The 136010-nt window shown below is 54.3% G+C and overlaps 7 protein-coding genes and 1 long non-coding RNA gene across 18 annotated transcripts in view; 5 read left to right on the top strand and 3 right to left on the bottom strand.

Moving 5' to 3' along the window:
- The window catches only part of EARS2 (glutamyl-tRNA synthetase 2, mitochondrial), a 4981-nt gene extending 4612 nt beyond the window's left edge, over window positions 1-369 (top strand). For both annotated transcript variants that reach the window (XM_050980311.1, XM_030229721.2), the window contains one exon: window positions 1-369. This exon is cut by the window's left edge and continues 303 nt beyond it. The gene's annotated coding sequence lies outside the window, so the exon portion shown is untranslated.
- Window positions 370-493: 124 nt separating this feature from the next.
- Window positions 494-11144, top strand: GGA2 (golgi associated, gamma adaptin ear containing, ARF binding protein 2). Of its 2 annotated transcripts, XM_009092019.4 has the most exons (17): window positions 494-579; window positions 1127-1211; window positions 2001-2076; window positions 2581-2679; window positions 3570-3693; window positions 4175-4278; window positions 4705-4785; window positions 5458-5595; window positions 5696-5777; window positions 6327-6446; window positions 6697-6864; window positions 7086-7141; window positions 7425-7576; window positions 8376-8545; window positions 9474-9643; window positions 10043-10153; window positions 10729-11144. In XM_009092019.4, exons 1-17 carry the CDS (start codon window positions 546-548, stop codon window positions 10837-10839), a joined length of 1881 nt encoding a protein of 626 aa, XP_009090267.3. In that variant the 5' UTR covers window positions 494-545; the 3' UTR covers window positions 10840-11144. The 2 variants fall into 2 exon arrangements, with proteins under 2 accessions (XP_009090267.3, XP_030085580.2); XM_030229720.2 differs by lacking the exon at window positions 2581-2679.
- Window positions 11145-11359: 215 nt separating this feature from the next.
- Window positions 11360-26228, top strand: COG7 (component of oligomeric golgi complex 7). 3 transcript variants are annotated; one of them, XM_050980310.1, is made up of 18 exons: window positions 11360-11624; window positions 12278-12426; window positions 12895-13011; window positions 13167-13335; window positions 14329-14411; window positions 15162-15284; window positions 16579-16777; window positions 18756-18883; window positions 19243-19397; window positions 20603-20719; window positions 21231-21296; window positions 22001-22187; window positions 23257-23397; window positions 23812-23895; window positions 24210-24324; window positions 25327-25470; window positions 25657-25817; window positions 26026-26228. In XM_050980310.1, the coding sequence occupies exons 1-18, from the start codon at window positions 11459-11461 to the stop codon at window positions 26158-26160; spliced, it is 2439 nt and encodes an 812-aa protein (XP_050836267.1). In that variant the 5' UTR covers window positions 11360-11458; the 3' UTR covers window positions 26161-26228. The 3 variants fall into 3 exon arrangements, with proteins under 3 accessions (XP_050836267.1, XP_050836266.1, XP_030085760.1); XM_030229900.2 differs by having other exon boundaries at window positions 11361-11624; window positions 25657-26228; XM_050980309.1 differs by lacking the exon at window positions 25327-25470 and having other exon boundaries at window positions 25657-26228.
- Window positions 26229-28861: 2633 nt separating this feature from the next.
- SCNN1B (sodium channel epithelial 1 subunit beta) lies at window positions 28862-41981 on the bottom strand. The gene is made up of 13 exons (XM_030229931.1): window positions 41922-41981; window positions 37222-37540; window positions 35714-36113; window positions 34773-34966; window positions 34450-34553; window positions 33852-34015; window positions 33305-33412; window positions 31504-31621; window positions 30897-30972; window positions 30652-30709; window positions 30185-30246; window positions 29733-29808; window positions 28862-29380 (listed from the first exon to the last, which is right to left on the bottom strand). The coding sequence occupies exons 2-13, from the start codon at window positions 37530-37532 to the stop codon at window positions 29015-29017; spliced, it is 2037 nt and encodes a 678-aa protein (XP_030085791.1). The 5' UTR covers window positions 37533-37540; window positions 41922-41981; the 3' UTR covers window positions 28862-29014.
- An 8154-nt stretch (window positions 41982-50135) lies between these two features.
- Window positions 50136-60805, bottom strand: SCNN1G (sodium channel epithelial 1 subunit gamma). Its single transcript, XM_030229910.2, has 13 exons — window positions 60749-60805; window positions 60245-60569; window positions 59187-59481; window positions 58599-58792; window positions 58208-58311; window positions 57517-57680; window positions 54782-54880; window positions 53627-53744; window positions 53057-53135; window positions 52921-52978; window positions 52518-52579; window positions 52247-52322; window positions 50136-51844 (listed from the first exon to the last, which is right to left on the bottom strand). Exons 1-13 carry the CDS (start codon window positions 60777-60779, stop codon window positions 51464-51466), a joined length of 1986 nt encoding a protein of 661 aa, XP_030085770.2. The 5' UTR covers window positions 60780-60805; the 3' UTR covers window positions 50136-51463.
- A 427-nt stretch (window positions 60806-61232) lies between these two features.
- On the top strand, window positions 61233-90120 carry USP31 (ubiquitin specific peptidase 31). 7 transcript variants are annotated; one of them, XR_007778835.1, is made up of 18 exons: window positions 61233-61948; window positions 70629-70766; window positions 71232-71320; window positions 72209-72301; window positions 73412-73547; window positions 74056-74200; window positions 74955-75138; window positions 75648-75768; window positions 75951-76045; window positions 76580-76657; window positions 76834-76963; window positions 78094-78213; window positions 78369-78594; window positions 78970-79128; window positions 79993-80145; window positions 81079-82634; window positions 88716-88790; window positions 89234-90120. XR_007778835.1 is itself a non-coding variant. In XM_050980070.1 (17 exons), the coding sequence occupies exons 1-16, from the start codon at window positions 61367-61369 to the stop codon at window positions 82617-82619; spliced, it is 3990 nt and encodes a 1329-aa protein (XP_050836027.1). In that variant the 5' UTR covers window positions 61233-61366; the 3' UTR covers window positions 82620-82634; window positions 85729-88501. The 7 variants fall into 7 exon arrangements, 3 of the variants coding, with proteins under 3 accessions (XP_050836027.1, XP_050836026.1, XP_050836028.1); XR_007778836.1 differs by having other exon boundaries at window positions 89237-90120; XR_007778833.1 differs by having other exon boundaries at window positions 61234-61948; window positions 81079-86215.
- A 14568-nt stretch (window positions 90121-104688) lies between these two features.
- Window positions 104689-115845, bottom strand: HS3ST2 (heparan sulfate-glucosamine 3-sulfotransferase 2). Its single transcript, XM_050980306.1, has 2 exons — window positions 115412-115845; window positions 104689-105949 (listed from the first exon to the last, which is right to left on the bottom strand). The coding sequence occupies exons 1-2, from the start codon at window positions 115843-115845 to the stop codon at window positions 105331-105333; spliced, it is 1053 nt and encodes a 350-aa protein (XP_050836263.1). The 3' UTR covers window positions 104689-105330.
- A 10277-nt stretch (window positions 115846-126122) lies between these two features.
- Window positions 126123-128158, top strand: LOC108962340 (uncharacterized). The gene is made up of 2 exons (XR_001990916.3): window positions 126123-126222; window positions 127821-128158. It is a non-coding gene; the product is annotated as an uncharacterized LOC108962340 (long non-coding RNA).
- The last annotated feature ends 7852 nt before the right edge of the window (window positions 128159-136010 follow it).

Consider the following 136010-nt stretch of genomic DNA (forward strand, 5'->3'; position numbering starts at 1 on the left):
TTGGCAGGGCGGGAGAAGACTACACGTATCAGCATTTAAATTCAGACCATGTGGACAGAAAGTAACTGAACTGCTGAAAGCAACAGATTCTTTTTGGAGAGGGCCTACAGCTACACAACGTGGTTCCCCAATAAATACAGAGGGGGGTATTTTTATATATTTATATATATATGTATGTATATTATAGCTGTTGCCCTCTTAGCTACCCTGGTGTCCTACCAGGCTCAGTGAGCTGCTCAGAGGGGGCTTTCCTGTGTACTGTGTCATGCACGTGGTTCTGCTAAAAACACCTCTGATCAGGAGATTGGGATGTTTTATCCTCTTTTGTCTGATGCCCTTTTAATTATTAAATCAGTGTGGTGAGTTGGATTCCGCTCTCACAGTTACTCTGTGAAGGGAGTAGCTGGCAGGGTTGTGCTGAGTTCACGCCCACACGAGCCCTTCCACAGAGCAGCCCTCCCCAGCAGCCTCCCCAGCAGCCTCACGTGGGCTGCCCACGGGCTGGGGTGGCTGGAGCCGCTTCCTGCCCGGCACAGGACGGAGCCATGGCTGGCAGCGGGCAGCTGGAGCGCTGGCTCAGTGAGTGGGGCTGGGGGCTGGGGCTCAGGGCTGCCTCTGCTGCCTCTTCCAACCTGGGTGGGCACTGCAGCAGCTTCACCTCCCTGGGGAAGGGGCTGCTGTCCCCTCAGAACCCTTGTAGAGTGATGTGGGTGCTGGCTTGCTGCATCTGGCTTCTCCCCCATCTGTCCTGCCCATCCTCAGCCCCCAAAGCTGGCTGAGTGACGGGCTGGGGAGTGGATAGAGCCAAAAAAGACTGTTTAGTTCCAGCACAAGTTTTGTAGTGGTCCCGGGAGAGCTGCCTGTAAATGGTTTTTAAGTTTCTCCTGCTAAAAGCAACGTCTGCTGTAGTCAGGCTGTGCTTGACTGTAACTGTGTGCTTGGGACTACATTTATAGGCAGGCTTTAGCAACAGCTGTTTCCTGCTTGTCCTGGATCTCCCCTTTCTGCTACAGAAAGCTCTGGAGCAGCTGCAGCAGCGAGGTCTGAGCTGCTTCCTGCTCTGGGCACTGGCTCACACCGAGCCTGGGCTTTTCTTCTTCCTCTCTTGTTTTTCTCCCTCTGTAAGATGAGGCCACTGACCCGAGTACCTCTGAGGAAAACTGGGAATGCATCCAGCGGTTCTGCGAGCAGGTGAACGCTGACACGGAGGGGTAAGGCAGACACAGAGCTCTTTGTGTTCACCCAGGCTGTGTCTGGCTCTGCAGGAATGGGGCCTGGGGTGTGGGGAGCTGCAGAGGGGGCTTGCTGGGCTCTGCCCCTCCTGGGAGCAGAAATGAGTTGGAAATAGGTGCCAGTGTGATGGAGGGTGATGTCAGGGAATGGGCTCTGACATCAACTGCTGGAGCCCACGGGGCAGCAGGTCCTGCTGGCCATGTCCTTAGGAGTCTGCACAAGGATTCTGCTCTGGGGTTCTGCAGGGGAGCCCCGAGGCAGCTCAGCCTCAGCTTCTCCTTCCACACAGGTAGAGGATCTCTGCTGAGATTTCCTCACCTTCCAGCTGACAGTCTGGGCTCTGGGAAGTAGCAGGGACTAATTAAGCAAATTACCTGTCAAACCCTAGTGATCATCTCTGTGTTTCGAGCAGACTGAGTTCAGAGCTCATGGCCTGGCACCCAGCACGTGCCCAGGAGCTGGCACAGGCTGCCCTGGCTGTCATCAAAGCTCCTGTAGCTGCAGAGCCAGCTCTGGTGGTGCCTGCCTGGGGCAGCCTGTCCCAGCTGCTCCCTCCCAAAGGACAGCCCCTGGGCAGGGCTGGAGGGCAGTGCTGGGGTCACCGGTTCACCCCGTGTGTGTGCAGTGCCCGGGCCAGCACTGTGCCCGAGGAAGGGTGTCTGTCCTGCTGTGAGCCCAGCAGCTGCTCTTCTGTGCAGACCCAGCCCAGCAGCATTTGTTTTTCCTGGGAACTCGTATATGGTGTGACTTGCTTTGCTCTTCCCCAGCCCGTGGTTTGCGCTGAGGCTGCTGGCACACAAAATCCAGTCCCCTCAGGAGGGGGAAGCTCTGCATGCTCTCACAGTGAGTACTTCCATCGGCACACAAAGCAGTCACTGGGAATCAGAGCTGGCAGGTAGAAAGCAGAGCAGACAGGATAGCTCTCTGTTCCTTTTCTCTTGATGTCTTTCTCTAGGATGCCTCTCCATTTAACTTTCCCTTGCCCAAGGAATACAGGAGCCAGGGCACAGTGGAGGCTGTAACTGCTTCTGTTCCCCCCCATGCTGTTCTGCTGAGGTGTTTGGTTGGTCTGCAGCCCTGGCTGTGGGAGCTGTGTCCCACCAAAGAGGCAATAGCTCTAACGTTGTTAGGGATGGGTACAACAGAGCAGGTGGCCTTAAATGTGCTGCCTAGGAAAGCTGGATGAGGGAATAAAGCATGTTCTTGCTGCATGACTTTCTCAGTCTTTCGTGTTGGGGAATGCAGTGTCAGAAAGTTCTTAGATTTAGTAATATAGTGACAAAGATTTTGAAAGCTCCCCAAGCCTTGTGTTTTCAGTTCCTGCTGGTAACATTTTGTTTTCTGCAGGTACTGGAGACTTGTGTGAACAACTGTGGTGACAGATTTCACAGTGAAATGGCAAAATTCAGGTTTCTGAATGAGCTGATAAAAGTGCTTTCCCCAAAGGTAGGGATGGTGGTTACAGGGTGTTTTGGGATAAGAAATGCAGCTCTGCTTTATCAGAGGCAGTGAGATCTTCTGGCCATGCTCCTCTTTGTTGGGTGGGCTGGGCTTGCCTGAGACACCCTCTGAGCATCACACCATCCATTTCCCTTTCTGGTGGCTCCTGCACACATTTACCACTGCTGCACGTTTCATTTTCCATTGCATCAGCCCAAAGGCAGAGCTGCAAAAAGCTGATTTCAAAGAAATGCTCAACTGAAGAACAAAACTCCTTGTCTCAGTCTCAGGCTTGATAACAAAATTTCAGTGAGGCCACAGACTTTAAAGCACATATCTCTGAATTCTGTTTACTGCTCTGAGAGGACAGGTGTCATTTAATCAGTTTGAAGTGCCTGGCCTTGGGGAGGTTTGTGTTTTTATAATAAAAGGAGTGGTCATAGGCAATAATGAGAGAAATTGGAGAAAGCACCCAGATGCTGATAAGAGATAATAACGTTCATTTCTGGTTTTGTTCAGTTTTCCTGTGTCTGGGGCTGGCTGAGGCCAGTGCTGTGACTGCATTGCAGCAGTTAAGGGGAGTGTTTAAAGCAAGCACAGAATGTTTTCACTAAAATAACCTGCTTTGGGTTTTGGATTCAAGAAGTGATCAGAGAAGTTTGAAGTGGTTTAATTTTGATTATTATAGAATGTGTGTGTGATTTTCATACACTCCATAACAGCTCTTGTTTTTCCTAACCCAGGATACAGTTGTCAGCACTGTGAATAAACTCACAGGAATCCATTTTATCCTCGGTGTTGGCACAAAAATGCCTTGGGGCTGGATCCCTGTGCCAGACCTGGCACCAGTTCTTTGGGTTTGAGCTATTTGTCTTTCTTTACTGTCTTGTTTTCAGTACTATGGAATTTGGTCTTCAGAAAAAGTCAAGTCAAGGGTCACAGAAGTGATATTCAGTTGGACAGTCTGGTTTCCTCAGGAAGTCAAAATCCAGGATGCTTATCAGATGCTGAAGAAACAAGGTTCAGTTCTGTTATTTCAGTTTCCTTTTTAGCTTCCTAAGCCCATGGTTTCCCCCACAGATATCTGCCCCCCTCAGCTTGTGACTCAGCTTTTTCCTGACATGCTGTGTGTAATGAAAAGGGACAAAGGTCCCAGGCTGGTTGGGTTCTGAAGGATGAATGGAACTGTTTAAAGGGATTTTCCAGAGAACAGCCTTCCTGAGCCACAGCTCAGACCGGTCTGGAGGCCTCTGCTCACACTGTGGGCCGGGAAAAAAGCACAGGACAGGCTCAGAAGTGATCTTTGCCCTGGAATATCTCCCAGGGTTAAGAGAGATGAGTTCAGAGGGATCCCAGGATGGATTTTTTCATCCACTCCATTATATTTAGTAGTCCTCAGTGGTATTTTAATCTGGAAATCTGTGCAAAACCTTATGCACTGTTGAGCATTGAGGTCTCAGCAGCTTGGACATCACTGAACAGCTACTGTTACCTGTTCCAGGGATTGTAAAAGAAGATCCCAAACTGCCAGAAGACAAAATTTTACCTCCCCCTTCTCCAAGACCTCAGAATTCTATTTTTGACACAGATGAAGAGAAGTCCAAGGTAAACCTTAGAGTCTTTGTGCCTCACCCTCTGTTTTGTCCTGATGAGAAAAGAGGCTCAGTGATATTTTGGGAGCTTCTGCTGTTTCAGACAGTCTCAGAATAATGCTGATCCCTCCTGCAGTGCAACAGCTAGAGGACTCTCTGAAGGTTTGTCAGAAATATTTCCTTAGAAAAAAAGTGAAACTTTTTTACAGAAAAACATCTGTTTCTATGAAATCTCCCCAAGGAAAGGTTTCTCCAGGTCTTACAGAGCCAGAGTCCCTAATCCTGACCATGCAGTGTATGCAGGAGCAGTGTAACCTGGGTTAGGCTATGGGACAGGAGCTGACGTGTCTCCAGGATGATGGGACCGTTCTGCAGCAGTGGCTGTGCTGTGAGCACAGTGCCACTGCTGCTCACTGCTGCCCCATCTGTGCCCTGACAGCTCCTGGCCAGGCTCCTGAGGAGCAGCCACCCCGAGGACCTGCAGGCAGCCAACCGCCTGATCCAGAGCGTCGTCAAGGAGGTGGGAGCTCCCCGGAGAGGCCTCTTGGCACCAGGGAGGGTGGGAGGGAACCTGGCCATTCCATTTGCAGGAGACCCTCTGTCCTGCAGCCCCACAGAAGGGGCCGTGTTCAGTCTTTCCAAATTATTCTGAGATTACAGCATGAGATAATTTTGTTTTGTTTCCCTAAAATGTGCCATTGCCAGGAAGAGGGAATTTGTGAATGTGCATACAGCAGGACACTTCTGTGTCAGTGGGACCTTGGCAGTAGTACTGCAGTGGTGGTTGGAAATTTCCAAAAATAAACTCAGTTCCCAGATGGAAAGAAGTCACTTCTGTACAAAACTGCCTCTTTCCTGCATGCAGTGTGTGTGCACGTCTGGCCTGTCTGTTTGCATGTTCTGTCTGAAGGAGCATCCCACTTCTCTGCTCACACAGATTTGGTTTAACAAAGCCCTGTGGTGTTCTGAGTGTGTTGTTCTGTGTGGCAGAAGTCACCAACTCCCAGCTCAAATTCTGAAGTCACGTTCGTGCCTGTGGTGAGATGGATTCCATATTCCACAGCACACGGCCAGGGTGCCCTGACAGAGAGCTGGGGGCTTGTTCTCACCTGTGCTGCTTTGTGCCTTCTCCACCTGCAACAACTATTAATAGGTGTGACCCAGAGTGCTCCAGCCAAATTTTTCATCACAGGAACAAGAAAAGTCAGCTCAGGTGTCCCGAAGAGTGAACACCATCGGTGAGGTTTCTGAGAATGTCAAACGTATGGATGAGTTCCTGGAGAGCTACAGGAGACGTGAATTATCCCCAGCTGACCAGGAGAGCCTACAGGTAAATGCTCTTTTTCCTCCCTCTCCTAGAGGGAGCGTCCCTTGCAGGTGGTGGCACAGACCAGGTGTGGGTGCTGAGCAGTGGAACGTTTCCCCCCCAGGCTCTGTTCCAGCGCTGTGAGAGGCTCCGGCCGCTGCTCTTCCGCCTGGCCAGCGAGGCAGTGCCTGACGAGGAGGCTCTGGGTAAGAGCCAACACTGTCCTTGTGCTCCTTGGCACCTGGGACAGGGCTGTGCCCTGCCCTGGGAGGGCAGTGCCTCGGCTGCTTGGCACCCTGTGGGCAAGGCTCTGCACCCTCACCATGAAACCATGCCCGGGGAAGTGGCGTGTGCTCTCCTCCTGCTCATCTCTGAGGAAGCTGTTAATTTTCACTTGGAGCCCAGAGTTAAACAGTGGATCCATTTCTTCATTGGGGTGGTTTCTGAGTTTTTTTGAGTTCTGATGTTCAGAGAACTGAAAAGAAAGTGCAGAAGAGACAGCAGGAATTAGGAATACTTTACAGGTGGGATAAGATTTCAAAGGGATCTTGATAAATGAGAGAGAGGCCTGGAATCAGCAGCTGTGTGTGCAAAATGGAATGAAAGGCAAGTGAGGAGCTGAGGGCAGCCTGCTCTGCTGGCCTTTGCTCCTGAACTGCACTGTCCCTTCCTCAGGAGCATTTTGGGGGGTGCTGTGGAACTGACCTGACCTCTCCCTGGAACATGAGTATTTTGTGTCTGCTCTGCTTTCCCAGCTGAGGTCCTGCAGGCCAATGACAAGCTCTCACGGGTGCTGGGGCAGTACAGGCAGGTTGTGGCCAGCCAGGAGGACGGGGATGGAGGAGGTTCAGCTGCCAGCTCTGCCCGTGCACCAGGTGAGAAGCCCCCACAGCAGCTCTGCCCTGCATGCCAGGTGGGAGCGGGGTTTGGCAGGGAAGTGCTGCTCAGAGAACAAACCTGGAGAAAGTGCTGTGACACAGGAAAAATATTAGCTACCCATCATTTTCTCTTGTGTCTAGTTGACAGAAAATACTGCCCAAGTTCTCTGCCTTCGAGGCACAGCTGTAGCTGTGGCTGTGCCATCCTTCCCCCAGGTTCCTGGCTAACTGTGTCTCTGTCCCCCAGCGTGCCGAGCAGCCCCGCGGCGCACCAGGAGCTACACCCTGATCGACTTCTCCGAGCTGGAGGCCACGGCCCTGACCCCCCCAGAGCCCTCTGCAGACACAGCCTCGGCCTCCCGACACAGCAGCACCACCTCCAGCTGCCTGCTCGAGGAGCAGCTGCACTCCTTAGGTCTGTAGGTGCACTGCAGTGTCACCTCCTTGCTGGGGTTTGTGGTCTTCAGCCAAGAGAGCAGAACTTTGACTTCAGTGTCGGTCCCAAGACAAAGTGGAGCCTTCCAGATGGAAGTCTTCAGGGATGCAGTGTCTCCAGTGGTGTTAGACAGCAAAGGAAGCACCTGTGGCAAACCCCTGTTTTCTGTAATTATCTGTGGCATTTGATGTCTTTCCTAGGTCTCAGGAACTCCCCTGTCACACAGGAACCACCCCTGGATTTTGGCCTGGCAGAGGTGAGTGATGCTCAGATACTTTGCAGTCCATAAGGTATAAAGGGCAAAAATCAGAGATGATTGCTGGTCTGCCTTTCTCTGGCAGCCCTTTTGGTGTACCACTCTGTTCTGAAGGGAGACTGAAATCCTTGTGCTCTCAGTCTCTCAGGTGCAGTTTGCAACCAAATGACTCGTGTATTTCTGCTTTAGATAGTGGTATTTGATAAACAGAATTCTCTTCAGTGCAACAGGTTTATTTTTGCTGATATTATACAGCATGAACCTAAAGGACCTTATTTTCCAGCCTGCTGTACACAATGGCTTTAGGGAAGGTGTAAGTGCTGTTCAAGCCCTGGCACCACAGGAGGGCTGGGAGGACATCTGTGCAGGGAAGAGTGAATTCCAGAGCCTGGATGAACAGCTCTCTCCACCATCCAGGACCAAGACATTCTCTTTGTAAGTAAACTCTGCATAATAGAGTCTGATTTTGGGGCTGAGGAATTCTTTTTCAGCAGGGAGATTCAGGAAAACCTTTCAGCTACCCCTGTTTAGTGATGGCAAGTGATCCATGCACACGTTGGCTCTCTCCTGCAGTTGTGCACTGGTTAATTGCAGTTAATTGCACACCAGGACCTTCCAAGGGTCAGAAGTTTGGGGAGACAAATCCTACTGGTTGATAACAAGGTGATGTTGAGCTAAAAGAACAAAAGCCTTACGTCAGACCTTTTTATAATAACGTGTCACTCAAAAAGCACTTTCCTCAGCTTTCTCCAGACTGTGACAAGGTAATTTCCAGACATTCAGTGGAAGCTTGGAAGAGTTCACAAATCAAATTAATCTCCACAGTTCCTCAGAGCAGGAGACTATTACAGTATGCTTATACAGTCTGCCATATTACAAGAAACTTTACTGAAGATTTTCAGCTTCCTGCGATGTCTTTGAGCTGGAATTTACTTTGATCTGCCTGACTAGGGCTCCAGAGAAGCTGTGCACAGGGATGGCAGACTTCCAAAGCCCTAAACCTAAGTTTTACCATAGTAACAGAACCAAAATCTGCCTTAATGAATTTTGAAACAGCAAGATCTTCCATAGATGATAGTTTTTGAATTCCTCAAGGACTCAGAGTGTAAGTCTGTAGTTTCTTTATACCTAAAGGGAATGAGGGATTGGGAATAGAGACAGACACAGCAGAAGACAGTACATTCCCTGTAGTATCCCCACTTAATGCAAGCTTTCTGCATGCTTTTCTTTCCAGGGATTTATCACCAATGAAATTGCCCTTTCCAGATCTTCCAAATAACTCAGTGGCAGATCCTCCACTCCTCAGTCCAGGCTATGATCTGAAGCCTGCTGCCTCTTTGCATCCAGCTTCCAATGATGCTTCTCTAGAAAACCTTTTTGTGCCTTTAGTTTCAGTTATACCAAGTGAGTACAATTCTGTGCCCTAGCTCTGCTTACTAGAGCTCTTCCATGAGTTTTGCAGGACAGGAAGCCAATGTAGCTTCATGCTACATTGGGGTGTGGGTTGCTGGAGACAAGTAATGACTGTTCTGTGATGGGCTTAATGTACCTGAGAATTTGAGTAGGTGCTAGGGATCACAGCATGAGAATGTCCTTGTCCTCCCTACTCATTGCTCAGGAGTTTTCTGCCCTGGCTAATCTTTGTAATGTGCTTCTAAACTCTGTCCTTCGCACCTTCAGTCAAGCTTTGAACAGTTGTTCTACTAAGAGTCCTAAAAGACAATTTGAGTGGGAGTTGTCCCACTTCCTAAAGCAGGAAGCTCTTCATTCCACCTCTGCTTTTTGGTTTCACACTGTATGGCCCAGCTCTGCCGCTCAACCCAGAGCATTTCCTGGGAATGTCACCCTGGGGTCTCAGCCTAGGGCCACAGAGCCTTGGCTCTCACTGCTGCTGGAAGAGGACAGGTGCACAGACATCCTGATCTGCCTTCAATCTCAAGTGAAGCTCTTAGCAGATTTTGGAAGGGCAGGATGGTGACAGTCAGGTATGAATTTGCCAGGCACAGATGGTAAGGAGCCAGATCTTGTGTGCTCTCAGAAAGGCACTTTGCTTTTCCCACCACATTTCTGTTGGATCCACACCTGACTTCTCTCAAGGACTGGTGAAACCTGAGCTGCCAAATCCCCAAGGCAGACATTCAGATTCCTGTCTTTGCCTTGGAGGCAGATGTAAATCAGGGGCTGTGTGCCACTTGGTCTGTGAGTTTGCCAAAGGAAGTAAAAGTTTGTCTGAACTTTCCTTTTTGCTGTTCCTTATCCCATCTTTCCTGTTCGCCCTCGGATGGGAGAGGAATCCAGGCTTTGATTCTGGTTCTCAATTTGTCTCTGGCAGGCACCATCTCTCCAGTCACTGTGTATGACAGGAATGGTTTCAAGGCCATGCTCCACTTCTCCAGAGACCCAGCTCCCGGCCGACCAGACGTGCTGGTGATGGTCCTGTCCATGCTGAGCACCTCAGCTCACCCCATTAAGGACATAGTGTTCCAGGCTGCAGTCCCAAAGGTGAGAAGCCTGTGACAAGTAGTAGGGATGCTCAGAGATGTCCTGAGAAGAAGGTCCACCATTTCTTACTGAGCATTTGCCTTGCTCATGGGAAACTGTGTGGCTCTCTGTCTCTGCACGGAGATCCTGTTGTACAGTGGTGCCTGTTTCCCTGTGTGTGTCCGTGGCCTTGCTGCTGCCAGAGGGCTCCAGAGCTGCTGCTTCAGCCTCCTGGGCAGGGCTCCTGCTCCCTGTGTGGCATAGAACTGGCTGTCTGGGAATATTTGCCTTTAGGTGCAGGCTGTGCTTTTCACTGAATGAAGAGTCTGGCTGATGCATCTTTACTTCAGCTCCATGGCTCAGTGAGGCTCACAGCCCTTTCCCAACATGGACTAACAAGTGTTTCTTTTGTTTTTTCAGACCATGCAAATAAAGTTACAACCAGCCTCTGGTTCTGAGCTGCCAGCCTTCAGCCCTCTCCTCCCACCTGCAGTGCTGTCCCAGGTGCTGCTGCTCTCCAACCCACACAAGGTGCTGCTGGTGGGCACTGGGAGTCCCCCTGGCTGTTTGTGTGAGAGATGGGGAGGTGTAGGGGAGAGACAGGGCAGTCTGGACTGTGCTGGGAAGATGATATTTCTGCTCAAAGAGCTTTCCAGAGCTACAGTCCGAAGGGCTGTGTGGGCAGTTCCTGCAGGGGCCTGCGCCCTTCTGGAGTATCTGCACACAGAGGCAGCTGCAGGCACTGCAGGTGTCACTGTGCAGGTGTTGGCAGCTGATGGAACACAGGGACACCCAAGGCACCAGTGATGGGTGACAGGTCTTTGCACTGGTGGATAGTTATGAGATCCAAGATCAGTGTAAGAAACTCTGTCTCTGAGTAGGCTGGGCAGGCCTGGATTGCCAACATGCCATGGCTGGCATGCTCTGGTCTTCCTTCCAAGTTGCTCTTGTCTATCTTGGGAAGATCCAGGGTTTCCTTCTGTGCAGAGCTTCTGCAAGGCTGGTGTTTCCCTTTCAGAGGTGGCTCACTGCACTGAGGCCACAAGGGGTGAAGGAATCCGGGAGTTTATAATCATGGTGTGCCCCTCTCTTCCCTTCTCTCACAGGATCCCATCCGCCTGAGGTACAGCCTGGTGTTCACGCAGGGCCTGCAGCCCTTCCGAGAGGTGGGAGAGGTGACTGGCTTTCCAGAAGCAGAGCTCTGGGACAGGAGCTGAAGTCCAGCTGGCTCGGACGCTGCAGAGTGCCCTTAGCCCAGATGGGGAGCGACTGGGCCCAGCAGTGCTCCGTGAGGGCACCTTGCTGGGGATCTGCCAGCCCCTTCCTCCTGGCTGTGCCCGCAGGAGGAGTGGGGGCTGGCTGCGTCTGCCACAGCCTGTGGCTGGAGCTGAGCCGGCTTTACAGGAGCCTGCTGGAGGGCCCGCAGGCTCCGCGCTTCTGCCACGCACACCTTCCTGCTGCTTCCGGGCCCTCTCCCCTTCACTTGTGAATTAAAAATAACAAACAAAGCGAATCCACACCAGCATTCAGCCTCACGCCAGCCTGTTCCAGGGACACAGGGACACCCCGGCCCGGTTTCCCCGGAGCCAGTGCCAGATTCAGCGGGAGCCGGGGGGCGGTGGGCAGCGCTGGGAGGGAGAAGGGCCGGGCCCAGAGCCGGGGCCGCGGCTGGGCCCGGTACGGACCGCGGAGCTCGGCTCCCGGCCGGACACCGCCCCGGGACCGCCCCGGGACCGCCCCGGGCCCGCCCCGCGTTTCCGGGTGCGCAGCGGGGCCGGGCCGCCGACGCTGGGGCTGTCCCCCGCTGTCCCCCCGCTGTCCCCCGGTGCCCCCGCCATGGACTTCTCGCGGTTCCTGTCGGACGAGTTCGAGGTGAAGGGCTGGGTGAACGCGGCGTTCCGCGCCGTGCAGCAGGAGGCCCCGGGCAAGGTGGACGCGCACGCCGCCACGCTGGTGATGAAGCTGCAGCTCTTCATCCAGGAGGTCAACAACGCCGTGGAAGGTGCGCTCCGGGCGGGCACGGCTCGGCCCCTGCGTGTCCCCGGCCCCGCATCCTCCCGGGGCCCGCAGGCAGACCTGTGCGGGCCAGCCCAGGCCGCCTTGGCCAGCCCGGCCCTGCCGGCCTTGCCCGAGACTGAGCATCCTCGCACCCGTCTCGGCTCTCCTAGCTGTTCACCAACACATCTGCGTTAAATGCTGGGAGGCAGCTGCTGCCAGTACCGCATTAGATGGGATAACAGGGATAACAGATGGGATAACGGGATAAATGTCTTCTCCAAAAGGGTTGCCCAGCCCTGGCCCTGGCTGCCCAGGGCAGTGTTGGAGTCCCTGGAAAGTTAAAAAGCCGTGTGCATGTGGCACTTGGGGACATGAGTTAGTGGTGGTCTTGGCAGTGCTGGGGGAACAGGACTGGACTATTGGGAACAGTTGGACTTGATGGTCTCAGAGGGCTTTTTTGAACCTAAATGATCCCATGATAAAATACATACTTAAAGCTTGAAGATACAGCTGAAGATTTGTTGTTTGATGTTTTGCTTTGTTTTTTAGCGTTGAGTTTTTTCAGGTACTAAATCTTAGATAAGATTATTGAAAGACTACCTGTTCCTGCAAGGGCTGCCACCCCTCCTCACTGACTGCTGCTCTGTGTTCCTGCAGAAACAAGCCATCAGGCTCTCCAGAACATGCCCAGAGTCCTCCGGGAAGTGGAAGTCTTGAAACAGGAGGCAACATTCCTGAAGGAGCAGATGATCCTTGTTAAAGAGGATATAAAGAAGTTTGAAGAAGACACAGCTCAGTCCATGCAGGTCAGTTCTTATCGTTTATCTGCAACTTGGGAAATTCTGAAAGTTACAGAGTTACTCACATGAAATAATGTTGTGAACTTGAGACAGGCAAAACCACTTCTTTTAACATCAGTAGTGGAACGGTGGGTGTGACACAGAGCTGTGCAGTCTGCATGTCCTGAGGAGCAGCTGCTCAGGTGTCTGTTCTGCTGGTACCTGGCTGGGGACACTGGTTTCTGCCTGGGGTGCAGAGCATTTTCAGGCAAAGTGGGTACTAAAAGAACAATACCAGAATTCAAACTAACCTGTTCTTTGACTCTGAAAGATGGTTTTACATCTCTCTAGCTTTTTCAAACCATTCTACCTTCTTGTAGTAATAAAATCTTTTCACAATTGTTTGTTTTTAAAATTTAAGCAGAAGATAACTCCCAAGTACCTGTGAGAGTCATTTTTTGTTTCAGGGGGAACCTGGTGTTGTTTTTTCCTCAGGTCCTGGTAGAGATTGACCGGGTGAAGTCCAGGATGCAGCTGGCTGCCGAGTCACTTCAGGAAGCAGACAAATGGAGCACACTAAGTGCAGATATTGAAGAGACTCTTAAAACACAGGTAAATGTTGAATTATTTGGTATTTGTGCCTCCAGCTGTTCAGAGAGCTGCGTTTAAAAGCCGGGTTTTGAGGCGGCTGTGAAACACGTCCCTGGTGCTGGTGCTGATGCCGTCTGAGGTTGCCCTTGGTAACAGGCTGCCTTTCCTGCTGGCAGGATGTGTCCCTGATCTCAGCCAAGCTGACGAGCATGCAGAGCAGCCTGGCCATGCTGGTGGACACGCCGGATTACTCAGAGAAGTGTGTGCACCTGGAGGCGCTGAAGAACCGCCTGGAGGCCATGGCCAGCCCGCAGATTGTTGCTGCCTTTAACTCCCAGTCTGTAGGTCAGTAGCTCCTGGTGTCATCTACTGCCAGCACTGAGTTTGTTGTCTTTAAGGCAGTTTGGGTGGAGAGTTGGTGTCCTGAAGGCTCCTGGCACTGGCTCCTGAGCTTCTCCTGGTGGAGCAGATGCCCTGGAACATTTTGGGCTCTGCAGCTGCCTGAAGGCCGGTGCTGCTTTGATTTTCCTGTGGTTTGGGGTACCTGTGGCCACTGCAGGAAACAAGAAGATTAAAGGATTTAATGGGCCATGTGGATGTGTGAGATGGGGTACTGCTCAAATAAGCAGAAGGGCCTTGGCTTTCTGTTATCATGGTGTTATTGGTGTAATCAGGAAGGAAGTTTTTTTGGAAGCATTCTGACTTCCTGCTACTTTGTAAAAGCAGCTTTGCAAATTCTCCTTAGAAAATTGGTCTTTTTGGACAGTTCTTTGTGCTGTTCTTTCCCTGTGCTGCTGTCAGTGCTTCTGAAAAGTAGTTGTTCTGGTTGTTGACACTCATCTGTGTGCACCTCAAGGTCCTGTAGGGATTTGGGGCAATGGGGTACAAACCAGACTGTTGAGGAACCTGTGTTTCTAAGCTGTGTGCAGGAGCAGCTGTGCCATGAGTCAATCTGAGGCACAGGTGTCATTTTGAGGACAGGTGAAAGCAAAGCTGAGGCCTTTGTCAGGTATGCTTTAGGTTTGTAACTGCTGGCTTGTTTCTAGAAACTAATTATTTCCTTCTAGGAAATGCTCTGGCTTTAATACTGGATCTGTTAGCACTATGTGCTGGTTAGGAAGTTAAATTCATTCCTTGTGTCTGCTGTCTGATCTTGTTTGAGGGTGGGTTTCAGGCAGTTCTGCTCCTGTTTGAGAAGATAAGCAAACGAAGATGAAGTTGTGTCTTTCTGTGTAGACCATTGTGCCTGCTCCCTTAGAAGAGGAGTTCTTGCTCAGAGTGATGTCTCACCCTCAGCTTTGAGGCTGATCCTGGTACCTGTTATTTTGTTTTGTTTAGATCAGGCAAAAATGTTCGTTAAAGTCTTCACTGAAATTGATCGGATGCCCCAGCTTCTTGCTTATTATTACAAGTGTCACAAGGTAAGAGTTTTGGTAGCACTTCAACATCGAGGAATAGCAGTCGATTCTTGCTGGGCTCTGACTGCAGAGGGAGCTGCTGCCCCACGGATCTCAGCTGTGCTGTGCTGGGGGATGGCTCCTCTTCCTCTCTGTATTTCCTTCTGTGCCTCCTCTTGCTGGCTCTGACCAGCTTTGGTTCCTCCCCGTGTTGCAGGAGTAATTCTCCATTCGGGTCCTTGTCCCTTCCTGCAGCAGACACAGGCTGTGTGTGTTCTGCTTGGTCTCTCTGTGCCTCGTGGTTTTGCTTTGCTTTGCTGTGGATGTGGCCATGTCAGCAGTAACTTTATTACTGCAACTTGCCAGCTGCTGACTTCTGTAAACTCTTTTCAGGTAAGATTAAAAGTTGGAATTCCAGACAGTTCTGTAGCCATAACCTGAGCTTCAAATTTCTCACATGACTGTGACTTTTGAGGATTAAGTTCAAGGCTGGGGCTTGCCAAGTATTTCAACTATTATGTGGGGGTATCAGTTGCAATCTCATTTTATGAGTAAAATACCGATGTTAATTAAATCTTTGAATCACTAAGCAGCTGAAAGTCTTTTCCTTCTGTGGTGCTGAATTCTATGTTATGCTGAAACAGGGAGAGGGGCACCAGGGGAGCCTCATGTTTTGGCAGAAGTGCCGTGCATGGGGAGTGCTGGCTTTGGCATGGCAGAAGCAGGACCTGTGGCCTGTCAGTTTTTGTCTCAGCTGGTTCTGTTCCCCATCAGGTGCAGCTGGTGGCCGTGTGGCAGGAGCTTTGCCAGAGTGACTTGAGCTTGGACCGCCAGCTGACCGAGCTGTACGACACCCTCCTGGGGACCTGGCACACCCAGCTCCAGTGGGCAGCACAGGTGCAGTGACAGGCTCTGCTGCTGGGAGGGGACTGGGCTGGGCACCCTCTGAATGCTCACACAGCCTTGAAGAGCTCCTGGCTGCTCACCCTGGGTGGCACTCTGGCCTGACTGGTGCAGCTTGGGATTTGCAGCCCACCTACTGCTCCTGGTCCAGCCCTTGCAGGCAGGATTTGAGCTCTGCTGTTCCACCAGCAGCAAGGTTGCTGTGTTATTGACATTAAAGCTGCTCTATCACTTTCATCTGTATCTTAAGTTAAAACTAATTTGTTGGTGTTGTAAATGTGTTCTGTTGCAAGACATTTGAAATGCCTGAATTGCTTTATCACTTGGCCTGGAGGAAGCCCTCAAGGTCACGCTGGACTGATGTATATTGCTCTGTGTAGGATATCTGAGGCCTTCTGCTGTCACCCCTTGGAATCTGTGTGCTTGTTTTCCCTGCCAAGAATAATGTAGGATCAAAAAAAGTTTTTGTCCTTTGGTGAAATGAAGATATAAGTTCATCTTGTTGAGGAGTTTTTCATCCATGAAGAGTAAGAGATTCTTATCATCATGTGACAAAGCCAGTGTCAGTGCAAGGCCTGTGCTGCAGAGGAGCTCAGTGTTTCCTTGAAATGTATTTTTTCTGCCTAATGATTTGATGTGACTTACAGGTCAGATGTCAGGTTACATTTTAGCAGATACTCTTTGAACTGGGGGTTGTGAGAAACAACACCTGGGGCATGGCTCATGTCGCTCAATCTCCTTGTTGCTTCTGCCTTCTGAAAAACTGGGACCTTTCTGATGGTAAACCCAGCTTTCAAAGCAAATGAGCAGAAGAGCTGATGAAAAAGTCACAATGAAGGCTGTAAAAGGTTTTATGCTAGTGGAGTGGCTGATTCTCAGCTGATTACAGACTTTCTAGCCTTTCCACTACTGACTTCTGCCTTTCTGACCAGTAATTTGGCTGATATAGTCCTATTTCCCAACACACCTGTGTAAACTTGAGTGCTCTGTTTCAAATGCCCTCTTCTGCCAGGTGTTTTTTGAATCACTGTAGTGCCTGTGTTCTGTATTCAGTTTTTGACCTGTGCCTGTCTTCTGGTTTCTTGGTGGCTGTACTCCATGCACTGCCCTGGATTTGCAGTCAGGCTGTCCTGTGTGTAGGTCAGTGTGGCTCTTGCAGCCTGGGCTGAGCACCTCTGGGTTCTTCACCCCTTGTGGGTGTTCCAGGTTTGGAAGCTGCCTGCTGCTCTCTCTGCTGTGTGTTCCTCTCAGGTAATGTGCTTTGCCAGTAGCTGTTCTGCTTCTGCAGGTTTTCAAGAACCCCCATGAAGTGGTGACCGTGCTGTTGATTCAAACCCTGGGAGCTCTGGTGCCTTCCATCCCTGTGTGTCTCAGCACTGCCATGGAGAGGACGGGCCAGGACACCAGGCTGACCCAGCTGCTGGAGCTCCACGATGCCACCGTCCACTTTGCCAAGGGGCTGGAGGTGGCCATGCTGCCAAACCTCAGTAAGGCTCTGGCTTCTGTCATTCTATGCTGTCCCCTTTGTAAGGTCCCATTGTGGGATTTTGTTTAGTTTTAGGTGGAGGGAGGGATTATCTCTCCTAAGCAGCGCCCAGTTCCACAGCACTTGCACCTTTGTGGTTGTGTGTGTGTATCTTACACCTGAGCTGTTGACACAACACTGAGTTTCCTGAAGCTGCCCTGTCCTGAGCTGGCTCTGCAGGGTAAATAGCATTTAGCACTTCTCCTTTTACAAGCTTTACTGTTTCTTCTGTCTCCCAGACAAGGAAGTATCTCCAGGGAGGCAGTGAGACCCATTGTGAGAGATAACAAAGCAGAAAAGTTGAGGAGTTTCCTGGAGTTATCACATCTCACTAAACAAGAGAAAACCTGCTTGAAGGCTGCATCCATTCGATGCTTGTATTTGTTTTTGTAGTTTTTCTACTGGCTTAGGGTTTAATCAAGTGACAATGCCCAGTGTTTTTTCTGAACTGTTGGTAGTTTTTTCCCAGCAGCATCTTCAGTTTTTGTTTCCAAATCTGCCCTGTGGTTTCCCCTCCCTGGGACATTTGTCTTTTTGGTCATGATTGCTGAGTGATTCCTGCAAACCACACAGCAGTGAGGTGCTGTTTGCACAAGTTTACACCTGACTGGAGCTGTTGGCTATTTATAGACCCTTATGAATTTGGTGGGGCTGCTTCAAAGACTGGCTGTGGGAAAATCCAAAATTAAGGCTAATGGAGCATTTCTGATGCTGTGCTTCCTGTGTTTGGTTCCTCATAACATTGTCTTGAGCTGTTTAAACCCAGATTCTTTCTTGATCCTGTAAATTATGATTGCTGGGCAATGTCAGGGAGTGTGACTGTGTCTGTTGTCAGGCTGGCTGCATACACATCAGTCATTTTCTAGCTTAATTTGTGGTTCATTGTAGAAATTAGTAAAAAGGACTTGGAAAAATAATGCCAGATTGTAGAAGATGATGGCATAGGAAGACTACTGTTGAACTGTTGTCTGAGTGTGTTTAAAAATACACCCAAAACCTCTATTTCTATCTCTTTTAGTATGGGGTAAGACGTTTGAGAAAGGAAATATCTCAAGAATGGAAAGGCCAGGTGACTCAGCTGAGGAGACTCAACCCAGTTCCTGCATGTGTGTGTGTGAGGGGAGGGCTCAGCTGTGATTCACAGGATAATTCAGTTTGGAAGGGACCTTGGAAGATGATCTGGTCCAGTCTCCTGCTCCAGGCAGGATCTGCTGTGAGGTCAGACTGGTGCTTGGGATGCTGTTCAGGCTGGTCTCGAAAGTGTCCAAGCACAGAGGCAGTGCTGGCTTTGGACAGACTGCTCCATTGCTTCCCTGTCCTCAGGGTGTGGATTCAAAGTCATTTTGGTTTGCTGCAGGTTTGAGTTTGGCAGAGCTTTGTGAGAACAGCTGGTGTCCAGTTCTGATTTGGGCAATAATCATTCAGTCCTGCTTTGTGTTTGGGCTGGCAGCTCCCTGCTCAGGCATGGCACTGAGAGCCTGAGTTTGTGCTTCACGTTCAGCTCTGGGTGATGAACACTGGCACAGTAGTGCTGAATGAATTGAATCAGTGTCAATTATTTTAAGTGTGAACTAGGCTTTATGATAAATGAGGATTGCCCCTGTTTGATGCCGTGGGAGTAATGTGTTTCACTTCTCAGATGGTTTCGATTCTTCTGCTGTAGGCTGGAATGTTTGATAGATTTTTGTCACCCAGGCTGTTTTGGGTCAGTGAGTGCTAATTTTCTTGAGACACTTGTTGAGGTAGAACATCTTGGTTTTAGGAAGCAGGTAGAGATAATAATCTTGTTTCTAAAAAAATAAAAAAAACCAATCTGTGTAGTTGAGGTTGAAGCTGTTGGGCAGCATTCCAAGCCTGTGCAGGCAGCATGCTTTAGTAGCTTGAAATGAGGCTTTTAGTAGCATATTCATCTCTTAGACTAAACATGTGATTCTTTGTAGAGGAGCAGAACCTGGTGAAAGTGATGGAGCTGGTGGAAGTGGTGTATGCTCCCTACAAGCCCTATCAACTCGAGTATGGAGACCTGGAAGAAGAGAATCTCCTCATCCAGATCAGTGCAGTGCCCTTGGTAAGGTACCAGTCTTTGCTCAGCTGTCCTAGGAGAGGCTGAAGCTTCCACTAAACACTGGGGTCTTTGTCATAGTTACTGCTCTCTTTGCCCCTCTCCTTTTTGGTTATATCTCCTTTCATTTGCAGAAGATTCTGCTGCTGGCAGAGTGTTTTTCCTTGAGGACCTGGGGAGCACAGGGTTTGGCAGCCTGGCTCTTACAGTCCATGGGCAGGAGGGTGGGAGCACCAGCGTGGTTCTGCCTCGGGAGTTTCACAGGAGAGGAGGATACCAGAGAGCACTGTGTTACACAAGGTGTGTTTTCTCTATTGCCTGGAAGAAGAGCCAGGCTCAGCTTTGTTGTTCCTGTTGTTATTTAGGAGCATTGGGAAGTGATTGATTGTGTCCAGGAGCTGAACCACTCAGTCAGCAAACTCTTCACGCTGGCGGCCGGAGCCATCGACAGCTGCGTCAAGCTCACGGATGGCCTGGGGGTGTGTGGGCTGCTCAAGGCCCTCAAGGCCCTCTTCTCCAAGTAAGGAGCCTGTAGCTGCTGCTCCATTCATCCTGAGCGGGCACTTAGTGGCCAGGGACTTCGTAGGTGATGGAAAATGGCTGAGAGCAGAAAGTGTCTCTGACTGTACCATGAGTCATCAATATCCCCCTTGCTGCTTCATTTGAGCACAAGCTGTTTTCTAGAGGAAAAAGGCAAGATTTTATGGCTAAATCAAAGGCTTGCCACCTGTTTCCAATTCTGGTTGGGGAGAGTTTTCATTTTTAATAAATACTTTTGAAGGAGAAAATGTTTCCCAAAGCAAAATAAGGCAAATTAGGATGATGAAAGTAGATCTCAGTGGGGAAATAAGTCTGGAGGTTGAACTTGATCATCTTGGAGGTCTTCTCCAACTATATTGATTCTATGAATACCCAGTCACTGGGACAAGTGACCTCACATTCAGGATCTGCCTGTAAGTCTGAGATACCCCACAGAGTGGGGTTCACTCTTAGTTCTTGTCCCAAAGTATCACTTTCTTATTCCTATACTGATTTATTCCTTATTTCTTCACGATACTGAAAGAGCTGCTCACAAGGTATGAATCAGGTATTGCTGCCCTTTGGGAAGGGGGAAGAGGAAAGCACAAGTCTCTGATCTCACCTTCTTTATAGGCAATTAGAGAGCAATGTACCTGCCTCCAGCTTATGGGCATTATTAAAAAGAAAATGGGGGTGGGTGGAAAACAGAATGTTCTTCTCTTTATCCGTGTTCTCATCTGGGGAGTAGCTGAGAAAACAAATTCATGAGATTGTTGTCACCATGTTCCTGGAGTAAGGGCCAAGTGATGTTGGAGTCCAGGAGCCGAATAAAGTTTTCCTGGTCTTTCCTAGGAGATGGCCAATGTAGTGGTAACTAAATTATCTTACTCCTTCCTTCTCATGGGCAGGGAGAGCTCCTGGTAATCCACAGGCAGCAAGCTGAGGCAGCCACACAGCATCTTTTGTGCTCCCTGTCTTCTGGCCTGGGCTGGAGCGGGCTGTGGCTGATCAGTTCTTCTCATCCACCTGTTTGGAGTGGAACCAGAGTGTCTCTTCTGTACTCCTTTTAGTGGTTCTGGTTCTTGTTCTGGTTCTTTCTGAGCCTTGCAGAGGACTGACTGAGCAAATCACAGGACATGTCTTGGTGCTGCTCTCCAGCCTGTTCTCTTATGCTGGTGCTTCTCTCTGCTCCTTTTCTCGCTGCAGGTACACATCTGACTTCACAAACACACTGCAGTCTATACGAAAGAAATGTAAACTGGATGATGTCCTGGCAGATTCCCTGTTCCAGGAGGACTGGACTGCATTCCAAAACTCTGTCCGGTAAAGGCTTTTGGGTTTGTTTGTCTGGCTCAGAGCTGATTTTTGTATCCAAGCTGAAAGGCAACCACTTGGGGTCAGTTTACACAAGTTCTCAGTGCAGAACACAGGCTGAGCTCGCTGTGCTGCTGGGAGCACCGGTGTCAGTCATGGGTTTCAGGTTGCTTCTGGCACGGGGAGGGTTGTGGGGCTCCCCTCCCTGCCTGGAGCAAGGCTGCATCTCATGTCACTTGTAATATTAGCAGCTCTTAGAATTTTTCCCAGTGACATTGAACTGGCCTTCCCCACGATGACAAGAAGTAGCATATGGATGAGGCCACTGGGCAAAAAAAGTCAGTGCTACCAAATGGATGCAGAGTTAATCACCCAGTTGACTCTTGACTGATGCGTGGGCTGTGGTTTGGTTAGGGCTTTTCATAATTACTTGACATGAGTCTGAGATGGGTTCTCTGAGGGGGATCTGGCATTATCTGCCTCAAATCTCACAGTGTGTTTTTGTCGTGTTCTTTCCCAGGATAATTTCCATTTGTGGGGACCTCCTTCATCAGTGTGGAGACTTTGAGCAGCAGCTGGCCAACAGGTGAGCACTGGTGACCTTAATTCAGAGCTGCCAGTGCAGGAACCAAGTTGGAACAAAACAAACCCCATGGTCTGTGCTTTGGTTGCATAGACCATGGAGGGAAAGGCACCACTGATTCCCCTTCCCCGTGCTTTGACATGTCAGAGATGGGGCATAGACTGTTCTGCCCAGTCATGTTCCCTGAGGCAGTCCCAAGAATCCTTTTCCTGGCTGGCCACCAGTGGGCTGCCAGATGGGGGTCAGGAAGGAATTTTCCACCAGATCAAATTGGCAGGATCCCTGTGACATGGGGCATGAATCACGTGCTGAAATGTGTGGGTGTGCCTTACCTGATGGGTTCCCTGTAACCTGAGGAGCGAAGGCACAGGCAGCACGTGGATCTTGCTACTCCTTGTTGTAAGCAGTGCAGTGCCCAGGCTGTGGTTCCTGGAAGTGCTCACTGTGGCTGGAGAAGAGCCCAGCCTGCAGTGCTCAGTGGGGCCCCTCTGCCCCCGTGTTCCCAGGGCACAAACCCCCCTGTTCTCCCAGCGCTTCTGCACAGCTGGTGAGCTGCACAGTGGATGAGAGGACTGGCTGCAGTTCTCTGACAGTGAATGCTCTCCCTTGAAGTCACTCAAGGGCAGTGCTGGTTCCTGGGCCAGCATGAGGACAGGACTGCTGAGTCCAGAGGGTTCTGCTGGTGACTTCTCTGTACTTGTTTTCAGGATTTTGTCAACTGCTGGGAAGTATCTCTCAGACTCCTACAGCCCTTGCAGTTTTTCTGGCTTTCAGGACACCAGTTCTGCAGAAAAGAAGAGCTCCATAAAAAATCCCTGGCAGGAATACAATTATCTCTTGAAGGAGAATCCATCCGAGTATGCCAGCCTTATGGAAACACTTTACACTCTGAAGGTAGCCCTGGTGCCTGGGGAGCCTGCCTCTATTACAGTGTGCTCTTGGGCCCATAGTGGGTAGATGACACCTGGATTCCCCCTCCAGTCTAATGACTTTTCATGCTGGGCTGCAGCCTTTCCATGGGCTGTGTTCTGCAGAGACACTGATATGCAGAGATATGAAATGTCCAAACCCAGGGAGTCTGGACTCATTCCATCTCTCCCCAGATCCTGGCTCTGTTTTGTGAACAAGCCCTTATCAGCTCAGGTGAGGGAGATTTTATCACACTGAGCATTGGGAAGGTTGTGTTGGAGCCATCTCAAATTCTGGAGCCCAAACACCACCTTCTGAGGCTTTCTCTGCCACTCAGGCTCTGCTGCCCTGTCCAGTCTAAGACAGAATTCTGCAGGATCATTCATGCATGGATCTGTGAACAGGGTAGAATGGCTTTAGTTATCTTCTCCTGGATCTAAGTTATGTTTGCCATCATTGGTCACATGGAGTAGTGAATTCAAGGTTATGGGTTTTATTTCCTCAAAATGTTTAGATATCTTCTGCACTTGGTTTACCTGCAACTTTTGTGGTTCCACTTTCAGTGTCTTGTGTCTGACTTTAAACCTTGACTGAACTGTCCAGTTCCACAGGTACTCTTCAGGTAGAACTGAATTCCATGCAGGGTATCAGTTGTGCCCTTTGAGTAAAAGGCAGTTTTGCCACCTTCTCTGCAAGTTTCTCAGTATCCAGCACGTGCCAGAGCCTGGGGAGGGTGGGCTGTGATGCTGATTCCTTGTCCTGCAGTTCAGGGAGCAGTGGCAGTTTCTGTCCTGAGCAACTGCTTGGAATAGGTCATTCCAAAAGGAACAGGCTGTGCCATCACAGAGGAAAGCTCTGCTGCACAGGGATGGCCTCCTAAGACCCCCGCAAGCATGTTAGCACAGCCCCCGTGTGGCACTGCCGCGGCTGGTGTGTGTGACCGTCTCTCTGTGTGTGTCAGGAGAAAGGCACCAGTAACCTCAGCCTCTCTCTCTCTGTGTGTGCAGGAGAAAGGCACCAGTAACCTCAGCCTCTCTCTCTCTGTCTGTGTCAGGAGAAAGGCACCAGTAACCTCAGCCTGCTGGCGCCGTCGCGAGCGGCGCTGGCGCGCCTGAACCAGCTGTCCCACCAGCTGGCCTTCGACTCCGTGTTCCTGCGCATCAAACAGCAGCTGCTGCTGCTCCCCAGGATGGAGGTGGGCACTGGGGCTGGGCTCAGCGGGCAGGGCTTGCCTGGGGGTCCCTTGGGTCGGCGTTGCTTTGCTGTCTCCTACTCAGAGCTGTTCTCTCGTGCTGCAGGCCCTGGAAGGGTTTCCCTTCCCTCTCCCACAGCCTTTGCAGCACAGGTGTTTGAAGGCTCTGCTGTTTGTTTGAGTGTTGCTTTTCTGACCCTTGTGAGCATGTTTCCCACAGGGAGCTGGGCAGAAAAAGAGTGGGTGTTTTGGGCCTGAGGGATAACGTGGTGAGCAGTTTTCCCACCATCTGTGTTCTGCTTCCTAGAATCCCTTGGGTAGTCACAGTTCATGTTGTTGGGTCACCCCTTTCTAAAATGCTGACAGGCTTCATGCTCTGGGAGGTCATCGATTCATCCTGCACTTTCTGCCTTACAGGGCTGGAGTTCTGGTGGCCTTGGTGAGACCCTGACAGATGACCTGCCAAACTTCAGCCTGACCCCTCTGGAATATATCAGCAATGTAAGAGAACTCAGCTGTCTTTCTGCTCTAGAAAACAAATTGCTGGGAACACTCCAGAGAGCAAAGATTTGCTTGGAGTAGCAGTTCTGTGTACAGGTCTTTGTTAGTGTTTCAGTGACTGCTTCTCTGACCTTGTGAAAAACTGTTTCTTGTACCAAGTGTAATGATGCACAAGAGCCAATTTGTAGGTGAGTGAGTGGCTGTCAGGCTCAGCTCTCTGCTTTCAGGTGTGTTTACTGCAGGTGACCTTTTGTGTAGTAAAGGACTTGCCTTGCATTTGTTCAGTGACTCAGCTTTTGGTGCTTTTATTCTAGATTGGGCAATACATTATGTCTCTTCCTCTGCACCTTGAGCCATTTGTCACTCAAGAGGATTCTGCTTTGGAACTGGCATTGCATGCTGGAAAACTGCCATACCCCCCCGAGCAAGGTAGGGTGAGACCAAAGGCTTGGGTGTCTGGGGAAAGTTTTCCATCCTAACATCACACGGGTGGGATGTGTTACAGTGACAAAACCATTGGAGACCCTTTCCTATCACTGTTTCTTCCAAGAATCCTGTGGTAAAACCCAGGAAGAGCCTCTAAATAATGAGTAAAACTTGTTTTTGTTTCATTCAAACTGGAAGCTTTGGCTTGGTCTGTGTGAGTTTGGTGTTCATTAAAATGGTGGTTTGGGGTCTGAAGAGTTCTGTTGGGTTGTGGTTCCTGTTCCTGCTCCAGGGGGCTGGCCCTGCCTGCTGTGTCACTAATCCTGCTGCAGGTGACAGCAGTAGCCACCTAATGCCTTTCCCTGCAGGCTGGCAGTGTACCTGGTGTGCTGGGCTCAGCCTCTTTATTGTGTTACTATTTCCACAGACAGTGGAAGAGCTTGGTATCCACAGTCTTCCTGGAACCTTCCAAAAATGCACTCTTTAGTTCAGGCTTTGGCATTACTATTAAGTCACCTTGAAGCATTTACATGTTGTAATGCCTCGATAATTTTCAAACACTAATGAACACAGACAGCCTTTAGGGCTGGAAAAAAATCTCTTGTGAATCCTTGTCACTGCTGTTGTTTGCAAACTGCTCCTGGAAGAGGATCCTGTAGGAGGTGCTGGGCAGTGCCCCATCCCAGCTGGTCACCCATCAGCCCTTTGGAAGTGACTTACCTGGAGGGTAATCCTCCAGGTAAGTCACTTCAGGCAATCCAGGGAGTGTTTTGGGTCTGGAGCTCATCTCAGTGGTGTACAGCACAGGGAGAGTACATGACTGCTTAGATTACTCCAGAACCAGCTGATAAACTCTGACTACCTGGATGTCCTGTGGAAGCAGCAGTTCAGATGTTATTAACCAGTTGTTAATTAGCTGTTCAGACGTTATTAACCAGTTAGGGTTGCGTGCTGTACAAAGCCAGGGCGGGTCAGGTGTGCTGGCTGACAGGACTGTGTGTGCAGGAGATGAGCTGCCCGAGCTGGACAACGTGGCTGACTACTGGCTGGGCTCCATCGCCAGGGCCACCATGCAGACCTACTGCGAGGTCATCCTGCAGATCCCACAGCTCACACCTCACTCCACCAAGCAGCTGGCCACGGACATCGGTGAGCTCCTGGGCACAGCTCAGGTTCCCCTCGGGCTGCTCTGTCACCCCACGGGGCTCCTGCCTGGCTGTGCCTGGGGGTGGGAGCTCTCCGTGACAGGATTCCCTCTGTCACCAACCACAAGGATGTCTTTCATTTCACCATGTCTATTACAAGTTAAATACTAATTTTTCCTTGATTTTGCAGATTATCTCATAAACGTGATGGATGCCCTGGGCCTGCAGCCCTCACGGGCGCTGCAGAACATTGTGACTCTGCTGAAGGCCAAGCCAGAGGAGTTTCGCCAGGCTGCCAAGAGCCTGCCCCGCCGGATGGCCGCTGGCATCGCGGCCATGAGGGGGCTGGAGGCTTAGCTGTGCCCTCCCTGCCTCTGGCATTGCAGCCAGGAGGGGCCTGGAGTGCCAGCTGTGCCCTCCCTGCCTCTGGCATTGCAGCCAGGAGGGGCCTGGAGTGCCAGCTGTGCCCTCCCTGCCTCTGGCATTGCAGCCAGGAGGGGCCTGGAGTGCCAGCTGTGCCCTCCCTGCCTCTGGCATTGCAGCCAGGAGGGGCCTGGAGTGCCAGCTGTGCCCTCCCTGCCTCTGGCATTGCAGCCAGGAGGGGCCTGGAGTGCCAGCTGTGCCCTCCCTGCCTCTGGCCCCTGCTCAAGGACTCATCTCCTCAGACTGGTTTTCATTTCTGCAAGGACAGTGAAAAGATCTCTGGGGAGTAGGGGAATTTATTTCAGACTAACTTTTAATAAATGTCTTTGTCTAGAAAAAGCTTGTTCCATTCTTCCTTCTTTAGAAATAAGGAAAGATGCCCTGTGGCCAAATTTCCCAAAATGTCTGGATGGCCCTGAGTAGGTTGAGGAGTGCTGGGAATGTTCTGCCAGGTGCTGAAGAGTTCGTGCTTTGTGGCAGCTTTTTCAGAGAATTTAGTCTTCTGTATCTGAGGTGATGGGGTAGATGCAGCAGAGAAGGGGCTGCCTGTGGGCACTGGCCACTGCTCAGGGCTGTTGTAAACACAGGGTCAGGAAGGATCTCTTCAGCTGACAGTTGAAGCTTGATAAAGCTCAGCCCTGAGAATAAAACCAGCTTTGTAGGTTGTTCCTGGTGCAATTTCACTATTCAACTGAAAGCCATGAAGTTTGTAAGGAATTTAAGGGAAGTGGTACTTCCTTGTAGAATTTATTACCATTTGTTATGTAGATTTTTGTGAAACGTCTGGTTTAGGCTTGGTGTGCTCTCCTGGGAGACAAAGAGGCAGAATACAGGGACTGGGCTGGCAGCTGAGTCTCGTGCCCCTGCCCTGCTGCTGCAGCTGCAAACCCCTTTGCTCAGCTGGGCTCAGGCTGCTCTGGGTCCAGCTGGGGAGAGCCGGGCTGGGGCAGAGCTGGAACCAAGCACTGGAGACACTTCCCACTTTTATGAGATGTCAGACACCTCCATGAGCCAGCTGTGACTGGAATGGTGAGGTGTCCCTGTCCTGCAGAGAACACTCTGTTCCCTTCACCCCTGCTGTCAGGAGGGTGAAGCTCACCTGCCGTGCCTCTACCACCCTTCCCCTGCCCCAGTGCTGCTGGGGAGGGTTTTGGGGCTGTTCCTTGTCTGCTGCTGTTGGCCTGGGCTGGCAGCCAGCTGGGGCTGAAGTCATGAGGACAGGGTGAGCTGCCTGGGACCTGCTGCCCATCCCAGGGACCTGTTGGTGAGAGTGTGAGAGGAGATGCCAGGTTCTTGCTCTCAGCATTCCCCATGTTCTAAGAAATGTGCTCGGGTTTTTCACTGTTTTATCCTTTGGAGGCCTTTGCCAAGGATGGCACTGCATACAGTGAGCACTGATTCAGGAGGGGAGGGTGTCAGGTCCTTGTTTCCCACTCAGTTGTGATATGGGATCAAGGGGCATCACTTTACAAGAGCTCTCCTGTGGGAAAGGAGGCTGTGCTTGTGTGTTTGTGGTGCCCAGAGATGGAAATAGTCCTTTCAGAAGACAGGAAAAGTCTGGGACAGCTTGTAAGGGCTGGATTCCTCTGTCTTTACAGATGTTTTTGCTGTCATGTGCCCTGTTGGCAATCTGGTGGGTCCAGGGGCTCACTGAGCTCAGACTCTGCCTGGGTGGGGTGGCTCTGTACAGAGCAGTGTGTTTGGGGGCTGTTAGTCCTTCTTCCTTCAAATGAGAACCAGCTGGGGGAGAAAGGGCTGAGGCAGAGTGTGGGCATGTGAAGGAGGTACTCCCTGAATCTGGATGCAGTGAATTTTGATCACAGAATTCTGTTGAGTGTGGCAGAGTCAGCTGTGCTGGTGGCACCTCAGCTGTCAAATCATCCCCCAGTTCTTCTGTCGTGCTGCTGGTGGTCATCAGCAGCTGGCCCCACCATTTCCAGCCCTGCCAAGGGGCTGGAGGGACCCTGGGCACGCTCTGCCCCCCAGCTCTGCAGCAGAGCACCCTGTGCTGGGGGAGCCTGCTGTGCAGAAGGATCCTGGACCCCCCTCTCCCCGGGCACCCCGCACTGGGCACCGTGCCCAGAACAGCGTGTTCTGCTATGAGGTTTAACCACAGGATTGTGCTTCCTCTTGAACTTTTGCAGAGGTACTTCAGTAAGGCCAGTCCCCGTGGCTTGTGATGGGTTCCTGGGAAAGCTCCTAAGGGCCACAGCCAGCTGGGGACAGGTGAGCTCACATCCCCAGTCAGCTCAGCCCCACAGGGCCCACCAAAGGCCCTGGCTGCCCTCGTGTCAGGGTGAGTGCCCTGTGTTCTCCTCCTTGCAACCCCTGCCATCAACCTCTGGCCAGCCCTGCACTACCCCCACTGCCAGCAGGGAAGCTAAAGGCAACTTTTAAATCAACTTTTTATTGTTGCAAGAATGATAATTAAACAGGCTGGTGCTTCCTCCCACCCGAGTCTCTGTGGAGTTGTGTTCTTGGCACAGACCAACAGCTGTGCCCACCTGCACCATGAGTGGTGGTACAAACTCCAGGCAGCAGCACAACAGGGCACCCAGGGGCTCCAGCAGTGAAGGGAGAGTTCAGCTTCCATTGTAGCTTTTTGGGAATGGAAATTCTGCAGCCTCAGAGGTCAGAAGTAGCTTTGGTCCCATCCCAAGGCTCTGCTCCATGGTATAGCACAGCTGTGGCACAGGCCGTGCCACATCCCTTCAGCCAAGAGCGCTGGAGAAGGGGGTAAGCTGAGACAGTCTTTAAGGCTCCTTCCAACACAAACTCTTCCAGGGTTCTGTGATCTACCAGGCCACGGCCTCGCATCCACTGTCAGGACACCCTGTCCTCTCCCTGCCACCACCCTGCTCTGCTCACTGGGAATTGCTTCCCACCCACCTGGTGACAAGAGACAGTGACAGGATTTTACAGCAATACTGATGTACACAAGCCCTACACACTAAAGCCAAAGCCTGACTCTGTGAGGTTTATTGCAGGGTTTATTAGGCAGAGCTTCCTCCCAGCGATCAGTCATAGGAGAGGACAGTTGGGCTTTCAATTCCCTCTGAGTGTGGGCACATAGACAGCTGCCCAGCAAGTGGCCCAGCCCGGCGGGGGCTGACAGGGCCCTCTGGTCACTCGGTGTCCGCGTCGCTGTCGGGGCCCAGCGTGTCCAGGGGCTGCACACGCAGGGAGTCGTAGTTGGGCGGGGGCGTGCCAGGCTCGGGGGGCAGCGCCTGGGCCCTGGGCACGGCCCCCACGGCCTCGTGCTGGAAGCCCAGGTTGGTGTGAGCCTCCACCATCTCCGACACCGTTGGCGGTGCGTCCGGGTAGCGCGCCCGCGCCCGCCGCTGCTTCAGGCCTTTGCACCAGCTGATCAGGTTGATGATGGTGATCCACAGCGAGTCGATGATGATCTCCCCAAACTCAATGAGGCACAGCACCGAGCCCCCCATCCAGAACCCAAACTGGCCTCCCAGGCTCGACAGCAGCCAAACGATCTGTGAGAGGAGAGCGGAGTGAGCCCCCGGATGTGCCCCACCCCGATCTATCACCCGTGTGCCAGTGCTGATGTGGGCAATGCCCCTGCACCTGGGACCTGCCTGCTGGGGCCCCTCCTGTGCTGGTGTTCCCCTGCAGGGCTGGGACAGGGACGGGAGGTGGAGTGGGGGAAGGAATTGAGGGCTCTGAGCCACCAGGCAGAGATGGCTTCATCCACTTCATTTCAGCAGGGGTGCCAAAAAGCAGCCTCGAGGGTCGTGACAGACTGTCCCCCGGGGCACTGAGCCCTGCCCGTCCCAGCTGGCTGGCTCCTGTGCCTGCCCTGCCAGAAGGGCTGGGATGGGCACTCACCGTGGTGGCAGCTGACTCTGAGATGGTGCGGTAGTTGTACTCCTGGAAGTAAATGTTCAGCTTGATGATCCCATTCCTGTAAAGAACAAAACCCACCTCAGTGAGGAGCTGGCTGTCAGTGTCCTGCACCTCTGCTCCGGCCTGACCGTGGGACGGAGAGACACCAAGACATCAGTATGGGGTGACAAATGTTAAGACATTGGAACTGTCCTTAAGGCTGATTTTACTTTGCTGCATGTTTGAGTTTGACTGGCCCAGTTTGCAGCTATGGAGGGCAGAGGACATGCATGAAGTGCCTTTTGGATCTGCTTTTTGTGTGTCCAAACCCCGCTGCAAACCCCGTCCTCGCTGCGCATTGGCGCCCGTGTGCGCTGGCCCAGCGCCAGGGCTCGTGTCAGGCTGATGTTAACAGGCTCAGCAGAGAAGATAAAGTGGTTGTTCCTTTCACTCACCTGTCCAGAGTCACATTTGTTGACATATCCCTTTCATAAGACAGAATATGGAAAATCCAGTCCTAGGAAAACAAAATCTGTTCAGAAAGAGTAGAGACATCCTGTGCTCCGGAAGAGCACGAGCCCAGCGGGCGCTGTGCCCTGTGCCAGGCAGCCCTGGCACCCTGTTCAGCTGGAGGGGGAGGCTGTGGGGCTGAGCAGGGCAGCTCTGCCTCAGCAGGGCAGTGGGTGCTCCTTCCCTGTCCTGTGTGGGCATGGGGTATGGAAGGTGGACTCAGCCTTGGCTGACAGTGGCACTGAACCCCGGCAGGGAGGAGCCACTCTGGGGGTCCCTCCCTGCCTCATGCCCTGGTGCTGCTGCTGGTCTGTGTGTGGAAAACATGGACTTCAGCTCTGACAACAGCCAGTGTCCATGTGCCTGGGAAAGGAGCCACCAATGTGTGTCACAAGCCAAGGAATGGGGTTACCTCAGAGGCTTCTGATGGCCAGTCCGCCATGGAGATGGTCATTTTGTACTGCGTGTCACTGGAGCGAAGAGGGAGAGCATTAGTGTGGAGATTTCCCCTCCCCTGAAGTCTCTGGAACTTCACTTCTCACACAGCAAACCAGCCCTGCAGGGTCTGCTGCCCTTTTAGGAAAGTCAGGACTGATGGGAGCCAAAGTGAAGGATCCCTCTACCTCCACAGCAACCAGATCAACCTCAGGTACTCACTTGCATGTTTCTTTGCAGGAGTCAATGCAGATCTGACGCTGTTTTATGCTGGATCTCAGTGAGGAATAGCAATATGCTGTTTGGTGAAAACAAAATGAAAGTATTTCTTTAGATAAGGACCCAGTTACTGAGGTATATCAGTTTCATTTATCAAAATAAATATTAGGTATGACCATTCAGCACAGATTTGCCATCTTCCCTTTCAACTTTCCTTTCCTTGAGAAAGTTGAGCAAAACATTCAGGCAATTTACTAATAAATTAAAAATAAACTGTCAGTTTCTGAAGACAGTTCTTATAGAACCAGCTTGCCCAGGATTGGTATTTTTGGCACAGCCCTGGCCTCTGCCAGCACAGAGCTGTGCTACCCCAGGGGAGCACTGGACCCTCCATTGCCCCTGCCAGGGCTCCCAAAGTTTTTGGGTGCAGAGGCCTGGAGTGATACCCTGTGTTCTCTCTCTTTGGTGCCCAAGGGCTCCCCCAGCCCACAGCCAGACCAAATGTGGCCCCTTCTCCCCAGCACTGGCCCAGGTGGCCACATCCCACAGGGAGCAGCCGTGCAGGAGCTGCAGGGACAGCAGCAGGTCCCAGAAACCCCCCAGCTCTTACCCCAGCCTGGGTTATCCTCGTTATTGCAGTAATTCACCCCTTGAGGCAAAGGGAACATGTAGTGCCCACAGCCACAGATCTCCACCATGTGGTTCTGGAAGCAGGAGCGCAGGCAGGCCTGGGGAGGGAAGGGGGATGCTCAGAGCTGGGCTGAGCCCTGGGGAGCTCCGTGCTGCTGGCATGGCAGCGGCCCCCAGAGCCCCCTGCCCCCAGGAACCCCCTCTCCTGCACTGGACAGGTGATCTTGGGGCTGCAGGCAGAGAGGGAAGAAGGTGCAGAGGAAGTGGGAGCTGCCAGAGCCTGTCCCTGCCCAGAACCCCTGCCAGCCTTGCTGGGCACTGGAGCTCCTAAGGCCACTCGTGAGACCTCGTGGGCAATGGGGGGAGCTCAGCACCCGCTCCCACTCACACAAGAGCTCCCACTCACACCGCTCATTTCTCAATTATTTTAGGGCTTCACAGAAGTAACACTCAAGCTTCCAAAAGGGAATACTAATGTTCTCTTCCACTACAGAGGCTGTGCTCTCCAGGCTTTACACAACACTGACAAAGAGCTGGTTTTTCACTTTAAGGCCATGAATTTCCAAATCCTTCAACATAAAGAGCAGACATATGAATGATCTCAGTGTAGGTGCTGCTCTTCTGGGGAGGACTGTGGCTGCAGCTCCAGCTGCAGCACTGCCATTAGCTTGGTGAGGCGTGAAGTTCATCACCTGAGACTGCAGTGGGATCCTGCATGAGGCAGCACAAAGCAATAGCAAAGTCTGTGAGAAGATAATTAAATTTAACAGTTGTGGGTAGGACAAGCAGAGAATTTCTGTGTGGTAGGAAAGGTCCACAGAGTGCAGAGCAGCCAGGCAGTGATGGAAGAGCCTGGTTTTGCTGAGAGGGCTCTGAAGTGGCGTTCCATGGGCACCGAACTCCGTCAGCGTTTGCACTTCCAGAGAATAATGCAATCCTCCCAAGTGTTTGCTTAAACCTTATACAAGCATCTTCAAAAGCTGGCTAAAGTGGCTCAGTTGTTATTATTATTATATAAAGGTCGAACTACAAAACCACTGCCAGCCCAAAGCCCTCCTGATCTCCAGGTGCATCTCTGAATCACCCCAGATGGTTTTGGGTGTTTCCCTTACTATCACATCGCACCCTCAAGAGCTGCTTCTCTCTCCAGCACAGCCTGTTACAAATTAACCTCTGCTTAATGTTGGCCCTCTAATATTCTACCAACGCAAGGGTTACTGACACTCAAGTTCCTCACCCAATTTTCAGTGATGAAGAAGCAAAGGGCTATTTCCCTTCCTGTACAAACCAGCTGCATTTTCAGGGTGAAAAATTACTTAATTAAAGAGAAAAAAGTTAAAGATCGCAGGAGTGTTCAGAGGGAGACTCTCTCCTTTGTACTCATCTCCTGTCAGGGGTAAATATCACCTGTGTACACAAAATACAGGTTCCTGAGAAGTGTCACTTTGTCTCAGCAGAATTTTCCCAGAGCCTCAGTGACTGTTCCTACAGAACCATGTGGGGCTTAGATCAGATATGAGGAAAAAATTTTCATGGAAAGGGTTGTAAAGCATTTGAACAGGCTGCCCAGGGCAGTGGTGAAGTCACATTCCCTGGAAGTGTTCAAAAACCATGTGATTTGGCACTTGAGGACATGGTTTATCAGTGCTGGTGCTGTGTTGATACTTGAATTTGATTATCTTGAAAGATTTTATGATTCCTCAGTACCGTGCAGGATAGGCAAAGATCTAAGTGCTTTGATGGTTTTTCCTACAGAGTGTTTGATTCACAGGGTGTTTTACCTGTATGGAGTAGGAGGTGTTGTACTGGCTGTAGAGGTTTTGGACGGGGACGTCGGAGCCGTTGACGGTGCAGTCGCTGTAGGGATAACCCATCCGCTCCAGCTCATCCTGGAAAGAAACCCAAACACCAGACCGTGCTTATCACTTCTCCACAGGTGCCTGTGCCCATTTTCCAGAGGCTCTGTAATTCTGTGCTCCCCACTGGCTTTGCTAAAGCTGAGGTCAGCGGTGGCAGAGCTGAGGAGGCTGCAGCCCCTTCCCTGGGTGGATCCAGGCAGGCGAGGCTGCTCAGGGGCTGGCAAAGCACCTTCTGACATGCTGCAGAAAGGGACCACCATGACCTGAGCCCAGAATCCCGGCCTCAATCAAGCACTTTGCCAGGACAGTTACATAAAATCCTCCATAAAGCGCTCCAGCCCCTGACAGGTGTGTACCTTGTCTCCTTTGGTTTGAGCCAGTTCAGCCAAGACTTAAAGCAAACTTGGTTCTGGTCCCATCAGATAACATTATTCTCAGACAATCTGCTCCCGAGGAATGCCACACATACCACCAGCACTCCAATGGAGGTTTCTGTCCCAGCCATGGCGTAGATGCCCTGATCCTTGAGGAAGGGGAAGCTCTTCTGCTGGTGCAGCATGAGCCTGGCCCCAGCAGCAGAGGACAGGTAGGGAATGTAGTCCTGCTGGCTGATGTCCAGAATCAGCTTCAGCCCTGGGACACCAGACAAAACACTCACAACAGGAATTGTATGGGAAGGTGAGGCTTAGGGAAGGAAGGGAGTCTATTTTCTTCTCCCTGTTCCTTGGGAAGAGCCAGGGTCTGGCTGCCACGGCAGCCTGACCTGGGGAGGAACACTTCTGGTGGTGAATGCCCAGAACTGCAATAGCTGGGAACAGTCAGGTGTTGCCTCAGATATTTCAAATATCCAGAGGATGCCCTTCTGCTACATGTCTGTAGTCACTTTTTTCTGTGTGGCACATTTTCCTTTTGGGGTTCATCCCTTTCTGGAAAGCCTCTGTTCCCTCTTGCAGTGCTCCAGTGACAAAGGAATCATAATTCTGTCCTGAGGGACAGAAATGGGCACCAAGAGACAGAGCCCTCAGGTCTGCCCCTCCAGCCCCCTCCTCCACAGAGTGCTCCCTTACCGAACTCGGCCCCGGGGTTGGAAGAATTCAGAGCCTCTTCATCCATGCCCCAGTTGAAGATGTAGCAGTTACCATGGTCTGGGTGGTAGATTTGGGTGAAGTTCCTGGAGGAATCATACACAGAAAACTGACTCTCGAGAGGACTAAAGGGTGTGACATAAAGCAGAAGGTGGGCCCAGCTCAGCAGGTGGGAAGTGCTGTTAGAGCTGAGAATCAGCAGCAATCTCATTAGCAGCTGATATATACCTTAAAAAGAGAAAGGAACCCGCGTGCTCTTCCTTCCTGCAGGGACGGAAAGGAGCAGGGAGCTCGTGTGCACCTACTTGTAGTTGCAGGGTTCAGCCCCGTAGAGACAGGCCAGGATCATGTCCTCTGCCTGGTAGCCCATCCTGATCCTCTCGTGCAGCGGGACCTTGGAGAGGATGGAGGTGGACTGCAGGATGTACCACTCGGTCACCGCCTGCGCCGCGCTGCTGAAGTTCCTGTAGGTGCAGTTCTCAGGGCCCTGGTGGCTGCACTGGGGACACAGAGCAGGCAGCCTGAGCCTGGGGGGACAGCGGGGCCCTGGGGGACCCCTCCCCATGCGCTCGCCCGGATGCCAGCCCTGCCTGCAGCTCCAGGGACTGAGAGGTTCAGGCTGATGGGGTCACAGGCCAGCTGTCACTGAGCTGGCTGTCACTCTGAGCTGGCTGTCACTCTGAGCTGGCTGTCACACTCAGCTGGCTGTCATTACAGGGTCCTTCCCCACGGACATTTCCCTGCTGGGCAGGTTATACATTATCTCCAGGGTGACCCCACAAGTTAACAGAAAATGTCAATTTTGGACCAATTTTTTAAGGCTGGAGTTTCCCCAGCCTCCGAGGTCTGCCCAGGCAGGGTCCTTGGAGCCTCCACGGTAGCAGGGGTGAGGGGTTCCAGGACCACCTTGTGCCTCTGCACTGCAGACTGCAGCAGGAAAGGGATGGGGCAGCAGCCTCAGCCTCTCCCTGGCATTTTGGGTGCCTGACCCAAGGAAGGGGTGGAGGTGCCTGGGAGCCTGCAGGGACCACCCCTGCCCTGGCTAAGTCCTGGGCTCAGCCTGCACCAGGGTCTGGGCACAGGCAGTCCCCAGACCTGGCACAGTCAGAGCAGAGCCCCAGGCCAGAGTGGCCATGAGGCTGGTGAGGGCTGGTGGGGAGGAGACACAGATCTCCCTGCTGCATCCTTGCTGAGGCACCCGTGCCTCATCTCTGCCCGCTGCCCTGTGGGACCCCTCTCATCTTACCAGCTTCACTGCCAGCTTGTACTTCTTCTCTTCAGACGTGGTGTTGGCCGGGGCAGGTGTAGCAGTGGTTTGGTTCCCCTCAGTGGTTTCGTTGTCCATGGTTTCATTGCCCCCATAGAGCTGGTGGCCCCCAGCAGGGTCACTGCTCACATTGGCTCTGCTGTCCATGGCAGTTTCGTTGTCCACAGCAGTCTGGCTGGTCTCAAAGATGTCCAGGATGATGGGATTGTCTTTGTCGTGCTCGTCGATCAGGACCAGGGGGATCTGGTTCCAGAGCTCCAGGTCGAGTCCCAGGGACTCATTGTCACTGCTGTTGCCTGGCGTGGGCTGCAGGATTCTCTCCAGGGCTGCCTCAATGAGCTTGTCCAGCTCCTTCAGCAGGGGCTTCACCTCTGAGTACCTGTGGGACAGGGAGTGGGAGCAGCAGTGCCATGGTGTGGGGACATGCTCCCCTGCCACGCCGCTGGCTTGGACCCTTCTGGGCACCTCAGAGTGCTGCCTAAATTCACTGGAGGGCAAGGGGAGCTTCCATGCAGAGCACAGCCAGCTCAGACACTGGTGTCCCAACAGGCTGCAGCTGGGCAGAAGGGCAGTGGGAGGATAAACAGGGAGTGCTGCAGGGCTGAACACACCAGTGCTGGGCCACATTGGTTCTAGTTCAGTAATTCACTACAGTTTACACAAAACATCTCTAGCAAGAGGAGGAAAAACTACCCCTAAGCAATTCTTGTGTTGGCTGACAGCGTCTTGCCTTGGGCTACACTATTGCATGGATTTAAAATGATAGATTTAAAGCAACTCTAATGAAAATCAGTGACTCCTTTGAAATCACAATTCACTTCTGTCTCTGTGGTTCCTGGCAGATAGGACTGTGGGACCAGCTCTCAGTGACTGGAGTATGAGCAATGAGAAGAATGCTCACAGCAAGGAAGGGGAAGGAAAGAAATTGTGGGGAAAGATGGAAAGGCTGATTCTGGCTGGGAAAGGTGAGACGGATTTGTTCTTTTACGAGCTGAGGAAAGTTTGCAGGGAGGTAAAAACCTTCATTAGATTGACTGATATGGTGCAGAAAGTTTGTTAGGAAGAAACTTTTCCCCATGAGGGTGGGCAGGCCCTGGCACAGGTGCCCAGAGAAGCTGTGGCTGTCCCTGCATCCCTAGAAATGTTCCAGGCCAGGTTGGACAGGGCTTGGAGCACCTCGGGATTGTGGAAGGTGTCCCTGCCCAGGGCAGGGGGTGAAATGAGATGAACTTAAAGGTCCCTTCCCAACCCAAACTGTTCTGGGATTCTGTGAAGCCCAGGAGAACTTGCAGGCAGATGGCCTCCTCCTCTGGCCCTGAGCCATTCACCTTCATATTGTTCTTTATTTGTTTTTAGGAACACCTGGTGACTCCACTGGTGCTCCTAACGTGATGTCTCAGACAGGAGCAGGTTCTCAGTACCTCACACTGGCAGTGTTTCTGAGGGGTTAGGGCACACATGGGGAAACTGGGAGAAGAAAAACTTACTTGAAGGGGTTGGCATTGCAGATGGTGACTGCGGGGAACTTCATGGTCTTGAAGCCAATGGAGAGAGAAGAGGTGACATTGTAGGAGAGGTAGGTGTTGATGAGGATCCCCCACTGCCAGAACACCAGGGATGCAAAGAGCAGCGTTAGGAAGAACCAGATTAATTTCTTCTTTGGCCCCTCCTTGATGATGCGCTTGGGGCCGTGGGTGTTGGTGTTGTCGCAGTACCAGACCAGCAGCTCTTTGTAGGTGTAACCAGGGCCCTTCTGCAGGCGATGCAGCGCCCGCACCAGGTACTTCTTCAGGTTCATGCTGCTGCCTGCAAGCAGGAGAAAAGACATCAAACCAGCTCCAGGAGGAGCAGGGGCTGTGCCACACCAGGTGCCCCGGCACAGTCAGCACAGCTGGAGTGGGACAGTCACTGCGATGGCACGGCCGTGGTTTGTAACCCAGGAAAAACTCAGATGTTCTGCAGGGTCATGCCATGGCAGCAGCATGGCACCCAGCCTCCTGGGAGGACAGGAGAGCTGTGGGATTGGCAGCTCCAAAGGTGGCGAATGCTTTGTCACATTTTGGGTTCTTGCTGGCCCCACCAGAGCTGAGTGACTGCGACCTGCGGGACGTGGCCGTGCCTGCTGACTCCCGAGCCTGGCCAGGGTCTGCAGTGTGGCAATGCCCGCCCAGGTGCTGCTCAGGGAGTGGGAATGCTGTGTGCACTCTGATACAGCTGGAACGCTGTCCCAGCCTCAGCCAACACTAGATGGACCAAGCAGTACACGCAGGAGCTGGCTTGGGGAGAGCTCAGGCTCCCAGCGTTCAGGGTTCAACCCCACATGGAGCCTGAGACAATTTTTCTTTAAAGTAAGAAGTATTAGAGCGCATCCAGCTTTCAGAGGGACAGAAGAAAAGGAGCTGGAAGCAACAGCACCTTTCCCAGGATCAGGAATGCTTTCCAGGGCTGCTGCCTGCTGGAGGAAGGAAACCAGATTGGTTTTCTCCACCAAATTCCTTTGTCTGTCAGATATTATCAGCACGGCCCCCCCACTCCTCTGCTCTGGTGAGGGATGCTGCATACTTGGCATTCATTTTGTGAGTAAATAGAACATTTTGTGCTGCTATTTTAAGGTTAGAATCTGTGTTACTAAATCTTAACATCCCGAGGCAGGATTTCAAAAAGAACCTGAGGCAGCCACTCAGAACATTTGTCAGATTTAAGCTGCAGGAGAGCAGAGTTAAAGATTAATGCTGGGAATAGGCCCCATTCTGGGAGGAAGAGTGCCGGAATAATGCAGCAATAGTTCACCAAGGAGCAGCACTCGGCAGGGCAGGAATGACAGTGACACAGCATTACTGGCAGGTGAGCAAAGAAGGCAGCAAAGATGTGCATGGGCCCTGGGGAGTGAAAGGAGGTGGGTTCTTCATACTTTTCAAAAATAAAACAGGTGATAATGATTCCTTGATCTGCTGGCCAGATCTGCAAGTTCTCCTGAGTAGCACACAGAGAGTTTGATAGCAGTATAAACCCAACATATTTTGAAGTCTCGCTCCATGACACAAAGAGAGGTGATGGTTTTCACTGCATGCCTGTTACCTGTGATGTTAGATGTAGGTGATCCTCTGTGGGAGAGGACTTTGGGAAGAACAAACCCCAGCTGCTTCCTCTAAGATCTGAGGGCAGGCTGTACTTCTATAGATAAATGTTTTGTTCTCCAAGGAACTCGTGTCCTGGGACTTGTACCCCCTGGACTCCCAACCTCATCATCTCATCCTCCATGACCTTGTGCCACGGAGGCTCCTCCTGCCGTTGCCTGGGGGTGGTTTGCTCCTGGAGGGAGCACCCCTTACACCAGAGCCTGGCTGGGTTTTGGGCAGATGCCAGCAGAGAGGGGGCAGTGACCTCTGTGCCGAGGTGCCCAGGCTGTGGGGGATGTGAGCCCTGGGGCCGTGCTGCCCCAGCCCTGCCTGGGCACAGCAAGGTCAGCCTTGGCTTTACAGAACCCAGTCCTCAGAGCTCCTTTACATCTGGGGAGCCCAGCGAGGCAGACCAGGAAATATTTTCTGCCTTTTAAGAAATTCAATAACAGATTTAGATTAAATTGCAGTTTCCAGCCCCTGCCCAGAGTAGGGCAGAATCCTGCCTGGCTGCTGCTGGCCAGCTGCGTGCCTCAGCTGTCCCTGCTGTCACCAACCACTGGCTCCTGCCACAGGAAGACCCCACTTGTGTGCTGGTCTCTGTGGGTCACTCATCAACCTGCCAGTTCTGGGAGAAGTAATTCCTTTTTATATGGGATAAAAGAAATGGCAAGAAGCAAAGGCTGCATTTGAATATGGATGACTTTTTTGCAATGTATATTCTCATGTTAACGGTTTTCTTCCTACCTTTATTTACAGTGTTTCCAAACAGGCTCCTTCCTTGCTAACAGCTGGAAGCTGCCCCAGGTGAGCCCCAAGGCCCTGTTTTGGGGGCTCCTCCCTGGCACGGTGCTCAGAGCTCAGCCAGAGCTGCTCAGGGAAGGGTTGGTGCCAGGTTTGGTGCCAGCCTGGGGTGGGTCCTGCTCTGCCCCATCAGCGGGCTGCACCTGAGCAGAGAGGTGATAAATGAGGGGTGTAAGGACCCACTCTCCAGCCGTGCACTGACAACTGCGTCCCCTTCCCAGAGCCGCTGTGGAGGGAGGAAGAGGAGCAGTGATGGAGTGGGAGCTGAGCAGGGCTGGGGGCACCGAGGGGTCACCCCCTTGATAGACAGCAGCCCTGAACCCTTCGCAGGCGGCTCTGGGAAGCCAGCAATGCTTTACATCCCTGCTCTGCTCCGGGCTGCTCTGGTCACAGCAGGGTCATCTGAACTGACCCCAGGGCTGTGAGACCCCATGTGTGACCACAGGGTGCCAGGGCCCCTCTCCTGGCAGCACCTGCATCCCTGTGATGACCAAAGCCATCCTAAGAGAAACCTGCTCCTGGTTCCAGTGGGGTTTCTCTGTGCTGTGGACGTGTCCTCCCTGTCTCCAACAGCTGATCCAGCCCTGCCTCATCCCAGCATCACCCTGGGTGAAACTCCTCCACCTCACAGTGACATCAGACTCCCACATTACGAAATGATCCTGTTGACTCTGCTGAATCTCCTCTGGGGTTTTCCTAGGGCAATTGACACTTGAAGGAAATAAAGTCATGAGCAAAACTTGCCCCACTCCTGGAAGCTCCAGGGTCAGATATGGGCAGCAAAACCACGCTGACACTACCGGCCCAGATGACACCGTGATTGCTCAGCACTTTCTCTCCTGGGACACACCAGTCACTCCTCTCTGATGACCAGCTGCTCATCTGCCATCTCCCCTGAACCCTGAGGGACAAGCCTAGTTTTCCTAAATGAGACATCTCTACTCTAGTGGTATTTCTGCAAATTAGAGGAATTTCTTTTATTACCTCACAGGTTTACAGGTTGGCAGTTTGAAAAGTGGAGCAGCCACGTGTCAGTGAGCAATGAAAGCCTGTCTCAAGGTGGGGTCAGAGCTCCCAGCAGATGCCCTGTGCTGCTGGTGCTGTGCAGGGACAGTGGCCAGGGCACACAGTGCCAGCTTCACCGCCCACGGCTCCAGCCCACGCAGGCGCCTCCGGGTCTCCAGCCCAACGGGCAGGCGTGCAGCACTCAGGAGTATTTACAGTCTGGAGCTCAGATAGCACTGCCCTGCCTCTGTGCTGTGTGCCAGGCACTCTGCTCCGGCTGCCCTGCCGAGCCCTGAGCTCCCCTCTGCTCTGCAGCCGGGCTGGGACTGCTGAGGCTGGAGAAGGGAAGGCTCCAGGCAGAGCTCAGAGCCCTTCCAGGGCCTGAAGGGGCTCCAGAAGGGCTGGAGATAGACTGGGGACAAGGCCTGGAGTGACAAGGGGGAATAGCTTCCCACTGCCAGAGGGCAGGGATGGATGGGATATTGGAAAGAAATCCTTCCCTGGGAGGGTGGGGAGGCCCTGGCACAGGGTGCCCAGGGCTTGGAGCTGCCTGAGGTAGTGGAAGGTGTCCTACCCAGGGCAGGGGGTGAAATGAGGTAGATTTGGAGGTCCCTTCCAGCTCAACCCAATCCATGATCCCGTGGTTCCCATGATGTCCCTCTCTCTCGGGACAATCACAAGCCGTGCTCCTCATGTGCCAGGAAGGTCACATTGCTGAGTTCACTTCGCTGCTTGGGCAAGGAGCGATGGGAATCCTGGACAGTAAGGGGAGCAAACCCCCAACACCAGCAACTGCATCCCCTGGGATGCTGCAGGCACATTCTGCCTCCCTGGGAGCACCATCCTGGGGGAGATGGCACATTTCCAATACCAAACCCAACATTGAATGACTCCACCAAGACGCGGTTTGCTCCCATTCTCTTTTATCAGAGAGATTAAAGGAAACCCCTGTGTAAATAAAGACTAATCCGAATTACTACCCCTTGCTGCACGCCGGGTACACCCCAAATCCCTGCCCAGCACGAAAACCTGCCCCGCTGCTGCAAAACCAGGCAGAGACCGGGTGACCTCAGGTGTGTAGCAGTGTAAAAGACACCACGGCCAGTCCCGTCGAGCCGGTCCCTTCGGCCTGAGACGCTGCCGGGGGATGCCCGAGGGCGCTGAGAGATGCCCGGGCATCCCCGGGCAGCGTCTCGGGGGAAGGGACAGGCCAGCACCCGCCCCGCACACCCTCTCCCGGCCCCCCCGGTGCTCCGTACCTGCCGCCCGTGCGGCTCCGGCAGCGCTCCCCGCCGACACCGGCACCGGCCCCGCCGCCTGCCCGGCCCGCCCCGGCCCGCCCCGGCGGCACGGCTGGGCCCGCCCTCCTGTGCCGGCAGCGCTCCCAGGCTGGTCCCGGTTCCTTGGAACACTGCTTTGATCTCCTCCGAGCACATCCCCGGGAACGGCGCCTGATTCTGCTGCTCCTACTCCCGTGGCGTCAAACGCAGCCTGGGATCAGTGGCACAAACCTCAGAGTGACAGAATTACTTGGTTGGGAAGGGATCTTAGAAACACAGAATCCTGGCATGGCTTGGGTGGAAGAGACCTTAAAGCCCACCCAGTGCCACCCCTGCCATGGCAGGGACACCTCCCACTGTCCCAGGCTGCTCCCAGCCCCATGCAGCCTGGCCTTGGGCACTGCCAGGGATCCAGGGGCAGCCACAGCTGCTCTGGGCACCTGTGCCAGGGCCTGCCCACCCTCCCAGGGAAGGATTTCTTTCCAACATTCCATCTAACCCTGCCCTCTGGCAGTGGGAAGCCACTGCCCCTTGTCCCCTTTGTCACCTCACTGCTTTACCTTCCCTGGTGCCAACTGTCCCTGCTGCCAGGTTTTTGACATGGGTAAATAAATGCAGGTGAGGTGCATTAGTGTTTTGAAACAGTTTTATAAGCTGTTTTAGAAAGGTCCTATAATCTTTTTTCTATTTTAAAATAATAATAAAATCTCATAACCTTGGCAGAGGCTGCCTAGGACAGTAGTGGAATCACGAACCCTGAAGGGATTTAAAAGCCATGTGGATGTGGCACTTGGGGACAAGGGTTAATGGTGGCTTTGGCAGTGCTGGGGAAATGGTTGGACTCGATGATCTTGAAGGGCTTTTCCAACCTGAATGATCCTTTGGTTCTATGTTAATTTATTTTTTTCTGTAAAAAGCCTCCCTTCACAGCTGCTTGCTCCCCTGCGTGCTGCTGGGCACCCTCTGGCCGGAGTTTGAACACCCCGAGCCTGTCAAGTGTGGACTAGGCAGGATGTTGGTTTTCGAACAGAAGGGGCAGAGCTCAGTGCTGCCAATGGACTGATCTGGACCTTGTCAATCTCTTTCCAGGAGAAATGAGCACTGTTTCTGTAAAATGACAGAATGAACTAAACATGGAAGCAGCTTTTCTGTTTGTTTCAGGGCTGGAGGGCAGCAGCTCAGAGGGGCCGGGGCCCTCCCGGCCCAGCTGTCCTCGGCAATTTTCACGGTGATTAGCATGTGCTTTGTGATTTCATGACTTAATCTCAATATTATGTGTCTTGCACGCTGACTCCTGTTGATCCCATAATTAATCCCTCGGGGGGCTGGAGAGACATGCCCCCCATTTTCTGCATTCTCCTAGCCCAGGGCCAGCCCGGTGTGTGCCATGGGCTGGGATCCCTCAGCCCAGCACTGCTGTACAAACACATTTGGGGGTAAAATCCTGAGCCTCTCAAGCGAAGTGGGAGACTGGGAGACGTCAGCTCCTCACAACAGAACAGTGAACATGCACAAACCTCCTTGGAACCACAAATCACTGCCGAGGACAGAGCATTGTACAGGGGAGTGATTGCCTCTTGCTAGGAGAGGTAATGGCAGATTCTTGTTCAATCAGGACTTGGTCAGACTTTCCCAAATGTCCCCGTGTTCTGGTATTTGGGAACAAAAGGGATTTTTATTTTTAACTGGCACAAGTAGCTCATGCCATTATGTCAGGAGTGGAATGCGGGATTGTGTTTGAGAAGTATCTCCAAGGGAAGCTGGAATGAACAGGTTGGATGGACCAGGACCTGCCGGGTTCCTCTGTCCTGTCACAGTAATTGCCCTGCTGTGGCCACTGCTCTGCCAGAGAACAATGTCAGTTACCAGCTCTGGCAGCTCCAGCCCTGGAAATAGAGCGGCTGGTGTTTGTTCCAGGGTTGGGAACATCAGCTGCACAGCCAGCAAAGCCAAATGACCTTGAGCTGCTTGACTTTCCATCATCTCTCAATTGTTTATGAGGAAGTTTATTTCATAAGCAAAAACCTCCTGCTGAAAATACAGCTGAAACGCCACAGGAAGCTCCCCTGCATCCCAGGCATTGTTTCCCCAGTGGTGTGTTGTGCTGGCGTGATGCACTGCTGACAGCAGCTAAATACAGCTGGGACACCAGATCCACGGGGAAAATCAGCCCTGAAAGTGACTCCATCTGCCCCATCCACCACCTTTCAAAAATATCAACTGCTCCTAAATTTCTCTGATGAAAGGAAAACGTTTTGATGGTGGCTGTGGCTGGTACAAAGGCAGCTGGAATTTTGCTGGATGTTGTTAGGTCTGGATGTACAGATGAAGAAGAGCAGATGTGCTTGCTGCTGTCAGTCCCCATCAGTCCCTGTCACCATCACCCACCGAATGCTGGTTCAAGCATTGTGTCCCCACACAGGGAGGCTGCTCTTTCTCCTGCCCCTGTCCCTGTCCCTGTCCCTGCCCCTGCCGAGGGAGCCGGGCATCCAGCCCAGGCTCACCCAGCATGGTAATTGCCAGCTTTATCTCTCATGTGCACTTCCAGAGACACACTGCCACTAAATGAAACCCATGAAGTGACAGTGAGCATCTCACAACCACCCTGTGCTGGAGCCGCTGTGTCAAACCTGTTAACTGGCCTGTGTTTGCGTTACAAAGATCAGGCAGTAAAACCCAGACAGGTTTTGTTTTACAATGTGCAGTAGAGGGAGGGAAGGGGCCCTGGGCTCCTGCTGGCCTGGCACAGCTCAGTGGGCTGGTGGCACAGCTCTGTGGCCAGTGGCACAGCAAGGGCTGCTCGGTGCCAGGCTGAGGTGCTGGGCTGTGCCACCGCCGCGTGTGGCCCTGCCAGCCCAGCTGTGGCCACAGGGACAGAGGGATGGGGCAAACTCCTCTGGGGCCCAGCCTGCTCAGCCTCAGCACAGTGACCTGTGCACTGAGTCCTGGTTCCCCTGCGGATGACACTGGTTCAGCACAGCACTGTGATCATTTGTCACTGGTGGGGTTTCCCCGACCAGCTCTAATTGTGACAGAGAATTAATTGCACTCATCTGCCTTTTCCGCTGTACAAGTTTACTGGAAACAATATCCCTCCTGCTGTGACTCCAGCATCCTGGGATGTGGCAGCTCTGGTCCTCTGCATGCCCCCAGGCCGCCTGGTACAGGCCTGGAGTGACAGAGTGGCTCCAGCAGGATGCAGCAATGTAAAGGTGCCCTGGGCTGGTGCTTTATGGTCCCCTCCCATGGCCTGGGGCAAATGTGAGCTATTTTGTGACTGATGACATTTTATAACAAGACCAGAGCTGGTTTATAGCAAGCCCAAGAGTGATTACCCCTGTGTACCCAGGGGAACAGCTTGTACCGTTCAGGATTCATTGTGTAAACTTGGGTGAGAAGGTCTTAAAACCCAGAGGGACAGCACTGGTTGTGACAACAGGGTGATTCACCCCGGCTGGAGCCGGCTGCCACCTCCGCCGTGCCCTGGGTGATCACATCCCGCCAGGACGGCGCTGTGCTCTGCTGCAGGTGAATAAATACAGGGAACACATGGTTTTAATCCCTAGAAACACATTTGGACAAAGCACATGACTGGAAGAGAGAGATGTGACCCCGTACCCCACACCCCACACCTGTTGCTGGAGGGGGCCTGCCTGGCTCAGTCGCTCAGGGCTTTGCAGCTTGGGGTTTTTGTCACTCATCCCCACAGTGTCCCCTCCTGTACTTTGCATCTCACAGCTTTGGGAACACTGCTGATGGCAAGGCTGCTGGGGTCACAGTGCCACCACGGTCCTGGGGGGCTGGCAGGGCTGGCAGGCTCATACCCAGCGCAGAGGCGGGCTCAGGTCCTGACAGGGTACAGCTCCCACACAGGGAAACTGAGGCAGATGCGTAAGACCGGGAGGGACAAGGCAGTGCAAGAGTGTTACAGGGAAGTGCTGAGGCTTGGCTGAAGATTCCAGAGGACAGAGGCAGGAACGCTCTGTCCACAGCCCTGGGGCCAGGTGTGTTTCCCTGTTTACACCCCCGGCTGTGTTACAACCAGGCCAGGGAGCAGGCATGGCTGCAGGTCAGCATCAGGCCCGCGGCTGCCTGCAGGGACAAGGACAGGGAGGACTGGAGAGCCCCTGCCCTCCACCACCACTGCCCCCAAGGTCTCCACTGCTCTGCAGAGGGGTGCCCAGCCAGGTGGGCCGGGTGCGGGCCGGGCCCCCACTGCCCAGGCTGGAGAGGCCCAGCAGGCTCAGTCCGGCTGGGATGGCAGTGCCCAAGCTGGCCTGGGCTTTCTGCTCCCCCTCCTGCCTTGGGCACTGCTCTCAGTCTGGTTCCAGGGTGAGCCGTGCCCAGTGCCGTGTGTGGCAGGGGGTGTGGGCAGCTGGTGAGGGCTCTGCACGTCCGGGCCCGTCCTGCTCCAGGGAGATGCCGCCATGGGGATTAGTGTGGGGCCGTGTGGTGGCATGTCCCCGTGGGGAACTGCTGCAGCCTGGGTCACACTGCCATGGGGATTAGTGTGGGGCCCTGTGGTGGCATGTCCCTGTGGGGAACTGCTGCAGCCCGGGTCACACTGCCATGGGGATTAGTGTGGGGCCCTGTGGTGGCATGTCCCTGTGGGGAACTGCTGCAGCCCGGGTCACACTGCCATGGGGATTAGTGTGGGGCCCTGTGGTGGCATGTCCCTGTGGGAAACTGCTGCAGCCCGGGTCACACTGCCATGGGGATTAGTGTGGGGCCCTGTGGTGTCATGTCCCCGTGGGGAGCTGCTGCAGCCTGGGTCACACTGCTGTGGGGATTAGTGTGGGGCCGTGTGGTGGCATGTCCCTGTGGGGAACTGCTGCAGCCCCGGGTCACACTGCCATGGGGATTAGTGTGAGGCCCTGTGGTGGCATGTCCCCGTGGGGAGCTGCTGCAGCCCGGGTCACACTGCCGTGGGGATTAGTGTGGGGCCCTGTGGTGGCATGTCCCCGTGGGGAGCTGCTGCAGCCTGGGTCACACTGCCATGGGGATTAGTGTGGGGCCCTGTGGTGGCATGTCCCCGTGGGGAACTGCTGCAGCCCTGGTCACACTGCCGTGGGGATTAGTGTGGGGCCGTGTGGTGGCATGTCCCTGTGGGAAACTGCTGCAGCCCGGGTCACACTGCCGTGGGGATTAGTGTGGGGCCCTGTGGTGGCATGTCCCCGTGGGGAGCTGCTGCAGCCTGGGTCACACTGCCGTGGGGATTAGTGTGGGGCCCTGTGGTGGCATGTCCCTGTGGGAAACTGCTGCAGCCCTGGTCAGACTCTGACTCATGCTGCCTGAAACTACTGTGGTGCCACCACGGTGCCCTGCGTGGCCTGGCCTTGGCTGGGGATGCTCCAGCTGCTGGAAAGTGCTTCCAAAAGGCTGAGAACAGGCTGGTGGGGATGGCTCAGGCCATCTGTCTGGTGAAGGGAACTGCTCCGGGGCTGGCTCACCCTGCCCTGGAGGCGAAGGGATTAAACTGAGCCATCCACACTGTCCAGCTGTGTTTGGCCTCCCCAGAGCTGGGCTTGAGCACAAGAAGCTCAGAGCCTGGATGGATTTTCCATTTCCATAGGCATGTGCTGGAGATGCCTTTCCCCAGCCCAGCCCCATTTACATTAATGAGGCATTTAACTCCCAAACCTGTTTGTGGACCACTGGATGTCACCCAGATGTCATCTTTCTGGAAAGGACCTGGGCAGTTTTTAACCCTGTCGATGCTGCCTGGCCACATGTGCTGGGAGCAGCTTTGGGCAGTTACCCCTTCCTTCCACTCTGAGGGAGGCTGGGGTCACCCCTCCAGGCTGACAGCCCCACACAGGCAGGTTCCTGCCATCCAGAAAATCTCTGTGCACCTGGATTTTCCTCCTCCTCAGCCACTTTTCCCCCACAGCCCCTCCATCACCTCTGGCTTTCTTCCCCCGGCAGTGGCTGTGGAGGAGCAGAGCGAGGTTCTCCTGCTGTGCCTCCTCTCCTCCAGGGCCAGTCCCGGGTGCCAGCAGCCTTTCCCGTGAGTCACCAGCACCTGCAGCCCCAGGTTTGTTTCAACACCTCTCCCCAGCCCGTCCCTGCCATGCTGCCTTCACCTTGGCTGTGTTTTCAGGTACTGCAGCTGCTCCCTGCAGCCCTGTGGTGCCACAGAGCTGCAGCTCTGGGTCTGTGGCTCTGGGGTCATCACAGAGCTGCTGCTCTGGGTCTGTGGCTCTGGGGTCATCACAGAGCTGCAGCTCTGGGTCTGTGGCTCTGGGGTCATCACAGAGCTGCTGCTCTGGGTCTGTGGCTCTGGGGTCATCACAGAGCTGCTGCTCTGGGTCTGTGGCTCTGGGGTCACTGCCATCCCTGCCCAGAGATGCCCACTGTGGCTGCAGCTGTACCCCAAGGACAGCAGGGGCTGTTGTGAGTGAGGGCTGCTGCTCTGGAGCCCCGAGCGGGGCTGGCTTGGCTCCCAGTGCCTGGCACAGGTCTCCTGGGAGCACTGTCCCCATGGCAGGAGACCGGGCTTCCCACCTGAGCCCAGAGCCAGTGCAGTGCAACAGGGGATGGGGCTGAGCCCTGGGTTTTACAGCCTGTTGTTCCCATAAACTCCCAGCTGAGTTTCTCAGGCACTTGTGTTTATGATGTTTAGCGTGTGCCAGTCCTCATTCTCAGACCGTCCCCGGTGGCTTTCTGTGTTTGAGGTGACTCAGGAGTTCAGCACAGTTCAGTGTTTAACTCATGATGAAGTAAGCCATTTCTGTAGCTCCGTGGCTCTCTGCCTTCTGAGGATTATTCATACACAGAGAGAAGGTGTTGCACCTGTCCCAGAGTAACTGCAAACGGCACCTGTGGAACACCTGTGCTTTTCCAAAGAATTTAAAGCCAGTGTTCTCCAAAAAAAGCACCTGTCAGGACACATATCCTGGGTTTTCAGTGGGAGAGCCCTGACATTTCTGCTGCTGGACCACTACAGGTTAGCAGCCTTGTTCTCCATCAAAGGATATTCCCCTTATTGGAACTGCAGTTCTTGGTATAAAGTCTGACTAGTCCTACATCTGCTTTTGTGCAGGATTGGCACTACTCTGTTTATTTTGCAAGCTTTTGTTTTGCTCTGGGGAGGCTTTAGAAACACTGACCCATCCCAGTCTTTACCAGCTGCCAGTGCCTTCCCCAGCCCTGGAGCCAGGCTGGGGGGTTCCCTCCTGTTAGGGGGCTGATTGCATGATTAGCATTCACTGATTGCATGATCAACACACTGATATAACCCAGCTCTGAGGGCTCCTGGGGCTGGGCAGAGGTGCTTGAGCAGCCTGAGGGGAAGAAGAAGCCCAGTACCAGTATCAAGCTGAGCTTGGCAGTCTGTCCTTAGCATTGCCTACAGTGGATGTGAGCAAACCCTGTGGAGAGCAATGGTCTCAGGGACTGCTGCACACGCAGGTACAGATGCGGAGTGGAAGAACTGTGGTATGGCCCACTTTGTGATGTTTTCTTGCTTTCCCTGGGAGGTGAGCCCCACAAAGTTCCCTCTAGGCTGTGTTCCATGGCAGCTGACCCTCTGCATTGGAAGGCAGGTCCTCAGTCAGGTGTACGGGGGCCAAACCAGCTCCTGTGCCAGCACCACCAAGCTGGTGGCAAGGTGTTCCTTAGCTCTGCACTTTGCTGTTACTCTTGTCCCTGCTGCAGGGGGGACAGCTCATGCCTGCAACACCAGGGGGAGGTGGGGCTGCCTGGGCTGCCCTATTGTGCTCTAGCTCTGTTCTGCCACTGCTGCCCATGGGGCAAGGTTGCCATGATGAGCTGGTATTTGGTGCTGTTAGAGGTGATGGGGATGAGCCATGGCTCGCCCAGGGCTGCCCCAGGGGCTGAGGCAGATCTGCTTCCAACTTTTCCTGTGGCCTCCAAGGGACTGCTCAGGTGCAGAGCTGTCTGAGGACACCTGAAGTTCCAGTGGTTTTGGTCTCTTTCTGGTTAACATCGCTTTGTGAAAAGTCTTTTCACTGTTTCTGCTTGCACCCCATGGTCCTCCTGCCTGCTCTGACCAGGGTCCCACAGAAGCCCCCTGCTGCAGCTCTGCTGAGAGGCCTGGGGATCTGCCTGGAAGGCTTGGCCCTGCTGAGAACCTACAGCCCCTGGGCAGGCAGAGACAAATCCTCTCAGCTCTCAGGATGCCGGCAGGGAACTCATACAGCGGTGATTTAAAAACAAAAAAGGGCAAAGCAGTTACTCAAAAATATATCTTTATTTTTTCAGTTTATCATATATTTAAATAATTCAGTTAAAATAGGTTTTATTGCACATTAAAGAACCTTTCTGGATTCTCACTGTCCTCTATAAATTAAGGTCATAGAGAAAGGAAAGGAGAGACTCTTGCACTCAGACACCCCTGACACGCTCTGCATGGCTCTGGCCCTACAGACCCCACAGCCAGTGTGGGGTGGGCTCTGCTCTTTATCTCCACAGGGAGCTGAAGGCAGCAGTGGGCTGTGGCAGGAGGGAGCTGGCTGCAGGCTGGGGGGCACGGGGGAGGCCCCAGCTTCCCCAGGAGCACTTGTGGCTGTGCTGCACAGACAGCAGCCCCTGGCCCTGGGGGGAGCAGCACAGGAGGTAAAATGTGGGTGCTGACATTGCTCTGTGGACAGGAGTGTGTGGTGGCAAGGTGGATGAGGTACAGGTGGGGCAAAACTTCCTCCAGGCATTGGCAGGTGGGGAACTGGTTGCAGGAGGAAGTCCTTGCCTGGGGTTGAGCAGGAAAAGAGCAGCCAGCTAACTCCCTGTGAGGCTTCTGGGAAGTAATTTAATGAGCTCCTTGGAAGTTATGTTTAAGGGCTGCCTGAGTGATGTGGAATGGAACAAGCTTGCAGAGGATGCACTTCATTACTGTGCTCCAAATTGGATTTCATGCCCTTTCAGATGATTCTTTGGGGATGACTCGGGCTTTCCCACCCTAGCTGTGTAGCAACTTGCTCTACAAGCCCATTTCTGGTTGTCCTGGCTTTTCATCTCGCCAGAAAGAGGTCCTCAGGCCACCATTGGAATCAGGTTTCTAATGAAAATTCAAGTGAGAGCTTTCCTTTCATGCTCTCTTGTGCTTTACCCAAGCCCCTGTCATGCCCTTCCTGGATTCCTGACAGCCTGGGGTTTTTCCCACAAGTCCAGCCACACAGCAGAGAGCAATTAGTGTTAATGCTCAATGTGGCATCAATCTGCTGCTGTGGAGCAATTCCTGCCCACATGCAATGGGGTGTGTGCAGCTGGTGGCTAATGCGTGCCTTTGCCTGGTGAGACATCCCAGCTTAGTACCACATCCTGCTCCAGCCATCTCCTGCCATCATTAACTCAAGAACTGATTTTGCTTGAAGCTCCTAATGTCTCTGAGCCCTCAGCTTTTGTGTCTGAGCTTTGCTCAAGGCAGCTTTGACTGCCAGTTCAATCCCTGAGTAAGGGTCTGACCTGGCAGCCCTTCAGTGCTTGTCTGGATCGGTGCCTTGGCCCCAGGCACGTGGGTCCAGCACCCGCCTGAGGGCCGGCGGGTGGGTGGGTGGCAGGTGTCAGTGCTGGCCCAGCTCCAGTGTGTCGGGCAGCTGCTCTGTGAAGGCCGTGTCCAGCCGCAAAGTGCTGTAGTTGGGGGGGGGAGTCCTGGGCAGGGGGCTGTCCTGGGGCAGCGGCAGGCGCAGGGCAGTGGTGAAGGTGGGCAGGTCCTCGTCGATGCACGCGGGGTTCTCGTGGCCCTGCCTCTCCACGTCGCTGGCCTGGGCTGCCCTGCCCTGCTGGCGGCCGCTCCACCACTTCTTGGCCCTCTGCCACTGGCGGCGCAGCACGATGGACAGTGAGTCGATGAAGAACACCTCCACGATCTCGATGACACACACCACGGAGCAGCTCATCCACAGCCCCAGCTGGCCCCCAAAGTTGGACAGAAGAATGACGAGCTGCCGGAGCAGAGAGCACAAGGTTAGGGTCTGCAATGGGCACGTGTCCATGCAGCCATTACAGCAGGCAGGGGGACGCAGCCGGGGCACCCAGGGCTCGCTCAGCACTCCCAAGTGCGGTGGGCCCATCTCTGCTGCTGTTCTCTCTGGTTAGCTTCAGAAGGAGCTTGGAGCTGAGCTTGCTGTGTAGCCCCTGCACAGGGCTCGGGGCTGGACAGGCAGAGACGTGGCCCGAGATAAGGGCTGGAAAGGGCAGGACCAGCCCAGAGGTGCATATCTGAGATCAGCTTCCTGCCCCTGCCTGTGTGGGATTACTCCCCTGGGCAGGTGAAAGCTTCCAGGCTGCGTGCGTGGGAGGAAGCGCTGCGTCTCCTGGGAGTAGGGACCAGCGTGCTCACTCACCGTGTTGGCAGGATTCTCCGAAATGAATCTCTCATTCAGGTCCTTGTAAAACACCATGAGGTTGGCAAGGTCTGTCCTGGGGAAGAAGGAGGCAGGCAGAGGGTTTAGTAAAACAATAACATGAAACATACTGAAAAACTATGCAAATAACCAGTTGGACCAGTAGGGCTGGGCTGCTCCAAGGGAGCTTTTTCCCCAATTGCCATCATTAGGGCTGCTGAGATCATATCAGAGCTGGAGGTGCAAGGCAGGAACACACAGGGGGACTTACTTGTTCAGCTTCTTGTTGAGTTTTTGCCCTTTGTCCCAAGAGAGAACTCGGAGCATCCAGTCCTGGAGAACAGACAGAAAATGCTGCTCTAGCTGCAGGTTCTTGTGCAGAGACCCTTGGGAAGGGACTCTTGCTGCACATCTCCTTTGGCTAGTATGGGTACCAGAACTGAGTGTGTGACAGGCCAGCTGAGCCCAAGGGGATCTCCCAAGACAAATTTCAGTTTAATGATGAACTCGTGGAGAGGAAGCCCTGAGCTGGAAATTACAGACTGGTCTCCGGGAGTAGTATCACTGAATGCTACTGACTACCCCAGGGCCTCCTGCTTTTGTGCTGAGACTCTGGGGTTACTCAATGCCTTGTGCCAGGCTGCTGTTCTGGTGGAGTGCAAGTGGGGACTGACCTCTGACACGATGGATGGCCACTGAGCAATGCTGGTGGTGAGCGCCCACTCCTTGAAGCTGCAGAGAGAGGCAGGATGTCACTCGTGAGCTCCAACTCCCATGCACGCTTTACCTCTGGCTGTGGCAAGGACTTACCTGCAGGCGTCTTTGCAGATCTGCTGGCAGCCCAGCTGCTCCTTCACAAACTTCTCATGCAGTCTGTAGTAGCAGTACACTGCAGGGGAGGAGCAGGATGTGTGTGAGAAGCCAAAAAGAAAACCTGCTACCTGGGCTGGAGTGGGACATTTGGGGCATAGGTGGCCTTTGTGGCCATCGCCTACATGGTGGGGATAAAAAGATTTACGCTATAAATATTGCAAAAGACTTGAGAAGTGGCTGTTACTTGATATAGGCATGAAAACTGCCACACCTGGTCAAGCCCTCCACTCGACTGTTCTGTGGTGGGCACAGGTGACAAGCCATCAGGGGAAGTTTCACAAACCAGTCAGTGTGAGCAAGGGAGGCACTTCTGGCTCTGGGTGTGGGGGCTTAAGTGGGTTAAGGCAGATTTGCCTCATCCCAGCACATTTGGGTGTGCAGCAGGGACTGCGTGACAGGGACACTGCAGGCGCTGGGTACAGGGGCTGTGTGACAGGGACACTGGGGTGCAGGGGACAGGACTGGCAGCTGAGGTATGTGCAGTGTCAGAGGTGCTTCAATACTAACTCCAGTTTGGGTTCTTCTTGTAGTTGCAGTACTCGGCCCCAGCGGGTAAGGGCTGTGCGTACTGGGCACAGCCACACGAGTCCACCATGGCCTTCTGGAAGCAGGAGTGCAGGCAGATCTGGGGAGAAACAACAGACCTGGGGGCTAAGAGGCAGCTCCAGGCTCCTGTGCACCTAAAAACACCCTGCTTACATATATGGGGGTTCTAGGAATGCCCCCATTTCCCCTATAGCCACCAAAAGCTTCAGGGTTGCCGTTGCTCTTTACAGAGTCAAGGAGAGGGTTTTAGGCCTGCCATGGCACGTGGCCCATGAATCACTAACTAGGTGTGGGAAGTGACTCACAGCAGCAAACGTTCACAGCTTCCACCAAACCCTGCTGGTGCCTGCTAAGAGAGGTGAAGCTGGGAGGATTAACAGTTCAGCAGAGCCCTGGCTTGTGCTAAAACACTGAGACATGCAGGAACAGAACTTCTCTTTTAAATCCCAGTCAAGCCTTTTGGTCCCAGTGCCAGCCCTCCTGAGCACTGAGTTTCGGTGAAGTACTGTTATTAAAAACCTGAGATAATGTCTGGGTGATCCTACCTGGCACTACACCACAGCAGATTTCATATTCCCCATAAAACAGGAATTTAGCCTAGACCTGGGCTTTGCAGCAGGCAGGAGCTAATGTAAGTACAATTTTTCAAGTGGAGAGTGCCAGAACAACTGACAGTCTCTAAGAGGACCCAATTACAGAAACCATGCAAAATTAGTGGAAACTTACTCTGTAAACAAACATCCTGCTATCTGGATACTGATTAGATGGTTTCTGTTATTCTTGGAGTCCTAAAGGTCACAATTTCTGCCTTCAAGGGTTACTAAGCTGCAACCTTTACTTGGCCAATATTTTCCAGTCTCACATTGCTTGAAAATTGCCTAATGAGTTCATGTTCTCTCTTTATCTAACAGGGTGGCTGAGGGAACTTCAAACAGCAACCACTTAGGAATAGAAGTTGGATTTTAAGAAGTGCTGTCGTATTTTACATCAGCGGTAAAAGCAACAAACCTGTGCTCAGACTGTTCCCAGTCTCAGGTCCTGAACCACAGACTGTTATAAAGTTTTTCAAGCAGGCAGTTTTCAAGCAACTGATAAACCCAAAGGTAATGACTTTACCTGGAGTGAATAGCTCTTGTTATAGAGATTTTCCACAGGTATGTCAGCTCCTGTCTCTGTGCAGTCACTGTAGGGTTTGCTCAGCTTGCGAGACTGGGTCTGGGAAACAGAAAAAATTTGTGTTTTTGGAGTTCACAGAGAAATCAAAGGATTCAGTGACACTTTATCCCAACTCTGACACTGTAAATGATAAGGTAGCTTTAAATAGAATGTTTACCTTTTCCTACCTAAAGTGATTTGTGGATCCCTTATCAAAACAAGGGATTTTGTCTCTAATATCTGTTTTCCCAAAAAAACTGCTCTGCTGTCTTCCTGGAAACCTTCTGCAGGAATGCAAGGTGGTATAATCATGGCAGCGAGGATTTTTCAAAGCAGAATAATCCATATGCATGTTCTCTCTTAGTCCTTTACTCTGGATGTTTGTGTTGTGAGGGATGGCAGTTGTTGTCGAGGGTTTTGGTTTTTTTCTGTGAGGATCCCCACCTGCCTGAGCTGCTGTTGCACTGGCTGCTCCTGTGCTGTGGGTAAATAGCACTTGAGGCTCCACTGGTGCTCAACAGCACCTCTCTCAATCCACTCTAAATCAAATGTTTGTGTCTCCCTCAAACCTTTTTCCAAGTGCTGCTTTGACCCTTCCTCTCAAATGCTAATGACTTTTCCCAATCTCTGCTCAGAGCAAAGAGCTCTGACATGCCAAGTCTGTGCCTGCAAGCTCTGTGAAACCAGGGCTGGGAGCCCTCAAATTCCCGAAATCTGATTCCAGCTGCATGGCCCACTTCCTGCAGGCTGCCTTACCTCTCTCAGCCCCTGCTATCTTTCTGCAGTAATTATCCACTTTACAATAGAGTGGCCTGAAACCACAAGAAACATCCATTTAAGATTCCATTCACCGATCTTTCTCTACAGAGTTTAAAATTAGAATTTAAAATTCTGTTCAAAGGATCAATGCAGCAGGAACATGAGAAAGGCTCCTTACCCCCTAAGGCACTGAATGCAGCTCCTGAGGCCAGCCTGATAGCATACCTCACCACTCTGTCTACAGCAAGAGAAGGCTCTGGGCCAGTATGGTGCAAGCCAACACTTTTAGAGATGTTCAAATCTCTTCTTGGAGGGAAAGATGGGATTTCAGTACTAGAGATGCATTACTTCTGAAAACTGACTGAAACCAGCTTTAAAATTCCACATCCAATGTAGTGCCAAGACACTACCTCAGTCTGCTCCTGCAGCTTCCAAGAGATGATCGATCCTTTGTATAGAATTATTTTGTTGTGGCTTATGCTCCTACAAAACTTGCTTGTTCCTTCAGGTACTGAAATAATTTCCAAACTAAGCAATGCCTTGTTTGCATGCCGAAGATACTGGAATATTTTTGGAAGTGGGGAGCAGTCCTAGTACCCAGCAGAAAGCCATGAGCAATAACCAGACACTGATGCCATGTTCAGAGCCCAGCGAGCAGCACCGTGTGGGACACAGCTGCTGTGTCCTCCTTTGTGACCTTGCATGTGGGGACAAGCACTGATCTGGCACCTCGGTGCTGCAGCCCTGTCCTGACAGTCCTGACCCCCCATCACTCAGCAGGCTCTCTGGAGTTGTCTTTTCCCTGCAGGACAGTGATCCCCAGCTTTTGTTCTGAGATCAGAAATTGTGTCCAGGTTCTATTTTTGCTGCCTCATTAGAATGCAATTGGATCCCTTCCTCATGACAAATCCTTTATATACAGACATTAAGATGTGTACAATCTTATTTGTTATACTACAGCTGTTCCTATTGTGCTAGGAACATATTAAATATTGAGACTGCCTTGTGTGACCGTCTCTGTACAGTGCGATGGTGACAAAGAAAAGTCTCTCTCACCACCCTGGTTCCCAAACCTCTCAGTCGTGATTGACGGAGAAGTTGCTGCCAGTTTTCCAGACAGCTGGAAGACAGTTAACTATTTGCATTTTGTGAAACATCAGCCCTCTTTTAAAGCCTTTTCTAATGCAGGGCCTATCAATGCAGCACACCCAGATAAGCAGGATGGCTGATGCTCCACCAGAAAGAAAGGCAGAGCTGAAGTGCTCACTTAACAGCCCATCCAGATGAAAGGACACCTGGCACAGCTTTCGCTGCTGTGCCGAACCCCCTTGGGCCAAATGCCTCCTCTGAACTACACTAAATGGGGAAAGCAGGAGCTGCAGCTCTCCTTGCCTTTGCTCACTGCTGGCAAAGCAAAGCCGCTGCCCACGGGGGTGGTTTACTGCTGGGATAGAGAGAAAACCAGCAAAACGAGGCTTACATTCCCAAAACACTTCAAGGGGTTGTGTTTGCCACCACTCCTAAGGACCCGAGCCCAGCACAGGGAGACCCACAGCTCCAGCTCTGGCTCCTCGACCCTCCTGGGGTGAAACTCCCTGCTCATTGCTAAAGCCAAACGAGGCACTTGACAACACATTTCTGTGGTTGTGGATTTTGCTGTGAAAACAAAACCAAAAATCCCCTGGAAAGCCAAGGGGTGGAAGAAAAGGGAGAACAAACAATATCCCAGGCCAGTTTGGTTTAGAAAGACCTGATTTTCCCACGGCCTATTTTTCAGAGAAGTGCTGTCACAGGATTTCCTTCAGGGCACTTCAGCTGCTGAGTGGGAGGTATTTAAAGGCCTTCGAGCTGCTGGCTCTCTGAAATCACCTCATCAGTTCCTATTACAGCTGTTCCAAGGCAAAGGTGCGCTCAAAAAGGAGATTGTTGCCACTCACAAAGTGCATCCCTATGGAAGTGGCTGCTGCAGTCTCAATTTCCGTGCCAATGTCTTCAATGAAGGGATACTCGTTTTGGTCGTGGACCATGATCTTGGCTCCTGTGGATGTCACCAGGAAGGGGTTGTAGTCTGCTTCGTCGATGTACAGAACAACGTGCAATCCTGAACCACAGAGACAAGGCAGGAAGTTACACCAGGAGCTAGAGCCACGTTTTCTGGTCAGGGAGGGCAGGTTTGTTTCAAGTTAGCTGGCCTTAAGTAGAACTGTAACAGCCAAGCACAGCCTCTGCCCAGCCAGACCAAGACACATGCAGCCAGTAACATCCCTTTGTGGAACTGAGTACAGCAAACAAACAACATCTGCTAAGAGCGTGGCTGGAACTCACTTAAAAAAGTTATATAACTGGGCAGCAGCAATTTCAGCTGGAAAACATTAGTGATGCAATGATATTATCTGTATTCTCAGGCAAGAGTTTGCACTAGTTCAAACAGGCATTTCCCCAATCAGCCTGTACATCTACAGCCAACACATCGCTCACGCTCCAGCAGGATCCAGTTTGCTGAACCACTTGTTATCAAACAGTTCCTCTGCAAACCGCCCTGGAACACCACACATGTGCAAAGTGCCCTGGAAAACCACAGGTGTGCAAAAGGCCCCGGGCCAGCCCAGGTGTGCAAAGGGCACTCACCGTACTCGCTGCCGCCCGTGGAGGTGCTCAGGATGGTCCCGCTCTCGCCGCTGTTGAAGGTGTAGCAGTTGCCGTGGAGGGGGTGATGGAAACGAGTGAAGTGCCTGGAAGAAATCGAATATCATGATAGAAATTTATTTTGTTGAAAGATGTGAGTCTCTTTCTAAATAACTTGAAACTACATGGCAGTATGATCTAGTTTAATATTTCAGGAGATGGAAACTCGAGGAAGTTTTAACGTGGGAATGGGAGTTAACAGCATGGGGGAGGCAGATTTACAGAACTAGCAGTGGCTCCTGCTGGAATTCAGCAAATACCAAATACTCCATTCCTACATATTATGGACTTGGAAATAAGCTGTTAAGATGGCAGGAATTTTTTGTGCACTGACCTTTTGTCACAAGATAGGCCATCAAAGTAACATGTCAGTAGAAGGTCTTCGGCAGAATAACTCAATTTTTCTTTAATCTCCAGGGGAATTTGTGCCATGATGTTCATGTAATGCAGCTTGTACCACTCCTGGATGGCGTTAACACCCGAACTGAACGTGTACAGGGCACACTCGCTGCTGTTGTTTGCGTCACACTGACAAGCACAGAGGGGAAAAAGCATTTCAGATGGACTGAAATCAGAGATTTTACAAGGCAGGTGTAAATTAAGGATTGTACATCTGATAGTGTTTCTCTTCCACAGAAATAACCATGTATGAAGTTACAGTGGGCATCAAAGACCTTTTATGCAGGGCTAAGTGATATGACCAAATATTTCAGGACCAAAAGAAAGGTCACAGATGACACTGACTCTATTTGGGAAGACTTCAGGAAGGTACTTCTCTGGAGGTGGATCTGCAGCAGCCATGGAGGCTTAGGCAGAAGAGCAGACAGGGCAGGCAATAAAACCTGCCAAAGGGACACTGATCCCAACACAGCCCCTTGCTGCCCCACAGGCAACTTGCTGGCCAGGGCACAGTGACACTCACCAGCTGAAAGCCAATGATGTCGTTGGAATCGCCCGAGTTCACGATGGACGAGTCCTTGTGAAAGACACTTCCCTCTATTTTCCTCTTCTGCCCACTGTGCAGTTCAGTCGCTGTCCTGGAGAAGTCCTCGACCTTCAGCAGAGGGATCTGTTCGAAGAAGTCACTCCCTGTGCTGTTCCAGTCATCCACTGACCGGCGCACCTTGGACTTGCCCTCAGAAAATCCATAGAAAGTTTCCAAAGCCTTTTTTGTCTCTTTGTCCAATTCAGCTAAATACTCTTTCATGGCACTGTACCTGCACGGGAGACAATGTGACAGTGACATCCCATCCCACCTCTCTGCATGCTGCACTGTGGATGCCGTGGCTTGGGACAGAATTCCCTATGGACGTCTCCCACCAGGCTCTCACATCAGTGAGGGCAGACACAGCTACATCCGTGGAGAGACCTTGGAGCAGGGACCCCAAGAAGCAGAGCAGACTGAACTACAGAGAAAGTTCTCCCAAGACTCTCAAGCTCTTTATGTTAGGAAGTCTGAGGAGGCAGAGTATGTGGAAATAAGACTTCATCTGTGAAGCGTCATCAAAAAGCTGGATCCCCATAGGGACCGGGGTGGGAATCTGGCAGCAGAACAGAGAGCAATGTAAAGCATGATTTGACAGGAGAAAAAGTATTGCTGATGAATCATGTCAAAATCTCCCATAAGGAAAGAAAGAAGCAAGAGAGAAATGAGAGATCTGCCCTTTCCATTTTTTAGGAGACAATGCTGTTTGTAATCCTGGAACTTCAGACCTGGGAAGAAGGGAATTTGAAGAGAGCCAAAGAGCTGACAGGGACTGTCTGGAGCAGAAAGCAGCACGAACCGAGCCGAGGTCAGCAGGCAGCAGTGAGAGGTGAGAGTGCAAGCCACACAGCACAGAGGGGGATGTGGCACACCAGGTGCCCTACAGGGAAAAGCCACGGTAGGGAAAGTGCTGACAAGGAGCGCCGGGACGAGCTCGGGAAAGAATCTGACACTGTGCGGAGCTGCCATCCTCCCGCCAGCTCCCCAAGCCTTACTTGTACGGGTTGATGTTGCAGATGGTGACGGCTGGGAATGGCAGCTTCTGGAACTGGACGGTGACGGAGACCGAGGCGCTGTAGTAGTTCATGAGGAGCTCCGCGCACTGCCAGAGGATGAGCCCCACGGCGCTGAGGGTCAGCACGATCCAGAGCAGGCGGCGCAGGCGGCCGCGGGACACCACGATGCGGCGGCAGCCGTGCGTGTTGGTGTTGAGGCAGTACCAGCGCATCAGCTCGCTCAGCGTGGGCGCCTGCGGGCCGCGCACCGGCAGCGTCCGCTTCAGCCGCGCCGTGATCTTCTTACCGGGACCCGTGGGGGCCGCTGCGGGCGAACCGGGCACTGAGGGGGCGGCTGGGGGATCGGCGCCAGCCCGGTGGCCCGCCACACCGCGACCGCAGGGTCCCGTCCCGCCCGGGGCCGTCACCCGCCATCCCGCCCCTTCCCGGTGTTTGATCCCCGGAACGTTCGTGCCGGGGGGGATCGCGCTCGCCGCGCCTCACCTCGGCCGCCCTCGGGGCCCGGCGGCGCCATGCTCCTCTCGCAGTCCCGGCGCTGCTGCCGATGGGCCGGCGGGCGGCCGCCCCGGTACCTACCCCCGCCACCGCCCCGCCCCGGGCCGGGCCGCCCCGCCCCGCCCCGCCCGCCCCGCTCCGCTGCCGCGCAGCGCCGCCCCACGGCGGTGGCCGGGGCTGCGCGGGGTGCCCGGGGTAACGGGCCCGAGAGGGGCGGGCCCGGCCGGGCGGGTCCCGGGAGCGGTGCCCGAGACCCCGGTGATGCGCGCGGGACCCGCGAGGGGCGGGGCTGGGGGCGGGACCAGGGGCGCGGCCGCGGGGGTGGGACCCGGCCCCGCCCTCCGGCCCCGCCCTCCAGCCCCGCCCCGCGCCAGCATCGAAGATGGCGGCGCTGCGGCAGCGTCTGCCCGTCGCCAAGGTGGCGGCGCGGTCACGTGGCGGCGCGCCCCGCCCCGCCCGCTGCATGGCGGCGCCGTGAAGCGGCGGAGCCGCGGGCCGACTCGGCCCGGCGGGATGCAGCGGCCGCCGGGCTGAGCTCCGGGCCGAGCGCCGGGTGGGCTAAGCGGGCCGAGCGCCGGGCGGGGATGCGCGCTGCGCCGCGCCGCCATGTCGCGGGTGAGCGGCCCCGGGCCGGCCGGCAGCGCCAAGGAGAAGCGCTCCTTCAGCAAGCGGCTTTTCCGCGGGAGGGCGGCGGGCGGCGGCGCGGGCTCGGCCCCGACCGCCACCTCGGCCCCAGCGCCGTCCGGGCGGTCGCTCGGCGGGTTCATGAGCCGCGTGCTGAAGACCCTCTCCACGCTCTCGCACTACAGCAGCGAGCCCGAGACCCGCGGCGCGCTCGCCCCGCGCCTGCCCCCGCCTCAGGCGACGGGCGGCCTGGGCAGCTGCTTCCCGCCGGGCCCGCCGCGCAGCCCCGAGCCCCCGCCGCGCCCCGCCGGCGGCTCCGAGGCCGTGCCTGGCGTGGCGGGGCTGCGCAACCACGGCAACACCTGCTTCATGAACGCCATCCTGCAGTGCCTCAGCAACACCGAGCTCTTCGCCGAGTTCCTGGCGCTGGAACAGTTCCGCGGCGGGCCGCCCCCCGCCGACGGGCCGCCGCCCGCGCCCGGCGAGGTCACGGAGCAGCTGGCGCAGCTGGTGCGGGCGCTCTGGACGCTCGAGTACACCCCGCAGCACAGCCGCGACTTCAAGGTGAGCCAGGGCCTCGTCCCGTCGAGGCGGGAGGAGCGAGCGCCAGGCCGCCGGGAGCAGCCCCGGAGGGCCGATGCCCGCGGTGCGGAGGTGGCGGGGCTCGGGGCTTAGCCGGTGCTGCCGTGGCTCACAACAGGTCCAAACGTGACACGACGCGTCCGCATCGCACCGGCACCGCAGGCTGCCCCGGTCAGCAGCCGTGGTGGGTCTCTGTCTTGCCGCTGGTCTGAGCAGCCACGCCGTGGGAAGAGCCCTGTGGCCCTGCCAGCTGCGTGCCGGTGGCCCTGGAGTGCTGTTCCTGCTCCTAGCATCCTCCCAGAGCAGTAGACCCTGCTCGAGTGACAGCGCTGGGCACGCACGGCAGCGCCCTGGGAATGCCGCCGTGCTCTTTGCTCATGGTGTTTGATGCTGGCTGATGGCTCTGGATGGTTTTTATCAGTGAAAATACCCATTTTACTGTTTCATTCCTCTACTGAGCTACCATTAGGGAAGTTGCAACTAACTGTTGTTTGGGAGTTGTGCGCGTGCAAGGAAGGAGGCAGTTGAGAAGTGTGCCTCGTAGTCTGCTAACCAAGAACTTGTGAGTTGGGGCTGATTTGGGGAGTGTGTTTCAGGAGTACCTGCTTGTCCTCTCTTGCTCGGACTCGCTGGTGTTTGGCCCTGCGGTGTTGGTTCAGTCCAACAGCCCCTGCCCGGGCCTCGCACCTGCCCCAGGCGCTGTTGGAGCACAGGGCTTGGTCCTTGCGCTGTGGCGTAAAAACACCCTGCCGTGGCTTTGGATGAAATCATGCACAACTGTTTTAAAAGTGCCCTAGGCCTGCTTTGCCTCCTGGATCAGGGAGAAGTATTATTCCTGGCACAGAAGAGTCTCTGGCTGTGTGAGAGAATCAGAGTGTGGGTCAGCCTCCACACGGTCAACTTAGAGACACTTAGGGGAGTTTCTCTACCACTTTTAGGGGTATTTTTCTTACAGAGTGACTTGCAGAGGAGATGCTCAAATGCATGAAAACAGTAGAACATTGACACAGTCTTGGGCCCTCTGTGTGCAATTCAGTTGGGGTGCACAGCAGGTGGAGGCTGGGTCCCAAAGTCAGCTCTCCCTTGGCGCCTGCTGGATGGTGGGGTGTCCCTAGAGGGTTCTCTGAGGTGTCGGTGGCCTTAGGCACCCTCAGTCATTTGGATGGCCAGCACCTCTTCCCTCTCTTCTCTTTGCTTCTCCTGTGCCTTTTGAGGCAGCTGCATCCACCTGTCCTGCAGGGGGTATTCCCTGGAGCCTCTGGCTGTTTGCCTTCTCTCAGGATGTCTGCCACAAGGACCGTGTGTGTGGCTCTGGTCTTTTCAGAGGAGCGCTTGGAAAGCCAATCACTCTCTGAGTTCAGTCTTGGCAGCACCACGGGCCACTCACCTAGACCTGTCACTGTTCCTGAGGTGGTGTGGCAGGAGAAGAAATTGTGGGTTTCTCCTGAGTAATAGCAGGAAAAACGGTTGTGGAAGCAGGATTGTCTTCTGGCAGTGGAGCTGATAGAACAGGGAGCAGCTCTCTTTCTAGGCCAGGCTCTGCTGTTCAGGCAGGCTGGGAGCAGGGCTGGGATACGAGTGACAGCAGGAGGAAAAGCATCAAGGCCAGGGATTAAATTAAGGCCATGTTCCGCGGGTGTTGAGAGCAGAACTTTGCTGTTTGCAGGCACTGCTGACGGTAAGCCAGCGCTGTTCTGTTTGTGGATGGAGCTGGAGCCCATCCATCTCCTACCTGCCAGGTCCCTGGAGGTTTTGAAAAGCCTCTTGCTGGAGGGAATCTGGTCCCAGTTGATCCAGTTCAGCGCTGCACAGTGCCAGCAGCATGGGTCCTGCTGCAGGACTGTGTCATTGTGTCAAGTGCTGTTCCCGTATAGAGGTCAATTACTTCTAATATGAAATTAATGTTTCTAAAGACAGTTAAGTTGCCTGAAACTGCTATTAAATTCAGTTTTTAATTAAACTTTCTCAGCAGCAGATTTGTGCACATAATTTACAAATGTAAACAGTGGGCTTAGATTGGAGAAAGGCAAAGATCAGTATTTCAAACTACTACTTCTCCCCAAAACAAGGAAAGCATCCCCCCAGCTTGTTCTGCTTAGAGGGTAGAACATTCCTGATCTGCCTTGATGTAATTGTATTTAAGGGTGTAAAGTGTTTTCACAGGGTAATTTTCAGCTTTCCCTCCAACAGTAATGGCCACAGAGAGTAATATTTATTTGATAGGCAAAAGGCTCTTTATTCAGCATGCTTTCAGATCCATGTGTTGTTTTGTTTACTATTTTTCTTCTTTTGGCACCAAATGTAATGGAGCAAAGGCACTTGCTAATTCCTAAATACTTCTCTGCAGGTACTAAATGTATTTTAGGACAAAGAATGATACCTTTTGTTTTTTTTGCTCATTTTTACATCTATAGGCTTCTTGGAAGAGAGGAAATTATTTTCAAGGAAGCATGTCTTAGAGTCCTTGTGGACAGGGGCCTTTGAAGGGATGATTTTTGGCATGCTTTTTACCCTCAGCTGGTTTTCCTTGGTAGTGTTTTCTGTCTTTTTAAGTTGGTCTTCAGGAAATAACCCATGTCATGGGTCTCTGAATGATGCAGCTGCTGAAACTAAGGAAAATGCTGTTCAAACAACTGGTTTGTGATAAATGGTTCATCTTGTAGTTGCAGGTTGAGGGGAGAGCCTGTCCGGGAGCTTGTGCACAGAGAGGGGAGGTCGGGGGTGCTGACAGAGCAGGGCAAAGTTGTAGAAGGCTGAAGGGGTAGGAAAAGGTCTCTAAGGACTGGACTGAGAGGTGGCAGCAGAAGGGTTTGGTTCCTGGCTTGGGAACAGAACGGGAGCACCGTGGCAGAGCTGGTAGTTCCTGGGTGTCTCTGCTGAGGATGACTCTCCCACAGGCCCTGTGCTCCTTTGCTCTTTGCTTTAACAAGCCTTCTCTTCCGATTGCTCAGTGGGTTTTGTTCTCCTGCCCAAACAAAGCTGCTGCTTTCATAACAGGGGCCGATCTTGCAGCTTGTGCTTCCTCTTTCCCCTTTGTGATGGGGTGACAATGGTGACAAACATCTATTGTATAAGCAGGGTTTTGGGCTTGTTTTTTTGCAGGGAGCTGTCCATCCTGCCTGCAAAGTTCCTGGGAGTGTCAGACAGGGAGGACAGAGTGCCCTTTGTATTGCAGCACCCGGAGGTGATGGGGGTCGTCAGTGGGAAGGATTTTGATTTAAACTAATTGGGCTTGAAAAATTATGTTCTTATGCAAATCCTCTGCCTTCTGTGGAGTGTGGGTCTTCTGTGGATGATGAGGCTCTTACTGTTTTGAGGCTTTCTCTGAGGCTCTTCAGTTGACCACCGAAGCATGCCAATGTTTAACAAGACCCTTTGCACACCAGAGCTGGGATTGCATTCTTGTCCTACAAGAAGATGGCCTTGGCTGCGACCTGCAGCATGTTCAGCAAATACAGCCCAGTCACCATAACTCAGTTGGGTTGGATTGTCAGAATGGGATCTGAACCCAGAATGAATCCCTGTTGGTAGAGCAGGGATTACTGTGCCAGGTTAAAAGTGCTGCATCCTTTTTTATTTATTTATTTTTAAATAAATATGTTTGGTGTGAGATTTCCAGGTAGCTGTTTGAAACTCATTTCAAGGTGTTTTGGGAATGCATTTGGTGCAAATTTCTCACTTTGGGACAAGCAGTGTGCCGGCTGTGTTGGGCACTTGTTTGGGAGTTAATCACTAACTCCTGAGTTCTGAAGGAGCTCCTGGAAGTGTTGACATGGTCAGATCTTTGCCTCCTGTTGAAGGTGCAGTGAGAGCAGCTCTCACTGGGGGCTGCTGGGGCAGCGTGGCTGTCAGGAGCCTTTGGTCCTGCTCACTGAGCTGTCAGCCCCAGGCCCTTCTGCTCACCAGAGCCCTTGTGCCTTGCTCATGGGCCAGTGATGTGTCAGATGTGATCTCCTGGATTGTATTTAATTGTCTTACTCTCTGCCTAGCACAGAATCAGTTATTTTATTCTGGGTAGGGTCAATTGCTTATTCCTAAGGTATTTCTGCAGAAACTGTCCTCCCTCTGAACACAGGGATGGAAGAAAGGGACATGAAAGAATAAATGTGAGACCTTTCACCCTTCCCTTCTGGTAGCTTGGCTGTTGGTTCCTGGTGCTTCAGTTTCTGTGTTGCTCTGAAGAGGCTTTGAGTGGGTTAGGTAATATGGGATGTTGAAGTGCTTGTTGTAGTTCAGTCCAGGTGCTTCCAGTGGTGGCATCATCCTGAGGAGATTTGTTCTAGGGCTGCTCTGGGAGTTGGCATTGAAATGCTCCTTGAAACAAAAAGCAAGTTACAAATTTTCTACATCATTTTTCTGATGGTTCTTGATGTCACAGAAATGTGGTTCACTGGGATCACAAAGGTCTGGCAGTCCTGCCGCATTACACTTTTTTTTTAATGTTCATTTTTAATAAGGTGTAAGTCCATTATTGCATGTGTGGTTTGGTTTGCTTATTTTCTTGCCTATTTTTCCGTACAATTGCTTTAGTCTCTTTCTACACACATACTCCTAAACCCCTTGGGAAGGGTTTCCTGCAGCAGATCTGGTTGCCTTAAGGCAGCTGTCTGACTTACCTGTGAAATCCAAATCCTTTCTGGGAATTTCTGTGTTATGCTTCAAACTTTGATCCAAGTGAGTGCAGCACGAGGCTGGGGAGCCGAGGCTGAGCAGCAGAGTCCAGAGGTCGGACGTGGTTTGCTGAGGGGGTTCTGCTAGAGGGGGCAGCAGAAATGTGCTGTGGGTGCTCCTTTCCAGAGCAGAGGGTTGGCTGAGGCAGGAGAAGAGAGCCCGGCGTGGAACAGCTCTGCTGCTCCACTGGCGGGTGGCCATGGGGGTTGGCAGGACCCTCTGTGAGGCTGGAGGGCAAGTGTACATCATTGCCAAAATGTGTTCTCTGTCTTCTGAGCTTCCAGGTTTTTATTTCTGTGCTGCTTGTGCAAAATGACAGTGGAAGTATGAGAACTGTGTAGTGCCTGGCAGCCTGTGGAAGCTGTGAGGGGGATGCATGTTCCCAGGCAGCCTAATTGGGTCTGTGCTGCCCTGTGCCTTGTACATGGCCACACTTCACTGGAGTGAACCCATTCTCCCTGCCGTTGGAGCAAAGCACTGCTAATGAACTTGTTTGCATATGGCTGTGGCACTGAAGTGAATGTTTGTTATAACGTGCAAGGGGAGGCTTCTCAGAGTGGTAATGATGGGATCCCCCATCTCAGTTTCTGTGTCCAACTTGGCACCTGAAGCAGAGTCTGGAGAGAGCAGGAGAGGTGCAGGTGTGCAGCTGGAGGACGAGCTCCTTGGGCTGCTGAGCCCAGCCTTCCCCTCTGCCCTCGGTGCCAGCATTTACTGATAGTCCTTTACTGGGCTTCTTCACATTTGTGGCATTCTCCTGCTCCTCAGTCTCTTTTTCTTTTCAATCCCACCAGTTGCTCTACTAGTGTAGCAGGAAAACAAGTTCTTGCTGAACGATTTGGGCTTTCTGCTCTTCCTAAGGGTGAATTCCCCCGGCAGCCAGCACTGGCTCCTGGCAGTGCCTCCTGGCAGCAAGAGCTGCCCTCCTGGGAAGGGCCTGGAGAGCAGTGTGCCAGCTGGGGAATGCAGCACCCACATCGTGCCTCTGTAGCTGTGCACCCTTGGCAGCCCTGGACAGCATCATCTGGGCAAACTTCACTCTCTCCTTATGCACTGAAAGAAGGTGCTTAATTAGGATCAACAGGCTCAGCCCAGAAGGGTGAGAGCAGCTGCTGGCATGAGAGGAGTTAGGCAGGGGTTGGTGCGATGATGCTTCTTGTCTGGGCTTGTTAAACGTGGTGGAGAATCCCTCTGATGCTGCTGTGCTGCTCCTGTAGTGCTCCTCATGGCTTTGCTTCCTGAAGGATGCTCATAAGGGCTGTGCTTGTTCCCCTGTGCATTGCACAGGGCAGGACTGTGACATGGAGCTGCCACGTCCCATGCGGCTCTGCCTCCAGAGCCCTGGTGCCTCTGGCTGCCCAGAGGGCAAGGGAGGAGTGTTTTATTCTGCCCTGGCCGCTGTGACAGACCTCCCCCACACCCTGCATGTCTGGGGTTGCTGCCTCAGCCCCTGACACGGGCTGGGAGGAGGGCACACACACAGCATTCCCTGGAGCAGCAACCACAGGGGTTTCAGCAGTCACGGACTGACTTGTAGCAGTGCTGGCAGGAGCTGTGAGTGGCGCTGGGAACACGCTGCTGGTGCTGGAGTGTTTGTTTAGCAGAGCCTCTCGTGAGGAAGTTGCATCTGATATTTTGTAGTGCTTCCTGAATCACTTCCAACATCTTGTGATGTGTCTCCACAGGCAGCTCTTTATCCTTAGTCCACTCAGGCTGCAAGAGTGTTGAGGAAACCAGAGCAATTATCATGGAGATGCTGCTGAGCTGAGCAGTGGCACAGATACAGAGCAGGACACGTGACTGCTCTGCATCCCTGGGTTCACAGTGCTTGGGATTGGTACAGGCTGGCTGCTCTCTGCCACACTGCATCACCAGGGACACTCATCAGCAAAAGCCAGGGAGGCTCTGGACTGCATGTGCCTCTGGGGAAGAGGCAGTAACAAATGCTAGCCTGGATTCCCAAAGTCCTTATGTTTCTGTACAGAGCCCCTCCATGTCCCCTTTTCACTTGAAATACTGGATTTGATTCCTGCCAGCAGTGCCAGGAGCCTTTTATCATCAGCTGTGCCTGGATGGGCCCTTGAAGCGCAGTGACAGTGCCTGCTGGCTGAGCTGGCTGGGACAAAGGACACCAGATGAGGCTGCTGGCTCTGGCTGGTGGGAGAGAGAGCATCAGGGCCTGCTCCCATCACACTGTTCCTGTCTTGGCACAGAGGGGCCACACATGTGGGGACATGGCTGGTGGCTCAGCACTTCCTTCCCTTGGCTCTCTGTGGTCAGCTCACTGAGAAGTCAGCCTGGCTTTGCTGTGACCTGCAGTGCTGTTGGAGCCCCCCTCCCTCAGTGGGGTAAGGGACGTGATCCCTTGGCTCTGAGCTGGGCAGGTGGGTTGGGAGGGATGGGTACAGCTGTTACAACTCAGGTGTGTTACTGAAGGAGCATGTTCTGGAGACATGCAGTGAGGTAACCACTGGACTGGACTACAATCTCAGCGTCACGTGTTAGTGATTGATTTTCAGTTCGAAACTTGACACAGTAATTTAAGGGCTAAATTTAATTTTCAGTGTAGGTTTTTTGAACAAAGTTAATGTTTGCAAAGCAGGTCTCCACGTGTATGCCTTACATTCTTCCCTGCATCATTGTCTGGGTGCATTCAGCTCACCTTTCTGCTGAAGGAGAGCAAGAGGTATCAGGCTGGTACCTGAAGAGACCTTTCTAGATACATTTTATGGATCATATTTTATCTTTTTTTTTTCTGCCACTGGATTTTGTGCTGCTTAACAGGACTTAGGAGCAGAGAAGGCTGTTTGGTCTCCATTAATCTTCAAGTGTCCACATTCTGCTTCAAATTTCCATCCCCCATGAAAAGATTTGTAGCAGGATCCCAAGCTGAAGGTTACACTGGACACCAAGCAGAGGTGCTGGGGTCACACCAGTGTGGCACGGTGTTGGTTAGGGACCATTCCCATGGCTCAAGCTGTGTTAACATATTTTATGTGGGAGCATGCTGGTCCCTGCACAGCAAGGGCAGTAAATCTGCTGTCAGAAGGCCTGCACATATGTAATGAGAGCAGATTATTTCTGTTTCCCGTTATTTTGCAGACTTGAGACAGCGGACAGATTATAGAGCATAGAGGGTATATTTATCAGTCCTTTCCTGCCTCTTCCATCACCACCCCCCTCCCTGTTGACCCTATTTTCAGAGGGATAAAGCGAGCAGCCCAACCTCATTTCTCAAATCTGTTGCAGACTCTGATTAGAGGAGTGGAGGATCTCTGGCACGAGGCACATGTGCAGCCTGCTTGGCCTGGGCTCTGCAGCCTTCCCACCCATTCCTGCCCTGCAGGTGCTGTCTGGCCTCTGCTCTGCCACTGCCCCTCTTGGGGACCCTGCTCACTAAGTCAGAGTCCTGTGTGAACAGTTTTTCTCTCCGCAGGTGTGCCAGGGATGTAGGTGCAGCACAGCATGGGACAGGTGCTTCTCCAGCATTGGTTGCTCTGGGTTCCTTGTGCCCAGGGAGAGCTGCACCTCCCTGGCTGGGATGGCAATAGAAGATAGTGTTTAGGATAAGTGAGTTATGCATAGTGCATAGTCTTGATACCCAGCAGAAAAAATTCCATGGTGGCCTGTACTACTCCTGTGCTTGACAGGGTGCTGGTGGGAAGTAATTTTGCTCTACCTGCATGATGATGATCAGACTGTAGAAGCATCTGTGATTTAGCTGTCCTGATCCTGGCTGAGTCCTGGAACTGTAGACCTAGATTAGCATTGAACGCCTGCATCAAGGTTTTGGGAAATGTGTGACCTCACCAAAACTGCAATGAGCAAGACAGAGAGCGTGTGGGCATTAGGAGACTAAATTGTTGTTTTGCTTCAGCTGGAGCAAACAGAAGGTTTCGTGAGGGCAGCAGTGTCAGGTGCTCTGAGGCAGGGTAGGTGTGCTGGAGTGGCCTCAGCTGTGCATGAGCTGCACTGTCTCTTCTCCCCGCAGAACATCGTGTCCAAGAACGCGATGCAGTACCGCGGCAACGCCCAGCACGATGCCCAGGAGTTCCTGCTTTGGCTGCTCGACAGAGTCCACGAGGACTTGAACAACGTGGTGAATTCCACTGGCATGCCTCCACTCAAGGTGAGGGATTCTGCTGGGGGACACTGTGGGAGTCTAACTTTGCACAAAGGCTTTCCTGTTAAAGTAGTTCTCCCTGCTGGCTTCTCAGCTTCAGTAGTTCAGATGGAACAGAAGCTTGGGTTAAAATAATGTTTGTTTCTGCCCTGGGAATGTTCCACTAATCCTTGGCGAGTGCTTCCTGGGGCAGTTGTGTTTGAGTGGCTCTACGATAGCCAGGAGGTGTTACTGGGGGCTGCCAGACCCTGTCAGGTATGAGCCCTGTGCCCTTCCTGGGGCTGCCCTGCCCACCTCACCTTCCTGCAGGCCCACCCCTTGGAGCAGAGCATACTTGGTAGTTAAAAATGCTTGTGGCATTTTTCTAGCATTTTGGCTAAGGAAAGTAAAATTTGACTGGGGTTCTGGAGCCACCTGCTTGGTGCTCCCCCCACACCTGGGTGTGCCTCAAGGGTTTTTTCTCTCTTTTAGCCACCACTGGAGGATGATGTGCTGCTTGAGGGCCCAGCCTTTCCCATCAGTAGCACTTTTGTGCAGGAACTCTTTCAAGCCCAGTACAGGTATGGCATTTTGTAAATTTGTTGAATGTATGGGTGACCCCAGTATAATTCTAAACTGACACTGGCTCCCAGTACAGCTGGGACTGGTGTCACGGTGTTAACAACTGCTTCTGAATTCCTGCTGAACTAAGACCTTGCTCTAGAGGAAAGAGAGAATTTAACTGCTTCAAAACTGGTATATTCTATGTAAATCTGCAGCATGTACCACTACACCTGTTCCTGTGCATCCTGAGAGTGAGTCAGTGCTTCATAGGCAAAGGCGCAGGAAAGCCTAGTGCTATGGGGCTCCCCCTGACTGTCAGAGGGAAGAGCCCATGGCAGGATCTAGAGGTGCCTGGGAGTTAGGGATCCCCCAGTGTGTGCAGAATGCTTGCCATCTGGCACTTGGGAATTCCGAGTGAAGTTATCACTGTCCTTTCAGGGCTTTCCCTTGAGTTTCCCTTCTTTCTGGGAAGAGCACTTTCTAATTTCAGAGCTATTGGAAGAGAACAGCTGAATCACCAGTGTTGATGACTTGTGCCTGTACTGCTGTAAGAATTAAATTGCTGGACTTCCTCCCCAGTATTTGCCAACTTTTCCTTTGCAAAGGCGAAACCTTAAGCCTGGTCTAAGACACAAAGCCATTGTAAGGTGCAGATTGGCTCTGAATGAGAATGGAATTCTGGAGAATGAGAATGGATTCTTGTCTGGAGCTTTTCCTGTGTAAGGGCTGTGTGCACCCCAGTGCTGACTGTCTCTGTCCCTGTCCTGTAACTTCACCTCTTTCCAAAGACAAAACCCTTCCGGGGTTTCCCGTTGGATCTGCAGGTGGTGAATATGGGATTTGATGGTTTATACATTGCCAGTGAGGTGAGATGTAACTGTGCCCTGTTATCCATGTTGTCCCAGGTCCTCCCTGACGTGCCCTCATTGCCAGAAGCAGAGCAACACCTTTGACCCCTTCCTGTGCATCTCGCTGCCGATCCCTCTGCCGCACACTCGGTACGGAGCTGTCCCGAGCTCTTGGCTCTTTCCCCTGCATGTCGTGTTCCTTCATTTGCTACTGCAGGAAGACATCACCAGCAGAATCTCTGATAAGTCATTAAAAACATAGATAGGACCGTATGGGGATTTAATGTTTTGCTTTTTAGGTAAAATGGAAACTTGAGGCTTTTACTTGAAAGGCTTGTCCTTCCTATAGAATTAATTTTGGGAGAAAAAGTCTTTCCTTCAAATAACCAAAATATTTTGCTGTTCACTTGATTTATAGCATTTTAAAATTTAAAAAGGGAAAAGGATGAAACACTTTGTTTTTGAGAACAGCCTCACTGATCACTCTAATTAAAAAAATTGGAGTTAAAATCTTTCCTTCAAAATGTTTTGCTTTTTTGAAAGACAGCTGATGCAAATAAAGAAAAAACTTCAGGGGAGGAACAAAATCCAGATAAAACATTCAAAGTGAAAATAGAGATGCACAGCAAAACTACCCATGGTATAAGCAAACTCCTTCACCTGGTGTTTGCATTCAGAAAACTTGTGTAGGTTCCAGAAGCAATGGAACAGAGTGATGCTAGGGCAGATTAGACATTGCTGTCACATTTGCTCTGGAAATCCCGGCTTCACCACTGGGTGGAGGCTGAGTGGTCTGTCCAGGGAAGGTGTTCCCTCCCTCTTCTCTCCCCTGTAGTGCTGCTGGCTGCTGTTGGAGGCAGCATTGAGGGCTGAGAGACAGCCTGTTCCCAGTAGGAGCTCTCCAAGCACTTCAAGGTGCTGTCTTATACTGACTGTCCCAAGCTTCCTGACTGTATCCCTGATGGAAAACTGATTGCCTTCTCATAGATGGTTTTGGTTTCAACTTTGTGGGCCTTTTTGAGATGTTCTGCTTGTGGGAGCAGGTAACACCAGGCCATATAGTAGGAAAGGAGTCTATAATCAAGCACCCTTGTTGGGCTGCAGCTGAGTGCAGCTGCAGTGTGAGGTGGATCCGGCCACTCAGGAGGGCCCTGTATGTGGTGGTGGGCAGCCTGGATGTGCCCAGGCTGGGCTGAGGCTGCTCGGGCAGTGCCCAGAGGTGCTGAGCCCAGCCTGGCAGTGCTGCCATGCTCTCCACAGGCCCCTCTATGTCACCGTGGTGTACCAGGGCAAGTGCTCGCACTGCATGCGCATCGGGGTGGCCGTGCCCATCTCCGGAACCGTGGCCAGGCTGCGGGAGGCTGTCTCCTCGGAAACCAAGATACCCACGGAGCAGGTAAGGGGCTGGGCTGCTCACCTGTGTGCCCTCCCTGCCGTGGGAGGGAGAGGGGAGCTTTTGTCCCTTGTTGGATGTATAGGAATCAAAATTGGTGGCCCATGGTTGAACAGGGAAGCAAGGTAATGGTGGAAGTCTGGATCATGCTTTTCCCTGTGCACTGGCTGTTTGAATGCTAGTGATGTTGGAATAGCCCCCAGTGTGCAGACCTGCCTGACCCCATGGGGTGTATGCTGGCAATGAGGCAATCACTAGGCACCTACAGTGAATTCCTCTGTAGGAGGAGCTTCAGGAAAGCTGTTGAATTCCACCAAAACCTCTCCATATGTTGCTTTTATCTCAGCTTCTCGTTTATGGCTGTCCTTTTCCCTGTTCCTGGCTTCTGGCTGATGACAGGATGTCTTGGGGAGGGCCATCTCTTAGCAGGAAAATCCCAGCTGAGAGATGGGGCACTGAGCTGAAAGCATGGGTGGTTTGATGGGCTCTGGTTTGCTGCTGGTGCCTGCAGATCGTGCTGACAGAGATGTACTACGACGGGTTCCATCGCTCCTTCTGCGACACCGACGACTTGGACACCATCCACGAGAGCGACTGCATTTTTGCCTTTGAGACCCCAGAGATCTTCAGGCCTGAGGGCATCCTCAGTCAGAGAGGTGAGTCAGTAACTCTTAATGCCCACCTCGGGTGACTAGTGAGGGAGGTTTGTGTGGGAAAAGAATGAGTCCCACAAGCTGTTGGTGTTCTGGTGTATTGATTTCAGCTCTGACTTTGTCCAGGCTCATTCCGGAAGATTTAATAGTGTTGTCAGCTGGGAGGTTATCAAGCAGTGTTGTACACTCCTTTCTGCCTCTTCTCAGCGCTGATGCTGCAGGCCAGGCTGGCTTAATGTGAAATCTCTTGTCAGGCTTAATTTAAAGGCCTGCTAGGGACCAGATGAAGCCACTGAAATTGTGTTATTTAAAATCAGATTGCTAGTGATGAATAAACAGTCTCAGGAATGAACAAACAGTTTCTCTTTCCAAGCTCAAACTCCTTGGCCTCTGCATGGCCCCTCAGTGAAAGGTAATCATGGTATTCTGGGCAGATGGAGTGTAATCAAAGGCAAATTTTATTATTGAAAGTAGCGAGTTGGGTTTTTGGCACTTTAGTGTTTCTTGTGGGCAGTAAAAGCTGAGAGTGCTGCTCTGAAATATCAGATGGGGAGCACTTGCATATAATGTCCTTCTCTAAAGAAACAGTCACTGTGAAAGGAAGTTGCTCTTTGAAGCCTTTGTCCAAGTGATGAAAATGCTCCTGATTCCATACTGACCTGTTCCTCTGGACCCCAAGGAGGGCTTCATGAGGGGAGCATCAGGGCACTAAAGGCAAATGACATAATGAAATGTTTCCTTTCTCCTAATTTTTCAGGAATACATGTGAACAATAACCTGAATAACTTGAAATGTGGCACTGAGCACTCCCGAACAATAGCTTACTCTCAAGGAGCGGTGAAGTCTGGAAAACTGGAACAGTCCTGTCCCAAACTAGCAGCAAATGACAAGATTGTCTTGCTGGTGTGTAACAGAGCGTGCACTGGACAGCAGAGCAAAAGGTGACCGGCAGCAGCATGGCTGGAGTTACTCTTCTGGCTGCTTCCTAAACTGACCTGGATTTTACTGTCCTGTAGTGCAGGCTCCAGGTGAAGGGGCAGCAGCTTGCATCTCTAGCCCACATCAGGTGCTAAAGAACATGATGATCAAAAAGCATTAAATGGGTGCAGCAAAAGATTTCTAATTTTGGTGAGCTTCAAGTATTGCATTACTGCAAAGAAACAAATGCAGCCCAGTTGAGAGGATAGACCACCTTTGTCTGGTTTGAGAGCAGAATGTTCGACCAGACCCTGTTATGGGTGGGAATTTTTAATTGGAGTGAAAATGGGGGCAGGGAGAGAAGTGAGAAACAACCATGGCAAAGGCATTTGTATCAACTGGAGCCTGAGAACTGCCTCAGCCTCTGAAGCCTCACAGAACTTCACAGGAAGTTCTCCCATGTAGTTTGGGATTCAGATTGCTGAGCAGAATAATCTTTTAACTGTTCCTCAAATGCTTCTCCTTCCCATAGGTTTGGTTTGCCCTTTGTGTTGCACTTGGAAAAAACAATTGCTTGGGATATTCTGCAGAAGGAAATACTGGAGAAGATGCAGTATTTCCTGCGGCCTGCAGCCTGCTTGCAGGTGAGACAGGTGTGAGCTGTTGGATGCACAGGTTCCATTGCTCAGCCCTCTGTCAGCTCATTGGCACAGGCATATTTGAGACCTTGTAGATTTGCTTTGTCATGTCAGATGTGTTCTAGGGTGAAGTGTTTGTCAGCCAGGGGCAGGTTGGGTTGGAGGCACTGAGGTGGTCTCTGTTCTCTCTGTTGCAGGTTTGCCCATTCAGCTTGCGAGTGGTCAGTGTTGTGGGCATAACATACTTGCTACCTCAGGAGGAGCGACCCCTCTGCCACCCAACAGTGGAAAGGTGAGCTGGCCCTCGGGTGCTGGGTGCTTCCCAGGAGTGGGCAGAGGTGTGTTAGCTGGGGGCTCGGTGTTTGCCATGCAGAGATGGACAGTCCTGGTGTGGGTGTGTGGAACACACTGCAGGGGCCTGAGGAGCAGGGAAATGAGGGAGCATCCTTAGGAAGCTGTGTGGGAGTACCTCAGTTGTGTGTCATGCCATCTGGAGTCTGTCCTCCCTGGAAATGGAGAGCAGAATGAAAATATTACTTTCACTATTTTTAATTTTTTCATTGTGCCTGTTATTCTTTGAAATATTGATAAATGCCTGTTCTGTGACAGGTGTATGTTGTCTTACAGAACTTGCATTCTTGGGTGAAGGCATTTACCAGCTTTGCCAAGTGTTTTGCTGTGTGAATTCCTTTTACTCCTTTGCAAACTTGAGCTGTGGGAGTGAAGGAAGGGTGAAGGGCTTGTGGAGAGAAATTACATGCATGTAGAAGATAATGTAGCCTTTGGATTGAAAGATGGTCTGACTTATTTCTGCTCCTCCCTGCAGGGCATTGAAGTCATGCGGACAGGGGGGAACTGCTCATGTGAAATTAGTAGTAGAATGGGACAAGGAAACTAAAGATTAGTAAGTATGAAGTAAAAAACCTTAAACTGTGTTACCTCACAACTGCTGCTTGCAGCTTGCTTGTGTGAACTGTGCATCCTTCAGCAAACATGAGACCACTCAAACTCCACCTGTGCCCAGCCCCTGTCTGGGGAGCAAGGGGATGTGCTGGTAAATGTGGTGTCTCCCTGATGCAGCTTGTTTGTGAATACAGAAGAGGAATATATTCCAGACTCTGAAAGCGTCCGCCAGCAGAGAGAGCTTCATCACCAACCTCAGATCTGCACTTTATCTCAGTGTTTCCAACTGTACACCAAAGAGGAACAGGTAGATACAGACTGTGTACTCTGGCTTGTTCACATGCTGCAGGAACTCCCTCACTCCAGGCAGCTCTGTTCTGCAAACAGATTCCTTGTGACAGGAGAATAGATTTGTAACACAAGATTAGTTATCTGTGCTGCTAACAGAGCTCCTCTGCAGTGAGAAGGTTGTTGGAGGTCTACTGCTTGGTTCTGTGCTGCCCAAATGTTGATACAAGAACTTAGTCCTCTCTTTGGCAATTTCCTTCTGTGAAATATTGTGACTATTATAAAGAGGACAGTGTGGCTTCATGGGTTCAGTTCTGCAGGAAGGTGGCTGCTCCCCTGCTCTGGCTCTGCTCGTTGTGTGAGGCTGGAGACAGGAGTGATGGTGTGCCACAGGCTAGAGAGGGCTCTGACCTGGCCCCTGCCTGGCACATGGAAGCCATCTGAATTCCTTTGGTAGTCTCTAATCTGCTGCACAAAGGGCTCATCTGGAGGTAGTCTTTGGACCCAGGACTGAGCTGTAATAATTTGGGAGCCTCTCTTGTTGGTTCTTTCAGAGGTGGGAGAAGAGTTGTCTGACAGCTTAGGTCTCTGTGGCTGCTGAGTTCTCTGAGCACTGGGCTGTGGAGGGGGACAGGGAGAGTCTTCAGTGTGTAACTCTGCTGTTGGGACTACAGAGGAAGAAGAGGGTTCCCAGAGGGCACTGAGGTGTCAGAGGGGTATCCAAAAATCTGTTCTGATTTTTTTCTGCTTTTTTATCCCTGCTTTTTTTCTACTGCTGGTTTTCTTGTGACAATGCTTTTCAGGGTGCCAAGCCTGCCTGCTGTTTGCCTTGGTTTTTCCTTTTCCTTCTTCTCCACTTCCAAGGCACTGGCGTTTATAAGGTGCAAAAAGATCCTCTGCACAGCAGCACTGGCTGAATTCTGCCTTGCAGCAGAAAGTGCCTCCTGAGTGAGGCACACATCTCTGCTTGTCACTTTGAAAAGCATCATTGGGAACCCTGCATCTCCAGTGAGCTTGATAAGTGCTAGAGGGAGATGAGGCAGAGGGGTCAATGTCTGCTCTGGGCTTTGGGCAGCAGGGGAGCAGTGGTGTGGTGCAAGCTGCTTTGGAATTTGAAAACCAATACCCACTGCTGCCTGTTCCTTGTAGCTTGCCCCAGATGATGCATGGCGATGCCCACACTGTAAGCAGCTGCAGCAGGGAAGCATCACACTGAGCCTCTGGACCTTACCTGATGTTCTCATCATACATCTCAAAAGGTTTAGGCAGGTAAGGATGCCTGTAGTGTTGCTGGAGGACTGCTGAGGGAAATGAGTAGACTCCCCTCTTTAGGAGCAGCCATTCTGCCCCATGTGTTCCTCACCTGGGGTTTCCCAGGCAGGGTGGCCTTGGCCTCTGCAGCTTGTGCTCTTCTGTGTACACAGGAGGGAGACCGAAGGATGAAACTTCAGAACATGGTTAAATTTCCCTTGAGTGGCTTGGACATGACCCCTCACGTTGTGAAACGCAGCCAGAGCAGCTGGAGCTTGCCATCACACTGGTCACCTTGGAGGAAACCTTATGGCCTCGGCAGAGATCCTGAGGACTACATCTATGACCTGTATGCTGTCTGCAACCACCATGGCACCATGCAAGGGGGACATTATACAGGCAAGTGTCCTGCTGTGCTGTCTGTGGGGGGCCTCTCACAAAGAAGCTGGCTATATTTCTGTATGGAGTCAGAAAGGGAGTCACTGATGGAAGAGTGTCACAAGTTACAGAGGGTGAAGTGAATGGAGCCACCCCAAATGATGTTCTGTTCTGAGTGGTAATGGTGGAAAAGAAAGTCCTGAAATGTAAGCTGTTTATTGTGTTCTGGCAGCCTCAGGCTTCCATCTTGCCAGTCAGACTGGAAGATGATACAAGAATCCATCTGTTCCTCGCATTGTCCGAGTCCATCATAACAGATAAGGTTATGTTAAATGTCATACAGCAAACCTGAGAGCAGTAGGAGTGAGAATCTTACAGTAATGTATTATTCCTTAGCGTATTGCAAGAATTCTGTTGATGGCCAGTGGTACTGCTTCGATGACAGTGAAGTTCAGCAGCTTTCTGAAAGTGAAGTCTGCAAGCAGACTGCTTATATCTTGTTCTACCAGCGACGCACAGCGATCCCCTCGTGGTCTGCCAACAGCTCAGTGGCAGGTAAGCCCTGCTGGCACTGTCAGGGCTGGCTGTAACTTGTCTTCCTTGGGTAGTTTGTCCTTCTGGGGAATTTTCCACCAAGCTCTGCTTAAACCCCCATTCTTGAGTCCCAGAACTCAGCGAGGCTTGTCTGAGTCTGTGGCTGTGTCAGAGGCCATGGGAACTTTCCAGCTCTTCTGCTAAGGCAGTTTTGGCAGGGAGATGGGGGAGCCCCTGTGCCCCCACAAGTGACTGCTCAGAGCTGCCCTTGTGCAATTTATCAAATCATGACTCACTCCTTCCCTGTGGCGGCACTCTCAGTCCCAAGGAGGCACCCATAGTGCATGTGTTGGTGGAATCCAGGATGAGCTGTGGACAGGTACAGGCTTGGTGACCTGCCCTGGAAAAAAAGGGATTTTTGTGCTGCTGGGTTGGCAGCTGAAATGGCAGTGCCTGCATGCTGGTATTCACAGCACCCTGGGACAAGTGCAGCTCTGACCATAAATGCTCCATAAGAGTACAGCCCCATTCCCGTGGCAGTGTCTGCGTGCTGGGGCTGCACGGGCCAGCTCCAGGCTCGGGTGTGACCCAGAGCAAGGTGGCACTGCTCTGGCCAGCAGTGCCTGGCCGTGGGGCTGCCCTGCTCTGCTGACACGTGTGGGTCCCGCAGGCTGTGAGGGCCAGCTCCAGGATCGGGTGTGACCCAGAGCAAGGTGGCACTGCTCTGGCCAGCAGTGCCTGGCCGTGGGGCTGCCCTGCTCTGCTGACACATGTGGGTCCCGCAGGCTGTGAGGGCCAGCTCCAGGCTCGGGTGTGAGCCAGAGCAGGGCAGCAGTGCCTGGCCGTGGAGCTGCCCTGCTCTGCTGACACGTGTGGGTCCCGCAGGCTCCACCAGCTCATCGCTGTGCGAGCACTGGGTCAGCCGGCTCCCGGGCAGCAAGCAGCCCAGCGTCGCCTCGGCCGCCTCCTCGCGCCGCACCTCGCTCGCCTCGCTCTCCGAGTCCGTGGAGCTCACCGGGGAACGCAGCGAAGATGATGGTGTGTATCTCTCCTGGGGGCACGCTGGGCCGCTTGTCTTTCTGTGGCAGGATCCTTACTAAAACAGCTGCAGAATCTGTGGTTGCAAGGGATGGTTAGTCCAGCTGAGAGAGGCAGGAGCTGGCTCGGCAGCAGCACAGGTGGGCTTCTGTCTCATAGGAAAGCTTGGAGGAGAACGGGCAGGAACTTCTCAGTCAGGAACTTCTCATGCTAGTGTTCTCTCTGGGTCTCGCTGCATCACCTTTGCAGGGTGGCTGACACAGTCTGACACATTTAGCACAGGCACTAATTGCCTGCTGCTGTGCTTATGGATGGTCCCAGGGAGGGAGGGAGATGAAAGTTCACACATGTATGCAAATTACTGTTCAGTTCCTGGCTTTGCCTGGTTCCTCCACACATTGTCTGTAACTTCTGAAAACGCAGAGCTTCATGGGTCAGTCAGAGCACTTGGAAGCTGGTGTGGAGATGTCCCTGCTGCAGTGCTGTGACAGCTGTCAGGTCTAACCATGGAAGTCAACTTCTAAAATACTAATTTTGTGTTTCTAAGTACATCACTTGATCTAGAAGTAGGAATCCTACTTTGCCTTTCACAGAATGCTCTGGGAAATATTCTTTAAGACAAAATCATAATCCTAGCTGGTGATCTTGCCAGTTTCAAGGACTTTGGAGGTGCAAACCTTGTGTTTGATCAGGTGCTCAAGGATGAGAGAAGAATCTGGGTTATCAGTTAGAGGCTTCAGGGAACTGCTCCTGGGTGACCCCAGCATGTAACAGTTGTTGGATTCCTCATTCAGCTTTTGTGCAAGAAGCTGTGCCTGCAGCCTGCATGGAGAGATACATAGTGAGGTGTGGGTGGGCTGCTTGGCTCTCGTGGGGTAAACCAGCTGCAGCCTTGGCTTTCCCACTGAGACTGTCACTTGCTTTTCTCTGCAGGAGGATTTTCAACTCGACCATTTGTAAGGAGTGTCCAGCGTCAGAGCTTGTCATCCAGATCCTCTGTCACCAGCCCACTGGCAGTGAGTGAGAATGGTGTCAGGCCCTCGTGGTCACTCTCTGCAAAACTGCAGTTCCGCTCCAACTCCCCATCACGCTTCTCTGGAGATTCCCCAGTACATACCTCTGCTTCCACTCTGGAGAAGATTGGGGAAGCTGCTGACGATAAAGTTTCCACCTCGTGCTTTGGCAGCCTGAGGAATCTCTCTAGCAGCTACTTGGAGCCCTGTGACAGCAGTCGGCGAGAGCACAGGACAGCTCGCAGAGCCCCTTTGGCTGTCATGGAAGGGGCATTCAGGGAAGAGTCTGTTGTAAGGACATCGAGCTCAGACCTTTCAGATGGGTATGGTAAAAGCTCTGTGCAGCCAGACAGGAATCACCCTGCTCTGGACCCTTTTGATAACAACAATCAAATCGCCTTTGTTGACCAGAGCGATTCTGTGGACAGCTCCCCAGTGAAGGAGGTGAAAGCCCCAGCTGGGACAGGGCTGGCTGCAGAGAAGGCACATGACACCCCTAAGAAGGGTCACGGCTCCAAAGGAGCTTCTGAGCCAGACAAAAGTTTGAGGAAGGGAAGGACAGTCTTAGCTACCCAAGAGACCAAAGTCTCTCACTCTTCTCCTCCACTGAAGAGTTCTCAGAAAGCTTCCCGGTCTAGAAGTAAGGCAGACTCCTCTAGGGTCAGTGGGCGACACGGGTCTCCTGCTCCCACGCAGGCCAGGAAGGAGCACAGCACAAAGCCCCCAGAGGCATCTGTCCCTTCAGCTCCACAGAAGCAGAAGTCAGGTTCTTCTCCATCCTCCACGGCTGCCAAGAAAACCCCATCAGGCTCATTGACTAAGGGCTCTTCCTCTGGGAAGAGCCGGACTTCAGACCGCAGCCTCAGCAGGGAGGGCTCCAAGGTCAGCCTGGGCTCGGATAAAACGAGCGTTACCAGCGGCTCCAGGACGAGCTCCCCGCGGATCAGCCACTCCAGGAGCGACAGCAGGGCAGTGGACAGCAGGCACGTGCGCAGCTCCTCCATGGCCAACCTGCGCTCCCCGAGCGCTGCCCCGCGGTCTGGGCTGAAGAGGGACAGCAAGTCAGAAGAGAAGGGTTTGTCTTTCTTTAAATCAGCCTTAAGGCAGAAGGAGACACGGAGGTCGGCAGACCTGGGGAAGACAACGATGCTTTCAAAAAAGACAGGGAGTGTCAGTTCCAAGTCAGGCAGTAAAAGTGTGCTGGAGGACAAACCGGAGAAAGGTGGTGTCCCACCAGCCTCTCAAACCAATGCCAACATTGCTACAAAAGAAAAACTTGTCTCAAAAGAGGCCACATCTAACAAACATTCTCTGCTATCCAGTCGCAAGTCCAAGTCTTCCCAGCTAGATCCCGGAGTCCAGTCTCCTCCTTCCAGTGGCAAGCAGGCTGCTGACAAGCCGCTGAAAAAATTACCTTCCAGCATGCAGGTGTCTGTACGGCCTTCTCTGGAACCTCAGTGAAATGCTGCAATCCAGGTGTCTTTTCTTCTGCTGAGAAGCTAATTTATTCTGAGCTCTTGTTTTTTGTTCATGTGCCTAATGTATGTTTTGAGGAGAAGTTAACTGCAAGTTGTTAAAGCGCCTTTGATTCTGCCATCAAACCAAATAGCCACAGGCAGCCAGCACTGGTGCAAGTAGCCTAGCTGGAGTCATTGTTGAACATGAATGCAGCTGTCCCATAGCACTTGTACAGGAGTCTCTGTCGAAAGTGCAACAACTTTCTTCAGATTTGAGGGTTGGGACCTGACCCCCAGTTGTACTGACACCGGTGTGCTTTGTAGAGCTGTGAAACTGATATTCCTTTGGTCTTGTGCTGAGTGGGCTGTGTCCACACTGGTGTATGGCCTTGTTCTGAGCTGTGGAGGATGCGAAGGAAACTGGAGAGACTGTCGCTTCTTTCTGCTCTCAACTCTCTGTCCCTGCTCCCCTCCATTTCCAAGCTTTCTAAAGGGCAATATTTCAACACTAATGTTGTTTCTCAGGTATATACTCAGCCAGTATAGGAGGGACTAGCATTAGTGACAGACAGAAAGGTACCTGTGTGTCTCTGTGTGCGTCTGTGTGATAGATTTCCTTTTTGCATTCCAACAGCAGGAAGTTTGAAATGTAACCTGCAGTTTTTTTTGCTGTGTCTGTGAAGAGTTTTGCTTTGTCCATACCTAAGGCAACCTCTAGCCTGTCCTGTTTCACTACTTTCTTCTGAAATGCTCTACTAAACAATAGAAGAAATCCCTGGGCAGCAGCTGCTGGCCAGCTCGTCCTGTGGAAGCAGTGCCATGGGAGAGATCTGTCCTCACACCTGGATGGCCATGATGCTGTCAGGTTGCCCCTGTCCAAACTCCTGGGAAGCACTTCCTAATGTTCTCAGACCCTTCTCAGTGGTATAATTAAGCCTCCATTATCTCTGGGGGTGATGTTTAGATCAAGTGTCATCCTGCCCTCTCTGAGCATGCTTTGACAGGCCCCTTGGTGTGGGTTGGAGGGGCATTTTTCCTGTTCCTCAGAATGCTGTACATTCTTCCCTCTGGCATGCTCGTCCCCTCCCCATGGGTCTGGCTGCCACATGTCCCTCAGTGGAAGGTTCCCCTTCTTGTTTGGACGACAGCCTCCACCAGGGTCAAAACACTACATCTACTGATGTCTTTGTTTACATGCCCTTCTTACAGGGGAGATTCCTCAAGTTCTGTAAGGTTCCTCTTAAGGTGGATTTCTTAAGTCATATATGTGGTGTAATCCTTTTTTTTAAATTCCATGAGTTTTTATTGATGTGCTGCATATCCTTTATGTCCACAGCCTGTTGTGTAGGTTGTGACAAGCTGGGCAATGTGCTGGGAACTCTCTGCTGAGCGAGGTCTGTGCCTGTCCAGCCCGATGGCAGAGCGTGGGGCCAAGGACGTGTGTGCTCTGTCCCATCAGCATAACAGACTGGCCTCTGCCACCTCCCTTGCAAGGTCCTGCTTGCCCTGCAGGCAGCCGTGCCCCCAGGACACCTTGCTGCTCTATGACCCGTTTTCTGCTCACCACACACCTGCAGCAAGCTTGGGAGGAAGGCTTGGGGGTCGCTGGCTCCTTGTGTGTGTGGGGCTGGGCTGGGAGTGCCATCGAGCTGGGGTCAGTGTGTGGGGATGAGCCCACCTGCCGTGGAGCCCTTGCAGTGTCCTGGTGATGTCCTGCATCCCCTTCACGTGCTCCAGCTGTGCCCACAGCCTGCAGGTGTAATGCCCTGCCTGTTCCAACCCAGACATGACTGCCCCTCATGCATTCCTTTGCCCAGGCATTGTTTCAGTCTCATTTATTGCAGCAACAAGAAGCAAAGATTGCATTGCTTGCTTCTGAAATGTATGACTTGGATTATTCATGGATTATTTTCTGTTACATCCAGCAGAGCAGATAAGACTTGCTTCACATTGCAGTACTTAAATTACTCCCTGAAATGTTGATGTTGAAGTATTTGTTTAAGGTTTTATCTGTATTAAGGTCTTACACTGTCTTGGCTCTTCTCTTGTAACAACTCTTCTAGCAAGAATGTAATTCCAGTGGCTTACGCTGACTTGGTTTGGGATCTTTTAATAGACAGAACTACTTTCTGTGCATTTTGCCATGGACATTTGTGAAAGGTTATTTTTATCAAATGACATTTTTTTTCATGTCATCATTCACTGAAGGAGTTTAAACTGGAAGCTGGTGTGTGGGTTTTGAGGTGGCTTTGCTCCTGTGCTGCATGCCTGACTGACAGGAATTTGAAGCCATGTCCAAACCCGTGTTTTAGCTGAACACCAGTTCAACGTTTGTATCTAGAGCAAGATAATGGTCCTTGGAGCTCTCATTTGGCTAGAAGGGAGATGGAGGTCCTGGTATTCCAGCAGCTGATAAAAGTAATTGAACCTCTGCAATCCCATGAGATGCCAATCTCTCTCCATAATTCCTGATGCTAATTGCTGCCAGCTCCAGCACTATCTGCTCTCTTTATGCAGCCAGACTGGTTTTTCTGTCCCTCTGGAAGGGCAGCTCTGTGCACAGGCTCCTTGCTCTGCAGAGGAGTGTGAGTAGGCAGGAGGGGCTGCCCTGACAGCACCCTTGTCTTTGAGTGGGTGAGTGCTGCTCCTCTCTGGTGGGTTTTCTGCTCAGGGGGGCTTGGCTTGGGGTGTCCTCAGGCAAAGTGGTTTAACTTACCAGGGTGCACCAGAGTTCGTGTGGGACATAGGACATGCACTGGGCAGAATGTGGAAGTGTGAGCCTGTGGGGAGTGCAGTCCTGCTCATGCCTGTGTCTGTGCCAGAGCCCTTGGGAGCAGCCACTCCTGTCACTCCACACCTCTGCTGTCAGTGGCACATCTTCAGCAGTAAATGAGCTTCCTTGCACAGGCGAGGGTTGAAGGGTGTGGGTCTGGGAGTGTTAATCAAAGCCTTGTTGCTGTTACAGTCCTGACTCCATCCGTGAAGTAGGATAAACCTTTCTGAAACGGAGTGTAGGTTATTGCAGGCCCTACTTAAAGGGATTTGGGGGGAAAATCATCAGTCTTCTCTCCTTGCTTTAAAGCAGACTTCTCTCTTGTCCCTTTCATGTGTAGGAGCTCCTGTCCATGGTATTGTGTTGTCCAGCTGCCAGGATGTGGCATGGTACCAGGGAACACTCGAGAGAGGGATCTGCCAAGTCCTAGATGCCAACACCACCGTGGCTTTGCAGATGGATCCTTCAAGCAGCAGTGGCTTGAGGCTGTTCTGGAGCAGCTGCATGTACATGGTCATGTCTTAAAGTTCCTGTTGGCCATCAGAAGCACTCATGGCTGAGTGGGGGAGGTGGGCTCTGCCATCTCCCAGAGGCTGCTGCTGCCCAGGGACCTCTACCTCCCCTGGGTGGTGGCATGTAGGGCCTGGAAGTCTTACTGGCATCTGAATGCGATGGGAACAGCTGCTGCCAGGTCTGTCCTGCCCAGCCTGTCTGGGGATGGCAGGGTCTGGGACCTCCTGCCAAGGTCTTGGAAGTGAAGGTGTGCCTCGTGCTGATGGGAAATGCCTGGGAAGGGGAGGCCCAGCCGTGGCCCTGCTCCCAGCCAGGTGAGCTCCCAGGCAAAGCAGGCAGTGTGTTTCCAGCTGGCTTTGGGTAGGTTTGCCTGTGCCAGCGTGTGACCTGCATTTCACCCCACGTCCCCAGTCTGCCACTCAGCTCCTGCTCCTGGAATTGGCCCCTGGGCGCAGGAGAGCAGCGCCTTCATTCCAGTGCTCAATTCCTACAGGAGTCACCTAGAGACTTTTTTTTACCCTTTTTGGGCTGTGTCTTTTGGACAGTGTTTAGTAGTATTCAAGTTATAAGCACATTTTCAATGACGTGTATTGAAGAGGCACCTTTTATTTGTATTAATCACATTTGATAGACAATTTGGTGCCTGCAGTTCTCTGTAACTTGTGTCTTACTTTGGGTGTGTAAATTGTTAACCCTTTCACACTTATCAAATATGGATTAATAAAAACAAGATGCTTAGGATAGAAAGCTAGCAGCTTAATTGCACTTCTCCCGCTGCAAGTGCCCTCATCCGCCGTCGCTGCAGGGGTTTTGCTTTCTGAAGCTGACACTTGAGCATGCCCAGCCATTTTCCTCGGTGTGAGGCAGCTTGCATGGCCGTGCTGTCCCCCTGCATGTCCCTACTAACTATGCAAGCCTCGAGCCCAGCTGTGGCTCTGGAGCAGTGCTTGGAGCCCGTGCTGGCCTCGGTGCAGCTGCTGCTGGCACACAGGAGCATGTCCCTGGGTTCTGCTTCCTTTGCACATCTCTGGCTCTTTCCTTTGTAGGATTCTGCGTTACTGACAAGGCTGCAGCGTAACCTAAGGTTAGAGGGATTGGAGCAGGGAGATGAGAACAAACTGATTTCTGTTTTGTGTTGTTTTTCCTTTTGTTAGCAGGGCACCCTGCTCGGGGTTCTGTGTGCAGCCTGCCGTTGCATGCAGTGTGAGGGGCTGTGAGCAGGGCCGGGGTGGTGCCCAGGGCTGTGCGGGCACACGGGGCTGCTCTGAGTGTCCTTCTCAGGGGAGCTGTTCCCTGCTGGCCTCCTGCTGCCCAGACTGCTCCTGGGGCTTTGCCCTGCCCTTGTGGGGGAGCCCTGGGCTGCCTGGCCGTGCTCAGAGTGCTGTGGGGCTGGGCTTGGAGCCGTGTCCTGCAGGGCAGCCCTTCGTGCTGCGTGGCCAGGGCGGCTGGCCTGGGCTTCCTGCAGGTCCCAGGGCTCCTCCTGGGTCTTGGCCCTGCAGCTTTGGTGCCCCCCCCTTGGTCAGCTGGCATGGAGAGGCTGTGGAAACAACATTCCAAATAATTTCACTGTTGGGTGTTCGTTATTTTAAATTTTGTTTTATTTTAGTTTGGTTTGGGTTTTTTTAAAATCTTTGTCGTTTGCCTACTAATCCAAAAGAATTTGGCAGTATCTAATGATACCTGTGGAGGGAACTGAAATTTAGTTTTAATCTGTGGTGAGATGAAAGTCCTACATGGTTTTCTCAACAAAAGCATCGTAAAGCAGTTACTGTTAAGAGCTTTATTTTGTAAAAGAAAAGCACCTGAAGACTTGTACAATGTCTGTGTTAGATCTAAAGGCTTAAGGACTCTATTTTTTAAAAGGTGATAGCACTCAATTTATCTGCAAATAGTGTTTTTTAAAAGACACAGATTAAAACTAAGTGTAACCACCAGTCATGGCTCACTCAGCCCTGCAGTGCACGCGTGCTGGCCTCAGGCTCGTGTGCCATTTGTGAGTGCAATAACCCTTGGGAGGTGCTACACTGCCGTGGGTAGGGTAACACAAGGGAATCCAGGCCACCGGTGGCTCTTCATTGTCCTGTGGCCTTCCAAGTATGAATTTGTACAGACTTGCTCACCACCTGTGCCTCACCATTGGTTAAAATTGAATTTTAAGTCCTGTTGCAAATGCAATTTCTCTTCTGGACACAATGTCAGATTTTACACTGGAATATCTACAGTTCTCAAACTGCATGTCACATCACTGTACCTGGTACAGGGACGTGGGGCTTTCCCACACCTTTGATATTCTCCTCTGTATTTTAATGTTTTTGACCTGTACAGTAATTGGAAAGCAGGCTGTTTACTTGGGGTTGAACATTGTACCATAAATTTTAAATTATTTGAGGACAACTGCATGAGACTGTGTCAATGCCTTTTATTATTTATTTGTATGTTTTATTATTCGAGGTGTATGCACTTTTAATATGCAGAATTTATATTTTTATGTTAAAAATCATTTTCTTTCAGAAAGAAGAGTTTGAATATGAGGAATTGGAATTAAGTGCAAAAAGGGGAATATGTAATAAAATACAATAAATTTATTACTAGGCATCCTGCCTGAGTGAGCGTTTTTCCAGGCTGCAGGCTTCAGCCTTGTGTTCCTGCCCTGGCCTGCTCTGGGCCCAGGGTGGGGGCACAGGAGCTTCCCTGTGTGCCCCCGGGCTCCTTTGGGGACACCAGAGCCTGGCTGGGGCACAGCCTGCGTGCTGGGGAGGGCAGGCACGGGCTCCTGCTTCCCCTGGGCTGTTCCTGATGCTTCTCTCTCCACAGACCACCAGCCCAGAGCTGCTCTGCTCGGCCCCGGTCCCAGAGGGGGAGTGGGACCCGCACCTGAGCCACGTGCTGGTGAGTTGGGGCCCTGGGCCCAGGGCAGGGCATGTGCTCGGGTTCCTCTGTGGTGCTGGAGGGCTCACACCTGCTCGGGCAGAGCTGGGAGTGCTCCCTGTCCATCCGTCCATGCCTCATGTCTCAGCCCCTGCATGAAGGGGCTTCTCAGCACCAGAGCAGTCCCCTGCCACCCCCAGCCCTGCCCATGCACCCTGCCACCCGCCGCAGTGAGGCCAAGCTCCCCTCAGGAGGGACATGTGGCCCCGGGTCCTGTGGCATTTGGGGCCAGGAGACCCCCAGCCAGATCCCCACATGTCCAGGAGACCCTCAGGCCCCCCTGCCTACAGCATGGCCAGAGGTATTGAGGGCTGGGGTGGCCTCAGGGGCTTCTGCCATCCCCAGACACTGGAGGCTTGAAGCTCTTCCAGCTCTGTCCGAATTAAAGATTATTTTTCCTTCAGCAGGGTGTGCAGTGGTGGCTCCAGAGGTGGAGGAGAGTGTGGATGGGCTGCTCTGCTGTCCCCCCCAGCCCAGCGAGGATGAGGATGGAGCGAGGCAGGAGGAGGACAGGCTGCCTCTCCTGGTGCTGAATGGAAAACCTCTGTCCTTGGATTGCTGGCAGAGCTGCCCCAGCTGCAGGCACAGCCCCTGCTGGGCTGCCCAGTCTCGGGGCAAAGGGGGCACAGATTTGGCAATCCAGGGTCTCCTCTGGGCCGGAGGATGGAAGGTGAAGCCCTTTCTGCTGTGGACTCAGATCCTCCTGCTCCAGGGAGCCCTCGGATCAGTGCAGCAGGGGCTGGCTTGGGCTTCACAAATTCACCTTTCAACACAACTTTTGATTCCCAAGGGCTCTTTTTCTCCTCCTCTGTGCATGTTTTTGCAGGAGGGGACTGTTGCACAGGTGAGCAGCACTGTCAGTGTGTGCCCATGCCCTTCAGTGCTCACCAAAGGGGAAGTTGTCAGTGAATCCCCCTTGTCCCCAAATGTCCAGATGGGTTGTCCTGTCCCCTTGCCTGGTGGTGCTTACAGAAATGGTGATGTTGGTGTGTTTATCAACAGCTGTGCTGCGCCACGCCTTGCCCACAGGGTCCTGGGGCCTTGGGGGACACGTGGCCCCTGCCAGGGAGCCTTGGTCTGTGTTTCCATCCATCCTGCTGGGAGTGGTGAGCTGGAGCTGGGCCGAGGAGCTGGTTGCTGCCCTGGCCAGTCAGGCACAAGAGTCCCACCCCTACCGTGTACCAGAGGCAGTGCTTCACAGCTTGTGTGGAAATGGGGATGGCAGATGTCATATTAAATCATGGGGTCATCATTTATTTATAGGTGATTACATTAAAGAGAGATTAATATAGCCAAAGGCTTTGCAGAATTAGAGTTAATGTACTTGTGTTTATGATATTTGCCAACATTTCTCCAATCCAGCTGTGTTTTTCTGGCCTCAGGATTTAACAGTGAGCCCACTGCCATCCTCCAGCCTACCTGGGAGGGGGGTGTGAGGTCCATGGAAAGCCCTGGAGAACTTTGCTGTAGGAGTGCCCAGTTCTGCTGCCTCCCCTCTGAGAGGGTCTGTGGGCAGCCCCTGGGGCAGGGCAGGGCCCAGCAATGCTTGGAGAGGGGTCGGGAGGGGAGCCCAGGACTGCGGCTCCCAGATGTTGCTCCCAGGCTGGGATTTTGCTGTGTTTAACTGGGATTGGACTAGGCAGAGCTGGGCACAGGGTTCTGACACCCTGGGGAGGGCGTGTGACCCTGAGAGCACCGGTACCAGGTGTTTCCTTGGTCCTGAGCCCCCAGAGCCTGGTCGGTTGTCACTGTCCCGTGGGCTGTAGGGCGGCTGCTGCCAGCTCCGGGGGCACCAGCAGAGCTGCCCTGCTGATGATGGATGACCCAGAGGAGCCAAGAACACCCTGCTGGAGACCACGCAGGAATGGTCACTGGTGGTGCCAGTCAGGCCTGAGGGTGCAGAGTGGGTGTGCCACTCCCTGCTGCTGCCTGGTGGGACACCTGCCTGCCTCTGAGAGCCAGAACAAACCCAAGCTTTGGGAGGCTGTCAATAAATTGTAACACATTAGGCACTGTCACCCCTACCCCTGGACTCTTAAATTTTGCTCTAATTGGAGTATTGCTTTTCCTTCCTCAGCACTTTTTCCCCTCGGCCAGGTATTGATCCTGGCTCTGTGGGGATCTGGCTAACTGTTGGCAATTTATGGGAACATAAAACTAGTCCATCGTAGAGCAAAAACCCAGCTTTTAATGAGAAATGGCGACATCAGCCAGAGGCTGATTCCAAGGTGGGTTTACCATTTTACTGTGGGTCCCCAGGTCAGGGGAACAGGGCTGCTGGGGGAAGGGACCTCAGAAGCCCCTTGGGCTGGGCTACCCTGTGGGCAGGGGAGGCCTGAGGGGCTTCTGAAGATGTGGGTGTCTCCCTTCTGGTCTCCTGTCCCCCTTCCCATGGTGGTTGGGGGTCTGGCTGGGGTCCCCTGACCCCACAGGACCTGAGTCCATAAAATGTCCCCTCCTGCCTGGAGCTTGGTCTCTGCTGTGTGTGACAGGAGCTGGTGGGCAGCAGGCTGGGCTGCAGCTGCAGGAGACCACTGGGCATGAAGGGCTCTGGTGCTGGGCAACCTCCCCAACTCTTTCACATGTCCTTGCTCAGCTCCTCCAGCCCCCTGGGGCTCTCCCCTGGTGATGGATGCCGGTGGCTTTGTGGATTGAGGCTGGTTGTGAATCCCAGACCTGTGGGCCTTCATCCCATCCTGCAGGTTTGGGGGCGTGGGGTCCTTGGGGAGCAGGTCCCTGGCATTAGGAGGCCCCTGGCACTCTCAGCCCAGCTCCAGCCCCGGGAGGAGCTCCCGAGCATCCCTCACTGCCCGCGCAGCCAGCCCTGTTTCCCAGCCTGCCGACGGTCGCTCTGCCCTGTCTGTGTCACGCAGCGCCAGGGCGTGTTGTGTCGGGTGTCCCGGTGCTGTAACAGCTGCTCTCCCCGCCATTTGCTGCCATCTAATTGTGGTTTTATTGAAATGAGTCTAAATTGTCTGGGAATGCATTAGCTCGCCGTGTCCCTGTGGCGCGCACTCCGCATGGATGTGAGCCCTCCGCAGAACGCTCCCGTTTTTAATCTTGTGGAACCGGCTCCCTGGAGAACGGCTGCATTTCCCAACAGCCCTGATGAGCTTCCAGAGCCGGGGCCAGATTGTCTTGGCAGTGGTAATGGGGCCGGGGGCTCGGCCCGCAGCTCTGTGCTCCAGACTGTGAATAACGCCGCGGCCGCTGCCCGCTCCCTCTGCTCCGGGGGCAGGCGCCGTGTGCGCGCCGCAGAGCAACTCCCGGAGCCCCCGGGGCAGTCTTGAAGCATTTTAATATTTTGCGAATGATTTATTGAGGGTAACGAGCAGATGATAGACTGCATTTCAAGGTGTGGATTATCTATCAGAGCTCATGTTGAAGGCATCTGCGCTGACAAGCTGCTGCCGAGCAAGGCAAGGACGAGCGATCTGTTGTGCTGCGGGAGGGGTCAGCACCTCCTGCCGCAGCTCGCAGACAGCCCAGTGCCCTCCCGCTGCCCTGGGGACAGCGCTCAATACCTGTCCCTGGCCGGGTGGCACCGGTCCGGCCGTGGGCTCAGAGCTCCTGTCGCGCCTGGTTAGGAGGAGCCTGGTGGCGGCTCCCCCGGTGCTGGACGGTTCACGGGCTCTGACACCCCCTGTGCAGCTCTCAGAGAAGGGAGGTGGGCAGGTGCTTCACTGATTTCTCAGGTGTCTTGTATTGCAGGGCCGGTCGTGCCACCGGGACCTGCGGTGCTGCCCCACGCCGTGACCCGGCGGGCTGCGCGGTCCCCAGGAAGGCGCTGGCTGCGGGACACGAAGCTCCGAAGCTCTTTGCCCTCCGCGGTGCTGCCCTGCACCCTCTTTGGCACCGTTTGCGGTCGGTGCTGCCCGTCCCCGTGTGGCACGGCCAAGCTGGGCCCTGTGGGCTCCGAGTGACCGCGACAGGACGTTGTCCCCTGGGTACCCCTTCTCTGCTGCGGGGGCGGCCGCCACTGCAGGGAGGACAGGGGCTGCCCTATTGCTGTGCTGGCTTCGTTACAGCGAGATTAATGCTGGTTATTGGGAGTTTTTATCACCTCAATGTTTCCCCTCAGCTCCTGAAACCAGCTTCAGTCCGGATTTATTACCTGGCAGATAAATACAAGTGCAAGTTTATTTTGTCTCCCTGATCATCAGAAAGGAATGAAAATGTAAGCAAAATAGTAAAAATAAAATAGACTCCGTTTTTCTTTAATTGACCTTTGATTTTTAACGTAATACCTTCCCCATGTTGCTGCTTCAGCCTTTAATTTCTCTCGGTGAAGTGGCTGTGTTCAATGATTCATTCTGTCCTGAGGCAAAGCACACACTGTAATTGGTTTTTAACTTCCTGGAATGTCAAAGCCAGGATTGAAATTTTACGTATCACACCACCAATTCAATACTGGCTTTAATAATAATGTTGCAGAAAGGAAAGCAGATTTACAGCTGTAGAAAAATGTAATCAAATTTTGAGCCTGAATGCAGTAAGTCCAAATGCTAGTTTTCATTTGGAAACTTGTTAGATAAATGTGACATCACCTGAGTGGTTCCCAGTTCATTTCTGCTTCTCCGAGCCGCAGCCGGGAGAGCTTGGAGGGCTGGGACGAGGGGGGAGCTGCGGGTCCGCTGCTGCTGGCGCTGCCCTGGCAGGGGCTGCGGGCTGCCCCGGGGCCAGCGTGCGCTCGGCCGGGGCTGCTGGCGATGGCAGCGGCCAGAGGTCCGGCCCGAGGTCCGAGGTCCGGGCCAGGCAGCGCTGCCCCGGGGCTCTGCCGGCCCGGGCCGGGCACTGCGGGTCTGCGGGGGCCGCTCCGCCGGCCGGGGGGCTGCTGGGGGAAACACCCCTACAGCACTGCAGACACCAAACAAGCAATCGATTCTGGCCAATTAATGTCTGATAAAAACTAATAACCCTCCTCTCGCTTTCTTATTACCGAATGACCTCCAGCGATCCATTAGTTTAACAAATGATATGCGGACGTTCAGCATGGCTAATGGCTCTGGATGAACGCCCCTGACACCTAATTCATCAGCGTGCCCGCACCACAGAGCTGCTGTGCCGCACCCTCCATCACAGCCCGGCCCGGCACCCTGCAGGGAGCTGGGTTCCGTGTCCCCGCGTCCCCTCCGTGCCGTGCCCGGAGCCGGGCCGGGCCCGTGGTGCCGGTGCCCTTTGGCCGCAGGCTCTGCGCATCGCCCCGCAGCGCCGCGCTCCCTGCTCCTGCTAGCATGTCCTAAAAAGCTAACTAAGCTGAAATTATTTTCTTTCCTTGGAAAAGCCTTTAAATAATGTATTGCCCTCACTTGCCGTTACTGAGTGTTTTTTTAAAACCCAAGGAACTTTTCCTTTTCACTTGTGGGTGAATTACCCCTGAGAGGAAATTCCATCTCAAGGCCGGTACACCTGAGCTCCCAGCCCGGCCCCTGGAGCGGAGGGCTCTGGAGCGGCCCCTTGCAGGGGCTGAGGGGAAAAGCTCCCAGCCCTGTTTGCAGTGAAAAGAGCTGAACAGCCCCAGAGACGGCGGGGAGAAGGATGAGAAGGGCCCCGCAGTGTTGCTCCCGGCTGGCAGCGCTCCATCACCCCGGCATGTGCCTGCCTGGCGGCTGGGAAGGCTTCCCTGGGCTCCCGGATCGTTCCTCCCAGCCAGCTGCCGGTGCTGGCAGCAGCGCGGCACCAGCTCCGGCTCCAGCCCAGCTCCTTCGGCAGGGCTCGGCAGAGCCCCGGGCTGGCTGGGCTCTCGGCGGAGCCGGCCGAGCTGCAGCACCGCGGCCAGCCCCTATTGATTGCCACGGCTGCTAATGGTCTTTTTCATGCAATAAGAGGCTTTTGTGGGGAGAACTTAATCCAGTCCTATCACTGGGTGAAATTGTACTGCTCACTGCTCCGATTTCCAGGATGTGGGCTACTGTAATAGCAGAGGGAGTTTTATCTAATACATTTGATGCTCCAATATTTTTATGGCACGACAGGTTTAATTGCACTGCTGCAGTGCCAGGAATATGAGAGCCCATGGGTCTGTGGGGTGTGAGGGAGCTGTGCTGGCACTCGGTGGCTTGTGGGCACCTTGGCAGTGTGGCTGCCATTGTCACCAGCTGCTGTGCTGAGCCCCAGTGTAGCCACCAACACAGAATATTGAGGTGATGGTGAGGCTGGTGCTGGAGATGATGGAAATGTGCAAGGAACAGGAACTTGGTGTTCCCCAGGGTCATTTCTTGGTCTTTTCTCTCCCCAGCAGAGCTGCTCTTGTTGCTGGACAGTTGGGTTGGGACCAGGGGCAAAGCTTTGGGTCAGGTGGGGGTGACAGAGGTGACACCTCTTGGGACAGGGGATGCCAGGGCAGAATCAGGTCCTGTGTGCTTCGGGATGTGCTCTCGTGCAGGGCAGGCTCAGGGCAGGCTCAGGGCAGGCAGGACGTGCTGACACGTGCCTGTGCTGCAGAACACACTCCCCTTGCCATGCCCGTGGCATGTGCCAGCCCAGAGCTCTGCCACCTGCACTCAAGCAGCCAGCCCAGCTCCCCCTGTGGCCCAGAGCAGAGCTCAGGGCTTGGCTTGTGCAGGGCTGGAGATGTGCTCCTGCCTTTGAACCAGTGTGCAGGGAGGTCTCATGGACTGTGACGGCCAGGATCAAAGGTTAGGAAATTTCTCAGGGTAACTTATGTAAATGAGGACTAATGAGGTTTTCATGATTACCTTTAATTAGCTTTTCCACAAGTAGCAGAGGTTTATATGGTCAGGACGGGTGGCACATGCAGGTATGTGCACAGCCAAGAACCTGCATTAAAAACATTTTTAAAAAAAGTTTTTTAATCTGCAAGATGCAAATTATCTATAAAATGCTCAAAAAGAAAGTTTCAAGTGGGAAAAAAAGCACAAGGAAAGCAGCAGCTCTGCAAGCCCTCCAGGGCTGTGGTGTGCAGAGCAGCAGGGCGGGCTGTGCCACACGGGGGACGTGTGTGTCCCCGAGGCTGTGGGGACACGGCTGTCACCAGGGCTGTCCCACAGGGGTGACCCCAGGCAGGCAGCCATGTCCAGTGTGGGTGCAGGACATGCCCCCAGCTGGGATCCTGCTGTCACAGGGGGCTTCCAGAGGGTGCTCCATCAGGGTGGCCGCAGGGACCGGGTGTCCCCTCCTTCCCTGCCCCGTGTGACCCTGGCAGCCCTGCCTTCTGCCCTGCCCAGGCTGTGCAGAGGATGGTGAGGATGAAGGGAAAGGGGCCAGGTCTGAGCTGTGCCAGGCTGAGGCCGTGAGCTGGGGTGGGTGCTGGGCATGTGGCAAGCACAGGGCTGGTGCTGGGTGCTGCTGCAGGGTCCTGGGCAGCCTGGACCAGAGGGGTTCCTATCAGGGTCAGAAGCAGCTCCCCTTGGAGCTCCCCTTGGAGCTTCCCTCTCGATCCCGAGAGCTGGAGCCTCGTGTTGGGCAGGAGGAGAGCATAAACGAAGAGACAGCAGAGTGAGTGAGTGAGATGGTTCGGACAACTGCATCCAATTAGCCTGACATTAATCCTGCGCAAACATGTGGAAAAATCACTGCAAAATTCAATTAATGGGAGAATTAGAGCCTGGGAATATAAATTCATGCCTGTCAGCGTGGTTGAGCAGAAGTAGGTCCTGTCAAACCGACCTGATTTCCTTCTTTGATGAGGTTCTGAGTTTGGTGGCGGCACAGCAATGGCCTGTGTTCCCCTCAGTGCCACAATGCCCTGGGGAATAAGTGATGAAAATGGATTGGAATGCAGGACTGAGGAGCTGGGAGGGAAAGCCTTGTTCTGTAGCTGGCGATGGCAGTGTCTTCCTAGGGAGCTGTGTCCCCGTCCAGGTGTGAGAGCAGGGGTGCTGTGGGGCAGGAACTCCTGGTGCTTGGGCAGCTGCGTGGAGGAGAGACACGAGTGCTGCTCCTGCTGCTCCTGCTGCTCTGGGGCAGGAATTGCCTGCCTGGCACGGGAGCAAGAGCTGCCCTCCCCATGGCACCGGCTCTCTGGGGAAAACATGTGTGCACAAAACTTTAAGTCTGCTTTTTTCAAACTATTACAATAAAATGATTCTGAATGTTGCAAAAGCAGCAAGAACTGTGCCCAAATCTCTGGTGCCCTGGCAGGAAATCCCATGGTGAGGTCACAGGGGTGGCACTCGCCCTGTGGCAGGTCACAGCCAGAGCACTCGCTGCCCCATGCCTGCCCTGTGCCTGGGCACCCTGGTGCTGCCTGGCTGGAGGATGCTGCCTGTCCCCACTGCCTGGGAAGGTGACAGGCAGCCAGGCAGCAGGAACCACTTGGCTCCAGCACCGCCACTAACGTTTCCAATTTCCCTCTGGAAATTGTTTCTGTCAATATTTTAATTTCATTTGGGCTGAGCAGGTGGAGCGGAGGCAGCGCATCCTGAGCAGATCATTTGTCTCCTGCTCCGGGTCTTGGCGGGGACACACCACATGACACACTGCCAGCAGCTCCTCAAGGATGGAACCAGGGATGGCCAGAGCAGGAGGGCTTCGAGCCCTGCTGCCCCCAGTGCCCTGCTGCAGGGCTGGGCTCCGGGGCAGGAGTCACAGGCAGGGACCCACTGGTCCCTCCTATGGGGCCAACCACGCTCCCCCCGTGCCACGGGAGCACCATCAGAGTGGCAGCCTGGCTCAGCAAAGCCCCACAGGGCAGAAAGTGCTGGAGGTGGCAGTGCTGGGGCTGCTGGAGCACTGAGGCCACGGAGGGCAGGGAGCCCCTCGTGTCTGCTCTGCTCTCCCTGCAGTGAGGGGTGTTTGTCTGGGGAGAGGAACAAGGTCTAACCAGATGGTGGGGCTAATAAATTGCCCAGGAAAAGCAAACCAGTACATGCAGCTCGCGTTTCCTCTGTGTCTCCATTGCAAAGTGCCAAAAGAAATCTGTCTCAGGAATTATTTCAGGGAGGGTAATTTCTGTTTCCCAGTTGCTGTCATACATTAGAAATATCTGAAATGCCTCCGGTTGGTTTCCAGTGGTGAGGAGCAGCCAGGGGCTGCCATGGATGAGAAGCACTAAAAGAAAATAAATTAGCCTCTTGCACTCAGCCCCTCTCACCACCGAACCACGAGTGACGAGCAGCTGCTGCTTAAGTAACGACCAGAATAATGAGCAGAGCAAGATCCGCAAGGGAATATTAACTCTGAGAAATAACATTTTCTCCCCCTTTTGAAGTTTGCCCTGTCCTGGTGCTTGCCAACGGCCTGTTGGAGCTGGCAGGGAGGGCTGTGGTGCTGTTCTGCAGCATCCTTGGCCCCGCTCCACCTGTGCCAATACTCCTCCCTTCCTCCCCCGTCAATCCCAGGCCAGTCTGCCTCTTCCTGGCCCAGCCAGGTGTGGACCTGCTGTGCTTCCCAGAGCTACCCAGGCTCCTGCAATCCAACAGGATTGGCCCTGGTCCCTGCAGTGCAACACTGCTCAGCACCACACGCTCAGCCCAGCTCTGAGCAGGTGGGACGGGGCCAGGCTGGGCTCTGAGCTGAGCTGTGTGTTTGCAGGCAGGCTGGCCCACGCTGATTTAAGCAGGGAGCTGCGGCAGCCAGAGCTTCTTAGTGGCCATGAGTGAGCCCCTGTGGCCTGGCACAGGGGTGAGGGGAGCTGCTGGCACCAAGATCCCCTGTGGCAGCTCCCTGGGCACCATGAGCCCTCCTGTCCCCTGGGCTTGTCCTGCTGCTGTTCTGTATTTCCCAAAGCCAAGGGTGTGTTTGCCTAGCCCGTGGCAGGAGCGACTCTGTCCTGAGCCCTGCTCTGTAGGAATGGGTGCTTCAGGAGGCTCAAACCTCTGGAGATGTACGCCAGCAGCACTCCTGAATTTCAGCTCTTTTATCTCCTCTGGCTGGCTGAGTCATCCAGGGACCATTCCCCTGACGTATGGCTTCATGTGTACACAATCCCCGTTACACAGGGCTGCAGTGTGGAGAGAGTGCCTTTTTTCCCAGTGGTGATTAATGATGATAATCTTCCCTCCTACGGAGCCTCTCAGGTACCTGTTGCAGAGCTGCCATCCCCAGAGGACGCTGTGCACTTAATGTGCCACCGTCAGGAAAACTGCACATCCTTCTGCTGAAACAGACACTGAACACACCTGAGTGGGCTGTAAGCTTTCTTTGTTTTGTTTCCCACAGCACCCATTGCCATCTGTCCCATGTGGGTGAGCAAAGGGGAGGCAGAGGGTTTGGTGTGCTCTCCCAAGCACGTGGGGGATCCCTTGGCTGATCCCGTGGGGCTGCAGGTGGGGGATCCCTTGGCTGATTCTTTGGGGCTGTGGGGCTGCAGGTGGGGGATCCCTTGGCTGATCCCGTGGGGCTGTGGGGCTGCAGGTGGGGGATCCCTTGGCTGATCCGTGGGGCTGCAGTGGGGGATCCCTGGCTGATCTTGGGTGGGGGCTGCAGGTGGGGGATCCCTTGGCTGATCCCGTGGGGCTGCAGGTGGGGGATCCCTTGGCTGATCCCGTGGGGCTGTGGGGCTGCAGGTGGGGGATCCCTTGGCTGATCCTTTGGGGCTGTGGGGCTGCAGGTGGGGGATCCCTCAGCTGCTCCCCTGGACAAGATGCCATCAGCAGTGGGGTGGCTCTTGCACTAATAATTTGGCCTTGCAGTTTTTGCCAGGGCTGCTGGTCCCAGGGAGGCAGCCCTTTGGTAGAGGCAGCCCTTGGCAGAGTCTCTGCCTTGAGAAGAGGCAAACGCAGGAGTGAGGGCATTAAAATGTTTGTGTTGATCTGACAGGGACAGCGCTGGGACAACGACAGGCAGTGATTTGCTGGGAAAGAGGGAAATGACAATATTCTCCATCAACATTATTATAGGGCTGTGCCTCAGGGTGGACAACCCAAGAGCTGTGAGAAACACTTTAATTTGCTTTTTCTCCCCAAGGAGAGCTAATGGCATTTAGTGCAGCTCTGGCACTGAGCCACTGGGGCACCCTGTGTGCCATACCAAGCACCAGGCAGGGCTGAGGTGATTGTCCCCAGCTGGGGCCGGGGCTGGCGGGGGTGAGGTGCCCCCCTGCTCCACTCAGCTCTGCAGAGACACAGCACATCTGAATGAGCTTGTCAAATGAAATTTTCTGTCTGGTTAGAAATGGATTTTAGAGCTCCTCGCTCACATGTAAACATTTTTAGTGGTCCCCAGCCAAATCAGAGCCAGTGAGAGCAAACATCAGCCTGGGCAGACCCAGTCCCTGCAGGGAAATCACTGGCCACGGAAGGAAACCAAATGCATGATGGCTTCGAAAGGCATCCATTAAAGTTGTGCTGAAGTGATTCATGGTGCTGGTAGTTAGACTTTAATTAGATCTTAATCATGTAATTTTATCCTTGTTTTAGAGATTAGAACTAAATGAATGGATTGGTCTCATAACAGTGCTGTGACTAAACACAGCACTGCCACATGGCAGCTGAGATGGGGATGAGAGCATGAGCCTCTTTGGGCGTTTGAAAAAATACTGGTGTGTTTTAGATAAATAAAGAAATATATTTAAAACACCCAAATCCACCAGGTGCTGCCAACACTCAGGGCAGGGTGAGAGGGAAGGAGCAAAGGTGAGGGACCACGGAGCTGGTGTGAGCCCAGGCACCACTGCCACCATCGCCAAGCCCAGCCCGGGGTCCGTGGTGTGTGACAAGGAGACATGGAGTGTTCTGGATGCCAGTTGGGACCCTTCACAGGATCAGCAGCAGAGTAACTCATCTCAGCCCCTCCTGGGCACTTTCCCTCCTGGGTTGCTCTTTTGGGCATGCACAGACAGAGCTGCTGTGCCCTGCAGTGTGTGCAGATGGACATGGGGATGAGAGTGCCCTGAGTGGCAGTGGCAGTGGGGACCACCCCTCTGCTGGCATGCAGGAACCCTGGATGTGTGTCCCTGGAGGGGGTTTTCCTCCCCTGCAGCTGTGGGATCTGTCAATATCTGCCCTGCCTTGCATCTTGCTCTTCAGTTACTTTATTTGAGCCGTACAAAATGGGTTCATGTTGGCAGAACTAGTTCCTGTGGGTGGCAGGACTGGGACAATGCTGCTGAACCCCAGTCCAGCTCTGTGGGGCACAGAGCCACCACCAGGGCTGCCCCTGGGGCTGGGATTCACCCATGCCTGGCACAGGGGCCATGTCCTGAAGCAGATTCCTGGCAGCCACGCCTGGCTGGGGATGCAGCAGCTCCATTCAAGTCTCAGCTTTTTCCTCTCTGAGCTCTGCCTGGACCTGAGCTCTGCCCAGGGCTCGCCCTTGAGGGAGGCAAAGTGCCAGCTCTGTGTCCCACGGCCACGGTGCTACAGTGCCAGCTGCCCAAAGCTGAGCCAGCTCCCCTGTCCTTGAGCCCTGTCCTGCCCTTGCTGCAGTGGCCCCTTCCCACCTTCCCTTTCCTGCTTGATATGCCACAGGAGCCACTCGAACTCATTACTGAGGGAGATTATAGGTCCCCAGGTAATAACGAGTCTTCAGATAATTACTAACAGATTCTCTAATAGGAATGAACTCAGTTGAATCCGTTCAGTCACTGGGTAAATATTTATCCCTAAGCTGTCCTTATCTCCAGCCACTGGAGCGTGCCAGAGACGCTTTGCTGTCCTCTCACCGTGCCAGCTGCAGGGAGGGGGCTGTGGTGAAGGAGCCTGCTAAGGGCCCTTCACACCTTAACACACCTTAACACACCTTAACACACCTTAACAAACACACCTTAACACACCTTAACACACCTGCTCACTGGGCTGCTCTGGCCTCACGCTGCTTGTCAGGGCTGGCCAGGACTCAGCGTCACACGGCGTGAGCCCCAGCAGCCATGTCCCCTGTCCCTCTGGGAGCCCCAGCAGCCATGTCCCCTGTCCCTCTGGGAGCCCCAGCAGCCATGTCCCCTGTCCCTCTGGGAGCTGGCAGCAGCCATGTCCCCTGTCCCTCTGGGAGCTGGCAACAGCCATGTCCCCTGTCCCTCTGGGAGCTCCCAGCAGCGATGTCCCCTGTCCCTCTGGGAGCTGGCAGCAGCCATGTCCCCTGTCCCTCTGGGAGCTGGCAGCAGCGATGTCCCCTGCTCCTCTGGGAGCTCGCAGCAGTGATGTCCCCTGTCCCTCTGGGAGCTGGCAGCAGTGATGTCCCCTGCTCCTCTGGGAGCTCGCAGCAGTGATGTCCCCTGTCCCTCTGGGAGCTGGCAGCAGTGATGTCCCCTGTCCCTCTGGGAGCTGGCAGCAGCGATGCCTTGGCCAGAGCTCCCAGGTGCCGTGAGGAGCCCCAGCTGGGGCTGGAGTGCCTTTGACAGCCACTGCTGCCCCAGCCCAGGCTGCCACACCCACCAGCAGCTCTTGGCAGAAGGTCCAGGCAGCTGGCACTGCATGGGCCCCACGAGCTGCCCCCACGGCCACTGGTGAGTGTCACCCTCCACGGCCACTGGCAGTGCCAGCCCCTCCGCCGCCTGCCTGCTGGGAGTGCCAGTCCCCTGCTGCCTGCAGCCGCAGCCCCGGCTGTACAGGAGTCACTAATTGGACCAGCCGGCTAATTAGCTGCCAGGTAATGAATTATGCAGCAATGCCTTGATTTCAGCGCAGCGTTGGTGCCATCGGGTCCTCTCGTGCTGCACGCTGCTGCTCGTGGAACCCTGGGCAGGGCCCGGAGAGGAACGTGGAAAACTCTCAAAGCAGATGAAATGTGCTGATCCATTGTGAGCAGGGGCACGTCCCGGAGCCCGGCAGCTCCTGCTCCCAGGGCTCGTGTTCCAGGGGACTCGTGCCCACTCCGGTGCCCAGTGAGGGTGGGACAGGCGCTGGAAAGGTGGCAGCAGGGCTCAGAGGCTGCCAGTGAGCTGTGCTGGGGACCCTGCAGTGCCCCAGGACAGAGGGACAGCTGTCAGAGGGACAGCCCCTCCGTGTCTCTGCGCTGCCCGGGCAGGCCCTGGCATCCCTGGGTGACATCCAGCTGCACCCATCCAGCTGTGCCCATCCAGCTGTGCTGGGCAGCAGTGACAGTGCCCTGAGTCACAGCAGTCCTGTGCTCCTGTTCCTTGCTGCAGCCTGATGAAATAACAGGAGCAAACTTGACCTACTTGAATGTCTGTGAATCCCAGCTGTCCCTGAGCATCCATCATCTCCGAGGGTTGGAGGTCTCTGCTAATGATTGTATTTATTTGCTGCCCACTGTGTGTGCAAGGAAGGAGGTGTGTTAGGACACACTGCCGAGCATTGCAGTGGGGGACGGGGCTGGGAGTCCCCCACAGCCACTCCCAGGACTCTGCCTGCTCCAGTAAACATGGAGCCAGCAGTGAAACTGAATCATATTAGCTTAATAAGAAGTTAATCAAATTTTCTCCATGCTCACAGTGCTGTGATCCTGCCATGGTCAGAGGGATTACAATGCTCCTTGTGCACCTGGAAATACCAGGGCTGAATTTAACCAGCTGGTCCAGTGACCATGGGGACACTCAGGAGTCGTGGTGCTCCCGTGGTGCTCCCAGGGTGTCCTCATCAGGAGACAGGCAGGGTGAGGAACTAGTGGGGACACTATGTCAGGGGAAGATCCTGACTGGGAGGTCCTGGGGCAGCCCCAGTGGGGAGAGGACCATTTTGGAGGAGAGGCTGTTTCCAGGCGGGAGCAGCGCCGTGACTCCGTGGATGTGCCAGTGGCTCCTGTGGCAGGGCACTCGCTGCTGATGTGAATGGGCCAGGGAAGGACTCCCCTGGCCCAGCTCCTCTCAGGAGCTCTTCAGCTGGATCAGGGACCACTTAAAACACATTCATTATGTTTAACTATTTATGAGCTGATAAATATTGAACAGTTGCTCTCTGGGGTTCAGGCCTGAGTGAACCCATCAAAACACAGCACACATGATGGGGGTGGCTGCTGTGGGGACACCGGGGCCATGCTGTGCCAGGGATGCCTGCAAACAGTGGGGTGACAGCCCTGAGAGCAGAGCCTGTGTCGCCCGTGTAGGAGAGCCAGGCTGGGCCAGCAGGGGGGCTCCCTCTGGCAGCCCCTCTGCTCAGCATCACATCACCAAACCAGCACCACTCCATGTCCTCACCAAACCTTCCATCCTCATCAAACCCCTGCCCTGCCTCCTCGGCATGCAAATTGCCTGCTTGGGGCTTTTTAAGCCATTTTTAAGAGCTCCTAATGTGCTCTGCATTTTCAGTGCAGCCCTGCCCGTGCCCTCATTTGCTCACCCTTTGGAAAGCTAATACTTGATTTAAGCACATTTCTGCTCCCTCCATTTGTAAGGACAAATGTAAAGTAATTGTTTGATATCGCAGCAGTTTCCTCAGGCTCCAGCTCTAATTTTCCACTAATACAGTATTGTCAGGAGGATCAATCTAACCTGGCACCTTCTGCCTCCTTGGAGTGGATTGGAAATGGCTTTTCTACTGTGAGCCTGGGATTTGTGAGTCTCGCTATGAATGTTTTTCTCCTTTAAAGGAAAAAATCATACAAGCAAATATCCCATTTTCCTGTCAATGGCCATTAATTCCCATCTCTGCCTCCACCTGCCCATAACTGCCTCTGGGTCCCCTCACTGCTGTGTCTTCCCCTGCAGCTGACATTGGCAGAGATGCAGATGGGGCTTTCTTAGGTGTCCACTAATTAACTCCAATTTTTTCCTATTAGAGCTCACTGGTTACTGATCACTTGCAGTAAGGCCTTGCAAGCTGGCCCATGGTGTGCTGCATCCCTACACGGCCACTGTGCACCATTCTGAGCCAGCCCCAGCCCTGTGGCAGAGGATGAGCCCGGGCAGCCCCAGGCAGGGCTGGGCCACAGGCTCCCCTTGGTCATGTTGGGCTGACCCCGAGCCCCTGCCAGTTCCCTCACCTGCCTGGGGGTGTGGGGGCCCCCCGTGGCCCCCCAGCTCTGCCCAGCCCTGTCCTAAGAACAGCCCATGCATACGGACTGGTGGAAGCCACTTTATTTACATGAAGGGATCACAAGCTGAACAAGGAAACTAGTGCCACTAAAGTACCCGTAACAGCAGGATTCTGTGCTTTATTCACAGGACAAAATATCAGTACAACATTTTCCATAGATTCTTTGTCAAGCAGATACATCTCACTGTCCTCAGGGGTACACATGGCGCGCAAGTGACAAAGGCAGAGTGCAGCTCTGCCTGCCCAGGACAGGGCCTGGCAGGGGCACTCCCACTGCCACTGTCCAGGAGCACCCATCTGCTTTGGGACACAGAGGGATGTGCTTTGGAGCAGTCTGAACACAGGCTGCAGATGGGGCCACCCCTGTGGCCCTGGGTTGCCAAGAGCAAACAGGACCCCACAGAGGAAGCCACATGGCTGCTGGCCTGCTGGGACAGGCAGTGCTGCTGGGCACTCATCCCTTAGCTTGGTGGCTGCAGCAGGACTCTGAGTCTTCCTCATCTTGGTTCTCCGGAGCACTGCAGACTCCTAAGGGACAGGGGAACCCCTTGCCTGCCTCTGCTCGCAATTCTGGGCAGGATGGGCTGAGGGGGTCCTGGCTCCAGCCCCTCGGGCCCTCCTCAGAGAAGACAGCAGCTTCCTGTCACTGCAGCTCTGCTCCTGGACGCTTACTCCCACCTGAAGTCCTGCCCGACTGTTTCATAGAATTTGATATTATAAGGTCTGTAAAAGTCCCGAAGCTGCTCGATCACCTCGGGGTCTATCTGCACGTGAGTCCTGCCCTTGGACTTGCCGAGGCAGCGAGGCAAGCCGCTGCTCTCTGACTTCTTCAGGCACGGAAAGCCTTTCGTCTTGTTGAAGTAGAAGTGCTTGTCTGTGATGACCCGTTTGATGCCCAGGAAATCCTGGACTTTGCCCATCTCGCCCGCCGGGTCCGTGATCAGCTTCTCGCCGCTGACAAAGTGGATCTGGGACAGAGGGAAGTACTGGAGCCAGCTCTGCAGGTGCACGGCGTACATGCCGATGCGGATGGCGTTCCAGGAGGTGTCCACCAGCCCCAGGCTGCGGTTGCGGAAGGTCAGCCCCTCGAAGGTGGGGATGTCTGGCTTCTTGGACAGCGTCTGCGTGTAGTCCGAGATGGCGCGGGTGACGGGGTTGCGCACCACCACGATCAGCTTGGTGTCCCGGGACATGTTGAAGATGCGCCGCGGGGCCTCCTTGGTCACAAAGTAGCTGGGGGTCTTCTCCACGGTGATCTGGCTGTCAAGTGTTCGTGGCATCAGGCTCCTGCAAGCAAAGCAGAAGGTGATGGTGAGGAAGGAGCCGGGACAGGCAGGAGGTGGTGACAGTGCTATGGGGCTGGTGACATGTCCCCTCCCAGTGGGACCAAGCAGGCACGGACCCCTCCAGCAGCACTGTGGAGGACCTTGGCCGTGGATGGCTTCCAGGTCCATCCCAGTCCCAGGGGACAGCCTGGGCAGAGGACGGGGGCACCGTCAGCCCCACACACAGCAGCAAGTGTGTGGCCAGTGCCAGGATGCAGGAATGGGGTGGCTGTGCCACACCACCACCACAAGCAGCCTTGAGGGGCAAGGGACAGACCCCAGGGGGCTGTGCTGCTTTGCTGGTGGGAGCTGGGACAGGGGGATGCCCAGGGATGTAGAGCTTGTGCCCACCAAGGTATCACCCACCCCACCAGGGCCTGGCCAGGCCCAAGAGCTCCAAACGGGCTCCTGGGTACACCCATCTGTTTCTGGCACTGGGAGCTGGGCTGCAGGCCAGGCAAGGAGCACCAGCCTGGGGGAAATGCAGCATCCCTGCAGCCCAGCTTAGCACTAATTAAATCATTTGCTTTGACATCTGAACATCCAAATCAAATAAAAACTAATGAGACGGAAAGATTTATAAATTGGTCTTGTATTACTAGAGTAAACTATCAAATCCACTGCAGTCAGATTCATGGCACTGGAGGTCCCCTGGCTGGAGCAGGCAGGGAGCAGGTAGGGAATGCCTGGCTGGAGTGGACAGGGAGTTGTGGCAGCCAGGGTGAGGCCAGCACCCTTCTGCTGCACCCACACCCCAGCAGTGCCCTGTGGCAGCAGCAGCAGCTGCTGTAGTGTGAGCAGGCACAGCCCTGGTTCGGCTTGTGGAGCTCCCTGTGGGCCCCGGGGCAGATGCCCAGGCACTGTGTCCCTGCCTGGCGTGGGTGCAGTGGGTGCTCACCCTGCATGGGGACCTGGCACTAGTACCACTGTCACTGCCCTGGAGACTTTGAGGCCAGCAGCAGCCAGGGAAAGCAAACTCACCATCCCTCTGTGCATCCCTGCCTGCAGCCAATCCCCCGGAGAGCCCTGGGTTATCTGTGCCACACACCCAGACAGCTGCCAGGGCCACGGGGGCCCCCCAGGCTGGGCCAGTGCAGTGCCCAGCACCCGGCACCTCCAGCATCCCTGAAACACAGCCCATGGCCAGCAGCTTTGGGCTGATCAAAGACCTGCCTGGAGGAGGTCCAAGAGCAGCCCACAGCACCTGTGTGAGCAGAGGACAGAGGGGAAGACCCAGGGCACGGCGGGAGTGGTGGCACCTGCCGAGGGCACCGTCCCACGCACCCTCTGCGCTCTTGACCAGCTTCCTAATTTGGGAGAAAACAAACTAATTAGTCAGCATAAATTAGCAGGGCTGGTTCACTGAGATACCTGAGCATGGATGGTGCTTAATTGGCCTTTCCCACTGCTCTGCTTCAAAGCCCATAAATCCCGATTACGATTGCCATCGGTTAATGACTGTCAGGAAGCGCAGGCACTTGGTTCTATCTCCACATCACAAACAAGTTTCATCATAAATCAGCACAGGACAGCTCTGTAAGTGATTCACTATTACAATATATTGTGGAGGATCATAAAACTGCTGTTTCATTAATGGCTCATCCTCAAGCCTGTTAGATTTTCATTATGTGAGTTATTAGGTCCATGCATTCAAAATACAAAATTACAGGTTCTAATCCATTATGAAAAACACAAAACCTCTGCATAGTAAATTACTGAAATGAGACAAGAGTTGTTTTTTTTAAATGGACTCCCAGTGTTTGCTGCTCATGAGCAACAGAGACTGCTGAGACAACAAAACACAGCACGGGCAGATAAATAAATCACCAGTGAAGCCATGCAAGGGGGAGAGATGTCATCCAGGCATTCATTTTCCCGCTAACAGCAGGATCCCCAGGGCTGCAGGAGCAGGGAAATGCATGGCAAACTTAATTACACCAGACTTTAAAATAATATTTTTGGACTTCTGCATTCACAGGGTTATTTGCATAGAAATAGCATGTCACAGAGCTTTAAGGCCCAGGCTGGCAGGTGTAGGTGTGAAGGTTCTTGGTGCTGGCCCACAGCGCCACAGCTGCATGGCCAGGGCGCAGCCAGGAGCTGCTCCTGCTGCTCCATGGGCACGTCCTGTGGCTCTGCTGATGTCCCCAGCTGGCCTTGGCACTGGCTCCTGGCATGTGCTGAGCCAGCTGCTGCCAGCATGGGGACAGTGATGTACGAGTGACACGGGCGGGGGACGATGGCTGGGGCACTCACTCAGCACGTTGCTCTGGCTGCAGGGACAGCATTAATTCCTCCTGAGTTGGAGATTACTTTCACTAGACTTGCCCAATTCTTAAAGCCCTTTTTTGCCACTTGGTACGGGCACTGACACTGCCTTCAGCCCAGATTTAGAGGCTGCCCATGTTAGTGACATGGGGACAGGTGGGTGCAGCCCAGGGGAGCTCCTGTGCCCAGCTGTGCCCAGCTGTGCCCAGCTGTGCCCAGCACAGCCCCCACCACCCTAGAGGTGCTGGGCAGCAGCAGCAGAGCCTGGCCTGGCTGTGCCAGCATGAAGGCAGAGGCTTGCCCTGAAGGGGTTAACTCCTCACCAGCACCTCCCGAGCCTGAATTATTAATTTTGTTTTAATCTGCCTTTGGGCACCCTGCGGCCCCTACAACACTCCCACATTAAAGAAACATGCATCCCTCACTGGCTGCTCTGCTTTGATGTCGAACATGCGTGAAACACTCTCCCAGGGAGGAATTTGTACAGAATCTCATCAAACAATTGAGATATTGCAGATAAGAGTGGGGAGGGCAGTGCCCACTGATAATCCCATCACAGCCCTGCCCGGAGCAGCTCTGGGTCAGTCCCTGCTGTGTGCAGAGGTTGGTCTGTGCCATCCTGGGCTCCATCTGCTCAGTGGCATGGAAACAAACTGCTTAATTTGGCAAAAAACCCCGAGTGCCAGCTCCTGTGGGGAGGGCTCTGTGCCTCCCCTCTGCCAGCTGATGCCAGCAGCAGAGAAGGGTGGGCTGTGAGCGCGTCTCCACTGCAGCTTGGTGTGCTGGGAGGGGAGCACGGGAGGCACAGGAGCTGGCCCTGCTCCTGGCAGAGCTGTGCTGGGCCGTGCTGTGCCGTGCCACGGGTGCACACACAGCTGACAGCACCCTCAGCTCTCGCCTGGCACTCTGCTCAGCAGGACCAAGGGTGGCACTGGTGGATGAAAGCTCCAGCAAAGCCACTTCTGGTAGCTTTGGGAAGTTTGAACAACACTGGCTAAACCTGTGAGAACTGAGGAGTGATGGAAATGAAAATCTCTGGCTGAGAGCTATCCCAGGGGTCATGGAGAACACAGCAATCCCTGGCTGAGGGCAGCACCACCCTGCCAAGGGCTGCGAGGGGCTGAGGGGAGAGAGGGGATCCCCAGCAGCTCTGCCATGCTGAGGGATCCGAGCTGGACCAGCTGGCCCAGAGCTGGGCACTGCCATGCCCAGCAGGACAGACTGGCTGCATGCCCAGCCTGCAGAGACAGCACCATGCCCACAGCTACAAACACCACCCTGGCACCCAAGGGCCCCTGGCAGCAGCTGGCTGAGCCCCACGGCCCCACTGCCACCACCCCACACTACAGCAGCCAGGATTTAATGATGGAGCAGCTCCCTTTAATAAATGTTTATGTTCAAAGAATTTACACCAGTGCTTGCAGACAGCTAATGAGGGACATTTCCATGCATAAAAGCAGAGCGAACACAGTAATTAACTTTGTTGCTGATTCATTTTTAATCATTTAAATGCTCCAGAGATTTGCAGTGTCCTTTAAGTCAAGAGATTCTTTTCCAGAGGGCACACTGCCATTGCCCTTCACAGACACACACCTATGTGTGGCTCTCACCTCCCTTAGCAATCGCCCAGCACTGAAGGAGGGTCTGGCAAAGGCCACGGTCAGCTCTGAGGGCAGTGGAGCTGGGAAGGAGCAGGAGATGAGGGCTTCCTGCACAGCCTGCACAGAGCCCAGCTCCCAGCCCTGCTGGGGACTGCTCTCTGCTCGTGGATCCTGGCTGGAGTCTCCCCTTTCCCATTTCCAAGGCAACTCCTTCCACAGGTGAAACTCCAAAACCCAATATTCGTTTTTAAAACCTCTGCCTGTGCCCCAGCTGCTGCAGCAATTCCCAAGCCAGTGGCTTGTGTCAGAGCCATGGTGGCCACTTGGTGACCTCCCTGTGCCAGCTGAGTGCAGATGGCACAGGGACAGTAAACCAAGCACAAACCCCTCCAAGGCAGCAATGGGTCCTGTGAGCCAGCTCTGGCCCCTGCTCCCTGTGTGCCCATCTCCGGGCACACGCTGTGGGCATAGCCTGGCCCCACCACGGACACCCAGGGCCACCAGGGCCTGCTGGCCTTTCTTCACCACCCTCCCAGGACAGCCTAGCCCCTGGTGTGCCAGGTCACCAGCAGAATTCGGTGCTTCCAAAGCAAAGTGAGAACAAACTGCAGCGTTACAAACAAGGTGAAAGAACGGAGCTAGGACACATCTCCAATGCCGAAGGCAAGGCACCACACTGAGCTCATCTCCAGCACCTCTCCCAGCTCCTCAGACAGGGAAGCTCTCCTGGCCCATCCCGAGCAGGGCAGCAGGGGCTGCCCAGGGGCAGCAGGGCACGGCAGAGCCCAGGCAGCGCTGCCCGGGCACAGCTGCATGCAGCACTCTCTGCCACGGGCTCCAGGCCATTGCCCAGAGCCGGGGCACTCTCTGAAGTCAAGGAAATTTCAAAGCTTCCTTGAAGCTGCTGCCTTCCTCTCTTCTCACTAATTAACTTTACCCGAATGCACTGTCAGTAAAGCCCACAAACATGTCGGGCAAAGCCTAATGGGCTCCCATTTGTGCGTGTGCCAGCCCGGCCATTAGCCGGCAGCAATTAGCAATGGCCGGGAGCAATTAGCGTCTGCCGGCTCCGTGCTTGCCCTGCCACAGCCCCAGGGGCTCGGGGACACGTCCGTGTCCTGCAGGGTGCCCCAGGGGTTTGGGGACACGGCCGTGTCCTGCAGGGTGCCCCAGGGGTTTGGGGACACGGCCGTGTCCCGCAGGGTGCCCCAGGGGTTTGGGGACACGGCCGTGTCCCGCAGGGTGCCCCAGGGGTTTGGGGACACGGCCGTGTCCCGCAGGGTGCCCCAGGGGTTTGGGGACACGGCCGTGTCCCGCAGGGTGCCCCAGGGGTTTGGGGACACGGCCGTGCCCTGCAGGGTGCCCCAGGGGCTCGGGGACACGTCCGTGTCCTGCAGGGTGCCCCAGGGGTTTGGGGACACGTCCGTGTCCTGCAGGGTGCCCCAGGGGCTCGGGGACACGGCCGTGTCCCGCAGGGTGCCCCAGGGGTTTGGGGACACGGCCGTGCCCCGCAGGGTGCCCCAGGTGTTTGGGGACACGGCCGTGTCCCGCAGGGTGCCCCAGGTGTTTGGGGACACGGCCGTGTCCCGCAGGGTGCCCCAGGGGTTTGGGGACACGGCCGTGTCCCGCAGGGTGCCCCAGGGGTTTGGGGACACGGCCGTGTCCCGCAGGGTGCCCCAGGGGTTTGGGGACACGGCCGTGTCCCGCAGGGTGCCCCAGGGGTTTGGGGACACGGCCGTGTCCCGCAGGGTGCCCCAGGTGTTTGGGGACACGGCCGTGTCCCGCAGGGTGCCCCAGCCGCCTTCCTGGGCAGCTGCAGCGCCTGGAGCAGCCCAGAGCCAGGGCAGGGCAGGGATGAGGGGCAGAGCTCCAGCAGTGCTGGCGCTCCAGGGACCTGTCCCGGCAGCACAGGAGAGCCAGGCTCGGCCCAGGTGCCATCCCTGGGATCAGGGCATTCAGGCAGGCGGGTCCGTGCAGAACCAGAGGGCTCTGCCCTGTGCCAGCACCACCTCTGGGCTCAGCTGGGGCAGCACAGGATGGGGGGCAGCCAGGCTCAGCCTGCTGCTGCAGCCACAAGGAAAGCCCCTCTCTCTGAAGACAGCTCTGGGGCATCTGACAGGACCACTCAGGAATCCTAAGGAGGAAAACTGCACCCTGAGATGCTGCAATTAGAGCCACTACTCAAAGTTAACGGCAATTTAAATCACACCATCTTCCCTGTGTTCTGGAAAATATTGAAGGTTATTGGCCCACACTACTTGCAGCAGGAAAAAGCTCAATATTGAACATTTAGTGCAGGATTGGTAATGAATCGATATTCCCCAGTAGCTGCTGTTTGGTTTCAGTTGTCTTAAAACAGACCTTGCTAAAAATATCTTTCCTGTAGTGTATCTGTAGCTAATGAGGTGGATTAGAGACTGATGGGAACTGGAAGCAGCACGGGGCTCAGGGTGTGGAGCCAGTGGGTGGGCAGCCCCGGGTGGTGGTCCCACACGGGGGGAGCCCGGGGTCTGGCTCTGCCCAGCCTTCATCCCCCGGCACGGGGGGAGCTGGAGCTGCTCCGGGCCAGGGCAGCAGCTGAGGCAGAGGCACCGTGAGAGCAGCTGTGAACAAGCATGACATTTGGAGAGGCAAGGGCAGGCAGATGAGGACGTGTCCCCTCCCGTTAGCTCTGCCATCTCTGCATCAGACAAATGCCAGGGCAGGGGAAAACGTGAGAAAATGATAACCAACGTTTCTGGAGCATCAGAGGGGCTCGGTTCTGACGCTACTTGCAACTGCACCAAACATCAGCTTGGTCTCTCCACCTGGGTCCCCACCGGGGCACGAGGGGAAGACAGAGGGGACTTGGCATTCAGCAGCCAGGGGCTCCTGCGGGCAAAGTCTCTACTCACATCAGAGAATGCCTTTACCTCTGCCTTTCCATGGGGTCAGTGCTCCGGGCAGCCTGCAGTCACCACCCTCCACCAGCCTGGCAGCCCCGGCTCTCCCCAGCCAGAAGCTGGAACTCAGCCCCAGCCAGGCCAGGCACAACCCCCACTCCGGGGTCCTGGCACCCCTGCAATCCCTCACAGCCCCCACATGTGCTGACCCAGCCTCTGCTCTGTCCTTCCTGGGCCATGGCCACGGGCAGACTCTGCTCTCCTGCTCCAGGCTCTTGGCAGAGCGACAGGAGCTTATCCCTCTGTGGGTTAGACCTGCTCCACATTAATTGCTCCAGTTGCAAGGAGGAAAATCAATTCCACGTTTTATACTTTAGCAGCCTCTGTGCTTAAGTTTTGGCACATTTATCAGTTTAAAAAAAAAAAAAAAAGGTAATAAAACCAAGGAAGTGTCATTTAATTGTTTTAGCTGAACTAATTTGGAGGCCCTGCTGCTCTGGCGTGATCTCTGTATTGATCCAGACAGAGCCAGGCCCTGGGACAGGGCGCTGCTCACCTGGCCACGCTCTCACTGCTGCTCCCAGCTCGCTCCCAAACCACCCTGCCACTGCCACAGGCTGCATCCCTCCTGCTCATGGACAAGTCCCTTCACATGGAGAATCCCAGGCTGAACCATGGCTCAGGCTGGGAGGTGTCTGCTCAGCTGCAGCCCCTCAGTGCCAGTGTGAGGGGAGAGGGCACAGCTCCTGGTCAGCCCCATTCTGGGGCATGTAGGAGCACCTGGTGTCCGCAGGTGCTCCTACATGCCCCAGGCAGGGTCTGTCCCCTCATTCTGGGCAGGCTCTGTGTCCCAAATCTTGTAAGGGAGGAGTGTCACAGGCTCAGTCCTGCACTGCCCATGAGGCTCCCAGCCCCACATTTCCCACACTGACAGCACATAGGGAAAGCACAGCACACATCAGTCACACACACAGGGATGCAGGAAAGATTCCAGCTCAGGATTTAGGGGGTTGCTTCCCAGCTAGGTGCTGAGCCCATGAGCTCCCCTCTGAGCCAGGGGCTCAGCCAGGACCCCTATTCTGCTCCATCACCCATCCTGCCACTCTGGGTGTCTTCCAGAGAAAGCACTGTCCTCACATGCCTGTGCTGCAGGGCTGCTCACAGCTGCAGCTTTTGGGGGATGCAGGATGGGTGACAGTGCCTGATGCTGGGGGGAGGGTGTGGGAATGACACAGACCTGCCAAGAGGCAAGAGCAGATGAAGGGTATTGCTGTAGCTACTCTCTGAAGAGCAGGAGGAACAGGACATGCTGCAGGACACCCTCAAAAGAAGGAAATAGCTTCAATGAGCTTCACCTGTGCCTGTCTTGGCTCTCCTGTCACCTGCCACCAATACTGGCACCAAAGGATGTGAACAGTCCTGGCTGCAGGGTCCGCTGTGACCCCAGGAGCACACAGGGCAGCAGCGCTGCGGGTCTCCATGCGTGTCTGCACTGCCTCTCAAGGCACGAGCCCGAGCCACCAGGACCCGAGCAGAGCTGGGAGTGAGCATGATGTCACACTGGCTTCCCACCTGCCTGCCACTGGGCACTGACCTGCTTTGGAACTGGGGACATCTCTGCCAGGAAAGCTGTCAAGATGGAGAGCAGGAGAGCTTGGTGTGGCCCACAGGCCGCCTCCTCTGCCACCACGGTGCTCGGGCACACAGACAGACCCTTTCCCCTGCTCTGAGCTACAGGCAGCCAGGGCCAGGCCAAGCCCCCTCTGCTTCCCGAGGCTGATGCCCAGCAGAAGCTCCCTGGCCTTGCACCAGCACCCAGCGCTCTCCAAGAGCACAGCAAGCACTGCCGATACACTGAGGGGGACCTCAGGGAGCAGGGGGTGAGCCGCTGGCAGCACTGCTGAGCCCACGGGCGCTGTGACCTGCTTCACAGCAGCACTTCGCCTGCTGCCTCTCCCAGAGCACCCACTGCACCTCACAAAAGCCCTTACGGAAATTAAAATCCCACCATCTCCTGCTGGAGACACACTCGCTGACCTCTGCAAATGATTAGAGATTCCATATAGATCCACAGTTACTCGAGTTCAGAGAGATGGGATGGCAGAGGACAAGGACTGTCCCTCCCAGGAGCCAGCGCTCAAAGCCGGCAGCAGAAGCGAGCCGGGGCGCACCAGAGCAGGGCTGCGGGAGGACAGTGCACCCCGTGCAGGCTTTGGAGAACCAAGTTTTGGAGAACCGATCACCCAGGCAAACGTTTCCTCAGACGGGATGGAAGGGATGCCCTGGCATCGTCCCGGCTCCGGGGTGCCTACCGGCAGGGCCGAGGCTCGGGGCGGCTGCAGCCGAGAGCCCCGGCGAAAGGGCAGGACCGAGCCGCGACCCGCTCGGCTACAGCAAGAGGAGGTTAAGGAAAACTCCCTGAGTGCGGCCGGGCAACAGCCCCCGCCGCCCGCCCGCCCGCCGGGACCGCTCCGGCCCCGCCGGCTCCATCGACAAACCGAGGAACGCGGAGCCGAGTCCGCACCGAGAGCGAGAGCGCCGGGAGAGGAGAGGGGACGGGCAGCGCGGCGGCGAGCGCCCGCGGTGCGGAGCGACCGGGATGTTCCGGGACGGGGGACGGACAAGGGGTGCCCGGGGCGGGCGGGGGCCGGTCCCGCAGCCCCCCGCCCTCACCTGTACCACTCCAGCCCGCGGTGGTAGTTCCTGTCGAAGAAGTGGGGCTCGGTGCCCAGCGCGCGCACCTCGGGGTGCACCCGGATGAACTCCAGCACGGCGCGGGTGCCGCCCTTCTTGACGCCCACCACGATGGCCCGCGGCAGGCGCTTGGTGCCCGGGCGGGCCGGCCCGGGGGCGCTGCCGGCCGGCGGGGCGAGGGCCGGCCGCCCGCACGGCCGCGACTGCTGCAGAAGTTTCTTGGCGGCGGCGGCGCGGGCGGGCGGGCAGCGGGCGCGGGGCGCGGCGGGGCTGCCGCAGCAGCACAGGAGGCTGTAGCACAGGTACGAGCAGGACAGCGACAGCGTGAAGAGGACGAGGACTCTCCCTGCCAGCCGCCGGGACGGAGCCGGAGCCACGGCCGGGGCCCGCCCGCTCGGCGCCCTACGCGCCATGGCTCCATGGGGCCGCGCCGCCGGGCACGGCGGGCCCCGGCCCGGCGCCCCGGCCCCGGCGCGGCCGCTCCGGCATCGCCCGCGGCTACGCGGCGGCGCGGCCGGGCCGCCCGAGGGGGCTGCGCCCGCCCCGGCCCCCCTGCGCCCGCCGCCCCGCCGCGGCCATCCCCGCCATCGGGCGGCGGCGGCTCCGCGCTGCCTCCGCGGGAAGTGCCGGGGCAGCGGCGGCTGCGTCGCTATTTAAGGGGCCGCCTGACGTCAGCGCCTCCCGGAGCCCCCGCGGCCGCTCGGCGGCCGGTGCCTCCCCCGGGCCGGGCCGGGGGTACCGCCGCGCAGAGCCCTTCCTCCGGGGACCGGGCTGCCGCGGGGCCGGGGCCGTCCCGCTGCCCGCCGTGTCCTGCCCAGCCCGGACCCGGTGCCGGTGCGCTCGTCCCGTTCCCGGTCGCGCTGTCCTGCCCGGCCCTGCCCCGCTCTGCCCCCGCATCTAGTCCTGAACCGCTCGAAGCAGCGCTGTGGAGCCGGGGGTACCCGCCTCCGTCCCCGCAGCCGGGCCGGGAGCGGCGCCGCCCGCAGCCGCGCACCCTCTGCCCGGGAGCGGGGAGCAGCAGCGGAATGGGGTGAGCAGCCCTCGCCCGGGAGCGGCAGCCGGGACTCGGGGCTGCGAGGGTCACGGCCGGTCCCCGGGATGCCCCAGCCCGGTGCCAGAGCCGCGCTGCCCGAACCATCAGCCCCCGAGGGGAGCGCGGCGGGGCCGCCCCACGGGAGCAGTCGCTTCTGTCCTCCGGAGGGCAGGAGGAGCAGCCATCGGCCGCCGCGGTGCCGCCGGTAAGTAGGAGGGAAAGCTTTTAAGTGACGCATGAATTAAATTTCACTGCCGGGCTGGGGCTGCTCAGCCCCGCCTGTCCCTGATCTGATGCCCCACATACAGGCTGACCCGGGAAGCCCACCGGCTGTGGCAGAGTCTGAATGTGAACTGCTCCATCCCCATCCCCAGCTCCCCTTTGCTTTTCTTTCCTTTCCCCTTGCACCCCGACGTCCCAGGCTTCCGCTTGGCTGCTCCTGCTCAGCCAAAGGGCTCCGTGCGGCACTGCTTAGACGTTAGCAGCCATCGCTCCTGCTTTCTCAGCACTAGAAGCTTGATCAGCTGCAGAAAAGTACTTGTCTTGTTCCTTGGGAAGAAGAATGATAACAGGGAGAGACAGGCAAGGAGTGCCAGCCCGACACAAATGAGGATGCCGCAGGCTCCCGGCTGCCAGTCCAGGGCGGGGACCAGGTTCTCTCCTGTGCAACACCCAGAACTCTGTGCAGACCTGAGAAACAATGGAAAAATGAAAAGCAGTGCTGCCTGCAGCCTCTCACCTGGCTCGGGCAGGAGCATGGCACTGCTCCTCCCTGGGAGCAGGAATGGAGTTTCCAGGAAGACATATCCTGTTGCCTCAGGAGAGCTCTGGATCTAGAGGATGGCCTGAGTCCTTGTGGAGACAAATCTCATCATCCTCAATGACTCACGGATTTTCTTTTTGGGACATTGGATCTGTGTGGCAGCAGGTTGTGGCAGGCAGGGCTGAGCCCCAGCCCCTCTGTGTGGCTCCAAGCAGGGGGATGGAGCCACGGGCACAGCACCAGCCCAGAGGACAGCGCTGGGCAATCCCTGACCGGTGTGAACGCACCCAGGGCTGGTTCTCCCCCTCTCACATGCTGCACCAAGGCCAGCACAGTGCTGGGCACGGCCCTGGCACTGACAGAGCCCACAGGACTTCAGCCTCCTCTCCGAGGGCCGCTGCCCCGCCCGGGCAACAACAGCAGGGGTGGAGGTACCTGAGGGGCCAGGCATTGGCAGGTTCTGCTTTCTACGGTGGAAAGTATCTGTCACTTAGTTCCTCTCTGTGACAAACTGCCAAATCTGTAGAAAAGTTGCTTTTTCCGTTTTAGATCACCACCTCCATGTGGTGATCCAGCCTCGGCAGCAGACACATTGCCTAAGCATGAACATTAGAGGCGTCTGGATAAATAAAGCTGCTGCGGATGCCTCAACACCTCCAGGTTTCTCTACTTGCAAGGGAGGAATGTTTTGTAAAGCCGACAATTTTGCTTCCAGTCTTTGTATCTGTGCAGGGCACGTCTTTTCCATGACATGTTTGCTGTTTACGCCCCACTCCACATAAACAACAGCTTTCTGGTGCCATCAGCATGCTCCCGGCCCTGCTGCCTGTGCTAACAGAGCCCTGGGAGCCAGCCCCCAGTGGGATCCCCAGAGCGGGGTGCCAGGCCCTGGCATTGCAGGAGGAAAGAGCCCACTGGATCATTGCAGAAGATTCCCTCTCCTCAGCCAGTGCCTTGCAGCATGGGGGCTGGAGGAAGAACTGGAAAACATCCTGCCTCCTTCTGCCCCCTCACCTGTTCCTTTGTGGAGCTGGTGCTGCATCCTGCTCCCAGCCTTATACCATCCTCTCCTTCATCTTCTCTTCCCCACCTCCCTTAGCCACTTTTCAGGGTCCTACCAGTGCTCCCTCTCCTCCCCATCCCTCTTGGGTCTCTGCCTCTGTTCCCAAGCAGATCTTTCCCATCTTGCCTCCTTCATCATTCCCAAGCTCTCCAGTCTTTGGCTGTACATTTACCAAAGCAGCTAGAAACCCCACTGCCTTGTCTGACATTAACGCTGAAGGACTCCAGCATCCTGTCCCTCCCAGGCCACTTGCAGCTCCTCGGTGCTGCTTTGCCCAGGGTAGTTTCTCCAGTATGGCCCCTGCAGCCTCTCCTACTTCTCCCAGCTCAGAGCAGCACTTGGCTCGTGGGACTCATGGCAGACACCACAGAAGGGATTTGGAGCCTGTCTTCAGGCCTCAGGCCAGCCCTTTTGCCTTGGTCCCCTCAGAGAGACTGATCTCACCAGAGCATGAACTGACAGCAGCAGGAACCACTGCTCTGTGTTTTCCAGGGAGGACCCGGTCCAGGGCTCATTCCGAGGACAGACAGGTGCCAGGCAGGCAGAGAGAAAAGTTCCCTACAAAGTGTAAGGATCAGGAGATTATTACAGAAATACAGGAAGTTTGTGCCAGGAGCACATGAAACCTAAAAGAATAGGGAAGCAATAAAGTCCACACTAGAAAGAACAAATAAGATTAAAAGTGGTGTCCTGCCCATTATGTCTCCATGTTGAAGGCAGAACAGAACAAGTTTAGAATTTATTTCCAGAGCCAAAGAAAGTGCTCAGTGCCTAAGTGTCACTGTTAGTCCAGTCTTCTGTATCTGATATTGATGTCATTAAGAACCTTTTGGTTCTGGGCTGACAAACTGCCACCTACCCTTGTGTTGGGAATCAGAGGCTGAGCATTGTATGTGCAGGGACAGGGAGGTCCTCAGTGCTGCAGGGCAGCCAGAGCTGAGTTGCTGCAGCCTCACGGCCCTGATGAGGTCCTGAAACAGACACCAGGCCTGTTGCTCAAGTGCCTCCCTGTTCTCCTTGTCCTGGCAGGAAACTTGGAGCAACTAAAAGCACATTTTGGCATTTTGGAGTTGGGCAGTAGAGCAGAGGGGTGCAGTTGAGCCAGATCCATGGGCAGCTGTGAGGGGCCAGGAGGATGCAAAGAGGGGGATTGGAACTGATGGTGCTCAGAGACTTGCTACACATCCCCAGGATACTGTGGGCACTGTGGGGGGCAGAGGCCAGCAGGACTCAGCCATTCCCAAGCACTGCGAGCACGCTGAGGCTGCATCCTCACTCCCAAAGTCTCCAGGATCACTGTGGTGCTGTCAGCATTCGAGTGGTGCCCTCTCCCTGCTGTAGCCCTCGCACCATCCTGGCCTGGTGAGAGCCTCAGGCTCGGTGCTGCAGAGGGTGGAGCTGGTGCTCAGTCCCATCAACTAGTGGCACTTCAGCTGCCCAGGTCCCTGAGCTGCTCCTGAGGGCTGGTCCTGGCTGGCACAGCCCCTCGGCTCGTTCACACCCCACCCAGCACTGGCTGGCACATCTCCCAGCTCTGCACTTTGGGGTCTCCTAAGGGCAGTGGAGTCTCAAAGTGCCCGTCAGACAGCAGGATGGAAGTGCAGGCTGTGGAGCTGCCTTCAATTTGGTCTGAACTCCTGTTAAGCCTCATTAATCAGTTGTAAATGCACTGTATTCTCAATAAGGTCAGAAACAATAAATTTAATTTTGACTCTGACTCAAGCTACTTTGGTCCTAATTCTGAGCCTCCTACCCAGCCGGAGCAGCCAGCCCTGGCTGTGCTGCACAAACTCATTTGATTCTGAAATGCATTTTTAAGCAGGATGGAGTGGTGCTTAAAAGCTAAATGGCTTCCCCCGGCTGTAATCACTGCTAAGAGTCCTAGAATGAAAGGGATAAAGTCTGGGGGCGGGGGGGAGGTTTTAATCTCACTGAGTAGATTACAGAGATTACTGCAATTTAATCCTTACATATCTGTCACTGACGCTGCAAAGACCATAACCAAGGTGGGTACGGGTGTGCCAGCCCCCTCCCAGCTCCTGCCCCTCTCTGCTGCCCACCATGGCCACTGCTGCTCCCGCTGGGATGAGGTCCAGCAGGTACTGACCCCGGTGCTGCCTTCTGACAGTGAGGATGCCAGGTGGGGCTGGCCCTCTGTCCCAGCCGTGACCCCCTGGGCAAGGAAGGCAGCAGCTGTGGGACCCCGGGCTGAATCCATGGGACTGGGCACCTGCTGGCTGTGCTGGGCTGGAAATGCACCAGAACCCGAAGAAAAGGAGGGAAGGGCTCCGGGAGGAGGCAGTGCAGGCAGGCGAGGGTGACCCACAGGTTCCCTGTGTCCTGGTTCCCCAGCGTGGCTGGATCCTCCCTCTCCCCCATGAGCATCCCTCCTGCCCCAAAGGAGCCAGAGCCGCCTCCCTGCTGCCGGAGGGCTCCGGGCGGCTGTGCCGGGTCCTTCAGCGGCAGGCACGGTGCGAAGAGCACAGAAAATGATGCAGTTGCAGGGTTCATCTGTGTGCTGCGGCAGGCGGGGACCCTGTAACCATCTCTGCTCTCATCACACAGCAGCACAGAGCTCTCCCCGGCTCTCCGCAGCGCCTGCTTAGGGTAAATCTCATTATCATTCCTCGGGGATCACAGGGGCAGGAGCTAGCTCTCCAATAACTAGAAATATCTCTCTGGCTCACAGACCTTCACAATTATATTTAACTGCAAATGAGGAATCTGTACTCAAACACAAGCTGGTAATTTTTTTTTGAAGCTTGTTTTTAGTGTCACCTCATGTTCAGCCCAGCTCTTCCACAGCTCTGTAACCCCGTCCTTGCCTTATGTAAACTCGAAGGCAGAAAATCAGAACTGAGCTGCCCCGTTCCCACTGAAGGGACAGGACTGGGTAACTCACTCTTGTTCCCAACACTGCTGCCTCCTCTGGCACCATCTCTGGGGGGAGGAAGGCCTGCCCTCCTCTTCCTCACTTCCCTGAGGGTCTCCCTCCACATGCCAGGAGGTGTCACTGCCCCCGTTGAAAGCTATGGGCTGGCTAAAAAGCCACAAAAGACCAGCAGAGCAGGAAGTGCTGGCAGAGGTCTTGGGCTGCAGGAAAGCTGGGAGGGGTCCCTGCAAAACCAACACCAACCCACCTGTGCCATCTTCAGGGACTGCTGGGCATCTGGGAGTGGCTCCCTCCTCTTGTCCCCTCTGGGTGACCAACCTATGGCTCTGGGGCAGGGGGGACTGGGCACAGCACAGGGGACCCACCTGACCTCTGCAGAACCAGCACACACAGAAAGTCTGGGCAACACCAACCCCTGTCCTGACAGCCCTGCACGGCCGGAGGCTTATAAAGCCTCCCCAACAGGCAATTGAGGTGTCCTGACTGACCTCACCTGGAGCTCGGGGACCCAGAGGGCACCTGCACCTGCAAGGGCTTGCCCTGGGGATGCTGGGCAGGGCCACGACTGCAGGCTCGTGGGGCAGCCCAGGGAGGGACAGGCACACGGCTGTACCAGACACGAGAGGTTGTGACAGGCAGAACAGCAGAAGCTTTGGTGGCAGCTTTGCACTAAAATTAACTCGTTTGACAGCAGTTTCTGGTGCATTTCCATGGGCTCCGGAGCTGTGAGTGAGTGCAGGGCACAGGTGGGAGTGAAGAAGTGACGTGCTCCAGTCTCGGTGTCCTGTGCCAGGGCTGCGTGGTGCAAGCAGGCAGCTGCCGGGCAGGGACCATGCGAGCAGAGCCGCGGGTCGCTGCCAGCCCAGGCGGGCAGAGGCTGCCAGATCAGCCGGGCCCGTCCTGACCCGTGTGATGGTCCCCCAGCAGCTTGCCCCGAGCCTGCCCTCTGCTCCCTGCCGCCTGCCGCCTTTGACGGTGCTCTGCACCTGCTGGAAACAGCCCAGAACAGCCTCTCTCGGCAGCGCAGCAGCTCTGTCTTTGCCGAGGGTGGCAGGCAGCAGAGGGGCGGCGGGAGGAGAGCCCTGCTGGGAGAGGGCTCCCAGCTCGGCGTGCTGTGGGCGCTGTCCCATTCCCAGGGCTCTCCTGCAGTGTGGGCAGCAGCTCCCTCCGGCTCCCCTCCCGGATCACAGTCCATGGGCTCTGTGGATAAAGGCTCTCTGCAGTGAGGCTCTGGCTGTGCCCGTGCCAGGTGATAACACAGCCCCAGGCGGGTCCCGGGGACGGGCTGCCCTGCAGCTCCCCGGGTTAGGTGCCTGTGCTGGCACAACGGGCACTGCCCCGGCAGGGCTGGCGCTGCCCCGGCTTCTGAGGGTTCTCCTCCCGAGGCTGCCCGGCCCGGCCCGGCGGTGCCGCTCCGGCAGGCGCGGGCGGAGCCGCGGTGGGGTGCGCTCGCTGCCGAAGGCGCGTCCCCCATCAGCGCGCATCCTTCAGATCAGAAGTTGTCTCCAGCAGGAGCGCTTTGAACACCCCGCCTGCTATTTTTAATGGGATTGAAAAGAGAACAAAACCATTTAAGAACTTGAGGAATCAAAGTAAGTGTCCCCACGTCACGCCCAGTGCTTGCAGCTATTTCCTGATTAATGACAAGAAAGAGTGGGGAAACAATATTTAATCACACCCTGTTTATACTAGAGCCAAAAATCAAAGCGCTGCATTCCTCTTTCATGAGAAAAACGAGGTGGGCATTTCCCCTTTGGTGATTAAGTTTCCTACTACAAGCACATCAATTTCCTTGATTTGGCATGGGGTCCTCGATCATGCCACAAATGAGGGCTTCCTTAGCAGCAAAATATTGCAGACCCCCAGCCAGATCCATACACAAGACACCGATGTCCATCTATCACTTGTCTGGATTATCTCCATACACATCTCCTCAGGGAGATGGAGATGAGGCAGCTGCAGCCAAACCATGGCTAACGATTGGCACAGCTGCAGCAGCCGAGGGCACCGCGGGGCTCTGGCCACTGGCCCTGTGTCCTCTGGGCACGCAGCCTGCATGGCCATGGCCATGGGCACTGCTGCTGTGTGATGTGCTGAGGAAGGGGGGAGCAGGGCATGAACACTTTGGTGGGCAGAACCCAGTGGGCTGGAGGCAGGACTCTGCAGGACCAGACCTTTGCTGTGCTGGGGGCAATGCTGCAGTTCTGTCACTGGCCAGACCTGCAGCAGGACCCAAGTCCTGTGTCACTGTGGCCACACCGACTCCATGCTGAGGAGGGAGCAGAGTGGGGTCCAGCTCTGGCAGTGGGCAGGGGGTGATGCAGACAGAGATGCTGTGGGGCTGCTGTGGGGACCCCAACTCTGCTCCCAGCCCAGAAAAGTGGGTCAGGGAGCACATCACCTCTGCAACACCCACTCCCTCTATCCCCTGACTCCCCCCTGCCTACATTGATTTGTTTGGGATTCCTTGATTAATTACTGTCAGAAAAATGCAAGGTCTGTTAATTACCTCTGATTAATTAGGGTGAACTTTTAATTGTATCCCTAAGCTGAGATACGCTGTTCAATAGGCTCCGTAATTAGTGACCCAGCAATCTCTGTTAAACCAATTAGCCCAGTGTAACAAGTGTAAGGAGCTGGGGGCTGCCCAGCGGGCAGGGGTGCTCTGGCAGCCTTGCACAGGGTCCTGCCAGTCAGTGCCATCTGTGCAGAGCTGTGCACATATTCAGATTTGTGTCCCACATCCACGGGAGATGACGGCTGGTCATGGTGGGCCAGCCCTCAAGTGCAGTGATGGCAGGGGCTGAAGTGACCTGCACTGACTGGGATGCTCCATGCTCTCCCCAGGGACCTCAGGGGGCTCCAGGTCCACAGGAAGCTCCTCTGTAGGCTCTGAGGTAACTGGTTAAAACAATCCAGCCTCCATCCAGAGGTCAGTCCATTACCTGGCTCACTCTTCTTCATGATGTCTTTCTGTCCTTCCATCCTCTGGCCTTCCTTCTATTCTTCCATCCCTCTGCCTGGTCCTTGCTCGCTTGAGCAAAAGCCTCTGGCAGGCAGAAGAAAACTTTCTTCCCACTGACATATTTCATCATCAAGTGCAGTTTAATATCCAGGTCAGGAAGCAGATGGCGAGTAGCCCGGCTGTCCTGGCAAGCGGGGACAGGAGCGGCCGTTTCCCAGCTCCTGCTTAGCTGTGCCAGCTCCATTAACTGTGCCATCAGCACCAGCCCTCGCCCACTCCCAGGCCTGCTCTGCCCTCCAGCAGCACCCAGCAGGCTTGGCCACGAGGCCACGCCGCAGAGACGGACACTGACTGCACGGACAGGGTGGGGCACACGCTGCCCCAGGAGCAAAATCCCTCAGGGAAATGGGGGCAGTGCCCGCTCCTCCCAGGGATGGGGAGTCCAGCCACGGCGAGCCCCCTGACTCCAACTCCCCCTGGGCTGGGGGGCCACATCCCAATATGGGTAAGCAGGAGCTGGAGCTGGGGGCTGCACAGTTCCCTAACCCCAGCTCTGCCAGGCTTGCTTGCAGCAGCACGGCCGTGTGGCACACAGCCCCAGGTTGTGGCCTCTGGCTCCACACATTTGTCCCACTGGTGAACGGTCCCCCTGCGCCTGCCTGGCGCCACTGGCACTGCCGCTGCCTGGATACTCAGAACCACCCAGGCCCAGGAAGTCATTAGTAATTAATTTGGTTTCTAATCTTCTAATCCAGCTGCTCCTTGATTTGATAAGCAAAAAATCTGCTTTGGCCACATGGTCGCTGTTCCATGTGCTGTGTCCCCACAGAGAAACCGGCAAGGACAGTGCCACCCTGAGCCCGAGGGCCAGCACGGTCCTTTCCTGTGGCAGAGAATTCTGGCCCCTGCCCAGCTGTGCCCTGCTGTGCTGTCCCTGGTCCCAGCCCTGAATGAAGGGGCTGAGGGTCCACACGCCCCACCTTGCTCTTTGTGGACCTGGAGCTGAGACAAGACAATTTACACTTCTGTTTGAGGCTGGGAGCCATCATGCACCTCTGGGTTCCTGGAAAGGAGCCCCCCCTGTCCCCGGCCCTGCTGTCCATGTGTCACTGTCCCACTGGGTGGGCAGGGTCACTGACTGCCCATGCTGCAGTGGCAGTGGGCCACCCCTGTGGGCTCCATGCTGCAGCAGTGTCCTGGTCCCTGGTTCTGCCCTGAAGCAGCACAGTGACACGGGGTGTGTGTGTGCCTGGTCGGGGCCAGCAGCTGTGAGCTGTGTCCAAAGGGGCCAGCAGCTGTGAGCTCTGTGGCCAGCAGCCAGCAGCGGGTCCACAGCACACCACGGGTTGAGGGAACATCGCAGATGAGAGCCCAAATCCTTCATTAAATCCCACATTAATCTCTAAGAACAGCGATGTCAAAAATCTTAGCAGCAAAATTAAATTGTGTAGCCATATTTCAGCTGCACAAAATCAATATTAATTACGGTGGGACAGACATTGCTGAGAAGGGGTCTGACCCAGTATTTACCACTGCAGTCCAACTCCAGCTTGGCAACTTGTTTATATAAAACAACAGCACATGTTTTAGTGGCAAACAGCCTCAATCCAGCGGGTGTTTGGGTTGAATACAGATATGCTGGAACAACAACCCCCCCAGAGAAAGAACACAGGAGGGAGAGCACTTGGGAAGGCTGTGTACAGCTGAGCAGGAAGGGGGGAAGGTGGCCATGGTCTCTGGAAAGGGGTCTGCAGGTGGGCTCTGTCCTGGCAGCACCGTGTCCTGCGGGCATTGCCACCCCTGGTTCTGCCCATCTCCCCCCAGCCTCTGCGCCGGGGCTGCGTGCCCTCTGCCCTGGGCTCTGCTTCCTGGGTGTTTACTCTCAGCTAGAATGAAGCTCCTGTCAGAGGGCGAAATCCCATGTTCAAACATAGTTTTTCTCTTAGTTACATTAAAACTGAGTCCGAGCAGGTCAAAAGTCCATGTGGGACCTGTCAAGTTCGGCAGCCCCCGGGAGGACTGCTGCCTTCCTTCAAAAAGCCTGTTTTTCCCTGGCTTACCCACCCTGCCTCGGTGAGCTCTAACCAGAGAAAGCTGAAATGTGGTTTGTGCTGAGCCTGCCTGCCCACCCTGTTTGCCCTGCCTGCAGGGAGGTGGGATGGTTTTAAGGGAAGGGATTTGATTGGAATGGCTCCTATCCAGTGTGGGATTTGGGGGCAGAGGGAAATTGTTGCAACTTAGTCACTGAAATGTGACTTGGTGCAGGGGAAGCTGTGCAGGAATACTCCTGGTCAGGACATTGCAAATTGATGCCCACCAAAAATCCAGACCTTGGGCTTGCAAGGAGGGGCTCTGGGCTGAGTGTCCCCGTGGGCACTGGACAACAGTCGGGGGACAGGCAGAGGGGGACATGCAGAGGGGGACATGCCTTTGCCGGAGCAGGGGCAGGGGCCCATCTGGTCAGGCTGGGTCACACCTGGCCAGGGCAGAGGCCCTGCTGGCTGGATCTCAGGCAGCCTGTGGGGCAATGGGGGTGCCGGGGGTGTCCCCTCACACCCGAGCCCGTGGGGCTGGGCTGGGCTCTGTGCTCAATGGCACCAGAGCTGGCTGGCTGGGCGTGGGGCATCCCTGGTGCCTGTCTCAGGCACTTAGTGTCACATTATGAGATGATCCAGAACAGGGAGACTGGGGCAAAGGAATTAAAATGGGAGGGAGAGTTTTAATTAGAGAAAGAAGTCAGAGTCCCTAATCAGCTGGGTGAGTGACTGCCTGCTGTGGGGAATTCTCCATATGTCAAATGGCATCAATCAAAGTGCCACTTCTTATACAACGGTGCAGGAGGAGGGGCTGCTGGCCCTGTGCTCAGGGCACTGCTCTGCCTCGGGCAGGGCATTCCCCCACTGCAGTCCCTGGGTGCCCAAGCCCCCCATGGCACAGGGGAGCAGGGCCAGGACCAGCCTGTGCCATGCCCCAGACTCCTGCATGGGGTACAGTGGCAGTGTCATGGAGGGTCTGTCTGTGACCTTCCCCAGCCCCCAGGCCTACTCCAGGCAAGAGGAACAGAATGTCTTCTCAGGGTCCATAACCAGCCCCCCTGCTCTCCCCAGGTTCATCACAGGCAACACCAGTTTCTGCAATCCTTTGTAATGGTCAGCAGTACAAGGGCAGCACGTGTCCTGGTGTGCTGGGGCCGGAGGGGGTTTCCAGTCAGCAGGAGGCTGGAATGTGGGTCCCTTTGGTCCTGTGTCCACCCACAGCTCCAGAGACCCCTGGTGATGCCTGTCAGCAGCAGGGCCCAGCTGAGCCCGGTCTGACTGTCAGAGCCCAGTGTCAGTGCCAAGGCACGGGAGATTCCTGACACCAGCGGGGCCCAAGGGCTGGCCTTGTCCTTGTCCTTGTCCTTGTCCTTGTCCTTGTCCTTGTCCTTGTCCTTGTCCTTGTCCTTGTCCTTGTCCTTGTCCTTGTCCTTGGCCTTGGCCTTGGCCTTGGCCTTGTCATTCCTGCCACATCCCTCCAGCCACACCTCGCACTCCTGGCAGGCTCAGTGGCTCCCCCACTCACGCTGGGCTGTGTCCAGAGAATGTCTGTGGGTGTTCCTTTAGAAACGTGCTTCACGCACCAATAGTTTAACAGCTCAGAGATGAAATGGTTCATGCTCTACATTTCTCCAGGAGGAGAGTGGCTTCCCTGGAGATGGAGCAGTTGGAGCGGGAAGAGGAGCCCCGCCGTGCTAGGACTGAGCTGAGCAGGATGTGTGGATGCAGGATGTGTGCAAACCAGGGCAGCCCCGTGGGGAAGGGCCCCCGTGGCACAGGACGCTTTGGCCACTGAGGTGCCACATCTCCCAGGGTGTCCCCTCCATGCTGCCTGAGGATGTGTTCCCAATATGTCATGGGGGGCTGCCCCCCGGGGCACCCTGCCCTCTGCCCCTGCTCAGGGTGTCGCACTGTGCCAGCAGCTGAGCTCAACACTTTTGACTCTATTTATTACTAAAAAATTATGCAACTGGGTCGCATTCCTGCTATTTTTTATGCATGAGCCAAGCAGCAAATTCCATTATTTAAAAAAAACTGTTTTAGCTAGTGATGCACTAGACCACGCAAGTAAATGCCCAAAATAATTCCAGCTGACACCTTTATGAAGGCAGAGTGAAGTTTAAAGTCTACACAAGCCTTTCATTTGCAATTTCCCATCCCTCCTAACAAGCACCTGGGAACTGTGCTGCCATCTGGCTCATGGATCCCCTTTTCCGACTGTGCCTGTGCCCATGGAGGTGCAGCCCCCTGATCTCCTGAAGGGCAGGCCTTCAGCCTGGAGACTTTGCTGTGACAGCAAACAACATCTGCAAACATCTGCAAACAGGGTGCAGGACAAGGGACAGAACAAGATCTTTAAGGGTAAAAATCATGCAAAGAGGTGGGGAGAGGCTGAGCTCCCCAGGCAGGGGGATCCCAGAGGAAGCTCTTGGGGTTTTCTGCAGCTGCCTGGGTGCCCTCTAACCCCTGCAGGGCACACGGGAGACCCTGGGACTCTCCCAGGCAGGAGCAGCACCCACTGAGGAACAGAGACAGGGTAAGAAACACACAGACACTCCCTCTCCTTGCTGTACATCACCTCCACTGCCTATTGGGTGGTTTTTGGAGTTGCCTCTGCCTGTGGTTGGTGGCCAGTGCTTTGTCCCCTGAAGGGTGGCTGTGCTGGAGGCTCGCTCTGAGTGGCAGTGAGGCTGGAGTTAATCACACCAACCTGATTACTTCCACCTCAATTCCACCCTTTGGCCTGACCTTGCTACTTTAATGAACAGGATGCTGAGGTTTTTCTTACCATAAAAAATTTTGGTTGACCCCAAAAGTAAAAGACGACAAACAAACTCTGATATAAATAACCTGGCCTCTGTGGAAAGCATCAAAGGTAACTCACCAATTAGCCCTTCTCCCACCAATAAATCATCGTGCTCTGGCACCTGACCCTGGCATGGCTGACATTTCTATAACCCATTTGCCACTCTTCATGTATCAAATGGCTTTCAGTCACCCTAAATTTGGAGATTCTAATCTCCTATATTAAGTCGGTGGTTCTTAGTAATTCTTAGTGATTTTATTTTTATTGGCTTTGTAAATCAGAGTTATCCATGTCAGTGCCCATGGTCAGGGAGAGAAGCGTTTGTCTGTGAAATTGGGTTGACACAGCCCATTGAGTGTGATGATAAGAGGTGATTTGCAGGGCTGGCTGGACAAGCCATTTACACCCAGCAGATTATCATATCACAATACAGAAGTTTTGTTACTGGGAGAACAGTGGAAGCTGCAGAACAGGCAGAGTGGGGAAGGGGCACTCCCACTTCTCCACACTGGTGCTGAGCCCCTGGGATGGGGACAGGACTCATGAGAGACACAGCAGAGGAAAGGAGGAATAACACCTCTGCCATCAGCCTGCCAGGACACAAGGCTGTGCCAATGCCCTTGGACACGACCGTGTACAGATCCTGCTGATGACTGGCCTGTGTGCCCCAGCCACCAGGAACATCCTCACCTGCAAGAAGAGGGGCTCCCAGACACGTAATATGCACTGTTTTTAAGAGCTATTGTGATATCTAATTGGTTTCAGGATCAACACAGATTCCTGCAGAGAACTCAGGGCCCCTGGGGAAACAACCTACAATTAAAAGGAGCACTAGCCCGAACTGGCACTGCCATCCAGCACGCTGCAGCCTCAGCACCAGCTGATGGTGATGTGAGCTCAGTGTGGCAGTGTGTCAGCCTCTGCCAGATGCACCACGAGGATCACCTGAGCTGCAGCAGGCTTCCTGCACGGGTAGGGCTGAGACATGTCTGTCCCCACAGCACGCCTGTGCCCCGTCCCCACAGAGGGCAGGGAGGGTGTGGGGGCACCCCAGAACAGTGTCTGCTCTGGGTGCAAGCCTGGGGCAAGGAGTGGCACTGAGGCACAGTTCCAGTGGCACTGTGCTCCCTGTCGGTACGGCCGTAAATCTGTGGCTGAGCGGTAGCTGCAGAGGCAGCAGGGAGCAGTGCTTAACGGAGCGTTAGAAGGGATGTCAGCAGCCTGGCCAGCTCTGCTGGGAGCCCTCACTGCGGGCTGGTGAGGCTGAGACTTACACACGGGCTGGTGATCACTGCTTCATCTCCTCACGCTTTTGGGATGTGCTCCAGAGGGATGTGCTCCAGAGGGTGCTCCATGGATCGCAGGGATAGGGCCAGGAGCTGGCAGCAACTCAGCTTGGGTTGGGAGCAGCAGCACTGGGATGAGTCTGACTGACCTCGGGGAATCCCAGCTGGGCTGTGCAGGGCTGAGCTCCCAAAGCAATCAGTGCCCAGGAATGGAGGCACTGAGCCCCCCAGGCAGCTGCAGCCAGGGCAGGCGGGCACAGACCCAGTGGGCAGCTACTGACTCTGTGCAATGCACTTTATATAATGTATATAACCTATATAACCTATCTGCCTGCCATGGGAAGCACAGAGACAGTCAGTTATTTAACAGCCTTCCCAAGAAGCACAATGAGGGCAGTGAGAGTGACTGTGCCACCTCGTCCTGCAGACTCAGGTAACAAGGCTTGTCTGGAGGCATTACTCATCCCTGTGGAGGTGCTGGGGATGCCTGGTGCAGCTGGAGAGATGCTGCAGGACTTCACAGCTGCCAGTGAAGCACATAGGCAGGTGCTTGGGAACAGCAATTCCCAGCTGAGCTGAATAATGTCATCAGCTGTTGAACACGTGTCAGATGACCTTTCCCTGCACTCTTCATAAAATCCCATTAATCAAAAGAGCAGAGCAGAGCTAAGAACCCTTTAACAAAATTATTGTAATCTCTGGGTTTCTCATTCATCACACAGCAGCTCAGCAGCCTCCACGTTCCCTGGAGGGGTCAGAGGATCCCCTCATCTCTGCTGTACAACACCTTCCCCTCCAGCTCTGTCCTTCAGCTCTGCAGGCTCAGGGCTTGTTTCCCACCAGAGCTTTACAGATTTCTGCTTTGTGGGCTTGCAGGTCCACTCACACTCACATCTCCTGGGCAAAGATCTTCCTTCACTGTTGGTCATCACAAACTAGGACAAAGTCAAATTCTCATGTATTTTGTGGTTGGGGCAGTTGGGGAGAAAGTGAGTTCAGAGGCTGAGGAAGGAATGTTTCAGTGATAATGTGAATGTGATCTTGTCTCAGAAAATGCTACAGGGAAGCTGTAACAAAACAGCCAGGAGAGCTGTAATGAAAGTTGGCATTTATACCTCAAATCATTGCCAGTATTTTCCACTGAGAGTTTCATCAGTGCTGACACTTTCCCTCAGAACATCTCAGCATCAGCACGGGTGGTGGGAGTTGTTTGGCCAAGAGGGTCTCCCCCATCTCCAGGGCAGCCTCACTCCAAGGAGAGGGGGCTGCCTCCTGCCTGCTCCCACCACAGGGCCTGGCAGCTCCTGTCCCTGGGTCTGGGGACCTGACCCCCCTGAGTGGGGCTCCAGGAATGGGGTTATGCTTTGTCTGCCCAGTTGTGATCATGTGTGTTGGTTGTCATGGGCACTGACCTCCGTGGTGGACACCTGACCCCAATGTCCTCGGCGTGCCCAGCATACCTGCTGCGCTCTGGCCAGAGCAGAGCTCCTGCACAGGCAGGTCTCCACCCTGGGGGAGCTGCTCTCTTAGCTGTGACTGCCCGATCCCAGAGCTGCTAATTACCAGCTCCAGCCTGGCTCTGCCTTTTAATCCACACAACATCTCAAATAATTAATTTTCAGCAGTAGAGCAGCAGTCAGAAATGTCCCCCTGGCATCTCCCTGTTCAGGAAGTCCCCACATGCAAGGTCTGTGCTTAATTAGTCGGTTAAACACTCCCCAGTTCAGCCTGGCTGTTGTAACTCGAGCTCTCTCATGCTGTGGATCCCCACGGGCACTCTAGGCAAGGGGATGTTCTAGCCTTGCAGGACAGGATTGAGCCAAAGGCTCGGGCAGCTGATGGGATGGATGCACCTCGCCCAGACCCCCCACTGCAGGCTGGCCTCTGACACCAGCTCTGTGGCACAGGAAGAATTCTCCAGTACTGAATTTTGGACACAGGGAACAGGAGCAGGGAGCAGCTTTCCTAGGGGGAATTTCTTCCCCCCTCAGAGAGTGGCAAAGATGGACTGAGAGGTCTCACTTGCCCCCTCCAACCCCTTACTTGTCTCTGGTCCCAGAGCAGGAGGAGCAGGCACCACTGCCACTGGAGTGCTTGGTGATGCCAGGGTCCTGTTGCAGTGACAGGGGCCATTGCTTCAGCATCAAACCAAGTCCCTGCAAGGTGCCACAGTCACTGTGGCAGGCTGCAGCCTGGGGCTGGGCTCTGTCCCTGAGATGACTCACACCAACCTGCACTGACCTGCGCTGACCCGCCAACAGAACTGCCTAGCTCTTGATGACAGCATGGGAGCCAGGGCCCCACCAGCAGAAAGGAGTGCCTGGAGGGTGCATGGGGACTTTCCTGGGACACAGCTTTGCTCCAAGGGAAGGGCAATATGAAAGCAGCAGCAGCAATGTGGCTCTGCCCACTGGATTTGCCAAGTCAAGGGGGTGGAAATGTGGGAAGCAAAGGACAGGTAACCCACAGGACCCACTGGAATGAAACACTGACAACTCAAATGCAGCAATTTCAAAAGGCATCCATCATGGCAGAGCAGTCTGACCTCTGGCCCCAGCCAAGGCCACTTATTCATGAGCCATCACCAGGTATGAGCAGAGCCCGTTAATAACGCACCTATCGATTGGCTCCTGTGCTGCTCCGGCTGCGCTCGGATCGATGGGCCTGCCTAAGTACCTGCACCACAAAACTTCCAAGAATACCACCCCAACACTTCTACACAGCACTGGGCTGCCACTCCCTCAGTTTATTAACTGACAAGACTCCCATCACACCCACCTCCAGTCTGGCTCTTCCTGCTCCACAAGAGACCCCCTGTCTCCTGTGTGAGTGGGATGCTGCCCCCAGGCCAGCTTTGTCCTGACCCAGGGGACAGGAGCCCACTGACCACTGACTCTGAGCCAGCGGTCGTGGGGTGGAGAAGGACTGGGGAGCAGGGATGCATCAGCGGGTGTAGCACAGGTGACACCCTCAAACACGCATGCACCCAGCTGTGGTGCTGGGGCTGAGGACGACATTAGCTCTATGGGCCACGTTGCTCAACAGTTTATTTCAGGGCTGTTGAACACTGCTTTGCATATTTATTAAATTGAAGACAGTTTATGCCTGTGATCACTCTGCCTGACAAGCAGCTGCCAGAGGCTGGAAGCAGTGTCTGACTCCCAGCACTGGGGTATTACCCTGCCATGGTGCTGCTCTGGCCGCCCGGCAGCAGCCAGGAGCACCCAGCCATCAGTGCAACGGCTGAAGGGAAGATTTAGGAGAAAACCATCATGATGCTCCCAGCCCCAGGGCTCTGCGCTCCACGTACCCAACATGGCACCTCTGATGGATGAGTCCCGCACTTCACTCCAATCTGCTCAGAGTTAGGCAGTAGCAATCATTTTTTTCAAGCCTTGTCATATATAAAAGCAATTGAGTCAGCAGGCACCAGTTGTCTGGCACAAGGAGAGATTATATTTTTACAAGGTTTTGCAGAAGGTCTATAAAAGTTTGTTCTTTCTTTAAAAAATAAATACATATTTGACAACGCCTCTCTTGAAAAAAATGGAAAAAAATTAAACTTGCAAATTGAAACATTATGTCTGCAAGAGATGTGCTTAAAGACCCTCTTTATGGCTGATAGGAAATGACAAAAATTTTGAGTATAAACTGTGTTTCAGCAAATGCCTTTGGAAAACTAGGAATTTCCCTGACAGTTCTGGCCCCAGATTATGGAAATGCTGCAGTAACTGTGGACTTCCTCCCACAGAGGAGAGCAGCCATGTCCTGCCCCTATCCTGGGTGGCAGGGCTCTGTTGGGGTTACCCCCAAGCAACAGGACTACTGATGCTTAGTCCAGCAGGGCTGGAGAGGCTGAAAAACTACTGGTGTCCCCGGTTTCATGTCAATGCCAGCACCGTGGGGATTGGCACTGGCACCACAGTGGATCCTGCAATGCCCCGGATCCATAAGGAATCCCCTCGGCCACTCACAAAGGACAGCTGGGATTCCCACCAGGGATGGAAGCGAGAGCCAAGACAGACAGTGCTGCTGCTTGGCTTGCATGGCACCCAGCAGCACCCCGCAGCACCCCGCAGCACCCTGCAGCACCCGACTGCTGCCCAGGCAGGCCTGGAGGGGTTCCTGTTGTGCTGGTCCTGCCAGGACCAACAGCTGCCAGTGCCAGTTCATTCCCACTGGTCGCTTCGCGGTTGTTGGAGCTGTAGGAAATGCTGACATGAATCTGCAGCTATGGATTTTTTCTGACAGAAGCCGAGCCCTCGGGATTGCTGCTCATTCTGTGCTTGAGAAGGAGCTACTTAGTTATAACCAATCTTTTTATAATGATTTTTCATTGTAGAGATAGAGTATTAATTATTAGAGGGTATTAAAAAAAGCATTAGCCCTCTGACCCGTGGAGATGCTCTGGGCTTGTCAGGTGTCTCCCACAGATCTATGGGGCCAGGGGCTGTTTATCAGGACAGGGGTGGTGCCTTAAGGCAGCGGGGCAGGTGCTGGGCAGTGGGAACCTCTGGCGGTGGGCACTGGCACCACTTGCCTGCTGACCGTCTGTGCTGAGGGCCATCCCTGCTGGCAGCCCCAGTGTGGAGAGCAGGACACCCTGCTCCTGGCAGCCCCTTGGAGCAGGCTGTGCTCAGCACCCTTCGGTGCCACGCCATTCCCCTGCCCCACCACATCCAAAATCTACTTGGGGCAGAGACCCTCTCAGCCCAGTGCCCCGGGGAGGAGGTGAGTGGCCCCGTGGGGCTGGGGCTGCTCTGGCCCTGGGCACACCTCGCTCCCACTGCCTGCAGCACATGGCTGGGTGCTGCCCAGCGCTGCTGGTACCGGACACCCCGGCAGCCCTCCACACCTCCCACCTGGACACACTCATCCTGTGCATAAAATGCATGTTAAAGATTTGTCTTCACCTTCATTAATACCAGAATTTATTGCAGAAGAGAGGATTTCTTTATTTTACAAAACCTATAGATGGAACACAAGCAAATTGCTGACTTTTACTAGCATATAAAGTGGGAAAAACCTCTGAGATATGTCTACATTACACTAAACTGCATCCATAATTCATACCTAAAGGAGAAATTTTTAGCTCCCTCGGAGGTTTGTGAATCTATTATTGATGGGACCGTGTTGGGCAACAATAGGCTCCCTCACATTCACACGCCATTTACTGGCTGAGTAAGGCTGCAGCTCCTCCACCCAGAGGCACCAGCTCTCCGTTAGATTTTTGCAAGGATTTGGAAGGGATTTAGTCAAGAAGCTGAAGTGATGTAGACTGAGTGAATTGGGAGAGTGTTTCTAGATAGTTTCCCACTCCCGGGTTAATCAATAGATCAGGAATGTGGAAGATACTTGGAACAATCTGTTCCTATTCAGATCTCAGAGAGCAGCATTCGCTCAGCAAAACACTGTGGATACACATCTTCTGAGCTGGGAATGTCGGATTCTTTACTGGATCTGGTGGTGACTGGAGAGCAAGGGAGTGGGCAGAACTGCCAAGCCTTTCACTGCACATAATACAGTAGGCCTGGCAAGGGGTCACCACTGCATCACACTAGATTCAGGCCTTTTGGTCTTCCTCTTTAAAAATGCTTAGAGTTTTTTTTTAGCCAGTCAAAGCTAAAACCCCAGCAGACACTGAACTGAGCCTCAGTGTATGGGGTGCAGGTCCCTGTAAACCATGGCAGTAGGGTGGGGGGACAGTGCCTCATCCAGTTACACGGCCAGGGC

The sequence above is a fragment of the Serinus canaria genome, chromosome 14 (genome assembly GCF_022539315.1).
Source record: "Serinus canaria isolate serCan28SL12 chromosome 14, serCan2020, whole genome shotgun sequence".
In the NCBI taxonomy this organism is placed as follows: domain Eukaryota; kingdom Metazoa; phylum Chordata; class Aves; order Passeriformes; family Fringillidae; genus Serinus; species Serinus canaria.

What these genes read in the sequence shown, in the direction of transcription:
- COG7 (XM_050980310.1), top strand. Translation starts at nt 11,459, where the DNA reads ATGGACTTCTCGCGGTTCCTGTCGGACGAGTTCGAGGTGAAGGGCTGG. An exon ending in ACACAGCTCAGTCCATGCAG is followed by an intron (nt 12,427 to 12,894) that starts GTCAGTTCTTAT and finishes TTTTTTCCTCAG; the next exon opens with GTCCTGGTAGAGATTGACCG. An exon ending in GCAGCTGGCCACGGACATCG is followed by an intron (nt 25,471 to 25,656) that starts GTGAGCTCCTGG and finishes TTGATTTTGCAG; the next exon opens with ATTATCTCATAAACGTGATG.
- GGA2 (XM_009092019.4), top strand. Translation starts at nt 546, where the DNA reads ATGGCTGGCAGCGGGCAGCTGGAGCGCTGGCTCA. An exon ending in CAGATGAAGAGAAGTCCAAG is followed by an intron (nt 4,279 to 4,704) that starts GTAAACCTTAGA and finishes GTGCCCTGACAG; the next exon opens with CTCCTGGCCAGGCTCCTGAG. An exon ending in CAGCTCTGCCCGTGCACCAG is followed by an intron (nt 6,447 to 6,696) that starts GTGAGAAGCCCC and finishes TCTGTCCCCCAG; the next exon opens with CGTGCCGAGCAGCCCCGCGG.
- SCNN1G (XM_030229910.2), bottom strand. Translation starts at nt 60,779, where the DNA reads ATGGCGCCGCCGGGCCCCGAGGGCGGCCGAG. An exon ending in TGCAACATCAACCCGTACAA is followed by an intron (nt 59,482 to 60,244) that starts GTAAGGCTTGGG and finishes TCTCCCGTGCAG; the next exon opens with GTACAGTGCCATGAAAGAGT. An exon ending in CTTCCATAGGGATGCACTTT is followed by an intron (nt 54,881 to 57,516) that starts GTGAGTGGCAAC and finishes TCTGTTTCCCAG; the next exon opens with ACCCAGTCTCGCAAGCTGAG.
- USP31 (XM_050980070.1), top strand. Translation starts at nt 61,367, where the DNA reads ATGTCGCGGGTGAGCGGCCCCGGGCCGGCCGGCAGCGCCAAGGAGAAG. An exon ending in AGCACAGCCGCGACTTCAAG is followed by an intron (nt 61,949 to 70,628) that starts GTGAGCCAGGGC and finishes TTCTCCCCGCAG; the next exon opens with AACATCGTGTCCAAGAACGC. An exon ending in TGCCACCCAACAGTGGAAAG is followed by an intron (nt 76,046 to 76,579) that starts GTGAGCTGGCCC and finishes TCCTCCCTGCAG; the next exon opens with GGCATTGAAGTCATGCGGAC.
- HS3ST2 (XM_050980306.1), bottom strand. Translation starts at nt 115,845, where the DNA reads ATGGCGCGTAGGGCGCCGAGCGGGCGGGCCCCGGCCGTGGCTCCGGCT. An exon ending in CGCGGGCTGGAGTGGTACAG is followed by an intron (nt 105,950 to 115,411) that starts GTGAGGGCGGGG and finishes CTTTGCTTGCAG; the next exon opens with GAGCCTGATGCCACGAACAC.
- SCNN1B (XM_030229931.1), bottom strand. Translation starts at nt 37,532, where the DNA reads ATGAACCTGAAGAAGTACCTGGTGCGGGCGCTGCATCGCCTGCAGAAG. An exon ending in TGCAATGCCAACCCCTTCAA is followed by an intron (nt 36,114 to 37,221) that starts GTAAGTTTTTCT and finishes CCTGTCCCACAG; the next exon opens with GTACTCAGAGGTGAAGCCCC. An exon ending in CCTCCATTGGAGTGCTGGTG is followed by an intron (nt 33,413 to 33,851) that starts GTATGTGTGGCA and finishes GTTTCTTTCCAG; the next exon opens with GATGAGCTGGAGCGGATGGG.